A 142,512-nucleotide genomic window follows, 5' to 3' on the forward strand; every position below is an offset into this window, starting at 1 on the left:
ACAGAACAAACCATCCATCAACTTTGCATGCAAAAAGTCCTCTTTGCCTTTTCTGATGACACAGACAGTCCTCTTGAAGGTAATTTCAAAACCACGCCTATTCAGCTGTGGGACACTAAGCAAATTGTCCGCAGCTCCTGGAACAAAAAGTACATCTCTGATGGTAGTATGCAGACTTGCAAGTTTCACAGTCCCAACTCCTGCAGCTTGCAAAGTCCTTCCATCAGCCAGGTGGATCTCTCCATCTTGAGGTGTGAAGGAGATGAACAGATGGCGGTCTTTGGTGAGATGGCGCGTGCACCCTGAATCCACAATAAACCTGGCTTTGGCTTTTGCCTTTGGTGAAGCTGTGCCAGCAAACAAAGCCTTGTTTTCCACTGGCGTGGGCCTTTCACCCCCCTTCTGCTTCGGGCCATCTGCAGGCTTTTTCCTTTGTTTATTTCTGGCCTTCCGGCCTCTGCAAAGTTGACCTTGGCTCCCATGGGAAACAGAGCTCTCAGCTGCCGAATCCTTGGCTCCCCCTGGAGGCTGGAATGCTGCCTGGGATGACATCACAGTCAGCTCCCCCTGCAGCTTGCAACCGGTGCCCTCGGCATCCCTGCATTCACTCGCATTCTGGGAAACAGCCAGGACCTCCGATGCAGTCAAACTCTGGGCTGGGATGACTGGCAGATGGGCTATCTTCAAAGCATTCCACATCTGACGTGCAGTCGTGTTGCCAGCTAGCGTAGCAATTTCCTCCAGAGAGACGGACAAGACTATTACGTCTATGGCTCTCGAATTCTGAGCCTCCCATCTCCCTGTCAGAGGAACTGGAGGGGCTTCACTCACAGTTTGCCACACTCCAAACTGACGTAGCAAACTCTCACACCATTTTGCCCAGGTCTCATAATTGTCCCGATTTAACTTTGGGCACTCAGCAGCTTCAGAGGCTTGGAAAAACTCCATTCCAGCTCTTTATTTCAGCCGTGAGTCTTTTTCACTTCAGAGACTCCTTATCTTGGCTCTCATAAATCACGAAGCCTGCTTGGCTCGGCTCCCAGGCCAATTAGGCCAGCCGGACATCAAAAGCTCTTGCCGCGGCAACGAAAAGCCTTTACTTTCGCTTTTCCCACACATACCTCAGCAGTCTGTCGCAGTCTTACTCTCCTGCAAGTGCCGTGAATCTGGGCCCATAACCTGTTGTTGGGATACTGCCAGGGAGATAGAGTCCATCTGAGCCCCCAAGCTCGGTGCCGGACGATCCATCGACCTCCCGTAGTCACGCAGTATCAGCAATTTAGCGACACTAAGCCTCTGGCTTAGAGCACACTCTAACAGCAGAATTCACACAGCAAAAGTTGCACAAGCATGAGAGCATATTTACAGTTTATTTGGCGTTGGTCAGAACAAAGAAAACATGACCGTCTGCTCCGACTGCTCAGGCAAAAAGGCAGAAAACGAAAGGAACAGACAAACATAAACATCCTGTGAACAGGAAATACGCAGGCTGTGACACAAACATCCTGCTCCCTTTTAAGGTGGAACGGAAATATCCTAACACAAATGTCACTGATGTCACTTGTAGCATATTTAGTTTCCCCAAGTTATTAGTATCTAGATAACTTAGGGGGATAGTTCAAAAGCAATGACAAGGCTTCATGGAGTAACTGCTGCCACCTGTAGAACCTTGTTGCCTGTGCTGGCCAGGGCAGGTGTGGTGTGCAGAGGAAAATGTCAGCTCACTATATCGGTGTCCAGGTCCTGGTTGGGCCCCTTGTTATCATGTGGCAGCAGCCCGGCTGATTTGGGTTCTAGCCCACCTCTACCCTGAAACACTCCATTTTGGAAGTTGCTCTTGGCTGCTGCTGACAATGCTGCCAGTGGTAGCTTGTGTCCCTTGTTACGGCAGATACAGCGGGGAACCTCTTGGCTGCTGCTGACAATGCTGCCAGTGGTAGCTTGTGTCCCTTGTTACGGCAGATACAGCGGGGAACCTCTTGCTGGTGGAACTGCCCTGCCAACAGAGGCAGTGTCTGTGGGTTGGGCTGGGTGCAGGGATATCTCCACCTCATCCAAATTCTCCAGCATGATTTGTTGGGGGTTGGGGTTGGTTAATCTGTAATTCGCCAACAGCATCTTTCAGATTGTTTCAAAATATGAGGGTTAAGCAGATTTACGTGGTGGAGGTGGAGACCAACCACTGGCAAACTGATGCACAGATCATCCTGACACCCTGGCACCAGCAAGAGCACTTTATTTGGAATTTAACAGATTCCAGAGGGTGTGCATACACGCTAAGTGTAGTCTTTGTTCCTTGACTGTTATGTACTGAGTTGAATAGGATCCAAAAGGCAGCAGTCTGATTGGTCCTAGAACAATAGGATTCAGAATGCAGCAGTCTGATTGGTCCTAGAACAATAGGATTCAGAATGCAGCAGTCTGATTGGTCCTAGAACAATGCAGCAGTATGATTGGTTGGCAGGAACCACCCAATCATGCTCCAGATAGAAGTGAATCCACAACCTGATTGGCTTACAGTAGAATTCCAGAATTAGCCAATCATGTGCAGCCCATTGTGTAAATAATGTATATAAAGCAGATACTTTGAGGAGACATTCATTCATTCCTCCTCACCACTATGAGCTGAATAAAGAGCATGAAATCACTTTGCGACTCTGAGTATATTTCATTGACCTTGCTCTGTCTTGGAAGACAGACATTCCGTTGTGCCTGCAAAGGGGAGGGAAGTGCCTGGTTCTATGTTCTGAGACAGGTAAACCCCCCCAAAGAAAGTGATTCAAAGAAACCACGTGCCTGATACTGCCTTGAGACAAGACAGAAGTACTGTGACAAGACAGAAGTACTGTTTTTGGGGGACAGGAGGCGGGCAGGTGTGGAGGATTCCCTGGTCCTGAATGGGGTAACTGTGCCCCTGAAGGACCAGGTGCGCAGCCTGGGAGTCATTTTGGACTCACAGCTGTCCATGGAGGCACAGGTCAAATCTGTATCCAGGGCAGCTGTTTACCAGCTCCATCTGGTACGTAGGCTGAGACCCTCCCTGCCCGCAGACTGTCTCATCAGAGTGGTACATGCTCTGGTTATCTCCCGCTTGGACTACTGCAATGCGCTCTACGTGGGGCTACCTTTGAAGGTGACCCGGAAACGACAACTAATCCAGAATGCGGCAGCTAGACTGGTGACTGGGAGCGGCCGCCGAGACCATATAACACCAGTCTTGAAAGACCTACATTGGCTCCCAGTACGTTTCCGAGCACAATTCAAAGTGTTGGTGCTGACCTTTAAAGCCCTAAATGGCCTCGGCCCAGTATACCTGAAGGAGCGTCTCAACCTCCATCGTTCTGCCCGGACACTGAGGTCCAGCTCCGAGGTCCTTCTGGCGGTTCCCTCACTGCGAGAGGCCAAGTTACAGGGAACCAGGCAGAGGGCCTTCTTAGTGGTGGCACCCGCCCTGTGGAATGCCCTCCCATCAGATGTCAAAGCGATAAACATCTACCTGACATTCAGAAGACATCTGAAGGCAGCCCTGTTCAGGGAAGTTTTTAATATGTGACATTTTAGTGTATCTTTCATCTTTGTTGGAAGCTGCCCAGAGTGGCTGGGGAAACCCAGCCAGATGGGCGGGGTACAAATAATAAATTATTATTATTATTATTATTATTATTAGGAGAGAGAGAGAGAGCTATTTGTCTGCGTCTTTCTCCATAGCAGAGAACGACTGTCAGGCAAGGAGAGAGAGAAAGAGAGCGCCGAAAGGATCTTGGAAGTTGTTTCTCCGAGCTCACATGCCCCCTTCTACCCCATTTTCCTATCTCTGCGCTCTCCCGCTTTCCAACCAACCGCCTTCTTCTCCCGCTGCTTTGGGCGGGGGAGGAGAGGGGGCGTGGCTGCGTCTCACGTGCGACGTCGCCGCCGCGGTGGGCGTGGCCCTGTTTCCTGGGAGGCGGGCCGGCGCGCGGAGCAGCCACTGTGACGGAGGGCGGAGCCCGGCTGAGGCGGAGCTCGGCAGGCGCGGCTGCCCGGCCGTTGAGAGGTCCCGTCGGGTGGGCGTCGAGCGCCGTTGCTGTCAGGAGCCGCCCGCCCGCCTCGCTCTGCCGCTCGCTCGCTCACTGACTGACTGACTGACTGACTGACTGCGCCGGGGGAGGAGAGCCGAGCTGCCCCCGTCCCAGTCGCGGCGGCGAGGGGCGGACTTCGCGCCCGGCCATGGAGGGCGGCAGTGGCGGCGGCGGGGGACCCTCGCGCGGGACCGGCCGCGAGAGGAAGAAGAGCAAGGTCCCCGCCGACGAGGCCCCCGCGACGGCCGTGCCTGGAGGAGACCCCGGAGGAGGCGGAGGCGGGAAGTCCCGCAAATTCGTGAGTGTCTCCTGAGGGGCCGGGCGGGAGGGAGCGGGAAGGACCTGCCGGGGCCGCACCTGCCCGCCCGCCCGCCCGGCGGCGTTTCGGAGCCCGCGGCCCCCGCCGCCTCGTCCTCTGCCTCGTCCGGGAAAGGCGGGCAGAAGCGGCCCCGGCCTCCGTCTCCCTCCCGCGCAGGTGTCCCGCCGGCGGCGTCTCCCTCGGGCAGCGGGGGGAGAGGGGGGGCTTTGGCGGCCCCGGATGCCGGATCCGTCCCTCTCAGCCCGGCCGGAGCTGGCGGTGCCCGGCAGAAGTTCTCCCTCCCTTCCCTCCGCACGTGCGGGGCTCCCTGCCTGACCCCTCGCCCCGCTCCCTTTCCTTTGGGTGCGGGCAGGCGTGAGAATTAATGGGAAAACAAGAGTGGTCTACCAAAAAACGAGGAATAATAAAGCTGTCGCTTCTTTACGATAACAAAGCCGTGACTGTAACACACAGGGCAAGTTTTGAAACCAGAATAGAATAGACTGAGACAGATTTTTTTTCTATAGGAAAAAACACACACCTCATGCAGGTTTTCTTAAACGTCTGGGTAGTCTTGCTTCTAAATAGGAAGGTCTTCAGCAGGTACCCAAAAGAACACAGTGAAAGGCACCTGGCCGACACCATTAAGCAATATTCAGGTGCCATTAGTTTCTCTCTCTGTGTGTAGAGGGCTTGGATCAGGAAGAGGCAGGCTTGATTTTGGATATGGGGGGGTTGAGCCAAGTTTTTCCATATAGAAGAGACTCCAGTTTCTGATCTCTCCCTCTCCAGTTAAAAGGAGCTTGGAGGAGGGCAGGAGGCTGTGAAAGACCCTCTGCTTTTTAGGCCCTCAGAGCAGCTGCTAATAGTAGGAAAATCCTGGGCTAAATAAGGTGGTTCCTTATGTACCTTTATGTTTCAAGTCCCTGTAAAATTTGTGTCTGTCTGGTGTGGAAGATGCTAATTCTCAGATGTCTTTGTTTCTTATCACCTGGATGTTTTGCCAGGGCAGGTGAAATTGAAAATAAATGCCCCTCCCCTCCCCACCCTGTCTCCTCCTCCTCTGCCGGGTGCCAGGTGAGCAGTGGCAGGTGCGTGGCTACCTTGCCTCGTGGGTGGGCTTGCCCTGTGTCCAGGGCCATTATAACATCTGAACAGATAAGCCAGTGAGATGACAGGGGACATGTATATATTATTTCACAGCCATTTTTCTAAATATAGGAGTAGATTAAAAATGTGTTTTGCTTGTACTTCAAGAATGTACTTCAATGCTGAGTCAGCCACTCTGTGGAGCCTAAATGGTTGAAAAGCAGAGTACAAATTTTAGAAATAAAATAAAGAAATAAATGAGATTATTTTGCTTTGGGGTGGAGCATTTTAAGATAAATGGGACAAGGATATCTCTATATATGCCTGCAGACAGGCTTTCATACATGGTTGAAAGAAGAGAATATAGGAGCTGAGTTAGGCCAAGGATGCAAATATGCGGATGGGGAAAGTGGAGCGCAGATTGAGGGAAACAGTCTTTTCCAAACATCCTTCTCCCTCTCCTCTCCTCACCCCAAAGTTCTATTGAAGGTTGTGGCATCTTGTTTCAACTCTTAATGCTGCCTGGACCAGGAGCTTCTTTGAGTGGAGTGGTAAAATTATACATAATTGTATAGGAACCGATGACCCTAAATAATCAGATTCCACAACTGCTGCTCGTATTTTGTTAGCTAAAAAGTGGAAAACCCAAGAATTACCAACAGTAGAAGAATGGCAGATGAAGATGATGGATTTTTCGGAGCTAGCCGACCTAAACGGAAGAGTCCGCGACCAGAAGGAGGAGGAATATCAGGAAGAATGGAATAAATTTAATGATTATTTAGTTAAATTTGTTAAGTTAAAATAACCGGAAACAGCTTGCAGATACTTAATAGGCTTAGGATTTTGTTTATGTTAAGTGATGAATTAATATGTTTAATTATATAAGGTGAAGATTTAAGGATGTTAATGTTTAAGTTAAATTTTATAAAAATTGGGATTTGGAAAACCGTTAAAAGGACTTGCAATGAAATTCAACTAAGGGGAAGCGAGGAAGTCACTTAACAAAGTTAATCGTAATTTTCAATAAGGCTATGATTTATGTTTGTTATGTTTGTTTGTCTTATGTGTTTGTTTGTTTATAATATTGTGAAAACCCATAATTTTTTTGGAAAAATAAATAAATAATCAGATTCCTTTCTCTATCCCCCACTAGGCCGTATGACAGCCGGATCAAACATGAGATCATTAGATGCTTAAAAGCTTTCATGAACAGTAAGGTATGTCCTTTGTTTTCAACATAAATATTTGTGAACTGCCATTTCTTACTTTTTTAGAATCAGTAGGCAAACTTCAGAAAGTCAAGTGAAAAATGAGGGTGGTGGTTAAGAACACAGTGTAACTCAGCTCTGTATAACAATTGCTCAAGAAGCCAGACCATTCTTCAGTTTGCAGTTGAGAACAGACACAAAAGGGAAGAAAATGGAATAGGAATGGAGGTGGCTATGAGAAGTCATGAGATAAATGTTTTAATTGAGACTTGAGCAAGCCCAACAAATATATGGTGCAAGAATTTTCCAGTAGCTGGGAATAGGGGAAGGGAGATGAAAGAGAGAGAGAGAGCTCTTCAAATTAGAATCAAGTTGGTATTATTACTATTAATAATAATTTTGTTACTGTGACATTTACCCGTTCGTTTGAAAATGTCTGTACAGGGGGAGAGAAAGGGTTAATATGTAGACCAATAGGAAAGCCGAAGGCGGAGCCTACCTGTTTATAAAAGGGCTTAGCCTGAGGTTTGGGTTGTGGGTAGTTAGTTGGTTTTAGTGGGTTGGTTGGTTGGGAAAGGCATTTGGAAAAGCAGTTGGCAGACAGTTGGAAATAAAGAGACAGTGCAGCTTTGCCTCAGGAAGCCTTCCCCTTCTATATACCTGATGGAAAGGCAGATGATATTGCAGGGTCTCAGGCTGATGGCAGTCACCTGGAGCAGAGCGCAGCCACGCCTTCCTTCCAGCCAACACGCAGCAGCAGCATGGAGGTAAAGAGGTGAGAAGAAAGCAATAAGAAAGTAAGAGAAGCAAGGGAGTAGAGCTATTTGAAAATAGGAACCATATTGTATTGGAAGGAAGGTAGCAAGATGAAGCTTTGGGGAGAAGAAAAAAGGAGAAACTTGATCAGAACGAAGAGGCAGTGTAAATTAAACAAGCAACAGAATTGAAGATAAGAGGGAAAAAGTGTGAGGAATCTAATCTAAAATGTATATAGGTTTGTTGTTGTTTTTGTTTAGTCATTTAGTCGTGGCCGACTCTTTGTGACCCCATGGACCAGAGCACGCCAGGCACTCCTGTCTTCCACTGCCTCCCGCAGTTTGGTCAAACTCATGCTGAGCACATCAAAACTTTGAGGAGAGGAGAGATGAATTGTAAATGAACTTCTAGATTAAGAGTGAGAAACCTCCAGTGTGATTACTCTCAGTTGAGATGCTCCCCTTCTTAAATTTGCACACTTATGGGATCTTCCCCATATCACTTTTGCACATGTCAGCTTTGGGGGTCTTGGCCCCCCCCTTACACCTATTTCCGAGGTTAGACAGTTGCCTTACTCTCCTCCTGTGGCATTGGCAACCTTTCTGTATGTGCATGCACTCAATGGGTGTCTCCCTCCCCCCATTCTTTTAGTTTGGAATTAAGACGATGCTTGAAACGGAGGAGGGGATCCTGCTTTTGGCAAGAGCCGTTGACCCCAAAGTCCCATCCATGATGATTGATGCTATCACGCTACTGTCTGCCCTCTGCATTCTGCCTCAGCCTGTGGATATGTAAGTGACTATAGGTGATTTATCTTTTGGTTTAGTTGTATTTCATAGGTGGGCAGTCTAGCACTTGGGATCCTTTTCAAAATACTTTAAAAACCGGAAGGCTATGTTTAAATGGCAAGTTCTAATGTGCATGTAATCTGCACAGTGGCCTGAAGCCTAAGAAGCAGAAGCTGAACAAAGCTTGTGTAAGGTTTGGGGTCATCCCCACTTTGAAGCCCCGCATCTTACTCCATATTGCTAAGGAGGGTTTTTGGTCCCCTGGATTCAAGGCAACATTGGTTCTTAACAGTTTTTAGAAATTTTAATACAGTAGATGCACAATTTATCAAACTCTTACATAGTTTCCTGTTGCGAGCGTATGAAAGTCAGACTGCCATCTTTAAAGCACCTGGGAGTGCATCTCATTGAACTCATTGGGACTAGCAAGTAGGCATGGCTAGCATTGCACTGTCAGATAATCTGTTACTGATTTGTTTTCCTTGCTCTTACATAGGCATGAGCAAGTTCTGGTGGCATTGACACAATGAGCAGAAATGGATGAAGTGGAACGATTCAAACCCATCTTGGATGGGCTGAAGAGTGACACCTCAGTGGCATTAAAGGTAACAAGTAAGGCCTGCAGCAAAAAAGATTTTTCTGTACTTCTTCAGGCCTCAAGCTTCTGCTGATACATCTTTATTATTTCTCAGTCCTCATTTTGTCCATATAGCCACTGGTACTTATGTCTTGAATTTGCTACTTATTGTACCAGCATCTTGGACTCTTTTGTGCTGCTTTGGTTTTTGTTTTTATTTAATCATTTTTTTCAATATAAACAACAACCACAAAAAACACATACAACAAAGACTGCAAGAACACTTATAACACAATTTAACGTTTCAAATTTGAGTACTGATATACCTATGACTACACCTTTTTAACAATATTTCCCCACCTCTCATCCCTCTACTTCCCACCACCGTCCGCCTTATCGCTTAAATATTCCTTCCAGATTTCTTCATATTTATTCATTCTTAATTTGTGTCGACATGCAATTCTTTCGTATGTAGCTTGTCTGTCCATATTATCAATCCATGTGCTCAATGGCATCTTTTTGCGGCACTTCCAATTCATCAGAACAAATTTTTTTGCTTCTAATATGGCATGGTACATCCATTTTTTTTTTTTTACTCCTTGTAATCTCCCACGTTTCCAGTATATAATTTAGAATTAAATTCAATTCCCCTAAATAACAATTTCTTTTTGTTACTCTTGCTATATGTATCTTCACCTTGCACCAAAATGATCTTATCATCGTGCAGTTAATCATCATATGTACTAAGTTTGCATTTTTACTTCCACATCTCCAGCAGTTGTCTGCATTTATTTTCTTCTGGTAAAGTTTTGCTGGAGTCCAGTGCACTCTGAATATTATTTTCTGCTAAATAAGTCTTAGTCTTAGATCCATAGATTCTATTTCAGTTTATTTTATACTTGACTCCCATATATCATCCGTTATCTGTACCCCTAACTCTTCACTCCATTTTTGTCTATCGTATTCTAAATCATATTTCTTCCAGTTGAGTAGGGTTTTATATAGTGCGAGCGTAGAGTTTTTTGTTTTTGTTGCAGAAATTAAATCTTGTAGCAGCATGGGTGTTTCTGATGTTGCTATAGCGTCAGGACCAAACTGCCTTTCCAACATATGTTTCAATTGGATGTATTGCCATTGTGTTTCACTGGTTAATCCATACTTTACTTGCAAAGTCTTATATTCCACAAATTTGTAATTTTCATCAATTAATTGATTCAATGTCAAAATACCTTTTTTCATCCAATTTTGCCAAATTATTACTTAATTTCCAATTTTTAATTTTGGGTTGGACCATATTGTTAATTTCTCATGTTGGTAGGGGTCATCCTTATTATTTTTATTTAAATTCATCCAAATTTTTATAGGTGCTTTAATAGTCTCCAGAATAATAGGATATTTCATAAAATTAGAGCCGAGTTTAGTCCACCGTTCAAGAGGTTCAAAGAAACTATATTTGACAATAGCCCAATTGGGAATCCTGCTAGCTCTCCAATCGTTAGTCTTACTCAGCAGGTAGGCCTGGTGATATAGTTCCAGATTTGGGAGACCAAAGCCATCTTCCTTAGTTGGAAGTTGCATTTTATGTAGTGATATTTTTGGTGGCTTTGTACCCCACAGGCACAATCTAAATAGTTGATTTATTTTTTGGAAGTAAAATTTGGGAATATGTATTGGTAATCCTCTAAGAATGTATAAAAGCTTTGCAACAACATTCATTTTGAGGACATTAACCTTTCCCCAAAGGGAAAGGTTTAGAGGTCCCCACCTTTCAATATCAAAAGTAATCTCATTTATAATTTGATTCAAATTTAATTTTCCAATTTGGTCTATATCTAATGAAATCATTATACCCAAGTATTTAATAAAGTCTTTGCACATCTGAAATTGATGGTTTCTATACAATGTAGCCCTTGGCCCAATTGGTAAAATCTCTGATTTTGTCCAATTTATAGAATATCCCGATATTCTGCCAAAGGTTTTTATTTTCTCCATAATTTTTGGAATTGTATCTTCTGGTTTTGTAATAAATAAAAGGATATCATCCACAAATAATACAATTTTGTAATTATCTTTGTTGTGTTTTACACCCTTGATATGCTCATCCAGAATTATTGTTCTTGTTAATGGTTCCAGGCACAGATTAAATAATAACGGAGAAAGAGGACATCCTTGTCTCGTTCCTCGATTTAAACTAATCAAATTTGAAATTCTTCCGTTTGTAACAATCCGGGACGTTGGGTTTTTATAATTTATTTTAATCCAATTACAGTCTTCTATGGGGAAACCAAATTTACGTAACACAAACCCTATGAATTCTTTATATATTCTGTCAAAAGCTTTTTCTGCATACATCTGGGGCCAGAAATTTATACTGTGCACCGATCATTCACCCTTGCTTTGGCTAAGGATGATGAGAACTAATAGCAAACTGATGAGGTGGGCCCTGTTGCTGCAGGACTTCAATTTCCCCATAAGAAGCGTGAAAGGGTCCCTGAACATTGTGGCCGATGCTTTATCAAGAGACCCGATGGTGAAGGTTAACCATGGACAGTTAATAATTTTTCCTGTAGATAACTGAGTTGTTTTAAATGTCAAATGCAGTTTGATCAGGAGTGTAACTCTGTTCAGTTATCCCTCCTGATCAAACTTCTTTAAGGGGGGGAGGGATGTGGTGTTTGCCTGTTCATTTGAAAATGTCTGTACAGGGAGAGAAAGGGTTAATATGTAGACCAATAGGAAAGCTGGAGGTGGAGCCTACCTGTTTATAAAAGGGTTTAGCCTGAGGTTTGGGTGTGGGTAGTTGGTTGGTTTTAGTGGGTAGTTGGTTCGTTTTAGTGTGTTGGTTGGTTGGGAAAGGCAGTTGGAAAAGCAGTTGGCAGAGAGTTGGAAATAAAGAGACAGTGCAGTTGGTTCTTGTGTGAGAGGAGGTAGTAGAGATAGAGACAGGATAAAATAAGACTAAGAAGGTAAAGAGTAACAACGTTTGGAATGCAGTTAAAGTTTGTTTGTTTCTGCAATAAACTATACTCTTCTTTGTTAACCTGAGAACCTGACTGAGACTAAGTGATTTACCAGGGAGGACCTGGTTGGTGGCAGCGGATTAGTGGTGTACGGGTCAATAGTCCGTGAGACGACCGGGGGCTCCGTACGAATGCCACAGCAGCCCTTTAAAAATATGAAAACAGGGTAAACATATGCTCCCTGTGCATTTATTTATTCACATCTGATCAATTGTTTGCTTTGGGGAATATGTATATACAGTGATACCTCGGGTTAAGAACTTAATTCGTTCTGGAGGTCTGTTCTTAACTTGAAACTGTTCTTAACCTGAAGCACCACTTCTAATGGGGCCACCAGAGCATGATTTCTGTTCTCATCCTGAAGCAAAGTTCTTAACCTGAGGTACTATTTCTGGGTTAGAGGAGTCTGTAACCTGAAGCGTATGTAACCCGAGGTACCACTGTATATTAATTGTTAAGTGGCCAGGTCCTAAGAGCAGAGTTGAATGCCTCATAGCTCTTATCTCTTTCCTACCCATAATATGGCATCTGCTGGTCAGGATGTCCAGCTTGCCTCTTTGGAAACAAGCTCTCACCTGGCTGGATTTTGAATTTTGTGCCATGTTGACTTCAGCTGGCAGATGAGAGTTCTCCTTTTGTTGAATGTTGGAAAGGACATGTTGAATATAAACTAAATGTTATGTTATTTTTTAACACTTGCTATGTGTAGCCCACGTGTGTTTCTTTCAAACTTTGTCCTCTCTCAAATTACCCTGTTACTTCCCTTAATACACTTCTTTCCTCCTTTATAATATATTGGGAATTAAATTGCTTATTGAACAGAGATGAATAGCTGGCTCTGTTTTTGGCTTCACTTTCATAAATATTTAGATTTGATTCCAATGATTTCAAGTTTGCTGCCTGGCTCATAAATGAATCTGAGAGTCAGATTTGATGTTACCATTGGGAAAGCCACAACTAAAAAAAAAATAGCAGTAGGGATGGGTAGGTATTTAAAGCTCCCAGCATTTTCCTGATTTAAAAAACTTCCACGATGCTTTTTGTCCCACAGGGCAAAACCTAGAGATGCGTAGCTGCATGTTTTGCTGCCTAGGGCAAAAAGGGAAGGAGAATTTTCATCAGGAAAATGGCACATGTCCCAGTGGTGATCCAAATCATTTGAGGTTTCTAAGCAGAGGTTGGATGGTCATCTGTTATAGATGCTTTAATTGAGATTCCTGCATAGCAGGGGGTTGGACTAGATGACCAATTCTATGATTCTATGAAGTTCAGATGTCCAACTGAGAAGAGTGAAGTGTGTTCTTAACTGCCTCAGGATCCTGAGGGCCAACTGGAATGTGCAGTCTTGAGACATTTCCTCAGAGTTTCACCCAGTCACCATCACCACCTCCGAAGTGGTTTACCGCATTACCTTCACCAATCTTCACAAGCAGTTGTGGCTAATTTACTTGTCTCCAATACGATATGAACAAACCTTTGGCTCTCATATCTACCGTGCACATTAATCAGCTCTGTTCCAGATAACTCAGCATAAACAAACTCTCTTGCTCTCTGTTGTACAAAATTCATTTATTCTGATAGACTTCCGGGGTGGCGCCACCGACAATGGCGGACTCCCTCTGAACTGGAGGGAATAGCTCCGCGGGAAACGGGTCTTCTCCGCTACGGTGAAGCGGGGACCCTTTCAAAAATCACAGGCGGATGAAGCCTGTGACCATGGGACTCGGCGGGCACCTTTAGCGCCCCCCCAACTCGCTAAGGAACCCACTAAAGGGCTCCGAAGTGAAGAGGGGGAAGTGGCGCGGTGCTGAGAGTCAACGGCTATTTCCGTGGAGCGAAGCCGCACAGCCGTTGCCAGAGATCGCTGCCTCTTTCCTGGGACAATTTGGACTTTAAAACAAGCACCCGTGAGTACTTAGATTTTGAACAATTGGACATCAAATAAGGACTAGCGAGCAGAAAAGAATTGGATCTTAAATACCTATTTTAATTTGGTACGGAACGGGAAGGTCTAAACAGGAAGTCAGCCTTCCGTTCTTTTGTAAACAGAATAAAGCAAAGACAACATAAACTAGAGCTAAGAAAATTGTCTTTAAAGGACTGGATTCCATCATCTATAATTGTGGAACCCCCCTTTGACAGCAGGAGAAGGGGGAGGATCATTTTTAGACTGTTTAAAGTGAGTTTAAAGTAAAGTAACTTTCCTCCGTTCTGATACTGGAGCGGGGGTGTCAGGACCGACGTTTGAAGTTCATTGACCAGAAATAAGTGTTTTTGACAGATAGCGAAAAGAAGAGAAACATAGTGATTCCATTGTTCCTCTTCGCATTTGAAAGGAATAAATATTGACAAAGTATCTTAAAAAGGGAAACTCTGTTGCAAGAACAAATAGAAGTTTTCACCCTAGAGGGAGACTGTGAAACTGTAACCAACTCCAGGGAGCCGGCAGCTGTTATAGATTACAATCGTGGGAACAGGCATTTGACCTTGCAGGACATTGTATTCAGAAACCTTGTTGTGTGTCTTTTATAAAACAAATGCCCTACTGGAACAATTACATGAAAAGGTGAAGTGGATGGCGACCTCGACTAGAAATTTGGAACAGGCAGTGGGAAACTTTGAACAGGCAGTGGGAAAATATGTGGAGCCCACTCAGGAATTAAATCAGGAGTGTGTTTTGACAGAACAGGCCCAACAGGAATATGAGTTTTCGGACTTGACAAATGAACTTGGAAAAAGCCAGATTTGGAAAGAAAAAGTTTGGTTTGGCTTGGAAATGGGGGGCTGGCTTGACCCCCCTATGCTGAGATGTCTGGACTTTTCAGATATGGCAATGGGCCGTGAGATGTTTGGGATTGTGGGGGCTCTTAATCTTGGAGGGTTTTTGAAACATGCTGTTAAATACTATATGGAATCTAGTGTTGAATATGGAAAAGGGGCTGATCTGTCGAGAAGGGCTAAAAATATTGTCAAGCTGGAGCTATCATGAGCAGGAGACAAGGGAAAATACAGCTACAAATATGAAGAAGAGCTGCGGAAGGGACATGGAAGAGACTTGAGGGCCTCGGATACAAGGTTGCCAGGTTAATGAGCTAGATCGACGTGATAATAAGGACTGACAAAACCCGGAACCAGGAGGAAGGGACGTTGGATGAAGATTGGACTTGTTTGTATTTCTTTTCTCTACCATTAGAACTGTTTTATAAAATTGATGAACATTAGAAAAATGTTGGAATGAAATTACTTGGCTTTAGCAAAAATGTTTAAAGAATTATGAAAGAATGTTATGGTTATGAGAAGCTGGTAAGGACACGATTTAAGTTTTAAGCTTTAAGATTTATCTTATTATAGAAAGATAAGACTAAAACAGTTTAGGGTAATGTAATGACAGAATATTATGAAATATGGAAAGGATTTGCTGGGATAATTAACAACTAGGATACAAAGAAAGGGAGGAGGAGGAGGTCTAAGAAAGAAGGTAATGACAGTTGAGGATTTGGAAATAATGAATTTGTTTTTAAATGTTTTTAAGTGTGTGTGATGTATTTTTGTATTTTTTTCCCTTTTTTGTTTGTTTGTTTGAATCTGTATCTATATGGTGGGAGGGGTTTGTCTTTTTTCCTTTTTAATTTGTTAATTATTTTTATTTTGCATTTTTCTTTGTCTCTATTTTATTTTGTAACATTTTGAAAATTCCAATAAATATCATTAAAAAAATAATAATTCATTTATTCCAAGTGGCAGTATGAATATTGCTGGAAATGCTCAGGATTTCCTTACCTTTTCAAGAACATTTATTCCCTGTGCAGGCTTGTCTAAACAGAAATATATGGCCACGCCATCCAAATTTTGCACCATGAACAGCTGAAGTCTGTGACATGTTCAGATTATCACATGACATACTCAGCCACCTATTTGACTTCTATGATTTCATTCAGGCATTGCACATAGGCAAGAGTATAATCTTAGCATGAGGGCTAGAAACTTGTAAAAATGAAAGCTGAGGTTCCCAGGAACCTGAATCCTGCACGCAGCACCACATTCTGCATGTGGATATGAGCTGGAGCTGAGGGGGGCACCACCCTTGCCTTAGTAAATATCACCCCACCTTGCTTTCCACCACGCTTCCTCTCTAGAAGTGGCTGGGAACTCTACGGATAAAATAGTTCGAGAGGAGAAGAGGATTTCTTAATGCAACGCTTCCAGGCAGGGTATTTGGTTCTACCCATCACAGGCAGAGATGTGATGCAGACCAGCAGCCTCCCGCGACTCATGTCATGCTCAGGACTGCGCTGAGCCTAGTTCCAGTTTAAGGGATCTCAGTCCTCAGATCCCGTGACCCTTCTAGCTGTGCCTGGGCCCCATCCCGGGGGTTCTGCTTCCCCACTGTGGCAGGTGCCTGGCACTCGTTCTTCCGGAGGATGGCAGAACTCAGCTCCTGCATGAGTTTGTCACTGATGGACAAGTCTGACTGGAAGCTTTTCTTCCTGGGGGCACCGGCTTGAGGCTCCTCTCCCATTGGAGGTTCTGGAGGGGAGGCAGGTCCCTCTATTGATTGCCCCTGTTCCCAGTCTGGGGCAGGCAGCCCTTGAGGCAACTCAGTCATTCTCTCTGCAGCGGCACTTGGGGCTACACTGTGTCCTGGGAGCTTGTCTGGGAGGAGGTCCTTCCCCTCCTCCAGCCTGAGGGTCCTCTCAAAGCAGCATCCTTTTGCCACGTTGATTCCAGATGTCCTGGGGGCTGGGCAGGGGGGCAGTGAGCTGGATACTGCCTGCTCTGAGCATGGAACTGGCTTCTTGGTTCGGTCCACGGGAGGCAGCAGGGACTGTTGGAGCTCCAGAAAGCCCATGTCGGCAAAGTTTCCCACCTCCTCATAGACAGGCTCAGACTCAGCTGCCTCCTGCTGCTCCTCTAGTGAATCCTGATGCATTTTCATTGGCTGTGAGGAGTCAAGGCAAAAGGAGGCCATTAATGGATTTGCCATTGCTTGGGCTCGCGGCAGAAAGAAACATTCCACAATTGTTCTGAGCAGGGGTTGCCTGTCCTGTTTTTCTGCCTGAGGCAAAACATCTCCACCATCTCCACCACCGCTGAGCTTCATTTACGGGGGTTGTGCAGCGGTTTCCAGCAAAATCTCACCGGAAGCCACTGTTGCTTCTGCAGTGGTAGTGGCAGCAGGAGCAGGTGGGACACCCATGGGGACACTGCCTCATGGGATTCTGCCACTGAGGTGGCTGCCTCAGTCTGCCTCAAGGTTGGGCTGGCCCTGGTTCTGCAATTTTAGGTCTCTGCAGCTTGGACCAATAACCTAATTGCCTGAGGCTCAAGCCTAGTCTAGTAAGCTACCCAGGACTATGTGTGCACTCACACAAATCCTAGAAGTCTGGCCTCCTGCCCTGGTTTGGCTCTGACATTGCAGGTGTGAGTGTCTAATAGGCCTCGACCACAAGTCAAGGCCCAGGCTGCCACCCTTCCTTCTCCTTGCCATAGCAGACGGCAGTCCTGGGTGAGGCTAGAGGCAACTAAGCTTGTCAGTGGCTCACACTTTGTTTGGCATGCATGGGCAATGTTCAAGTTTTCTGAAAAGGCTCAGGGGAGACAGCTTGGCTATTCTCCATTCTGGGATGGCCCAGATCCAACCGGGTTTGAAAGAGGGAGCGCTTGCCCACTCCACAGACATTCTGCAGCACCACGGCCCGGACTCCTCCTTGGCTTGGAGCTGAGATGCATAAAACGGTGAATGAAAATGGATCAGAGGAAGATCAAACCAAAGAATGCACAGAACCTTTGAAGGAAAATACCGATCAAGGTCTGCCAGAACGTGAGAGTGGAATAGTAAAGCGGGAGGCAACAGATGATGAAATGGAGGGGTCCCCTCCATTTCATTATCGTTTGCTTCCTGCTTTTGCTCTTTCTCTTTTTTTCTTTTATCTACTACGTTTTTGCTTTGTTTTTTGATTGATGTCCTCTTCTCTGGGTTAATGAGGGTACACACAGGAAGGTGATGGCTGGCTGATGAAAGACCCTGTGCGAGAGGCAGAGAAGGGAAGGTCTCCCAGGGTGGGAGGCTGGGAGAAGAAGAAAGGGAAGCTCCCAGGTGAGAGCTGGGGAGGGTTCACCCTGTTCTTTGTGAGACAAGGGTTCAAGATCTACCTCTGAGAGAAAGCTTTGTCTTTTCCCCCTCTGTTAACAGTGTAAGGGATACAGGATAAGTATGCAATACTGTAAATGCATAGGTACTTACAAAAAACATGGACAATGTTCTTCGTGTGTGCAGGCGGTGCTGCAAACAAGAGGAATAAAAGTGGTCAGATGATGCAATTCACACCACAAGCAGACAAGAAGGAAGAGCAGATTAATCAGTCTTGGTTATGACTTGGAAAGCTTAGCAGAGATCCAGAGGTTGGGGTCGCTGGGTTTATTTTTATACCATCTTGTTTTTCCTTTGGAGAAAAAGCAAGAGGGGCAAAGTATGCCTCATCCTCTTCTCAGAAGGTTCTGCTGTTGCTCTTTCTGGGCATGCAGTTTCCACCTACAATCCAGGCACCAGAAGAATAAGTCATGAGGAGGCCCTCTAGCCCACAAGGTGAAGGGGCTGGTGGCTCCTCAACCAGCTAAGAGATCTGCTCAAGGTGAACACCAATTCAGATTTATTGGCTGAGAAGAGCTTTCTTAGAAGCAATTCGTTGGTTGCTTCATTGCCAATTGTTCTAAGATAGAGGCCCTGGCTTCATGGACGAGGCTGGGGAGGTTTGCTCATGAGCAAAGACAGTGTTCTCAATAAAGCACATTCAGACATCATGTGGGAATTAATTCCTCTTGTAATGAGGAAGTGACTCTCTCATAACTGCGGCTAAACACAGAAATAGGTCACCCACCAATTACTCTTCCTGGGCTCTGGCACGAACTGTACCACTTCTTAGGACATACAACCAGCAGAGGGAAATGCTTTACATTTGAGCACAGGGATTTTAAAGCTGCTCATGCTTTGCAGCTTGCTCTTGTTTCATGGAAGAGCAGGGCTCCAGCAGGAGCCAGGTCATGTAGCCTTACCAGGGTCTGGTTAGCAGAGAGCATGGTGGGATTGGTGCTGTCTCCCCGTAGAGGGATCAGGGGCATGGTGCCAAACTTCTGCTTGGATAGGTCAGAAGACGAGCGCCGACGCAGGATGACCGGGCGGATGCTGTCATGCTAAAGGAAGGGAAGTCAACAACTATTTATATTACCAGTCACAACACATTCACTGATGTCATGCCACCCATGGCATGCTTCAGTGGGGGCCTGCGTCTGGTCATTGGGTCAGACATTCCCTACTCCTAGGTATGGGGCTCTAATGTACCGGTATACAACAAAAGATGTGCATGAGGGCAGCTGATACCCTGCCTTAATCTGTGCCATTGCTTCAGATGCTTTCCCCCAGCCCAGGTCTGACACAGGAAGTGAGCTAAGTTGTGGAGAAATACATCAAAACATGGCTACCCCTTCCACATTTCATCTGGCCAGTTGCTACATTTTGAGACTGATTTTAGGAGAGAGCCATCCTTTGATATCTCTTGTTTCAGGCCTGCAAGGTTATTTTGCCCTTTTGAGTAGAAGATGCAATGGATATTTTTATTACTATTCTATAAGTGTGTTCTTAGTAATGGATACTAACCACTTGCAGTGACTACCTGTTGAACCAACATGCTTCCTTCACAAGAGGCAGGCAACTATTATTATTATTATTATTATTATTATTATTATTATTATTATGTTCAGAAGCTTATTGTTCAAGCCAACTTGCAGCAACAGTATGAATAAAATATTACAGAACATACATCCATAATATAAGCTGGCATCCATGATGAGAGAAGATACCAGAGACACCAACACGCTTAAATCTACAGTGGTACCTCAGTTTACAGACGCTTCAGGTTCCAGACGCTTCAGGTTACAGACTCCGCTAACCCAGAAATAGTACCTCGGGTTAAGAACTTTGCTTCAGGATGAGAACAGAAATTGTGCCGTGGTGGTGTGGTGACAGCGGGAGGCCCCATTAGCTAAAGTGGTACCTCAGGTTAAGAACAGTTTCAGGTTAAGAACGGACCTCCAGAATGAATTAATTTCTTAACCCAAGGTACCACTGTACCTTGATTTCATATTAAACCACTGAATCACCAAAACAACTTAGATAAAATCGCCATATCTCCTTTTTCCTCTCTTTTTTGCAGCCAGTGCATAGAGGACCACTCTCTGTGTTACAAAGCTATTATTGTCACTTAAAAGAAACCAAACCCTTTCTGCTGGGGTGTACTTGGTTGCTTGTGTGAATAAAGGTTTCAGAAAGTGATATCTTGGGTGTCTATGTAAGGGGCAGGCTAACAGAGAATGAGTGATGTCTTCCACCATAAATTGGTCACAAATGCAGTCTGTCTGCATACAGGACTTGCAGCATTAACTTATGTGGAATATTTAAAATGCACAATAAGCCCAGCACCCACCACAATCACACAGGCACCTGCTGTCAGAGGCAAAGATGATGTTTGGTAGAAAGCTTAGCATGCAAAGTTTGCAGCTCCGTTAATGGTTTTTTATTTGGAACGGAGTTCAAAGATTTTCCCTTTTATCGTTGCAGGCAGAAAATGGCTGCAAAGCAAAAACCTGTTACAAAGCAGTGGACTATTTATGGCACTTCTGATTATTTCTATCTGGGTTTCATCATTAACCCTTTAGGGAACTTCACATTAGTAATGAAAGAGTTGCATCTGGCGGAGGAGGCAGCTGCAAAATGTTTAGTAAAAGGAAGCACAGCCAATGTACCTCCCCAACACTAAAAAGGCTATGGATGAAAGAAAGAATAGAAAAGGGGCAACATCATCCTCTCCTTTTCCCTTTTAATTTGCTGGCTTTTCAACAACATTATTACTATGTTGCACAAGAGTGTGGGTACAAGACACACACAATTCGCCCCATTTCACTGTGCCTTGTAGGAAAGGAAAGCATCCCGTCTTTGCTGGGTGAAAGAGCCACAATTTTTCTTGCCCACCTTCACATTTGCAAAACAGAAATAGCCATATAGTAAAGATGGGAGGCATTCATTTTCTGGCCCTCTCATGTCATACATTAAACTTGCTATAGGGTTGCTGTGATTGAAGGACTACTCCTCCTACCACTGTGTTGGTGGAAAGATTCACACTTGCCCAAAGGGACTTTCCCTCCTCTCTTCTCCCTGTGGCCCCCTCATATCTGTTTCAGAACTTCCCCCAAACCTCTGGAGCAAATTTGGGGAGGGTGCTAGGTATGCATGGGGGCGGGAGGAGAGAGGGAAGTCCTGTCATGCAAGCATAAATGCTTGCACATTGGATTCTAACCATTTTCTCCAACAAATGCACTGAAAATCTGAAACAACTTGTCCTTGGAGTGAAAACAGGTGAGTTTCACCTGAAGAAGGAATAGTTGAGCTTTTTCCTGAGGGTGACCCATGGCAGATCTCCCATCTGAATATATTTGCAGGTAAGACTCTGTTGGGTGTTGTCAGTACAAGGGCAGGTTGTTGCCAGATAAAAGGATGAACAATCGAGGAAATGTTTCTTGTGGAGATGACATCACAAATCAGAACAAAACTATCACATCAGTGTTACGGTCAATCACAGATATTTCATTAGCAAACTACTTGAAAGCAATTCCCTATGCATAACTTGGACTGAAGGGAACACTGCATGTTCCTGGCTGAGTGCTTTCTTACACACCTGGGCTTTCAGGATGCTGGTGGTCCAGTCCCACAGATCGGATTGCCCCATGCATGCTAAATACCTGTGGAACAAACACTCCCTGTTACTGCCAACATTGGTGACTTTTGTCCCACCCTACTCCCTAGCTCAACAGGCAGTGCTGCATTCCCTGGAGCAGCTGAAGGTGGCAGGTGAAGTTTATCCAGGGAAAGGACTCAAAAGAACATCAAAACTGCCCTGTTGGATTGGACCAAAGACCTGCATTCTATTTCCACCAATGGCCAGACAGATGCCTTCTTAAGTTCAATGATAGGGCATGGACCACCCACTGTTCTTTTGTCCCCAGAATCTCAGGGGCTTTGCTGTCTCTGACCATGGAAATTTCATTCAGCCGCTGCAACTCACAGCCACCGAAATTAGGATTGGAGGATTTGTAATTCCCACTTGAAACCTGTGAGGGAAAGGCTTGCACCTGAATCTCTCCAGGTTTGTCCAGTTATGCTACAACAGATTCCAAAAGGAGGCAGTGAACAGGACAATGTCACCTTCAATTCATGTTTCTTTTCTTCCCTAACGCTGCCTGATGGGCATGGGAGCTGTGAGCAGTAGCCAGACACGGCTGGTCTTGGCCAGTGAACTGCCCTCACGAGTGATGGAAGCAGCCCTTTGGTGCATCCCTGAGCAACTGCACTCTCAGGCTGAACAGCAGCCTGTAAGCAAGTGGGTGGTACACCACCTGCCATTTTAATATGGACGTGGGATGCCATTTGTGGACTATAGTCACATTCATGCATCAGAGGCAGTCCCATTGTGACAGGCTCTTTCCACCCTGTCCCATGCAGTGCTTGAGATGAGAAAAGCCCTGGGGCAGAGGGAGGGAAAGTGGGAGGAATAGCTCATCTCCTCACACTGAAAGAACAAAGCAACATAGAAAGGATACTCACAGTTGCTGCTTTTCTAGAACCAGAGTGAAACCCCACCTGTAGCAGAGATGGATACAGAGTGAGACAATCACCTGCTGTCATTCATCTGATGTCATAATTACATCAGGCGACTGACACCTGTCAAAGTTCAAAGGGGGCAGCGCTTCCCAAGCTCCCATGTCATATAGGACAACAAGTGCAACTGCTGGCCAAAATGACCTCGTAGGCCAGACAAGGAGGTCTGGTGGTTCAAGTCTGGCCTGTAGGCCAGGCGTCTCCCCCACAACCCCACTACTGTAAATTCAATGGGATCCCGTAGTCACTTACTGTGAAGGGGGCTTCAGCTTTTTTCGAATCCCCATGTAAATCTTGGCCATGTCTAGCATCCATTCCCGCTCTGGCTTAGCACTCTGAGGATAGAGAACCAGAAGGTGCAATCATCATTCCAAAGGCATAAGGCATTATTAGCTTTCCCAAAATATAAAGAAAGGGAAGAACCCTTATCTGCTATTTGGGGTTAATTAACTGGGCAATAGAAGGGGGAGATGCTGACTTTTTGAGAGAGGTTGGATGGAAAGAGACAAAAAGGAAGTTGGAGAGACAAAGGGACTCTCTTCTACTAAAACAGATCTTCAGGGCCCTATGGGTATCCTACAGTTTTGTGGTTTGGGGCAAAAGGATGGAAGGACCACTCCTTGAAATCTGTAATAACGAAAGTCTACCTTTGGGATGAAGGAAGGATTAGTATAGAGGATCATTTAGTCCTTGTGAAATACATGGTGCTTTTTAGCTACTGAGATGATACCAAGCTCTGAAACTTGGTATACCAAGATAATGGCAGCCAAAAAGCCAGTAGCCCTCAATTATTAAATTTGTTGGCCACAAAGCAACTTACAACCAAACCTTAAGAGCGAATTTTGCTGGTTTGCTTTAATGGTTGTTTTTTTAGAAGTTGTATTGGGCTGCTTTTTACAAGCTAGGGCAGGATGTGACATTTTAAAATAAACAAATGTATTAGTTGGGTTGCTATACCCGTTTCTCTTTCAGTAAAAGCAACTTGCGGTCCCTGATGACAAAGTAGCGCTCCTGAAACTTGTTGCCCAGGAGTTTGGGCAACTCCTCACGGCACTTCAGCAGACCACATTTGGGGCTCTCGCGTTTAGCACCTGCAAGGAAATGGGAACATTGGCGGAGAGGTTTACACTCAGCAAGGCACTGCTGCCTAAGAATGTTCAGGGCGGTGGAATTATGGAGCCAGCACTCAGAGGCCAAATAACAGACAAGTCGTGGCTCCTTTCAGCTTTGAGATTCTGTGATGAATCTGAACGAAGCAGCCTTAAACTGAGTCAAACCAGTGGCCCACCAAGCACAGTGCTCCACTTTGACTGGCAGAAACTCTCCAGGGTCTTGCACAAAGATCGTTCTCATCATTTGCTACCTGAGATCCTTTAACTGGAGAAAGGATTGAACCTGGGGAAGCTGGGTGAAAAGCATATGCTCTACTTCTGGGCTACAGTCCCTCCATAAAATAACTTTGTACAAATATCTGACCCATTGAGACCAGCATTTTTTCCTCTGATTGGCCACAACTCTGCAGAATTTCAAGCAGAATTTCTCAGTCCTGCTACCCTGGCTAAGAGCCCCTGATTCTACCGCTATATCGCAAAAGTGAGCAGGGGCTGACTTGCTTGTTTCCAGGGCACCAACAAGCTGGGCTACGTGAGAAGGGCATGCTCACTCACCTGTGAAGAGGCAGCTACCTTCTCTAATGGGAACCTTCTTCACCAGCAAATAAGCAGAGCTGGGTTTGGGCAGCTTACACCACTGCAGGGCCTGCTCCAAGACCTTCTCCTTGGGGTGCAGGGGGCGCTCTGAAAAACAAGGGACAGAAAGAGTCCAATGCATGTCCAGAGACCAGATTCAGGGAGTGGGAAGAGCATTCAGAAAAATGATTGTTATCAGAGGGTCAAGGATTTTGTGCAAGTTTCATGTGTGTGGCATGAAAACCCTAGGAACATATTCTAAAGCTGTATTTTAATGTAATTATTGTTAAGCAAGGGGTGGGCCTTTCTAATGTAATTATTTTAATAAATAAAAGAATGTATTGGACACATCTGTGAAACTCTGAAAAACCTCTACAGCTCTCCTGGCACACAGACCCAACAGAAAGGTATCAACTGCTTACCTAGTTCCCCATTCTCTAAGACTTCAAAGGTAAGCCAGATGTCCAGGCTGGGTGCCACATTTCGCATCTCCAGCACCTGATTGGACAGCTCTTCTGCTCTCATTACGGGAGACACCTGCGAGGTGATGAGCAAGCACAGTTCAGTCAACCAACCCAGAGGCAGGAATGTCAGCATGTGGTCAAGTAAAGGTGCAGAGTCTGACTTTAGAACATTATACACAAATCTTGCAATCAGTTAATGCATTTCGGCATAGAGTTGGAAATTGGTCATGAAGTACAAGGGCATTTCTATGTCTCTGTTAGAGCTGAGAGCCCCTCCATCCTGCCCAGGGGCAGCTCCGTGGTTCTGGCCACTCCAGTGGATTTCCTCACACAAGCAGCCTTTCATGGGCTGATCTCTCCACCTCTGTGAAAAAAGCCAGTGACCTCAGTCCCATATTACTCAGTGACACCAAGGGACAGTGGCTGTTGAGAGGACTGTTGCTCACCTTAAGTGTGACACAGCAGTCAGGGTTCTTCTGCTCTAGGTAAACCTCAAGGATGATATCACCAGCCTGTGAGAGCTGCAGGGAGTAAGGTGAGGGGATAATTCTGTTTAATTCTTGTAAAGGGATACCCTTGAAGATAGTGCAGAATGCAGATGTGAGGGTTCTGAGAGGTACACCTAGAGCTAACCATGCAACACAAGTCCTGCAGAAATTGCACTGGCTGCTGGTTTGCTACCTTGCCCAATTCAAGGTGTAAACTTTGGACTAGAATTCCCTAAATCTGTGTTCCCCAACCTTGGGCCTCCAGCTGTTTTTGGACTACAACTCCCATCATCCCTCGCTAGCAAGACCAGTGGTCAAGGATGATGGGAATTGTAGTCCAAAAACAGCTGGAGGCCCAAGGTTGGGGAACACTGCCCTAAATGACTTGGGGCCTAAATACCTGAAGGAGTGCCTTTCCCAAGATCTGCAGAGTCTGTGGAGGAGACCCTTCTGGTGGTACAGCCAGTGCGTGTGGGTTGTTGTGTGAGCATGGGGAACAGGGACTTTTCTGTGACAAGATCTTAAATGTTCAGCATTTCAGACCACCCACAAACATTAAGTATTATTTTTACTAGGCTACAGTGAAGATTTGTCTGGAGGGGATGCTAACCACACAGAATCAGGAGCCTTCATGAATCCTCATGGATCCAAGCCCTTGCATAATGTCTCTTGGGCTGCTGTGGTTGCCTACATATCTGCTGGGCAACATGCCAAAAGGATGAGCAAGCGAAACTGCAATACCTGGACATCCCTCCAGGTAGTAATCAAACTGTTCTCCAGGTCCATCTGCAACACCTGGTCTTCCTCTATCTACAGGGCAGGAGAAGCAATGCAGTTAGCATGGATGCAAAAAGGCAGAGGCCTACTGTGAAGTAACAGGGAGAGCAGTTGGATGAAGAGGCAGGCAACTCACATTGAAGATAGGAACATAGTTGTCAATCAGTTCCTCCATCACCTTGACTTCATGTTCCCCTGTTCCATCCGTTTGGAAGAGGCTGGGTGCAAAGAGCAGAGCCAGGTTTTTGGTGGTCATCTGGTTGAGGTCAGCACATTTCTGAACCCTGCGATATCAAATGAGAGAAGGCCGTGAGTACCTGCAGGAGTGAGTGGAGGCGCTTCCATGGCTGGCACTCTTCCAAGCAAGGAGCATTCTGGTAGCCATGTTTGCATATATCCACCAATCTCCCCCATGTGCAGACGTGGCTGCTTCCCTTCTATCTCCTATATCTCTGATGTCCTTCCTCCACAGGTGGATCAGAAGGCTGCATGCAGTATCTTCTTTACTTTGACGCTTTCCCATCTCTCCCAACATCTTCCTTGAGGTCTGGAGAACAGTATGGAATGGAGCATAACTTTCTCAATTTCTCCACTTCCAACATGTGAGTCAAACAGGGGTGGGGGAAGCAGGGGATGTTACTCAAAAGGTTAACTGCTTGATAGGACACAAACATATTTTTTTTGGGGGGGGGTATTTTTCAGTCTATGCACATTCCCCCCACCCCATTATGGACTGAATGAGTATGTTGGAAGGGAGAGTGGGAAGAACTGCATGGATTTCGTTAAGCAACTTTTAGGTGGTTCTCCGTGTCCTGATATCAACAGACCAATGCCACAGCACAGCATTCACTGAAGCTGGTAAGCAGAAGCTGGACTGTCAAAAGAAAAGCAGTCTGCAGAAGAACTGCGCACTGGATTGGTTTGCTAACCCTGGAAGAGGGAACTCAACTAGAAATTTCCGCCACTCTTCCAGCCAGGGAAATCCTAGCAGCCTCTGATCTCTCATCATGCACATCACCATTGTGCATTGTGTCATCCAGGTGCCCCATCTTTTCTTGGGACTTAAAAGCAACCAGAGTGGTGAAGGGGGAAGGAATTTAGACGGGGACTGTGGAAGTAGAGGAGGGGGACTTAATCCCTCCTGGCACCATTTCCCTGATTTTAAATCCAGGGTCTGAAAGGTGTTTTCTGTTCTAAACAGAACACCTTCCACAGGAGCTCTGGGAAGCAAAGAGTGATATTTTTTGCAGAGGCCACTGAGGGCGAGTGTAGACTGACCGGTACAGGTGGCCAATCAGAGCAGCCAGGGTCCGGCCATTGAGGCGGGGCAAGCGGCTTATCAGCTCCTTGTATCGCTCCAATCTGTGGGACTTCTGGGAGATTGCTGAAAGGAAGCAGCATAGAATTAAACTTTGGTAAACATACACTCTAAATATTATATTATGTTCTGTTTTATTACTTTACTTATTTATTTATTACATTGATATCCCACCTTCCCTCCAAAAAGCATATGTGGTTCTATCCCTCCCTGTTTAATCCTCCAAGCAACCCTAAGAGGCAGATTAGCTGCAGAGGCAGAAAACATCATGGCTGAGTGGAGATTTCAGCCCTGGCCTCCCAGGTCAACATGTGCTGCTTCAGATGGTTTTTGATACATTCTTCTGCTTGAATTATATCAATAGATGCTGGGCTGTATACAAGCAAGAAGAACACCAAAAAAGAAGGGAGCCTTTTCTGGCAATTGGGGAGATCTTTAGTATGCAACAGAGCTTGAGCAACTTGGTACAAGGAATGCTTGGCTGTGATTTTTTTTTTTAAGTTTACTCTATTTTCCAAATCAGGTTGTCTATTTGGCCAATCTAGTTCAGTATCAACCATTCTGATAGGCAGTGGCTTTCTTGGGTGACAAGCCCAACTGTAGGTGATGTTAACAACGGGATTAGCAATTCTGTTGTGTGCGGATTGTTATCCAGATCACAGCATGCAGGGAGGAAAGGTTTCTAGCTGTAGCCACAATCTCTGTGAAAGCCACCTGCCCAGCATGGCAAGTAGCATTAGGGGGAAAGTTCCCTTTAGAACCAAATGAAGCTTTTCTCTTAAGCTTTCTTGCTCTCTCTCTCTGTGTGTAAGAGGTGAATTTCATGGAGACTGCAGCCGGGGCAAAGACTTAAAAGCTCTTCTTCTCTCCTCCCTGCATGTTACAATCTTGACACCCCCATGCCCTGAAAAAGTTGGCATTTAATTTTTAAAAGCACATCAGTTTGTTAGGGTCACATGTAGGCAGACTCTCAGTTTTGTTTTTCTTAACATCATAGAATTCACGGGATATGGCACTGGAAGACAACTTCTTTTGTGGCTCGAATGTATCCCTGCAGTGAGCAAAGCTTTTAGTATGTAACTCCAAAAGTTGTCCCACTGCAGTTGGGATCTAAGGAGTGAAAGGAGGCTTCAGCTGCTGGCTGGCCTATAAAGGAGCAGCAGCACAGGAAGGCTGGTACCTGCTGCCTCCTTCCACTGAGGGTGCAGGTATGTGGTGAAAACAGGATCTTCCAGCTCCCGGAAAAACCTCTTCAGCACGTCTGTCACATCCTCAATGAAATTGTCACTGATGCGCAGTTTGACGTTTCGAGCATCCCGTCGGAACTCCTCCATCAAAGTCTTGATTCGAGACTTAGCTCCATTCTTCCGATAAATGCCTTCATGTTGTAGCCCTGAAGGGGAAATGAGAGAAAGGCACCTAAGGGCTGTGTCTTTGCAGTTGTTATATGAAAAATCAGCAAGGAGATCCCAGGCAGGAAATGGGAAGGGAAAGTTGCAACTGATTAAATGCATTGCGCGAGAGTGGGACTCACATTACACACAATGCACAGTTTTCTTTTACACAAAGCAGCCACAGATGCTGCAATACTGAGTAGAAGACCAGCAAAGAGAAGATAATGGGGACTGTACAACCCTTTCACTCCTTAAAACCTCCTTCAACCGTTTTCAGGTAAAATTCCCCAAGTTGTTTTTGGTGGTGGGTGGCCACTGATGTGTTGGCTCCCAGTAGAATATTGACTTTTGGCCGATGGGAAGAGCCCCTGAGGGACTCACCATACTGGGTGATGAAGGCAATGCAGCTGTTCACGATGATGGGAATGCCACTCCTGCTGAGCTGCTGGTCACGCAGAGCATTCCCTTGCCCCCCTGCTGAAGCCTGAATAGCTGCGCACCATGCGGAGAAGTCCAGCCGCGACGCTCCTTGGAGACAGAATGTCCTAAAACAGAACACAGAATGAGTGCGACTGGTAGGCGAGGAGGGTGGCACCTGTCTCTAGAGTTTGGGCCAGACCTGGGAGAGCAAGAAGAGCCCTCCTGGACCAGACCAAAGGCCCATTTCAGTCCGGCATCCTGTTCTCACAGCAGCCAACCAGATGCCTCTAAGGCAATCCACAGGCACGATATGTGTGCAATAGTCCTCTCCATGTCCAGCACGACGCCACTCTTTCTTACTTGGGGTTTTCTTCCTTCAAGTCCACTGTTCTCATAACTACATACCCGTCCCACTGCTACACGCAAGTCCAATTCATTGGCTCCATCACAACCCTCTGTTTTCTGGATATTACTCCCACCCCCACCCCCTTATTACTAACACTCCTTTAATACTGTCCTCTACAGCACAATAATTTAACACTGTTTCCTCCCCACTCCCCTGCCTGCTACTAACTCTTCTTTTTGGCGCAGAGTATAGTTGTTTTAGGGACGCGGGTGGCACTGTGGGTTAAACCACAGAGCCTAGGACTTGCCGATCAGAAGGTCGGCGGTTCGAATCCCCGCGACGGGGTGAGCTCCCGTTGCTCAGTTCCAGTTCCTGCCAACCTAGCAGTTCGAAAGCGTGTCAAAGTGCAAGTAGATAAATAGGTACCACTCTGGTGGGAAGGTAAATGGCATTTCCGTGTGCTGCTCTGGTTCGCCAGAACGGCTTAGTAATGCTGGCCACATGACCCGGAAGCTGTATGCCGGCTCACTCAGCCAATAAAGTGAGATGAGCGCCGCATCCCCAGAGTCGTCCATGACTGGACCTAATGGTCAGGGGTCCCTTTACCTTTACCTATAGTTGTTTTAAAACCAGACATATCCTATATCTTGCTCCTCTCTGCTTGCTGGGTGCGGGAAAACTGGCAGAATAACAGGGAAACGGGCAAAGCTATTCCTAGGCATGGATGCTGAGGTGGGGACAGCCAAGGCAGTGAGCTCTGTATCAATTGTCAGGAACTCTGGGGACACACTTACCTTTCACCCTGCTCTTTCCAGGCACAGGTCATGCAGTTTAATGCTCCATGTCTGAGCATGGGTTTTTTTTGGGGGGGGCTGAGCTTTCCTTGCAAAAACCCGCTCTTTAAAGCTGAATTGGAGTGGACATCAATTTGAGTTTTCTGCAGATTGCTGTTTGCTCCAATTCAGCTTTAAAGAGTGGGTTTTCACAGGGAAACTTTGGTGCAAAAACGGGGGGCACTTGGACATGGAACTTAAAAGTGCAGGCCATGCCTGGACAGTGCAGAAGAAAAGTAATTGTGGGAAAGTCCTCAGGCAATACAAGGGACCACAGGCCTTCTACATGACCTTATGAAGGTGTTTGAACCACTCCCTGCTCAGGTGTAGCTTGAACTGGACTGGAACTGCTGCTGGATCAGCAGCGACTGGCAGCCATCTCCATTTTGTAGGAGTGGTGGATTTGTAGGAAGAGCAGGAGGGAGATGAAAGTGAGGACTCATAGCTCAGGGCCTGCTTCTTCCCCAGGAAGTGTCTTATCATCACTTACTGGCGACACCAGTTACTGGTGACATTGCTCCCGAACCAGTAGTTTTTAGGCACTTCCTTGTCTGTGAAAGTTTTGCAAGCTATCTTCCTCCTCATTGGCTCTGAAATAGGAGCCAAGCAAGGTGGGCAAAACCAAGGCAAATTGGTAGCTCTGGTTTGTCTTGCTGCTGTCAGCTCTTCTAATCACTCTGTAGCACTGGAAGGTCTACCTGCAGACAGGATAACAACTCCTGAGGATGGGTTGAAGGGAGAAGGGCACACTCTGCATCTAGAATGCAGCCAGTTGCCTTACTCCACCAGGAAGCTGCTGAAGGGGAAGAGAATGCTGCAGACTGACTCTGCTTTTCAAGGCAGGCTCAACTCCTAGCATGCTCTTTTCTTGTTTCTGTCAGCCAGTCCCTGCTGCTGCTAACCACATATTCCCAAGGAAAGCTGGGTTTTGCTCTGTTGAATTATCTGAGGGCCCTTCCTCCTCACACATCTCACCGCCCCATCTCCACCAGGATCAGCATCTCTTTCTTCTCTGGATCATCAGCAAGGGGAACAACACCTACAAGGGGAAAAAAAGCAGTGCATAGGGAAATCAGAGAAGAGCTCCGTGCAGAAGGGTGCAGCCCTATGCCTTCAGCTAAGCCTGAATGAGGCTTCCATGCCAGAAAAACTACTAATAATAAAAGCAATAAGTTTATAACATTCAAAGGCTAGTGTTGGCATCTAGGCTGCTCTGAAAGTTGGGGACTGATCTCTCGTTTCTTAGGGCAGGAACTACTCACTGAGCTCCTGAAGCTGCCGCAGGTTGATGCTGTCCTCAGCTGCCCCCTCTTCTCCTGGGCAGATGAAGAGATGAGATTTCTGGAGGATGAAGAAACCTTGCAGCCACTGATTGGGATTCAACATGGACTTGTAGCAGAGTCTGCCCACCTTCTGGAACTCGTAGCCCAGCAGGCAGTGGCAGCTGAGAGGGGTGAACCACTGCAAAGGAATAAGAAAGCAGACCTGGAGAGGCAAGCCAAAAGGATAATGCACAGGCCCTGTAAAGGTTGGCCAGAGCATGCAAGCTGGATATTGGCCCATCAACCTCCTGTTTGAGGACAGGAATGGTATAGGGTCAGGTCAGAAGGATACAGCCTCACTAGGAGACAGACGGGGCACAGGGCTGTGTGCCAATGAGTCTGGCATGAAACCAGAGCAGAGGAATCTACCACATAGCAATTGTTCCTTTCTCCAATGCTATGCTTTATGCTTTTAAAACTGTGCGAGACACTTTGGGACTCCTAAGTGCCAAGTGACTAATATTGAAATAAAGAATGACAACAACAGCAACAACAACAATTAATGGGACAAAGGTAGACAAAAGAGAGATCATATTCTGGACCTGGGCTTAGAGTGCCCTAATGAAGGATAGTTTGACTGGCTGTCATAGGAGAAGGTGGTGCCTGTGCTTTGGAGGTGCATGAATAATCCAGTGTTTTGACACTTTTCATGGGATGCTACTGCTCCACACCATTACCTTGCCAAGAGCACTGGCCCAGGACTGCAAACTGTCTGGCCCATCAGTCCCCAGCTGCTGCACTCGCTCACTGCTCAGATACAGTTCCAGTGTGAAGTGGAACCTGTTTGAAGCAAATGATAGGGTCATGGAGAATGGCTGTCTGGGGAAGCAATTTCTCCACTTTTACTCAGAGCCAGAACAGGCAAGACACGAGGCCATAAAGCATAGGATAGCTTAGAGCAGGAAGCTCTTAATATCTCAGAATCGTGGGTCATGGGTTCGAGCCACATGTTGGGTAAAAGATTCCTGCATTGTAGGGGGTTGGACTAGATGACCCTCGTGGTCCCTTCCAGCTCTACAGTTCTATGATTCTGTGCTAAAATAGAGACATCTTAGTGCTTTCGTCTCTGGTCGTTTTCCCAACACAAATTCTTCCCCAGCCTCACAGAACTGCTAGTGGGGATGCATTGGACTCTCCTTCACTGGAGGTTTTTGAGCAGACGTTGGATGGCCATCTGTCATGGGTGCTTTAGCTGAGATTCCTGCTTTGCAGGGGGGTTGGAATAGATAACCCTCAAGTTCCCTTCCAACTTTACAATTCTATGATTCTCCCCAGCAAGGAAAATAGCAGTTTTGAGGACAATTTAGATTGGGAAAACGGTGCAGACAGAAGTTTGAACTCCTGTCCCAGAGCATCGTGGCCTCAATCCCATTTAGGCACTTGAAAAAAAGAATAAAACAGAAATTTTGAGAAATGCCGTCATGGATCTCCTCCATCTTGCAGGAGGTTAGTGCTCAGCCACACCCTGGAACATGCCTCACATGAGAAAGAGTCACAGGCTGCTCACACAAGGAGGAAACTGGTGCGATTCTGCCTTAGACTCTGAGGACCAGTTCCCAGTAGTGGCTCCTTTTCATTCACCTCACAGAAACAAGTGGTGACAGAACTGGAGCAAGGCCCTCCAAAGAGCATAGCCAGGGTTTTTTTTTGGGGGGGGGGAGGGAACAGCAGAAGAGGCACTGCCAACCTTTGTAAGGCTTTAGATATTTGCTGAAGCAACTTCATCCCAAAAGAGGTGAGTGACAGGGACGGCCAGCAGAGCTCATGGGGGGCTGTCCGGCCAAGCTACAGTCTTCTGAATCTGACTTTCCTTGACTTGTCCTCGCTTTCTGATACTTTATGTGACCTTACCAGAAGGGTCTTTATGCGATGTAACTTTTCTTAAATAAGCCACTCTGCTACTGCTTTCCCTGCAAACTCCTAGCCCTGGTAAAAAAAGATATCAGGCAGGTGTACTGCTTTTTGACATTTCTTTTCTTTCCCATGATCTCACTTGAAAGCATTGGGTTAGACACCAGTATTTCTTTCATATTTAAAAAAGAGATACCAAAGAAGAAGAAGAAGAGTTTGGATTTGATATCCCGCTTTATCACTACCCTAAGGAGTCTCAAAGCGACTAACATTCTCCTTTCCCTTCCTCCCCCACAACAAACACTCTGTGAGGTAAGTGGGGCTGAGAGACTTCAGAGAAGTGTGACTAGCCCAAGGTCACCCAGCAGCTGCAGGTGGAGGAGCGGGGAAGCGAACCCTGTTCACCACATTACGAGTCTACCGCTCTTAACCACTACACCACGGTGGCTCCCTTCCGCATTCTCTGCAGTGAATAGTTAAGTCTATTTAAGGGAGTGGTGGTTTTTTTTTTGCTAACCCTCTCCTGTGTATTTTCTTCAGTAAGGTGGTTACATTATGTGCTTTTTAACTTCTACAGGAGTCTATGTGAGGTGTAGGTTTAAATGGTTCCAGTGTTGTACGAAAGTTGTACACTGTTTCCTCTGACATATGGAGTAATTATTTGGCCCTATACATCTGAGACATGAATGATAGTAACTCACTTCATTGTGGTTACTGCAAGAGCAGCCACTATGAAGAGGGCAAAGCACTGTGAAAACCAACAGTAGCACACAGGGCTGTCTTAAGCATATTCAGCACAGTGGTGCAAAGATCCCTCCAGCGCCCCCCCCCCGAAACTCCAAAACAAGGGAGAGGGCGGTGGAAAATGTCCTCTGCCTCCACCACCACCCCGATGGTGGCAGCGATCAAGCAGGAAAACGTGCTGGCGGACATGCTCTCTGGCGTCGGGGCGCCCGAGAAGGCAGCCTGGGAAGGCTGCGCACCACCTTTCGCCAGGAAGCAGGAGGACAAAGACCAGGAGCAGGGCCGCCTTTACAGGTGCAGAGGCTTGGGAGAGAAGCTGTGTGCATCTTCCTTCCTAAGCCTCTGTGGGGATTGCTCTCCTCTTGCGGAGGCTTGGGAGGGAAGCTGCACGCCCACCAGCTATATAGTTGGCGGGCATGCAGGGAAAGGGGAGGCTGCCAGCAAAGTCGCGCAGCTCCCCCACTCGCTAGGGCGCCCTTGAGAGGCCGGTGCCCTGGCGCAACGAACCACTAAGACCAATGGGAAAGACGGCTCCGGTAGCACATGAATGACAAGAAGCAGCATGAAACATCCGGTGGCTGCCAGGGAGAGCAACTGTGTGGCATCACCACTAGCAACACACCACACAGATGTGACCTGACTTCTGTCATGATTCATTTTAAGGATAGCTTTTAGATGGAAGGGGACAAGAGCTGAACATGTCATATTCTCACATACCTTTCTGAGGGGATAGGACTAACCAGCCCATCTGTTCTGTTCACACCCAGTGAAATCACATCAGCCATTTCTATCTTCCCCATGGGCTCGGAGCTCCTGTCAGTCTCATAGAAGAGGAAAAACTTCTCCAGTGAGCACCAGACTCTCTGAAAATCTACATGAGAGAGAGAGAGAGCGCGTTGGCCAAAGGCCTTACTCCATTTGACCCACAGGTGTGGGGCCTACCCTTTCCTCACACTTACCCTCTCTGCTCTTCTTGGTGGCAGCCATTTTTGTCACAACTGGGGCCTTGTACAAGTAGCCTTGGTGTACCACAGGTTGTGTAATCTCATTGTAGACTCCTTCTGAGCTCAATTCCTCCACACTGACATTGCCTATCAAATGCACAAAATTCATTTGTGTATCCTGTTTGAGGAATGCCCATACATTGTCACCGAACACACATCTACAGAATATTCTGTGAAGGAGGCAGGCAAGTAGGAAGTGCAAAGATTACGTTCTGTAGAACTGAGTGGAAATTCAATAGCTGACAAACGTGAAATCTTCTGTACAAATAATTTCATTTAAAAATAATAGCTTGTCTTTGCTCAAAACCAGCTTTCATACTCCTATAGTTTGCTTCAAATTCCAGGGAGTAGTTTTGGAAAAGGAAACTGATGTTTTTGTAAAAGGTTGTGATGTAAAATTAAACACACTTACTGGAGTTTTTATGAGCTGATATCGGGAAACAAGTACAGTATAGCAACAAAATTTAGGAGTGTCCGCTGGGAAAGATGTGATGTGATTAAATGGATAAAATGCTTATCCTCTTGCATAAACACACACACAGAGACATGTCTGAGGTTACCTGGGCAATTGCCTTGCTGGTCCTGCCCATTGTTGCCCCAGGGCTTGGCTTTAGAAACGAACCCGCAACCTCCTGCCTCAGTTTCCTTGGTGGTTGCAAAGAACTGCAACATTTTCTTCAGAAGTCCAGGCCCAGACACAGCCACACACAGAGCCTGAGAAAATAAAAGCAGTCAGTGGAGCCACTCAAGGTAGCTGACTTGCTACAGCAGCTTCAGATGCTGCAGTCTTAATCTCTGGGAAGGCAGCTCAACAGCCCTCTGGATAACAGCAGTGGCTTCCCACCTCCTGCCTGTGTGGGCAGCGCACTGAAATTCGCATGTGGGAATTGCAGCCCCTTCATAGCTCCTTCGTATCCTCAGGATGGGTTTCCAAATACATAACAACTTACATCATGGCCTTACCTGCAAAATATTTTCCTGACTGCTGTACTGTGGGTGTGGCATGCGGTAGCACCCATAGCGGTACTTGCGAGTGATGAATTCTCGCCTCTGCTCAGCACTGGCCTCGGGGTGCAAGGCCTCAGAAGGTGGGAGGTGCGCTGCCCAAAACCTGTTCACTTGCTCGTTCCCCAGCATGATGAATAGCTTTAAGAAAGAGGGTTGGGGTGACATTCAACTTGGAGGAAGAGCACACCCCAGATCCCCAGAGGGAGTCAAAGAAGAAGAGCACCTTAAGCTAGTCAAGAATCTCAAGTTAATACTAGATCCATCCATCCTTCCTTTCCACGACTGTGCTCTGCATTTCTATAGATCTAGTCCCTTCTAGATCTGTAGATCCCTACTAGCGGGTGGCACTGTGGGTTAAACCACTGAGCCTAGGACTTGCCGATCAGAAGGTCGGCGGTTTGAATCCCCGCAACGGGGTGAGCTCCCATTGCTTGGTCCCTCCTCCTGCCAACCTAGAAGTTCAAAAGCATGTCAAAGTGCAAGTAGATAAATAGGTACCACTCTGGTGGGAAGGTAAACTGTGTTTCTGTGTGCTGCTCTGGTTCACCAGAAGCGGATTAGTCATGCTGGCCGCATGACCCGGAAGCTGTAAGCCGGCTCCCTCAGTAAAGCGAGATGAGCGCCGCAACCCCAGAGTCGTCCGCGACTGGACCTAATGGTCAGGGGTCCTTTTACCCTTTACCTAGTCCCTACCATTATTAATTTTTTTCCAGTTTCTGGGCCCTCAAGGAAAGGCTTAGTACCTGAACCATCTCATTGCTCCAGATGCTTGTGTCCAGCTTTAGACTCTGCACCTTTGAAATGCTCGAGCCCAGGCTCCGGTGTTGACCTGTGGAAGCAGGGAGGCTATAAAAGCATAAACTTCATATGATACACATGCGATGCAGCTGCAGGTGGCACAGAGGGCCAGTCTCACATCCAGGCCCAAAGTAGCCGCATCTGCATGCGAGGCCATGAGAGCAGCCAATGCAATTCTGGGCTGCATCAATAGGAGTATAGCATCTAGATCAAGGGAAGTAATAGTGCCACTGTATTCTGCTCTGGTCAGACCTCACCTGGAGTACTGTGTCCAGTTCTGGGCACCACAGTTCAAGAAGGACACTGACAAACTGGAACGTGTCCAGAGGAGGGCAACCAAAATGGTCAAAGGCCTGGAAACGATGCCTTATGAGGAACGGCTAAGGGAGCTGGGCATGTTTAGCCTGGAGAAGAGGAGGTTAAGGGGTGATATGATAGCCATGTTCAAATATATAAAAGGATGTCACATAGAGGAGGGAGAAAGGTTGTTTTCTGCTGCTCCAGAGAAGCGGACACGGAGCAATGGATCCAAACTACAAGAAAGAAGATTCCACCTAAACATTAGGAAGAACTTCCTGACAGTAAGAGCTGTTTGACAGTGGAATTTGCTGCCAAGGAGTGTGGTGGAGTCTCCTTCTTTGGAGGTCTTTAAGCAGAGGCTTGACAACCATATGTCAGGAGTGCTCTGATGGTGTTTCCTGCTTGGCAGGGGGTTGGACTCGATGGCCCTTGTGGTCTCTTCCAACTCTATGATTCTATGATTCTATGAGCTCCAGCCTCATGCAAAGCTGCTCATTAGCTTCAGTATAAAGCACTTAAAACTCGGTTGATTGGGTGATTGGAAGCTGCTCTGGCCTCAGGCACACTGTCAGAGGCACTAAATCTGTTGTAGCTTAGGTTGTGGGACTCACATTTTGGTACTGCTTCCAGTTCCAGAATGCCTAGTCCTGGCCTGCCACCAAAGGTATGGAGCGGCTTTCTCCTTCATCTCTCCCCCTGCATATCCTCATATAACGAAGACATCCTCATCCACTCTCTCATCCACCCCATCTTGCAGACGGGAAGGTGCACAACAACACACAGATGCACTTGCCTGCACACTGCTTGCAGATCACCACACACAAGTTGACGGAAGCCCAGTCAGGGCTCAAGGTGCGACAATCGGCACAGAACCTGTTGGCTTTGTTAGACCAGATCTTCTCAGCCACCTCATAGTCATAGAGTGTCTCAGCAATGGAGTTCTGCAGGGCCTCCATCCACTCCTTCTTCTCTCGCTCAGACTCTGCTCCAAAACTAAGGGAACACAGATCTAACACTGCAGGTTCTGTCTTCCCAGAAAACACCCTGCAATGCCACAAACGTTCTGCTTGCAACACCCAGAGCCCAAATGGGCTGCTTCTTCTGCTCCAGACACAGCCAAGGATGACATTAAATAAACTGCAGTCCCTCTGCAGTTTCTCTCAAGTCCTCCCCATGTCCTGAGAGAACAATACCCTGCCCTTTTCAGATACCTGAGCAGGTGGGGTGCTGGCATCAGGTTTGGGGGAGCTCTTGGACACAGGATTGCCTACCTTCCATCATGCCTCCATCTCCAGCCGCCACAAAAATTTCCAGGGCTCTGATGGAGGGAGTGAAGCATGATGGAGCTGGTACTCTACACCTTCCAGGCAATGGAGCAGGGAACTTTGCAGCAAGCTCATTTTTCCTGGAAAGAGTAAAGTAGCAGTGCCCTCATGCTCCTTGGAGCACAAGAAAGCTGCTGCTTTTATCCTTCCTTGCTTGCTTTCAGTGGAAACCTTTGTGTTTCCCCTGAGGCCCCTGCCAAGAGGGCTTCTGCAACAAGTTCCTACTTCCTAGAGGGCTATGCACTTGAAGGAAGTGAGGCAGGAAACCTCCCCCTCTGAGAAGCCCATGAGGCTGGCTGCTGTGCTCCTTCCAGGTGTCACAAGGAAGGAAAGCTCGCCCAGATGCCCTAGCAATGTTGTCTATGGGGCAAGTTGCCATTTTCTCATGCGTGGAGCACCTCGCAGCGGTGGAGCAAGACTTCCTTGTGCTCCAATGGCTAAGAAGAGTGGAAGAGTCATTGCTCAATGCCTTGTGGTGCTGCAGGACTCTCTGGGGACAATCTTCCAATTCTCAATGGAAGGTATACATGGAGGAGGCAGTGGGGTGCACAGCTCCCTTGCACTCTTCTTTGTTCTGCTGTTGCCAGGCACCTCAATGTAGAAATGGGAGGCTGGTCCAGCTTCTAGGATCAGCAGTGGGTCTTGCTGGGCCTTGCTGTTGGCCTGGCAGGAGCTCAGTCATGCCAGTGCTTAATGCTGGTTCTACCCAGCATGCAATTCTTCAGCACATGCACCCCCCACTTTGTAACACAATGTGTCTTACCTGAAGATTTTGAATGGGGTGATGAGCTCAAAGGTGCGGCCTTTGGCTTCTCGGATAGTGGCGCCGTGCATCTCAATGAGGCAGATGGCAATGCCCATTTTAAAGAACTGTGGGTGAAATTGGTACAATATTAATCAGACTTCAGCTTATAGTCACAGTGATGTTCCCATTACAGATTTACAGCTCTATCCCTGACAAAAGCAAAAGCCATAAAAAGTAGCCAAAACATGTTTCCTTCCATTTCTATTGTTTAGAAATACTGGCTGCTAACTTGTTCTCCCAGCAGCTTTAAATCTTCAGTTAAATCCTCAGTGCTGAAATCATCCCAATCCCATTACCAGACACAATACTATTTATTCTACCAATGGAGAAGCAAGGGTCCTTCTCCTTCCAATTCCGCCCAAGGAAAGCCCTCAAAGCCAAAAGGTCACCTCTTCCCCCAGTTTATCAAGTCTGAGGAGCAGAAAAAACATAGAGTGGCCCCAGGTTGCTCCTCTGAACTCCTAAGTTAGGCACAGCACCAAAAAATCTGTTTCAAAAGTATTTGGGGAGGTTCAGAAAGTTCTCTAGACTGGGCTTCTGACTGCCGAAAGGCTCTGGCGCTCACCTGTTCACTTTTGTATAACCACATCTCAGCCAGGACAAGCACCACATATAGCTTGGATTTGTAGCCTTTGAGCTCCAGGTGCCCAGATTTTTGGAGATGAGTGGTGCCACTGAGGCACGGGCGGGGACACAGCAGCCGCTGCTCAGCCACTCTCTGCTGCAAGGTGCTACACCACTCATTCCGCTGAGCTGCAAGGGCAGTTGCCAAAGGCCAGAGTAAAGTTTCAGTGAGAACTGACACAAGCAGCACAAACAACAACAACAGCAACAATTTCTACCTCGCCCGTCTGACTGGGTTTCCCCAGTCACTCTGGGAGGCTTTCAACAGAACATTAAAAACAGAATAAAACTTCAAATATTAAAAACTTCCCTAAACAGGGCTGCCTTCAGATGTCTTCTAAAAGTCGGATAGTTGTTTATTTCCTTGACCTATGATGGGAGGGCGTTCCACAGGGCGGGTGCCACTGTCTGGTTCCCTGTAACCTCACTTCTCGCAGGTAGGGAACTGCCAGAAGGCCCTCAGCACTGGACCTCAGTGTCTGGGTTGAATGATGGGGGTGGAGACACTCCTTCAGGTATACTGGGCTGAAGCCGTTTAGGGCTTTAAAGGTCAGCACCAACACTTTGAATTGTGCTCAGAAACGTACTGGGAGCCAGTGTAGATCTTTCAAGACTGGAGTTATATGGTCTCGGCGGCCATTCCTAGTCACCAGTCTAGCTGCCGCATTCTGGATTAGTTGTAGTTTCTGGGTCACTTTCAAAGGTAGCCCCACACAGAGCGCATTGCAGTAGTCCAAGCAGGAGATAACCAGAGCATGCACCACTCTGGCGAGACAGTCTGTGGGCAGGTAGGGTCTCAGCCTGCGTACCAAATGGAGCTGGTAGACAGCTGCCCTGGACACAGAATTGACCTGCGCCTCCATGGACAGCTGTGAGTCCAAAATGACTCCCAGTTACATGCACACCTGGTTCTTCAGGGGCCCAGTTAACCCATCCAGGACCAGGGAGTCCCCCACACTTGCCCGCCCCCTGTCCCCCAAAAACAGTACTTCTGTCTTGTCAGGATTCAACCTCAATCTGTTAGCCGCCATCCATCCTCCAACCGCCTCCAGGCACTCACACAGGACATACACTGCCTTCACTGGTTCTGATTTAAAAGAGAGGTAGAGCTTCCTATAGATATTACAAAGCATGGGGAAGAGGATGGAACCCTGAGGCACCCCACAAGTGAGAGCCCAGGGGTCTGAACGAATGAATCATGTAAAGCATGCAACCTCTGCTTAAAAACCTCCAAGGAACTAGGGTCTCCACCTCTTGAGGGTGTCCTTCCATTGTCAGACTCTTGCTACAGCTACAGGCTGTTCTCCTTCTCTCTCCCAAGACAAGTCAAAAGGGCAAAGTGTGGGCAGTGAACAGGATCACAAGGGTCTCTCTCTCTCTCTCTCTCTCTCTCTCTCTCTCGGTGCTCTCTGCTGGGGTTCAGGATGGGATTTCTCACCCTCACTTTCAGCTCTGAAGACAAAGATCCTGTGTTTCGTGACAACTTGGAATTTGTTGTCCTTGGTGGAGCGCACCACATCAATGACAGAGAGGGGAACCAAACCTTTAGGATACGGCTCCTGCAAGAGACAAAGGGAGCTCAGTGTTGTCATTTCCCCAATCTAGTTATATCTTAGGCTGATCTGGTTTTACCTCCCCAGCCGGAAGGCAAAAAAACAAAACAAACCAGCTTGGCAACCGGGCTCTTGAAAATAAACAGATGGGTCAAAGGCTCATGCATGGGATGTTGGGGCCCTAAATGGATGGTTGTCTCACAATGACCCCTCCCACAGCCATGTCTCCTCCACATGCACAGAAAGGCCCACCCTTCCTCAACTGAGCCAGGACCTCCCATTGTCTTCTCCCTTTGGTCTCCCACTTGGGTCTCCCTGAGCACGCCCCCCCCCCAAATGTGCAGCATTTAGCAGCCAGAGTTTCTCTTCTTCTGGTCCCACCTTTTCATTGTTGAAATACATGAGACTTTTTCCATCACATCTGACAAAGCGTCGCTGGAAGACGTAGTTCCTGATGGGAATAAAAGGAGAGCCGGCTGAGTCCAGAGCCCTTTATCAGGGGCACCTCTCTGCACTGATAGAGCTTAAAAAAGGCCTGACTCTGGTACCAGCAGGGCTCATTCCTAGAACTGATTTTAAGGCTTAGTGCAAAAAGATTTCAGCTCTTGAGCAGAAAGCCTCTCAACTAAGGCTGAAGAGTAAAGGCTGTTTAATGGACTAATCATACGCCTTTCAGCTGTTCAATAAATGTGCTTATTACCAAAACTTCAATATATGTGCCTTTCCGAGATAATCTGAACACCTAAAGCCATGTTGCTTGGAAACACATGTGCCCCCCCCCATGGTCATCTTCAACTGGGGGCAATTTGGAGCACAGAATCAGAGAAAGAGTAAGAACAACAAAAACAAAAGCCTCAAATACCCCAAAACAAGTTACGTTCCTAATTGGCATTTCATTAAAAATTGCCCTTGCTGATCAATCCACCAAAGACTAAGTCAATCTGTTTACTGATTAAATACTCTGCACATGTGCAGAGTATATTTCCTTCACAGAGTGATGCAGCCTACTCTCACACATCAGGGCTTAGAGAAGGACCTCCTGCCCTTTACTTCTGGGTGTGTATAAACCTCAGCATTTCTTCTTCCTGTCCAGGACCTTTCTCTTTACCAAAACAGAACTATCAGTTTTCCGGCAGAGATGTAATTATTGTTTTTGTGTTTGTAGTTACTTCAGCTTGCGTGATTTCTGATGCTTAAATTGTGTGCACTGCTCTAGGCAGTTTATTGGGAAAGAGGCAAATAAATGATTGCAAGTAAGCAAAGAGCCTGTTTTAACTTGGCGCATTTCCCTTGCCACTTACCCCTGTGGAGACAGCTTGTCCAGCCAGCCGTTGAGCACAGTGACCGAGCGCTCTGACAGCGAGGTATAGCTGGCATAGGGGGAGATGGTTAGGTCCTCTGAAGTCTCATCAGGATACAGGTGGTCAGAGAGTCTGAATGGGGAGCCTTTGGCCCACAGAGCCTCCACTGAAAAGTATCCCTCAGTCTCATTCTGGACAATGTGGACTGGCTGCATGGACTGGCTCTTTTCTTCTATCTTGGTATTTCTGTTCCTGAAAGAAAGATGTCAGACCTATTTCTTGAAGCATGAACAGCCCTTCAGCTATAGAACCGATTCAGTTCTCTCGCACAGCAGCTGGTAGCAAGAAGGGCAATCCTGTTCCTTTCAAAATGCCCTTTAGAGGAACAATGAAGACAGAAGATCAGGAAACAGGAACACCAGCCCCTGCCAGCCCCATTCCTCTGTCCTGCTCTCCTCACTGATACTGACAAGCAGAGGGGAGTTAGAGTACAGTTAGGGCTTATGCACACTTCCTTTGGCCCCCCTGCTTCCCCCTGGGGGGAAACCATTCTTTAGAGCTCAACTGGAGCAAATGGAAATCAGATTTTCAGAAGATTGCCATTTGTTCTGATTCAAAGGTAAAGAGCAAGTTTTCCCTGGGAAAGGAGTGGGGCAAGGGGAAAACCACTCAGACCCTCACCTAGAAAGCGCAGGTCAAGCAAAAAACTGCCCAGAGCCTTGCTTTCTAGGCACAGGACAAGCGGAAGTGTGGACAAGCCCTGAGTGATGGCCGGTCTTGTGAGTCCCTCTCTGCTTCACGTGAAACACAGGCAACCACTAGTAGTGCTGAACCAGATCATAACTGGAGGAAGCCCATGCCCGTAGTTACTCTGCACTGCCTAGTTTGGTGAACTTCTTTGCAGACTGCACCAATGAGATGCCATCTTCTGAGATATTTCCCGTGTGTCTCTGCCCCCCTTTCAGCTTATTTTTAACACTGGTAAAAAAGAGTTGAGAAGTAGGGAGAGAATAGAAGCTAAAACCACTTACATGGGCCTTTCTTCTCCCTGGTTTGGTGCACATTCTGGCAACTCTTCGTATTCCTGCCACTCAAGGGATCCTGCAGCCTGGAAGAAGATTCTCATAGAATGTTTAGGAGACAAAGGTAGTTCTTGTTTCCTTTCCTTTTCTTTGCCTGCTGAAAGACAAGCTCCAGAACTCTATGCCCTGTGTACAAATTGATGCACACCAAGCTGCCAGGTTGGATCAGATCAAAAGATCAATCTAACCTAGTTTTAAGTTTCCAGCAGTGGCTACCCAGACACCTTGAGAAAGCTCACAATCAGGGCAGGAAGGTATTGGCCACCTTTGGCTGTCTGTCGGGAGTGCTAAGCTGTGCCTCCAGCTATGCTAGACCTTATGTGCTTTTGGACATAAGCTCCATTATTACAGAACTTTGGGAGCCTCCAGAGAATGTCCTTCCAAGGTTAAGTGCTGTGTGCCTGGGGCATCTCATTGCTCAGAAAAGTGGGGGTGAACATAGAAAGCGGGGTGCCATGCTAGGCTCTGGCATCCCCCTAACCACTTCTGAGGTGTAATGAGCTGCTGCTTCGCTCATGGCTGATGTTGTTGTGCTTGTTATTTATTAATCATCTTCTAAGCCACCATCTCAAGGCAATTTACACGTAGGATAATTAAAAACAGTTCAAAACAAAGCAGCAAATACATTTTAAACAAGACTAAAACCTTAACAAGTGGACCCTTGCGGCCCGTTTATCCAGCTGAGATAACCTGTTGGAACAAAAATGTATTCAACTGCTTCTCGAAATTGCAGATCACGGGTGCCTGTTGCATCACAACAGGAATGCTGTTCCACAGGACAGAGGCAGCCACACTAAAAGCCCCGCTTGGAGTTACTGTGGAGTGGGCTTCTGAGATCTCTGGAACTTGCAGGAGAAACTCTCCTGTGATCTACTGGGTGTATAAGGGATAAGGTGGACTCTTGAATTAGCAGAACTGAGCCTGAGCAGGAATCAATGCAAAGCATTCTCATTGGCTTTCCCACTCCTTGCCCCTTACTCCATATTTGCATATCCCCTCACCTGCTCCTGGGCAGGCCACCATTGCCCAAACATGCTCTCGCAGTAGGGACTGATGGAGTCCTCAACCGGTCCTGTGGGGAAACAAAAGCTGAAATGTCAGGAGGGCTGAAGTGGCGGAAAGAAAAGCCCTCACTGGTCTCTTGTCTCTCAAGAGTGCCAAAACAGATGAGATACAAAAACGTGAAAATGCTTTTTTTAAAAAAACGTTTTGAAAAATACGCCATCTAGTGTCACATTTGTATAATGCACTTTACAACACACTTAAAATGTTTTTATTTGCAGCTGTATAGCTGAGTCCCCTGAATAAAAAGGGCCCTTCCCCCAATCTTAATCCACCCTCCAACTGCTATTTGTCTCACAATGCAGAACACACACATGTAGCAGCTTTGACAATGGGGATTTACATTCTTCCTTCTTCACCTCTGCTGTTCCAAACAAATTCAGAGCCCCTTGTGTCTTGTCTGTTCCGGGCCTTGTGTTTAACATTTCTCAGGTGGGCTCTGAACTCCTAGGCTCCTGTGCCCATGAAGGGTAAACACAGCCAGTTCCCCTAGGAAGTGTGCATAGACCCTGTACAGCTTTCAGATTTAGGAGCATATGGAACCCAAACAAACATTTACTCTCACAGTGTCCATCCCCCTCATTGGCTCCTGTGTCTGATGTGGTTCTTGCTCTTCCCATGTAGCAATAGCTAAACCTCCAAGGAACTATAGCTAAGTGGACAAAGGATGCTGTTGTCGCTCTCACCTGATCTGTTATCAAGTCCCTGTGGAGGATGATCTAGGCAGAGCTGTCCCAAGGACCTGCAAGAATGGAGCAGAGATATAAACCCAGGAGGGATACCATGTTTCAGACCTCCACTTTGCTCACAGGCACTCCTGGATAATTCATCCTACCACCTAGCCAAGTAGCCAGGCATCATATTCAAAACTATCACACCTGCCAACCACCTCCACAGCAACACTCCCTCTACTCTACAGCCAGCCAGTGGCGTAGCGTGGGTTGCCAGCACCCAGGGCAAGGCAAGTAATTTGCGCCCCCTAACCCGTGGATTTGCGCCCCCTAACCCGTGGATTTGCGCCCCCTAACCCATGGATTTGCCCTAACCCCAGATGTTGCGCCCGGTGCGGCCCGCCCCCCCTGCACCCCCCACGCTACGCCACTGCAGCCAGCCATGTAGTCTGTGGTTTTATTCGTTTATATCAGGGATATGTCAACAATTTTGGCTCCATGTACCAGAACCTTATAAGGATTTGCCTCGCAGGGCAAAAGTGACAGGGTGGATGGGTCTGCCCATCAAGTGACATCACAAATGACATCTGGTGCTTTGAGGTCCCAGAGTCAGAACTTCAAAGCACCTTGAAGGCAGTAATGCAAGGCTAAAAGTTTGGTTTTCACCTCCCTTTTAGGAGTGCATGGCTGATTGTGAGGTGCTTTGAATTCTAAAGCCCAGCGAAGCTGAGTATGTTTGAATGGGTAAGAGAGCTCTGCAGGGAGATCGCTCAACACACCTAGCTCAGGCTGGATTGATCTCCATTCACACCAGCTAATTTGTATGTGTATGGTGGTGGGGGGGGAGGTCTATCCTGCTTAGCGCTGGACAACTCAGGGCTGCTTCAAAGAGCAGCACTGGGAAGATGAAAACACTTCTCTCTCCAAATACTGTTCTTTGAAGCACATGCAGCCAAAGCAGCCAGTAACGGAAGCTGCTTTCCACGCCTTGAACAAAGCAGGCTATTGCCACATGTCTTCTGACAGGCGGGTGGTAGTGAGGCCTGCTCTGATGGAGGAACCATTGGGAGACCACTTCAAGCTCCCAATTTATGTATAATGCCAGGTGCAAGGTGGGGGTGGGGGAGCATAGCTTCTCCAAAATTTCCTAGAGCAGGCTTCCTCAACCTTGGCCCTCCAGATGTTTTGAGACTACAATTCCCATCATCCCTGACCACTGGCCGAGGTTGAGGAAGCCTATTCTAGAGGGTCAATGGGGAAGTCTGGATGCCAAGCTGGGCCCATTGGTCAGGGGTTCCCCACCCCTGAATTTTATGCTGCTGTAATCAGACAAAGTGCTTAACACAAGATATCAGGAATGTGTGTGTCTGTGTGTGCTTCATCTTTCAGAGTGCACGGCTCTCAGACAGCAAATAATAATAATAATAATAATAATAATAATAATAATAATAATAATTTATTTATATCCCGCCCATTTGGCTAGGTTTCCCCAGCCACTCTGAGCAGCTCCCAATAGAAAATACACACACACACACACACACACACACACACAGACACACACACACACACCGTATTTTTCGCTCTATAGGACGCACTTTTCCCCCTCCAAAAATTAAGGGGAAATGTGTGTGCGTCCTATGGAGTGAATGCAGGCTCCTTGGCTTCAGTGATATCAACGCAAAGCCTCCGAAGCGCAAAGGGAGCGCTCCCTCTGTGCTCCGGAGGCTTCGTGTTGCTTTCGCTGATGCCTGGAGAGCGAGAGGGGTCAGTGCGCACCGACCCCTCTCGCTCTCCAGGCTTCAGAGATAGTCGCCTGAAGCCTTTGGAGTGCAGCGCGATTTCCCGCTGCGCTCCGCAGGCTTCGGGTCACTGTTAAGTTTGACCTCTTTCTCATTTTATGTATTAACTTTATTTAAGACTTTGCCTGGAACTGGCTGACAATGTAGTAGGGTTTCATTTTAGATTTTTAGGAGTGAAGCTCTCCTCAAGAGTCAGCACCACTGAACCAGGCCTGGCAACCACATTCATGAGAAGTGTGAAGCCCTGCAGTGTGAACTTGTAGGTGAACCCCTAAAACTCTGAAACTCACTGCACCTCTTAAAGGACTCATTTGTAACATCCCCACCTGACCCTGATCCCTAGAGCTGCCCTGGCATGCCTCAAACTGACTGTGGAGCAAAATGTCAGTGTTTTTGTTTTCAGGATGAGAATTAGCCTAGGTTCCATGCCATCCTATCACCCAAGATGAGGGCTATATGGGACCAGCTTCCCTTGGCATTCTAGGTAGTGGGACGCTGTTCCTCAGGAATGTACAAATGCATTCTCAGAGCCATGAAAAGGCCTTTGTTCCAGCCCACATTCTCCCTAGCCTTGTGCATCACTTAAGGCAGGCTGGCTGGCTGGCTGGCTGCAAGGTCCAGCAGGGATCCAGTCATCAACTCCAAAGGACTGGAGTACAGAACTAATTATCTGCAACTGCCACAACCAAATGACCCCGTTCCTGTTTTACCTGAGGCCTTTCTGTTGGTTTCCTGAAAGAGCACTGCTAGGAAAGGCATAGATACTCACCTGGCATTCTCCACGGTCACAGTCCCATTTTGCTTGGCCAGGTCAGAAGGCTGACTCCTCACAGCTTCCTTCGCCTCCATGCTTTTCACTGGCGAGAGCACAGTGACATCTGACACAGACTCTTTCTGCTCCTCTGGGGAGGCTGACTTGGTGAGGGCAGAAGGGAGCAGCAAGGGCTCTTTCTGCACTTGGCCGGCAGTTGGCCTCGACTCCATTGGACTGATGGTGTCCTCAGGCTGGCTCTTGAAGGTGGATGAGGAGGTGAGTTCATGCACACTCCTCACCTCCCCACTCATGCCGCTCTCAGGAGCAAAACACTGCAGAGCATATTCCAAGTGGCCCTCCCTTGGTCTACTCTGAGGTGGCACGGCGACCCCTTGGATTTTGTCTCCTGGCCCTGCCTGGTGCTTTGGACTGAACTCAAGCCTCTCGGCATCCGTGGTACTTTCCCCTGGATCAAATCCTTCCAGAATAATAAACGTTCTTAGAGGTTGTTCAGAGCAAGACGTGGGATTGCAGACAGGCGCAGGTGTTTGTGCCAATGAGACTTTCTCTGGCTTGGCTGCTTGGTGTGCACGAGGAAACAACGTCCTGGGTTTGGGCACTGGCTTGGTCACAGGAGGCGTTGGTTCCTTGTTCAACCGTGGATGCTGACTGTTGCCTTCAGAGTCAAGATCAACCCCAAGGCTGGGAATAGTTTCCACCAAGACGTCTTTCTTTGTGCCCACTTCATTCTTCTCTGCCACATTAGTCCCATCCAGAGAATCTACACACTTGCCAGACCTGTAATGAGCATCTCCTGCCATGTGCCCACTTCTGTCCCTCACAAGCAGTCGAGTTTGTTGCACTAAATTCAGAATCCTTTTGCGGTGCCCAGTAGCAGTGATGCCAAGCTTCTGCAGGTCCTCCTTACTGAGAGAGATCACATCTTTCACGGAGCCATATCCATGTTTCTTGAAGGTATCCCAGTATCTCTCCAGATGGATGAGGGCCAGCCAGTCTGCAATGTCGGAGTCCACAGAGCACTGGTGGTGCATGTCCCCTTGGCAAGGAAGGAGAGAGCTTTTTTCAGCCTACCACCTGAGGGAAAGGGAAAAAAGCAATTAAAAACCTGGCACAGGAAGGCAGCAGAACATCTCTCCTGGAACTGGGAGGAATGGAGAAGAACTAAGTGTATGGGAATCCTTGGCTTGCCTCATGCACCCCCACCCTTGTGTCCAATTTGTGCAGATAAAAAGGCTCAGGAGTTCATATACCTTGAGATTAATTCAGCAGCATAAAATTGTCCTTCCTGTAGCCTGGCTTCCTTGGTGCTCATACTTTTCATGCTAAAAGTTCACCTAGGCAAAAGCTCCCAGAGAACAGCAATGGTCTCAAATGGAGTCCCCCACCCCCACCCACTTTCTCAGGAAGATGGGGCTGACAGACTTCTGTCACACAAAACTTGGCTCTGCACAGAGTCCTGACATTGGGCTGATATGCAGTCTCTGCAGGTCCTGAGAAGTCAGCCCTTGCTTGCTCTTGTGCTGTCTCTGTGAGAGTGCCAGCAGAGCATTCAGAACCCTGTCCTCTGTGCGGGAAGATGGAGGCCTATCCCAGAGTGAAACAACTGGATTGTGGCTGGAGTGAGATTCTGCCGGGGTGACCAATATGGGGAGGGGTTTGTGACTGGAAAGGCACTGCTGTGATCTGCCTGACTGCTGGCTAAGGGCATGAGAGAGGTCACCAAACTGTGAGTCACACACAGCAAGGGCCTCCTTCACACAGCCCGTCTGCCAGCAACTAAGACAGCATCCAGCCTGCTAGGCAGACTCAGGGTGGGAGGGGGGGATCAGGGTGGGAGGGTCCCCCCCCCACTGTTTTGCAGAAGCCCTTCCTGCTATCAGCTCAGAAATCTCTCTGGTTTCTGCAAAGAGATGGAGACCAACGACTTTCCTTTGCGCGTGCTGGTCTTTAGAAAAATTCAGTCTAAATCCGGAACTGGCAAGTCTCACTCCTGGGCAATCCGCACTCCTGATTAATCATCGTTCTTGCAAAATGAATTAAAATAATATATTTCTTACTTATTTACCTGACTCCCAAGTCTTGTGTTCATTTGATTTCCCTTAGTTGTTTAATTCAGTTTCACATTATGGTGCTATGTAGAAGGTGGAATATGGGATCTTTGCCATGGCTTATTCTGGAAGGGCAGATGTCTCAGACCACAAGATGCACCAATAGGGGATCCTAACCAGTCAGATCCTAACCAAATGTTACATGCAAAGGGGTGCAACGAAAGCACAACAGCTGCTTTTCCCTAGGAGGGAAGCTGTGGGAAGAGAAGATTTGGAATGGAGAAGTGGCAGAAGCAGTGGGGGTGGTGGGATGCCTAGTTCTCCACTCACATTTTTTTCTGCACAAAACCATCCCCAGCTGCTCCCCCTGGGTCCCATATTCATTTCTAAAATGTTATGTGCTGCTATTATACCAGGTTTTTCATCCCCACCCTCATCCCAAACCTTTGAGACAGCATCTCCAAACATGTTTCAAACACTGCAAAAGGCAAAGTGGCTTGTGGTGTGCGCTCTCTCTCTCTCTCTCTGTGTTATATTGCTGTCAGGATTGGAGATGGTAAACCTCTGAAAACCAGTTGCAGGACACCATGAGCAGGAGAGTTTTGTTGCATGTACTCCCTGCATGTGGGCCTTCCCATAGGCACCAGGACATTGTGAGGACAGAATCCTGGACTAGATAGGCCTTTAGTTTGATCTAGGACTCTTCTTATGAATGAGAGAAAGAGATGCGGAGCAGAGATATGGTGGGTAGAAAAGAGTTAAATGCCATCTCCCACCCACCCTTGGCTTCTCAACTCCAAATCCCACTCAAAAACCTGCATTGCTTTTGGAAAAGCAACCATCAGACATTTGTGCAGATGCATGCAGCTGTATGTAGTTCTACCCTAATTTAGAAACTTTTAAAAAAGTTTGGGCCAATTCACAGAGGGTAGGTCTGTCAACTGGGATTAGCTATGATGTCTAAAGGGAACTTATAAGTTCAGAAACAGTGTACCCTTGAATACCAGGTACTGGGGGGGGGCGGCAGTGGCGGGGGGGGGCAAAGAGAGTCTATGCCACCTTCATGCCTTGTTTGTGAGCTTCCTGGAGGATTCTCACTGCCCACTGTTGGAAACAGAAAGCTGGATTATTTGGATCTAATCAAGCAAGAGAATCCCTATGTTCTAAAAACAGGGATGGTCTTTTTTCAGCATTAAAAAAACATACACTGAATTTACTCATGTATTCTCATTCCTAAATTAGGTGCCCAATAGCAAATGCTTTCTGGGCACTGTACAAAAGTCTTGGAATAGGAAAGATTCCCAACAGTCCATCAACATGTGCTTAATTTTCAAAGAAAGGATGCATACTTGTGATCTGTATCTAATCTGCATTAAATGATCCCAGGTACGCTCTTTTGCTTAAGAAACACAAATGTCTTACCGAACCAGACCATGTTCTACTTTGTAAGAATGGCAGCAGCTGCTGGAGGGACCACAGTCTGTCTCCTGCTCACAGCCATTCTCAGGGTAGTGTCCATATCACTTGGTTGGGTGCAAATCACTTCGTGTTCAAGAAATAAATGAAATGATTATGAAATAAATGAAATGATTTAAAAGAATTAATCAGAATTTGTATTTCTCCCCAACATTATGTATATATGAAAAATACTTGGCCTGTTACACCTGGCACTTCCCTTTCAAGGAGCTTCTCTTCCATTAGGCTGCTGTGAAATGTCTCGTGCCTCTGGGAGGCTGCGGGTGATGGGGGCTGAGGCCGAGCTGCTAGCTTAGAGCTACCCAGCACATTCATGGTACGTGCAAGATCTGAACCTGGGAGCTTCTGGTGGTCTCTTAGCCATGGCTGTGTATCGGCTCCACAATGTGCTTTTGGCAGCTCTCCTGACTCACTCCCATCCCCAGTTAGGAAAGTTTTCGCCCATGCAACTGCTACCGAAACTACTCTGGATTAAACTACTGTAATTCTGGCCATGGCTTACCTGTTCTCACCCCCCTCTTCACTCATCGTGGGTGCAGCGGCTGGTGCCACAGGAGGGCTATAAGGTATCCTTAGGAGTCTTGCTTGTAAAGCATCCCAGGCTGAATGTTTTTTCCGTGAATCTAGCTGCTGCACATTACACCACTTTGCGCTCGCTGAGCCTCCCCCCCCCCCAGTTGTCCCATTTCCTCCCATTGTTCAGCGCAGGCTTCCTTCCTGTTGCTCTCTCCAACCCGCCCCCAAACAGGAATTACTTCAGCCATGCACTAGGAGTGCATATTTGTGCATATGCCAATTGCACTGTGCATGCAGGTAGCTTGTTCATTCTACTTGGCATGAAATGTGTGCATGTACTTCTCCAGATGTCAAAGTCCTGAGGTGGTAAACCTGTGTCTGAGCTGCACTGCTTCATAATGCGTGCGTGCATGCGCATGCGGGTGAAGTGGGGGTCTCAACTGACCAAATATTTTATTTTGTATATGTTAAATTCCCTGCACATAGAAAACTGGATGTCAGAGAGAAGGATATTAGCCACTGACAGGCTAATTTTCGATGCAGAGAGATTTTTGTTGTTGTCAGCATCCATCTGCCTTGGTGAGACAGTGGAGTGTGCCTCCAGAGGTGAAGTCAAACCACTGCACTAGCAGCACTGAAGTGGGCTGCCCAGATGACAAGACCACACTTTTGGCCTTGCTGATGTGGTCCAAAGGAAAGCAGACCAAGACATTTGGTACCAGCTTGGCTGTAGGAGTTGCCGGACGGAGGCATCCAAGATGCCATCCAGCTGTCTTAGGGACCCCACTCCAGATTTGTGTATGGTTTTAGCCTTTTCTTTTCCCAAATATGTCCTGCAAGGCAGCTGAGGTTTGGGATCCGGGTTTCCCTCTCCTAGATGGGCTACCTTGATGGGCTCCATCTGCCCTTCACTTCCCTCTATGGCAGGCATGTCCAAAGTCTGTTTTGGGGGTCTAATCCGGCCTGCCGGTTGATTTAATCCGGCCCCTATGGCAGTTTATTTCCTGGGGTAAAATCCCCCAAAACCCTCAACAACTTCAATTGTGGTTGGCTCTTTGGTCGGCCCTCACAGCCCTTCACTTCATCAAATCTGGCCCTCTTTGAAAAAAAGTTTGTTCAGAATATATTGCACCTATACCATTCTCAAAACCTAGTTTTGTCCTTGCATGCAGGGGAAGTCTTTGCATGCAGGGGAAGTCCCTAACTCACCAAGGGTTTGAGACCCATCGGCTACCCTCACCTGGTTTAACCAGCCAGCATATACAGTGGTACCTCGGGTTACATATGCTGCAGGTTACAGATGCTTCAGGTTACAGACTCTGCTAACCCAGAAATAGTACCTCGGGTTAAGAACTTTGCTTTAGGTTGAGAACAGAAATTGTGCGGTGGCAGTGGGAGGCCCCATTAGATAAAGTGGTACCTCAGGTTAAGAACAGTTTCAGGTTAAGAACGGACCTCCAGAATGAATTAGGTTCTTAACCCGAGGTACCGCTGTAGCACAAAAAACCATCAATAAAAAGTACAAAAAACATTGACTTAAAAAGTACATGCTTTGTATGGAGAAAGTATTTGATCATTTAAGTCCACCTGCAATTTGCTGCAGTGGAGCAGGTTTACGACCATAGTAAGAACTGTGCCTGATCCTTCACACCAGGTATTATACAGGTGTACTGTCATGTGAGTCAGCACACACCATTGCGTGCAAGTCTGTATATAAGGAAATGTGAGGAAACAGGGTTTGCTGCAGTCAAGAGGCAAAAGGTTTGAGTCCTCTCAAACATAACTAAGTCTGAACAAAGATGTCAGGAAAACCTGAGTGCCCAGTTGTTCCAAGGAGTAAGGAGGAGGAGGCAACATGGTGTACTTCACTGCACCCAAGTGAGGGGGAATCCAGGGAGCAGCAGGGTCTCCAGTCATTATAATCCGTCCTGTATTCATTCCGCACTTAACTTAAATCAAAACTCTGCAGCCAGTATATATCCTCTTCTATTAACAAAAAGGTTTTTAATCAACCAGCTGATTTACAACTAAGCTGGTGAACGTGTACACACACTGCTGCATACGGGTTCCCTGCTAAGAGTGCCACCGATGCTGGCTTCCTTGGAAATAACTCTGAGGGCTCGCTCCCTGGAAACTGCCTTTAGCGGCCTCAGGTAATCAAAACCCAGCAGTCAGCCAGAAAGAACGTGTGAAGTAGTAATTGGAATAACATTGGTCCCCATCCCCCCTACGCTTACCTCTTTGGCTAAAAGAAAAGTCAGCGTCTCGCTGTGGGGCGGGGAGGGACTCCGCCGGAAAGCCTGCAGAGCCGCTGCCAGCCAGTGTGGGCAGCGCTGGGCGAGATGGGCCAGTGGCGCAGCGCCGCTTCGGAAGACCCGTGTCCGCACCAGAAGTTGAACCTCGAGCCCTGGCCGGGAGCTGGGCGGGCGAGCCCAGGCTCCCTCCCTCGGTGGCGCCCGCCTGCTTTGAGCCGCGTCTCCCCTGCCCCTGCAGGCCCGCCGCCGGCAGGATCGCCCTCTCCGCGCAGCGCAGCAGAGGCGCCTCCGCCTGCCTCCTCGGGGCTGCGCAACTCGCGGGCCGGACGGAACCCTCCCTGGCCCGCCCCGCGCCCCGCGAACCTCCGCCTTCGCTGCCCTGGTGGCCGGAGCGGCTGCGGGAGAAGCCGGCATTCGTGGCCGGGATTGGGGCGAACCAGGGGCAGCTCTGCCGGCAGCGACGGAAGAAAGGGGTCGTGTGCGGGTGGGCCGGTCGCCGCTCGCCCTGTTCAGGGATGCCCGGCCCTTGCCGCTCTCTCTCTCTCTTTTTTTAAAAGATATTTATTGGAGTTTTACAAAGACATGAATTTAAAAGATCATATAAAAAGAAAGAAATGCAATAAAAGAGACATAGAAAAATACATAAAATAAGAAAAGGAAAATAAAAACAAATCCATTTTTGTAACCCTAACTCATTATCTTATTTCCTTGGCCTCCTCACACCTCCCCTTTTTGTATTCCCATTTAAATAATCAAATCAGCAAATCCTTACCCTCTTTCGTTTATCTTAACTCTATATCTTAGCATATTATAACTCTATATTTTCATCCATTTATCAATTCATTTTTGCATATTCTTATTAACTTTGCTGCTAATGCCACTTATTTTCAATCCAACATCATTTTAACATTCATTAATTTTACAGTGTTTCTGAAGATAGTCTTTAAATTTCTTCCAGTCTTCTTCCACCAACTCTTCTCCCAGGTCACGGATTCTGCCTGCCCGGCCCTTACCGCTTGGCGGTCTAGGGAGGAATTGGGCTGAAGTAGAAAAAATGCAACAACAACAACAACAACAACAACAACAACGATGACGACGACGATGACGACGACGTCTAATAATGATGATAATAGCATAGGCTGACAATTCAGGGCACGGGCTTGAATTCTGCCGGAGGGGTCACTCTCAGGCATACCCCCACGTAGCTGCCCCGTACGGACTGGGTAGGAGGCCTAACCTGCAAGTCAGCCCATTCATATGTAGAGTTAGCGCACCAGTGATAAGTGTGCATGCGATACTGGCATGGTCATCCAGCCTGCAAATGGATCCACGCACATGGTGCTGTGCCATCTATATGCACACTTCCATAAGGACAAGCCCAAGGCTGCCCTCCGCCCCCTTTCAGCCCACGCTTGGCATGCAGGAAGATTGACTACTCGGAGAGACAATGCCCCTGTGACTCGGGACAAATAGAAACGGCAGAGTATGTCCTTCTCCAGTGACCCCATCACAGAGGCATTCGTATTATCCTGATTTCCCCACTACTTCATAAGTACCCAGGGCGCACAGGGCAATTCTATACCTCCCTGCTCCTCTCAGATGCCAATCCTTGCAACAACATACAATGATTCTGCAGGCAGTGCTCAAAATTCGTTGGAGGATGACCTGCGCCAAAACCCAGATTTAATGAAGGTATGAGTGCTCTGTAAATTGATAGTTAAAGTCTTTTATATATCAACCGTATTCTTTTAGCTTCTTTTAAATTCTTATAGACTTTTACATTCACCTTCTGTTTTAGTACCTTTTAGCTTTCCAAAACGCTTTTCAGATTTTAAATGACTGTATCCCACCCTTTTATGCTGGTCTAAGACCGTAATAAAGATTTGTATTGTACTGGAGTGCTCAGATCCTCTCAGCATCACCTGGTCATATCTCTAGACCAGGGGTCAGCAAACTTTTTCAGCAGGGGGCTGGTCCACTGTCCCCCAGACCTTGTGGGGGGCTGGACTATATTTTTGGGGGGGGGGAATAAACGAATTCCTATGCCCCACAAATAACCCAGAGATGCATTTGAAATAAAAGGACACATTCTACTCATGTAAAAAGACACTGGTTCCTGGACCGTCCGCAGGCCGGATTTAGGTGATTGTGCCAGATCCGACCCCTGGGCCTTAGTTTGCCTACCCATGCTCTAGACCAGTGTTTCCCAATCTTGGGTCTCCAGCTGTTTTCGGACTACAATTCCCATAATTCCTGACCACTGCTCTGGCAAGCTAGAGATGATGGGAATTGTAGTCCAAAAACAGCTGAAGACCCAAGGTTGGGAAACACTGCTCTAGACCAAGCTCCAGCTGTGATGTAGAAATCTTGTATTCCGAGAGCTGCAAGGCAGCTTGTTGTGCAGAAGTTACATCTGGCCCCGATTTACCCAATCCTTACGGTGAAATTGATTATGGTCCTTACGGTTTTAAATTTATGCAGGTTTATTGAGGCTGAGATAGGATAGCCCTAGCAATGCAGTCTGCTCTGTACTGTTAGGATTGCCGGGGATTAGTAAGCAACAACCCTGCAATGAGTCAAGTGTTAACACTGCAGGTCAGAGGTGGGGCTGAGGCTGGTTTGGATTCCCCAAACAAAACATCCTGTGGGTTGCAGCAAAGGCTAATCTACATAATTTGCCCCCTCAGCCACCATCCAGATAAAATTCAGTGCTAAATTGCACACAAAAGCCTTCCATGCAGCTGCGCTTTAAAGCATTTTAAAAATTATTATTTTTGGAATGAAATTGGATGTGAGTTGGGGAAGAGTAGGAACTCATCTCTTTGCTGGTGTGATGTCTATCAGTGGGATTTGGATCTGAACAAATGGTAGATGGGTTTAGCTAATCTCAGGCCTAGCAGCAACTTCCTGTTTCCTTTCCAACCAATCTCAGGACACTGGGAGGCTCCCTGAGTCACAGGCCAAACAGGAAAGCTCCCCAGCTGTATTTAGTGGGACCCCTCCTCCATTCACGAGCCACCTCATTTCCTGGATGTCTTTGCTGGGTCTCTGAAAAAGGATTGTCTTGCCTTCCCTACTCCTACTGGAAGAGTGCTGCTGTTAACCGCCAACTAAACTGAACTCTGTTCTGGGCCAAAATCCTAAATCAAGAAGTTGTCTCAAAATCTGTGCTGTTGTAGTATTCTGCATATCAGCGAGTTGGGGGGTTGGTTTCACTTCCTTAGCTTTCTATATACCGTATTTTTCGCTCTATAACACGCACCTGACCATAACACGCACATAGTTTTTAAAGGAGGAAAATCCGTAGGCATGCCACCCGTAGGCATACCCTCCATAACACGCACAGACATTTCCCCTTACTTTCTAGGAGGAAAAAAGTGAGTGTTATGGTGCAAAAAATACGGTACATCAGCTTTCTATATACAGTGAGATTTTTTCCTAGCAGGGAATGAATGTTGGACTCTGATAGAAAAGAGATGTTCCTATTCCCCTCACCCTCATACAGAAGCTGTGCCTTTAAATAATAACTTGAAACTGATTCACACTGAATGAATATTAATTCTTTATACAGACATAATTTGCTGTCTGCATCTGATCTGGGAAGGTCCCTTAAATGGGGAAGCACAGATAATTCCTTGTTTCTGAGTCTAGAAATCCAGTTCTGATTTGCTACTTACGAGACTGGTGAGTCATGACTGTGATTCTGAGCCAGTGTGGGAGGAGATTTCATGAAAGCCTTCTTCGCCACCACTGTTCGTGGCCCTGGTGGTGACTTTCTTCTCCAATGCTGTTCAGTCAGCAGTGCTACCTCTCTGATCTCTTTCCCCCTTCTCTCTCTCTCTCACCCCCCTGAGGAAAGGTCTCTGTTTCAGTTCCCAATGGCATCTGAGTGGGTCATGGCATCATGGAGCGGGTGGCGCTGTGGTCTAAATGAGAGCTAGTGTGGTGCAGTGGTTAAGAGCGATAGACTCGTAATCTGGGGAACCGGGTTCGCGTCTCCGTTCCTCCACGTGCAGCTGCTGAGTGACCTTGGGCCAGTCACACTTCTCTGAAGTCTCTCAGCCCCACGTACCTCACAGAGTGTTTGTTGTGGGGAGGAAGGGAAAGGAGAATGTTAGCCGCTTTGAGACTAGTGCCGCTTCGGGTAGTGATAAAGCGGGATATCAAATCCAAACTCTTCTTCTTCTTCATCTGCAGGTAGGGCTGGGAGAAGCTCATGCCTGAAACCATGAAAAGCGGCTGCCAGTCAGTGCAGACAATCCTGAGCAAGATGGACCCATGGTCTGACTCACTACAAAGCAGCTCCCTATGTTCCTATGTTGTTCATGTGTCACATTCCACCTTATAGCACTTTACAGATGCAGCAAGTTAAAATTCCTACTTTTAACACAAGCTTTGCTTATCAAGGTTGACAAAAGGTTGCCTTGTGCGTGTTTTGCTGAGAGCTGTTAAACTGCACATGCTGAGAGTGTTGCTTCTTGCTGTTGTATGTTTGTATCATGGAGTGGGTGGTGCTGTGGTCCAAACCACCGAGCCTCTTGAGCTTGCAGATTGGTGCTCAGCCCCAGATTCTGCCAACCTAGCAGTTCGAAAGCACACCAGTGCAAGTAGATAAATACATACCAGTGCGGTGGGAAGGTAAAAGGCATTTCCATGCACTCTGGTTTCCATCGCAGTGTCCCATTGCACCAGAAGCGGTTTAGTCATGCTGGCCACATGACCCGGAAAAGCTGTCTATGGACAAATGCTGGCTCCCTTGGCCTGAAAAGCGAGATGAGCACCACACCCCATACAGTTGTACCTCGGGTTACAAACACTTCAGGTTACAAATGCTTCAGGTTAGACTCCACTAACCCAGAAATAGTACCTCAGGTTAAGAACTCTGCTTCAGATGAGAACAGAAATCGTGCTGCGGCGGCGGCAGCGGCATGGTGGCAGCGGGAGGCCCCATTAGCTAAAGTAGTGCTTCAGGTTAAGAACAGTTTCAGGTTAAGAACAGACCTCAAGAACGAATTAAGTTCTTAACCCGAGGTACCACTGTAGTCACCTTTGACTGGACTTAACTGTCCAGGGGTCCTTTTTATCTTTTGTTTGTATCATGCTTTAACTGCTGGGATCTCAAGGAGTATAACTGTCTTCCTTTCCCCATTTTTTATCTTTACAACAGCCCTGTGAGGTGGCCTCAGCTGAGAGTTCGTAGTTCAGATAGCAAAGTTTGAAACTGCACATACTTACAATATTTTTTCCTTGCTGTTGTTTATCAATTTGTCAGGGTTGGCCAACTTTATTATTATTATTATTATTATTGTTTTGGTATCTTGCAGTAGGTAACAGAATTATAAAATGTTGCATTTAAAACAATGGGGGCTGCTTTTCTGGGATTGTACAGGTTTGTTTTTCTTTACACAATCTGTGAATGGCATTATGTATTTGTATGTGACTTTTCCTTCCAAGAGTTCATGGTCATGTATATCTATCCTGCCCTTCCCATTTGCAACAGCCCTGTGAGGTAGGCCAGGCTAAATTAATATATGTGCATAACTAGCAGCTTTTGCTAATAGATTACAGAGGGAGGAATGCAGGGGCCCCAATCCACATACAGTGTACCAGGCCCAAGTTATCCCATTGGCATCTGTGGCTTAGCATTATGTGTGAAGGCCACCTCCCAGCCATCCTGGGTCCTGTGCCGCCTGAGGGCAGGGTGCCGCATTCCACACTTACAATACGTAATGTCAACTTTCAGTGAATAGTCCAAGACACTGCTAGTGGGATTGTCCCCCGAGTGCCACCAAATGGCTCTAAAAGGCTAGAATGCAAAGCAGCAAGTGAGAGAACCCCACCCCCACCGAGCTCTTGGCAGATCCACAATGATACTCTGCACTTCAGTCTGCGCAGAAAGGATACCTCAGGTCGTTGGTCCTGTGGTGTCCATTCCCATGCACTGAGATTCTGCGGACCTGTCATGGCCACCTGAAAACCATCATCCCATGCACAATTGTGGTGCTTCCCCACAAGATTCACAAACAGGGAAGGAGACAAGAGCAAACTGTGGCTACTGGTCATATATGCGCTTCTTGAAATGTAGTGCTGAACGACGCCCCTGGTGTGTCCGTGTCTCTTGGAAAGTGGGGAGTTGGAGGGCAGGGAGCTTTGTGTTCTGTTGGGTGGGGGTGGGGGGCGCTGGGGGGCTCTGTGAGAGCTGCTGTGTTCTGGATGGTGGAAGGCCTCATCCAGCCCACAGGACGGCGATGAGCTGTGCATCCAGATCCTGGCCTCAGGCCTCGTCGTCACTGAGGCTCATCTTGGCTTCAGACAGACCGCTCTCGTCGATGTTCTCCAAGGAGTCAGAATGTTGCAGGGAGAGCTCAGCTAGGCTAATGCTGGGCAATGTGTTCTGTTCTGGGTACAACCAAGGCTTAAAGCCAGGGTCATGCTTCCGTTTCCACTCTGGGTACTTCAGCCCTGCCTTATAGATCGTCTTCATAGCCTGTAAAAGGAGAGTAAGTTGGTACTAGCCAAAAATCTGGTTGCTGACGTGTATTGTGTTTCTGAACTGAAAGCAAAGACCCACTTTTACATGAGCAAACAGAGGCAGCAGGCTTAGGGCTGAGACAGAGATACAGTAGATGACCTCTGTGAGCATCAGGTCTTTTTGGTTCATATAGTAATAATAGTAATAGTAATAGTAATAATAATAATAATAATAATAATAATAATAATAATAATAATAATTTATATACTGCCCTATGCCAGGAGGTCTCAGGGTGGTTCACATAAAAAGATCACAGTATATAAAATAGAATTCAGTCATGGCAGACTTTCCTGCCCTCAGAGGAGGCTGATTGATAGGAAGGGCGTGGAGATTTCTTCTAAGAGCTGCCAGTTATTTAATTCCCTTATTGGGGCACACTAGCAGTTCTTTTGAGTCTCCCAGAGCAAACAATTTGGTTGAAGGGCTGGCACAGGGCAGGGCAGCCATCTCTCTCTCTTTTTGACTACATGCATCGAAGAAGCAACATCTACTTAGCCAAAGATGCTCTCTTTTATAGAAGATTGTGTTGTGTCTTATCTTTTATGAGGGAATAAGGGGAAAATACCAGAACAGTTATTATAGAGGCTTTAGCGAGCCTGAGCAAACGCATCCGCTGAGTTTAAAAGGGGAATGTTTCTCTGCTAAATTGTAAACTTGTTAACACAAGTTGGAAAGGCTATTATCAGACAATATATCCTCTCCTGCATCCCTGAACATTCCCACAAGTGTGCCAATATGGACAGTTATCCCCCCCCCCCCAGCCTGCTTAGCAACTTTCTTCAGTCATGGCTATCCTGCCACATGGATGTCCCCACACAACTCCAACTTACCTTTGGTGCCACGTACTGAGACGCTTTATTCACCACCCACTTTGGTAATGAGCCTAAAAGCAAACCAGATTCACTCGTTACCAAAAGCTGTTGCACACAAGTATCTCTGCCATGATAACTGCTGTGTTTTCCCACCATTCCTACACAGAGAAGAGCCCAGTCTATTGTGCCCCATGGGACAGGTGCGTCACCCATCGCTGTGGGTCCTTTGGCTACTCTTTGCTATCCTGCAAGGCTCCTCTCCCCAAAGAACACCCACCAGCCCCACACCTGAGATATGGTGCAAGTAGCGATGTGGCTGAATTGGCTGCACAATCAAGTTCAACTGATGGTGGCGAGTTCAGTAATGCAGGATCGGCTGAGTGAGCAGGTCCTCCATGTGGAATTCGATCACACAGCCAATCCCTGCAGAGAGCAGGGTTAAAGCCCGCCTTCTGCACACTGCCTCCCTGCCAGGCACTCGGGAAACATGGTGCCAAGGGCTTCGACTCGTGAGCGATGTCATAACAACCTCAGATGATTGCAATCTGGCCTGCTCTGCCAAAAATGGTTCCTACCTGTGCCTTAGGAAATCTCCCCTTTATTTATCGCCCTGAACCCTCAACACTGACTTGGGCACTGCCTGGAACAATTCCCCCCCCTCTCTCAGGCTTTGTCTTTTCCCAGCCATAACCTGGGCGTAAAGATGCTCACCTCGAGGGTCTACTTGGGTGAGGTAGTAAAGAATGCAGCCACTCTTGTCCGTTGCCTTGATCAAGTAGCCCGTCTGCAGGGATACGGCCCTCACACAGTCCTTTCGGGGCGGATACTTCTGCAGAGAGACCCCACAGTCTAAGGCGTGGTTCATACATGCAGTCACCGACATGAGTGTCCGCTAGAAGGGGAACTCGTGAAGGCACTGAATCACACAATAAGCCCTTTGTGGAAACAGATGCATGCTGCATGACAGCTAGAAATGATTCCCTTGACTTGGTGTAAGGCCATGGCTCAGTGCTAGAACACATGCTTTGTGTTCAGGAGGCCCCAGGTTCAAACTCCAGGCAGGTCTGGATGAGACTTGTCTGTCTCTGAAAACCCATAGAGCTGCTGCCAGCTACTCAGCCAGATAGAGCAATGGTATGTCTCTGTAGAAGGCAACTTCCTAGGTTCCTTTGAGTAAGGTAAAGGTAAAGGGACCCCTGACCATTAGGTCCAGTCGTAACTGACTCTGGGGTTGCAGCGCTCATCTCACTTTATTGGCCGAGGGAGCCGGCGTACAGCTTCGGGTCATGTGGCCAGCATGACTAAGCAGCTTCTGGTGAACCAGAGCAGCGCACGGAAGTGCTGTTTACCTTCCCACCAGAGTGGTACCTATTTATCTACTTGCACTCTGACATGCTTTCGAACTGCTAGGTTGGCAGGAGCAGGAACCGAGCAACGGGAGCTCACCCCATTGCGGGGATTCGAACCGCCGACCTTCTGATCGGCGAGCCCTAGGCTCTGTGGTTTAACCCACAGCACCACCCGCGTCCCTCCTTTGAGTAAAGGCATGCTTTTAATGGGGCTTAAAGGATTACAAATGAGGCAAGGGGGTTGAGAAAGAAGGAATTCTGTGTCTCTGCATGAGCAAAGGAAGAGAAAGGATGGGGTGGGGGGAAACCCCTTGCTCTATACCCCTTCCTCTTCCTTGCCAGCAGGGTACCAAGCCAGGGATGGCACCCATCCCTGCTTCCCATTCTGAACTGCAAGGCAGGACTGCAAGCACCACCCAAGGATCAGCTGCAAGGAGCTGAGAGCTTGTGGCTCACTGGATGTTTGACGCTGTAGTTGATGATCATGTAGTCATGGCCAAGGGGCAGCCAGGAGCGCAATGTAACAAAGTCCCTATTCTTCAGAGGACTTGGGCACCTCCCTGCAAGAGAAGAAACACGGTTAGCAAGAACATACTGAAATTAAAAACCCCAGGAGGAAATAACGCCTCACTAGAGACGTTGCCTAGAGAACATGGTTCACCCCCATTCTGTTCTGGGGACATAACACTGGCCTACAGAGATGTGTTTTGAATAGCACCATATAAATACCAAGCATTAATGAAGCAGCTCCCATGTGTGTACCTGGATCTACCTGTCCTCCTTGCTAAATGTTTTCCTGACCTGAGCAGCAAAGTATTCCCTGCTAGTTCTACCTCAGCCATTCCTTCCCCAATGCCCATTCAGAACCCCACATTAAAAGAAAAAGGAATGCCATGTTTGCATTCCATGTTTCGGGCAGACATTAGCTGAGCAAATATTCATTTTATTTAATGTGCATGGCAGAATGTAGAATGTGGCATTCTGCTCAGAAAGCCATTCAGCTGGAAGAGACCTCAGGAAACCCACTGTTACAGCACCCCTGATAGGTGGTCATCCAGCTACAGCTGAGTTTTTTGCTTTGTTTTGGGGGATGCAAGAAGCTCAGGACTAAGGGTTTCAGTGCACTGCTACCCATGGCTGCTCAGAAAGAAGTCCTGAATTACTCTCAGGTAAGTGGGTCTAGGATTGCAGGGGAGTAATCCAGTGGCATTCTCAAGATACACCAGCCCCAAGCCCAGCAGCCCCTCTGGGCACAGATGGGGACATAGCTTAGAGGCACAAGAAGTGCTTTCTTCTAGGAAGCCACATAATCTGTCAGGGGTTCCATGCCCGTCAAGTGCAAGAAGCAAGGTTGCTCACAGGAGTAATATCCAACATCTGCGTTGACAGTCAGGCGCCCAATGTCATGGGTCTCAATCATGTTGGAGTCCCACTTCTTGCGGTAACTGGTGTCATGTAGAACATCATAGAGCGTCTCTGGAGGCACATCACGGCAGACGATACGCATCTGTGTGGCAAGGAATTTGTGTGATCATGCACTGAAAAACTGCTAGCAAGCACAGCAGCTGTGTCATCAGACTCTGAGGCAAAACATTTTACCAAGGGGTGGGGCAAAGGCTGAGCAAGTGAGAGGGAAATTGTAATAAAACAAGCTAAACTTCACACCCCCTGCTTTTTTCCAGGCACGGTCTGCACTTTAAAGCTCCTTTATTTGTTCCAGATTTTTCCTCACAAAAACTTGCTCTTTAAAGCTCTATCAGAGCAAACCACTAAAAACCTGAATGGATGTTTGTCCTGACTGGCTATTAAGGAGCGGGTTTTCACAGGAAAAGCCCCAGAGCAGTAGCAACAAACAAAAGAAACACGTTTGGATGGAGCTTTTAAGCACAGATCTGTTCCTGGAAAGAATGGGGCAAAAAGTGAGTGTGACTGAGCCTTCCTTTTACTTTACACATTAATTTTCTGCATACAGGGAGTTGAGGGTTACCTAAGCTTCAGTCTGAGCTGGTACAATCCAGCAAGAGCTGTATCACGTGGCTCTTCAGATTCCATCACTGTGTTAATAGTCAGATCTTCTGTAATGAGACGCCTTAACCCAAAACAAGGTCAAGTGCACTTAGACCAAACTTTTCTCTTCAGTTGGCTTAGCTCAAACAATCCATCACAAGCAAATGTGTGGAGCAGCAGTCCATTTGGAACAGAAGCAGATAACTTGGGGAGAGGTCAATTATGTGCCAAGAAAACCTGGATTCTGAAACTTTAAAGATTATGCAAAATCAATAAAATGGCAGCTATGTGAATATTTTGTGTGATTTATTAATATAAGTGGATTTCGTTTACCGTATTTTTCGTTCTATAGGACACACCCGACCATAACACGAACCTAGTTTTAAAGGGGGAGAACAAGAAAAAAAATCTCTCCCTCTCTGCGCAGCGCCCCTTCAGCGAAACGGCGGGAGAAACGGAGCCCCTTCCATTTCTCCTCCCCCTTCGCTGAAGGGACACTGAGCAGAGAGGGAAAGCTGTGCAGTGCCTCTCCAGCAAAGCAAAGCCAGGAGAGCAAGAGGGATCAGTGCGCACCGACCCCTCTCGCTCTCCAGGCTTCAGCGAAAGCAACGCAAAGCCATGGAGCCTGCATTCGCTCCATAAGACGCACACACATTTCCCCTTAATTTTTGGAGGGGAAAAAGTGTGTCTTATAGAGCGAAAAATACGGTATTTTGTTTAGCATCTGCTGGTGTTGAACATATAACCTCTCACAATCCCAAAGGTTTTACTCTCAGTTGTGAGGTCCGACGTCTTTGCTTCTTGCAATTATATAGCACCTTCCCCTTTAGGGTGGTTTACCAGTTTCAAACACTAAAACAAATGAACAGTATAAAATTGGGAGCCGCATAGTCCTCTCAGGTTGTCTGGTGGCGGTGCAAGTGTCCTGGCCTGGGCCTCCCTGGCTTTCTTAAGGTCTTTCTTGCATGACGCAGCTCTGAGCTTCTAGTTCCCAAGGAGACGGAGAATCCCAAAGGATGCTCCAGGAGAGAGGCAGCTGGCCCGAGAGGAAATTCCTCAGCTGCTCCTTGAGGGTCTGCATCTTGAACACATCACCCAGGCATTGGAATTTGGGGGACATCCATCCCCTCTCTTCATCTCCACATGTTTAAATGTTGTTGTTCAAAGAAGCCCATCTATCCCCTCCACCAATACAAGGTGACCATGACTGGATGATGTCGTGGTGGTGAAACCCTGCAAAAAGGGAGTGAAAGAAATATGGAAATTCTCCACTCAATGTCTGGTGGAGGCAACCAAATACTTGCCACTGAGGACTCAGCTACATTAGTAAAGAAAAAGCGCTTTATATGCATTTTAACACTGTGACAACAGATGGGGCTGTAGAGTCCCGTCTTTCGCCACCGTAATTTCCCTTTATGAAGTTTACAATGCGTTTTCCTGAAACACTTTTGATGTGTCTAGATCCAGCCTGAGAAAACAATTCCAGATCTCATAAGTCTGCAGGTGGTTTCTGCCCTGAACTAGAGACCGATGACTCAGCTACATTCTTAAAGAAACAGCAATTTGAATGTGCTATAAACATGCAACACCAGATGGTGCCAGAGAGCAGGAAATTTAAAAAAACGATTTTCCATAGAGATTTATTTTCTTTTGTTAAAACAATCTAATTTCTGACTTATTTATAGCGTTTACCCCCCTATGTTTAGATCCACCTCAGATTAGTGGCGACCAAAGTCATGACGACACCTGTCACTAAAGCTGTCTGTAGGATTAAGTGCCTCAGGCAGTTGGTACTTCATGGATCTATCTATCGGCATCTATCTCAGCTCAGTTGAAAGCAATGGACTAAGATTAGCAAGATGGTATCTGCTACTCATTATCCTGTTCTCATTTTTAGTTAAATACTAGCCAGATACCGAATGAAAAGAGCTATCCCTTTTTTATACTGCCTTTTCTCTTTTTTGTGCTTATTCTTTTCTTGGTATTCATGTACAGAAGAGCTCATATTATTCCATCGGCAATCCACACACACATGGGGGGGCGGGCTGGGGGCTTTCACTGTTTGGAAACGAGACACCCAGATGCCCAATCTCCCTTGCCTGAAGATTAAATGTCTCTACACAGGAATTCTTTAGTCCAGCAGAGGAATATTTCAGATGCATGTATACCATCTAGTAGGGCCTTCCACCAACAGTGGCTGGTTCGAGAGCTATGGCCATTCCTGGACCGGGAGAGTTGGTGCCTGCCCACCTGCATGGGGGGGGGGAGCCTGGCCAGCTGACAGCACTTGGTGGGCACGAAGCAGACGCCCCACGCAGGCGCCCCCAAGCGCAGTGCGGCCTAGTGCTCCTCTCCGTGAGTGCTGGTTCCTCCAATGCCAGAAGAAAAGCCCTGGGCCAGGCCAGGCTGGGGACGCCTGCTTCGTGCTCCCTCTAAAGTCTGCACATGGGCATAGCTGTCAACTTTTCCCTTTTTTAAAGGGAAATTCCCTTATTCCGAATAGGATTCCTCGTAAGAAAAGGGAAAAGTTGACAGCTATGCACATGGGGCCAGGGTCCCTCTGGAGCACAACATGCCACTGATAGGCTGGAATTTTGATGACTGTTACATCATGTGAACAGTGTGAAAACCTCCACGTATAAGCAGCAGTGGCGTAGCGTGGGTTGTCAGCACCCGGGGCAAGGCAAGTAATTTGCGCCCCCTCACCCGTGGATTTGCGCCCCCTAACCCGTGGATTTGCGCCCCCTAACCTGTGGATTTGCCCTAACCCCAGATGTTGCGCCCGGTGCGGCCGGCCCCTCCTGCACCCCCCACGCTACACCACTGATAAGCAGCACTGATTTCACCATCAGTCTCCCTCCCTGCCTTCTACACTCTGCCCAGCCCAGTAAGTTATGAGAAAAGAAGCCATTATCTCAGAACTTTCTCTCAGCCATACAAACATTAAAGTCACAGGAATCCCTTTGAACATTCTGCTTAGAAATTCTAGACACACTTATTGAAAATAAATAAACTCCGCTAAGCACAGTGTGACTTTTTTTTTTAGTAAACATGTAAATCACAATTAACCGTTTGTTAAATAAAGAATCTTTGTGTACACAAGTAAACCAGGTTCCATTGTACAGTGGTACCTCGGGTTACATACGCTTCAGGTTACATATGCTTCAGGTTACACACTCCGCTAACCCAGAAATAGTGCTTCAGGTTAAGAACTTTGCTTCAGGATAAGAACAGAAATCGGGCTCCGGTGGTGTGGTGGCAGCAGGAGGCCCCATTAGCTAAAGTGGTGCTTCAGGTTAAGAACAGTTTCAGGTTAAGAACGGACCTCTGGAACAAATTAAGTACTTAACCTGAGGTACCACTGTATTGATCCCAGGCCTTTTAGATATGGAATAAGTAGCACCTCAGTGTCAATATGTGAGCTCAAGAAAACAATGTGTGGAGCCAGTGAGTGAAAACTGAATCAGCCTCTTTCTGAGGGCTAACCACAACTCAAAAGCTTGTGTCTTTATCTGCTATCAAATCCATATACAGTGTTCAATTCCCTTATGTCTGGGCAGGACACTCAAAAACACAGAATGAGCCTTATCTTCCCCGATATCTATCTCAATTCATGTCCAAGATACCTGAACAGGGATATTTCTGTCTGTAAAATGTGCTCGGAGGCTAAAACAGCAGAGATCCCTCACAGAAAAAAAGAAAGGGGGAGAAGAGGATGAGGAAAAGGGAATGTGAGAGCCCAAAGGATCTTCCGGGACCTCTAACATTCTAGCTGAATTGCAGTATTGCACATTCTGCAGCCTGGATTAATTTGAGAACTGAGCGCAGCAGGAGGGATGCTTGTTTTGGAGCAAACCTTTGTTTTGGAGTCCAGCATTCATGGGGCAGGAGCAGGAGAAGAGGCTCCTGGGCAAATCAGAGGGGGCAGAAAGGGGGTGGACAGTGCTGCATCATCACCCATGATTCCCAAGCCCAGGCAGGGGCCCCTGGGTGGCATTCACGTAAGTTTTACTCAGAGCAGAGCCTCTGGAATTAATGTCGTGTTCATTAATTCCAATGGGTCTACTCTGAGTAAACCATAGCTGAATGCCACCCCCTTACCTTGATTTTCTGGACAGTCTTGCTCTCCTGCTGCATTTGGGTCCACACTGCCACTCCTCCCTTGTTATACCGGCTGCTCCAGCCTTCCTGGCTTTCACACTGGTCCCGGAAAGTGCTGAAGTCGGAATCATCTGGGATGTAGGCTCTCTCTCCTTCCCCAGACATAGGTGCAGCTTCCTGCAGGGCCGCCAGGCTGCCTGAGAGAAGGAGCTGTGCAAATACCCACCCAGGCAAGAGAGGTTCCTGGCTGGCTACTGGGGAAGCTACGCTGGGCTCAGCGCTGCCCTGGCCACTTCCCTCTCTTCCTTCATAACTCTCTCTCCCCAGCTCTGTCAGGGGCCTCTCTGGGCCCCCAGCCCTGACTCTGGGAGAGAAGGAATGGCAGCGGCTGCTAGATTCAGTGCCTCCATCAACTGCATGGTGTGGGCTCTTCAGAGCCTAGACGCTCCTCTCCTGCAGAAGAGTCACGGCTGCTGCTGGCAGTGTGGATGCCTTCTCAGTCCTGCCAAAGGGCACCAGGCCCCCCCTGGGAAGCTTCTGCTATTTATGTGGATAATCTGTAAGTGCACAAACACACACAGAGCCCATTTCGGTGTTCTATCCCCAGCATTCTCCAGTGCCTCCTCCCATGCCTCTTTCCTATCCCTCTCCTAATTTCTGCTTCTCTTAACCTGCCTCTGACTTTGCCGCACTGAGTTGCAGAACCAGCTGGGCACTTGCCAGCAGCAGCAGCAGCAGCAGCAGCAGCCGCTGGGTTCAGTTCTGCAGATGGTTAATGGCCTTGTTAATGCAGGATGCAGTCTAGTCTACTTACCCTGCAATGGAACCGTTGTGGGGGAGCTAGAGAAAATTCTAGATTGTGGAATAGGGATTCTGGAACAGGGAGAAGGTTGTGGGGATTGCCTCACACTGGCCATTCTCCTGGCAATACATTCTGAGGCAAAAAGGAAATTCCAGATGTACCGGAGCATAAAGGGAGGCGTTTTCAGATTGTAACTCCTTCAGCTGTGACGAAGCTAGAATGTTGTGTTCAGAGCTTTCAAAATGCTGTGGCCTTGTTAGAGATAGTGTGATGGGCTGGGTTTTGGACTCGGATACTGAACCTGAGGGATCCCAGCTTGCACAGGATTCCCCGCCTCCAGAACCAGCTGAGCTGGGGCATGAGCCTGAAGGGTCCTCACCTGTGCTGGAGCCTCAGGTGCAGACATCAGCTGACTCTGCTCTGGCTCCTGAGGTGATGGAGGACCCATTGCCTGCAGGTGCTCCACTCTCAGCCCCATCAGAGGAAGCTGAGGTTGCCTCTGGGTCCGGTAACCCTCCAGCCTCTCCTGAGCTGCAGCGGCTCAGGGCAGAGAGGCAGAGGGAACTAAGTTCCTGCAGGAGGAGTGCTTGCCTCCAGGCCAGGAGAGGCGAGTCACCAGAGGATCGGGGCTGCCCTATGCCTCGGGGCAGATAAAAGCCCCAAGTTGTGGGAGCAACATTGTTGGTTGCTAGTTCCTGCCTGAACTCTGTCCTGCTTTCCTGCCTGAGCTCCTGACCCGCCCTGGTTCCCTGCTTGCTTGCATGCCTGTCCCTGACTTCACCTGACTCTTTGCCCTGCACCCAGCTTCAGCTACTAGGGACTGCCTCCACGTGGCATCTTTGACCATGGACCGGACTTGGACCTCACCTCTTGGGTAACCCACGGGACCAGCACAGTTAGGGATGTACCCGACCCAGGAAGAGGAGATCCCCTACTCCAGATCTGAGTGTAACAAGGCAGATGCAGCAGGAGGCAGTAAGGGACCCCCATCTCAAAAGACCCTTGAATCAAGGTTTCCTGCTAACAGTCCAGCAAGACCAGTTTTGCTCGTCACAATATTAATCACAATGTTCACAATATCGCAATACTAACCACATTGAGAAATCACAACAAGCAGAAGTAGGGATATCCAATGATTAGCAAACTCGTTTAGGTGTTGATACGAGTATTTTGAGAAACATTTCAATAGCAGTATATATATTTTTAAGGTGCATATCCACAACAGAGCTCAGGTTTCTGAAAGTTATGGTGAGCAGGGAAGCAGTGATTGAGTGGAGGGGCAGCGCAGTGTGTCATCCAGTAGCCTGGATAAACTTCAAAGCACTCACGTGTGGACAAAGATGCATGAATGCACACATGGAAACAGCCCAGGTATGCAATTGCACCCTGCTGTGGACACAGCCTAAACTCCACCATGTTCAAGGGGGCTGATTCCCAGGCATGTGTCCACAGGACTACATCTGAAGCTGCTTTCAAGGGAAGCCTGTGATTGCACCAGCGTAGAGGCTTCCCTTGCAGTGCAAAGGGAGGGGGTGAACCATGGGCAGGGGGAGAAAGGGTTAAACTCTCTCAAACGCACCTGCTCAGGATCCTGAAACTGCTTTGGCTTCCCTAAGTCTGCTAACTGCATCACAAAGCAGGCATTTCCTAGGCCCTGGCAGCAGGCTCGTTACTTGCTATTTTTCTTTCTTTCTTTTTTTAAAAAAAGATTACTTTCAGAGAAAAGGGCTAATATGGAAGCAAGTGAAGATAATAAAATATTCACTTTCTGTGCCAAAGGTTTCAGTAATGCTGTTGCTAATTCTAGGATATCTCCTGCAGGTGGCACCTGTGCTGAGTGCAGACTCCAGAGAAACACAAAAGATGCTTAATGCAGCCGCCAGGAGGAACAGATTTGGTGAGAATATTGCCTGCAAGCGCTGCTCTTCTTGGGATGACAAATTGCTTAATGAATGTCCAAGCCAAGTGCTTTGCACAGATTGCTCGTAGGCTGTGGAAGAACAAAACTCACATTTCACAAAAGACTTGGAGCTCATTGCAAAAAAATCAAAAAAAAAAAAAAATCACAGCAATACACACATCCAAGATGATTAATTGGACCTGCTTTTTTTAAATAATACAGCTTCCCAGCTTAAACCTGTTTTAAACCTTGTGAGAAATAGTAATACCGGAAAAATTCAAAGGAGGAGGAGAACTTTTCCATCTGCTTGTTCTGCTTCTAATTGCCACATTGTTTGCCTGGGGTTTCTGTAATTAACTAGACAGCCCTTCTAGTATACTATACAATCCACAAACCAGAAGATGAGAAACCATATGCTGCTCTATGTTTTAAGACATGATTTTCCAAACCTAAATTAAGTATTTAAGGTTGGGGGAATCTTTTGCAGTCTGAGGGCCACATTTCTCCATGAGCTACCTTCCAAGGTATTCTTAAAGGTAAAGGACCCCTGACAGTTAAGTCCAGTCGTGAACGACTCTGGGGTTGTGGCGCTCATCTCGCTTTACTGGCCGAGGGAGCCGACGTTTGTCCACAGACAGTTTTTCTGGGTCATGTGGCCAAAATGACTAAGCCACTTCTGGTGAAACCAGAGCAGCACACGGAAATGCCGTTTACCTTCCCGCTGGAGAGATACCTATTTATCTACTTGCACTTTGACATGCTTTCGAACTCCTAGGTGGGCAGGAGCAGGGACAGAGCAACGGGAGCTCACCCCGTTGCGGGGATTCGAACTGCCGACCTTCTGATAGGCAAGCCCAAGAGGCTCAGTGGTTTAGATGACAGCGCCACCTGCATCCTAAGGTGGTCCTTAGGTGGCAACTATGGACAGTCTCCCACAAAGAAACTTGCCTGATTAGTTCAACAATGGAATCCTCTATTTAGATTTTAACCCTTGCTGGATCGAGGACCCCAGAAACTAGAAGGGGCTTAGGTGTCATACAGACTAACCCTGCAAACTCAGGGCAAGCCGTAGGCTCAGTGGTTTAGACCACAGCGCCACCCACGTCCCTGTGTGGTATTCTTAGGATCATATCATTGTAGAGCTGGAAGAGAACCTGAGGGTCATCTAGCTCAACCCACGCAATGCAGGAATCTCAGCTAAAGCATCCATGGCAGATGGTCTTCCAACCTCTGCTGAAAAACCTCCAAGGAAGGAGAGTCCACAACCTCCCAAGGTAGACCATTCCACTGTCAAACAGCTCTTACCATTAGAAAACTCTTCCTGATGTTTAGTTGGAATCTCCCTTCTTGTAACTTGAAGCCATGGGTTTGAGTCGTGCACTCCAGAGCAGGTGAAAACAAGCTTGCTCCATCTTCCATGTGTCAGCCCTGAAGATATTTGAACATGGCTGCCATGTCTCTTTTCTGTCTCCTCTTCTCCAGGCTAAACATACCCAGTTCCTTCAAGTGCTCCTCCTAAGGCTTGGCTTCCAGACCCTGGATCATCTTGGTTGCCCTCCTCTGCACACATTCTAGCTCGTCAACATCCTTCTTAAATTGTAGCACCCAGAACTGGACATGGGACTCCAGGCATATCTTCTGCCCTAGATCCTTGATAACTGCTGTCTCTTGGAGTAGACAGTTCTGGGTTAGATGGACCAATATTCTGACTTAATAGAAGGCAGCTTCACATTATCCCTGAAACTGCATTGGTTTTGAGATCCTTTTTAAATATGAAATTGTTTTATATGTGCTTTTATTGATAAATTGCTTTGAGATTATTCATAAATGGAACACACACACACACACACTGTATTATGGAAGGCTTAGGAGAACACTGGCCATCATAAACTTTATTGCTTAAATAAAAATGAAACCATCATCTAGGACCTTGAGCTTGTTTGGAGGTTCTAGGCAAATGGCACTGCCATCTAGTGGCTAAGTCACAGTTAGTTTATGCCACAACGTTTACCAATCATTTTGGAAAGTGGCTAACAAATCTCAGCCAAGGATGAAGGCCAAACAATGGAAGCATGGGGTGTCCATGATTAAAAAAGAAATCCAGGAGATATAATCATGGCTGTCCTGCACAGCAATTTACATCTGAAAAAAGAACAATAAAACCAGTTTTTAAGAAACCTAACTTTTAAAAAGCAGAATCATCATGAACAAAACTCTGGAGATAAAGGCAGTATAAAAGGATAGAATCAGAATGGGAAAAGGCCATGATGCCAATCAAGTCCCATCCCTTGCTCAGTATAGGAGGGCAATGCAGGATGCAACTTCTATCTCCAGCGAAGGTGAGGTGAGCACTTTCCAAAGCAGGTGTCTTCCACTGTTGAGCTGTAGGAAGTTTCTTCTTCTGTTCAGTTGAAGTCTACTTCATTGTGGTTTTCCTCCATGGGCTCTAGTCCTGCCCTGTGGAACATGCCTGCTCCACCTGCTGAATGACAGCCCTTCAAGATATTTGAAGGCCACTATAAGATTAAACTGTGAGATATAGATTTGAAAAGGGAAAGCTTGTTGGATGGAGGGAAGTCATAAGCTCGGCAGAGTGGTAGGGAATGAGATTGGTAGGCGTATATTGGAAATTATTGTTTATTGTTTAAAGTGAAAGTTTATTAAAAATTATATTTTAAAAAAAGATATTTGAAGGCCACAATCATAGCTCTCCTTAAAAGTCTCGTCTCCTGGCCCAATGCTTTCAATCATTCCTCATAGCACTTCCAAAACGATGACCATCTTGACCTCCCTCCTCTGGACATGCTCCGGTTTGTCAATGGCCTTTAAAACGCAAGCTTTAATGCTGGATGCAGTGCTCCGGATGAAGCTTGACCAGCCCAGAATGAAGTTGAACAATTACTTCTCACGATCTGGAGTGGCGTGTCTGGTTTGACTTCTGAGGACTCCGTGCCTCGCACCAGGTCAGGGCTCAGCAGGACAGCTGTTTTCTGGGGCAGGGAAAACATTGTCCATAATTTCCAGGTAGCCCCACTTCCTGGAATGTCTTGGAAGTGACTCAATGTGATATGATTTGTCATCACGCCTGAGCTGGTAGGAAGCCTTTTAAAGTTGAAAAGGCAAAGGGGAAAAATGGAACTCCTTTGGCCGCCTCCTCTTCCGAAAAGCCCAGAGACATTTCTCTCTTCTCCTGCCCCATAATTTTTCAAAAGGGCTTCGGTTTGTCCTTCCCACCCAAACGATTGGTCAAGAGACATTTCTTCCACTGCTCGAGCTTCAAAGTGCAATTTATTCACACAGAGGCCTCAAATCACCTCCTTCTCATAACTGATGGCATGTCAGGGAATTCTCCAGCTGTTTCCCTGCCTCTCCTGAACTATGAGTCATCTGCCTAACCAAAGGTACGGCTAAGCTGGCATTCATGAGTTATGCATGTCTAGGAAGACAGCCCTGATTTACATAACTTGACATACTGCATGCATGCACTTAAAGCCTGCCACAATCTTTTTGTGAACCAAATCAGTGTTTCATAATGCCAATTAAAAACCACAGTATTATTGCAAGAGGCAAACTCCAGCACATTCCTATACTGCACCCACCTAGGATAGCCCTGTGTAGGAGGCGAGCTGAATCGTTCCCATGAGAAACTTGCCTGGTACGTGTTCACATGGTACTGAACCTGACCCATTCCCATAGCAACAATTCACCAGCTTTTGAACTGGAGACATCTTGACTTAACAGCTCATGTGCTTAGCCATTATCTTATGTCACCCAAGAGAACCTCCTTCTCCTCCTTCTCCTCCTTCCAGACACCCCCTCCATTGCTTCTTCATGTCTTTTTCTCAGGACGTAGTGTCATGTACCAGTTGGGTGGTGGAACTGGTTAGTGAACTTTAAACTGGGCTGCATCAATAGGAGTATAGCATCTAGATCAAGGGAAGTAATAGTGCCACTGTATTCTGCTCTGGTCAGACCTCACCTGGAGTACTGTGTCCAGTTCTGGGCACCACAGTTCAAGAAGGACACTGACAAACTGGAACGTGTCCAGAGGAGGGCAACCAAAATGGTCAAAGGCCTGGAAACGATGCCTTATGAGGAACGGCTAAGGGAGCTGGGCATGTTTAGCCTGGAGAAGAGGAGGTTAAGGGGTGATATGATAGCCATGTTCAAATATATAAAAGGATGTCACATAGAGGAGGGAGAAAGGTTGTTTTCTGCTGCTCCAGAGAAGCGGACACGGAGCAATGGATCCAAACTACAAGAAAGAAGATTCCACCTAAACATTAGGAAGAACTTCCTGACAGTAAGAGCTGTTCGACAGTGGAATTTGCTGCCAAGGAGTGTGGTGGAGTCTCCTTCTTTGGAGGTCTTTAAGCAGAGGCTTGACAACCATATGTCAGGAGTGCTCCGATGGTGTTTCCTGCTTGGCAGGGGGTTGGACTCGATGGCCCTTGTGGTCTCTTCCAACTCTATGATTCTATGATTCTATGAAACAACAGCCTTGCTGTGTATGCCAAATTGATCAGGCCTGAGACACACAGTGCAGGAATCTTTCTTTGTAAAAGGGAATGCAAGGACGCCAGGACAAATGCAACCCCACAATCTGGGGTCTTTCTTTGCAAGAGAATATTAAAACAAATAACCAGACCAAAAATGAAGGTTCAGAGCTTTTATAATCTAAAACCAATATTACGCAGTTTGAGACCTTCTTCTTCTTTGTGAAGAAAAAAGTCATGGAAGAGACTTTTGGCATGAAGGGAGTACCCTGCTAGCACATTAACCCCAATCCACACACACACACACCAATGACAGGGAATACACAAACAGAAAGAGGGTCTTGGCCAGGAAGCTTCAAAAATAAGAAAAACAGGTAATGTGGGAGAACAAAGTGTTGTGCTCACATGCAGGGTTTTTTTTTTTTTCCAGCTGGACCGTGCTGGAACACAGCTCCAGCACCTCTCGTCCCACTGCGCCTCTGACTCATGAGAAGACCCTCCCAGGAGTGCAAAGGGGACATCTTCCTTGACCCAGAGGCGCAGCGAGGCTTTGATGAGGCTCTTCAAACTCCTGGCTAACAGCTGATGTGTGAGAAAAAGCCACCCTGTGCCTCAGCTCTGCAAGCTGCCCTGCCTCTCCAGCTGGCACACTCAAGCAGGAGGAACAGGGCAGCTTGCAGAGCTGAGGTGCAGATAGGTCTCTTTCCTGCACGCAAGCTCTGCCCACCCACTGCTGAAACTTGCCCTTCAATTCTCCTACTTATCAGTACTTTGAGCAGCACTGGACAGCTGGGCCTAGACACCATTTTTATTTCCCATAATGCTCTGCAATACAGCAACATCAGAAGCAGTGTAGGAAATTCAAATGTGGTAAGAAGACCCCACTCCAGACAGAGCCAGCCCTAGATATTTTGCTGCTAGAGGCAAAGCAGAATTGCTGCCCTCCCCACTGATGTGCGCCCTCTTTGTGCCCACTGCCACCCGCCGTCAGGCAGAGTGCGGTTGCAGGTGGGCAGCAGGCACACAGTGGAGGAGGCTGCAGCCGACAAGAATAGGGGTTGCTCCATAGAGGCTGGATCTGCTGCCCCTCCCAGCAGAGCCGTCTTTCCCATATGACTTAGAGGTGCGTTATGCATCGGCCTCTCAGGGGCACCCCAGGAGGGGGAGCTGCGCGGCTTTCCCGGCGGCCTCCCCTTTCCCTGCACGCCCACCAGCTGCGCCCTGCCAACCATAAGGCTGGCGGGCGTGCAGCTTCCCTCTCAAGCCTCTGCAGGGATTGCTCTCCCCCAGCTGCATGGGAGAGAGTTGTCCCCCCCGATGGCTGGCAGTGCGCAGCTACAGCCACCCCAACACTATCCGTGGTAATTTGGGGGCGCTGAACGGATATTTGCACCCCGGCGCTGCATCTGCTAAAGACGACCCTGCCTCCCAGATTTCTGGAGCCAATCACCCTGAGGCAGTTGCCTCCCCTCCTCTCCCTGTGGGTGGTTCCTGTCTCCAGAATCACTTGGAGTGCTGCCTTTGCTGCTTGCTGTTGTCTGCCTTTGCCAGAGCAGCCCACCCAACAGAGGCATGGGCCCACAGGATATCCCTCTGCCCTATAGCTCAAACCTATAGCTGAGCCAGATCACTTTTACGTTTTGCAGAATTCCTTGTTAGCTCTCTGGTGGCATCAAATAAATGTTATGTGGCTTTGCTATGGCAATGGTTTGCTGATGTCTCTTTCAGTGTCACATATACCAGAACCTGAAATATAAATAAGCCTGTATAGTTTCCCCACCGATATAAAATTAGTACTTTTCTCTTGGAGAAATATTAAATATTTGGAAAGCTCTTTTTCTTCAAAGATGGCAATTTTTGCAATTTATATTTGGCCACTTGGTGTCGTCCAAGTGCCATGAAGGAGAACAAAATGGAGTCCCTTCTCTGAGAACTAAAAAGACTGTGGGCTGTAAATTTCAAACCTCGCAGAAAGAACATGAAACGTCCCTTCCTGGCTAGCTGGCATCCGTCATCATCTCCACCTTGTAACCCATGACTTAAGCATGTTGGTCATCTCCCTTCAAGTTTGCTATGTGTGCTTTGCTTCTCAGACCAATTATGAATCCTTGGACTGAAAATTAAAGCTAACTGGTTGCAATAAACCTTCATTTGCTTCCACAGCACATGCCTCTCCTTCCCACTGGATGCTTCTCAAAGCAGCAGTCTAAAAACAGGCTGTGTAGCCGTGGCTGATTCAATATTGTGAATCAATCTAATAGCTTTGCCTGAAGCACACTGTACCTCTCAAGCCCACTGACAGTGTCTAGATGGGGGAAAGCCACTGTAAATATCTAGTCTTTGTAAATGAGTCTCATCGTCTTTGTTTCATGCTTCATTTCCCGCACAAGCTGAGCTCATGGTTTCTGAATCAGAGTCCAAAGCAAAATAAAAGAAAACAGGATACTGGAGCGCACTCCAGCCCGGCATGTATCTCTTTTTTTTAAAAAATAAATTTTTATTGATTTTCCAACATGAATTGAGACACTTCACAACTAACAATACATAGACAAACAAACATATAAACACGTATAATTTCATAACCTTTTTTTCTTAAACCTTATTTCAACGACTTCCCCATACCTCCCTTTCCTGCATCCCTATTTTAAACTTTTTCAGCAACCCCTAATTTCAATTACTTATGATTCAATTTCTTTGATCCTTTTTCTCTTACCCAATCATTTATCGCTGTAATTCTGTTTTACATTACCCATGACATTTTAGCACTCATTAATTTTACAACAGTTCTTAAGATAAACTTTAAATTTCTTCCAATCTTCTTCCACCGTCTCTTTTCCTTGGTCGCGGATTCTGCCAGTCATCTCGGCCAGTCCCATATAGTCTATCACCTTCGTCTGCCACTCTTCCAGCGTGGGTAGTTCTTGTGTCTTCCAATACTTTGCTAAAAGAACTCTTGCTGCTGTTGTAGCATACATAAAAAACGTCCTATCTTTCCTTGACACCAGTTGGCCTACCATGCCCAGGAGAAAGGCCTCTGGTTTCTTATGAAAGGTACACTTAAGGACCTTCTTAATTTCATTATAGATCATTTCCCAGAAGGCCTTGATCCTTGGGCACGTCCACCAAAGGTGGTAGAAAGTACCTTCAGTTTCATTACATTTCCAACATTTATTATTGGGCGTATGATAGATTTTTGCAAGCTTGACTGGGGTCATGAACCACCTATAAATCATTTTCATAATGTTCTCTCTTAAGGCATTACATGCCGTAAACTTTATACTGGTAGTCCATAACTGTTCCCAGTCAGCAAACATAATGTCATGACCAATGTCTTGTGCCCATTTAATCATAGCTGATTTAACCATCTCATCCTGTGTATTCCATTTCAACAGCAAGTTATACATTCTTGACAAATTCTTAGCATTGGGTTCCAACAATTCTATTTCTAATTTTGATCTCTCCACCTGAAAGCCAATTTTCCTGTCCTGTTTAAAAACTTCATTTATCTGGTAATAATGAAGCCAGTCTCTTACTTTAGACTTCAATTTCTCATAGCTCTGCAATTTCACTTTTCCCTCCTCTTGTTCTATAATTTCCCAGTATTTTGGCCATTTAGATTCCATATTAAGTTTTTTCACTTCCTTAGCTTCCATTGGTGACAGCCACCTAGGGGTTTTGTTTTCCAACAGATCTTTATACCGAATCCAAACATTATATAGTGCTTTCCTAACAATATGGTTTTTGAAACCTTGGTGAATTTTAACCTTGTCATACCATATATATGCATGCCAACCAAACCTATTATTGAACCCTTCCAGATCCAAAATGTCTGTGTTTTCAAGAAGCAGCCAGTTTTTCACAGCCCGGCATGTATCTCATTCAATTTATGTCCTGCTCCGTTTGTGTGGATGGCCAAAGAACAGCTCGTCATCCCTCCATCATGTTATCTCAGCTTCAGGGAGATAATTTCATCGCTTATTTCCTTTCTTAGGCCATCCCTAAAGACGCCCACATGCGCCCCTGTATTTGTTTATTTGAACCAAGAACCATTACAATGCCAACGCGGTGTAGCCCAATATCTTCCAGGGGTGGTGGTGGTGGTTACTGTAGCAGACATCTAAGCCCTCTAAGTGCAGGGTTACTTGTGTGGTCTGCAACCATGATGAAAGAGGATATGAGGATGCTCATTTAGCCCCAACCCCAAAGGCACGTTTCCAGCATGGCTTTGGGTAAGAAACATCATAGTGGCACTTGGAACAAGAGGAAAATAGACCTTAATGTCCAGAACGGCACATATCCTATCTGTGTCATTCTCAGAAATACCATTTCTTAGCTCTGTACAGACAAGAAAAATACATTTGCCTACGATGGCAATGGCTTGAACTTCCCACCATCACCCCCACCACAAATTGTTGTTGTTGTTGTTTAGTTGTTTAGTCGTATCCGACTCTTCGTGACCCTATGGACCAGAGCACGCCAGGCACTCCTGTCTTCCACTGCCTCCTGCAGTTTGGTCAAACTCATGCTGGTAGCTTCGAGAACACTGTCCAACCATCTCGTCCTCTGTCGTCCCCTTCTCCTTGTGCCCTCCATCTTTCCCAACATCAGGGTCTTTTCCAGGGAGTCTTCTCTTCTCATGAGGTGGCCAAAGTATTGGAGCCTCAGCTTCACGATCTGTCCTTCCAGTGAGCACTCAGGGCTGATTTCCTTAAGAATGGATAGGTTTGTTCTTCTTGCAGTCCATGGGACTCTAAGAAGAACAAATTACTTACGGCTAATTTGAATTGTGCAGTTTCATTAGCTGAGACAAGGATTTCAAAGATCTGGCTGTTTGGTTCAAGCCAATGTGTGAAAGTCACTGCTCCCAAGGGTTTCTCATTTCCTGCCACCTATCTGCCTTCTTCCCCTCAGCTCCTGTCTGTTATCACATCCTCTCAGCAGCCCTGCCATCTCTGCCATCCTCCAAGCTCTCAGGCTCCTCTGATTCAATGGTTTCTCCCCTGGTCAAGGCTTTCACACCAAGCAAGCAGAGCTTTGCTTCCCCCATAGATGCCGCTGCCTTCTTTCGCCAGAGAGGGTGGCAGACTGAAACCAGGGACCCATTTGTGAGTTTCATCAGCTAAGCACCGACTAGGAGCAAAAGGCCATTGAAAGGAGGGAACTGAATTTCAGACAGGTCATTGTGGTGGACTTACTGTACTCCCACACTGCAAAAACTGGATTGGAAAAGCTGTTCATTTAAGGATTATGGCATATTGCTTATCGTTTAATAACTAATCAGTTACTTCCTTTTACTTATTAATTACAGTTCTCAGTTGCCTTTCTCAAAAATGACTCAACAGCCCCCAAAACTTTAAATATCAATTAGCTGTTGTTTTTATTACATACATTGTCAGACGGCTTTATTTCGTGCAACTGTGAAATTTCTAAGTGGCAAGACATCTAAAAATAAATGCTATTCTTACATTTGATAAATAATGCATTATTTCACACCTGTTGATGAGTCACTGCCATGCAATCCTGGAATCACAGAATTGTAGAATTGGAAGGGACCTCAGGGGTCATCTAGCTCAACCCCCGCAATGCAGGAATCTCAGCTAAAGCATCCATGGCAGATGGTCTTCCAACCTCTGCTTAAAAACCTCCAAGGAAGGAGAGTCGACAACCTCCCAAGGGAGACCACTCCACTGTCAAACAGCACTTACCATCAGAAAATTATTCCTGGTGTTTAGTCGGAATCTCCTTTCTTGCAATGGGAATCCACTGGTCTGAATCCTGCCCTCCATAATGGGAGAATACAAGCTTGCTCCATCCTCCATGTGACAGCCCTTTATATATTTGAAGATGGCTATTATATCTCTTCCCTTCTGGCTAAACAAACTCAACTCCCTCAACCATTCCTCATAAGGCTTGGTTTCCAGACCCTGGATCATCTTGGTTGCCCTCCTCTGTACATATTCCACCTTGTCAACATCCTTCTTAAATTGTGGCGCCCTGCTCTATTCCCAGGGAAATCCCACTCTTTACTGCAATTTGCCCTTCCTCTCTGGTCTGTGTCATGGAAGACATAGAGGAAAAGCTAGTCAGGGAGCTAGGCAAGAACTTTGTTGTCTTTGTTAAACAGTAGCAGAGCAATGACCAGAAACTCCTGCCTCCACTCAGATACAGACTCCAAGTGTCCCTATTTTCCAGGGACAGTTCCGGATTTACAGAAGCCATCCTGGTTTCTGATTTGATCCCGGAATGTACCACTTTACCTTAGGATAGCGGTTCTCAACCTTTGGGCCCCCAGATGTTGACTACACCTCCCATCATCCCTGAGCTCTGGCCTTGCTACCTAGGGGTGATGGGAGTTGTAGTTCAACAACATCTGGGAACCCACAGGTTGAGAAAGGCTGCCTTAGGATGTCCATGTTTTTATTGGAGAAATGTCGAAGGGTATGGAGTTATGCCAAGGAGATAAGTAACTATACAGCTATATAGTTGTATATACTATACTATACAACCTTTAGAAATTTTTTTATGTTAAATGTTTTGTAATGCTTTTATATATGTTGGAAGCCACCCAGAGTGGCTGGGGAAACCCAGTCAGATCGGTGGGGTATAAATAATAAATTTATTATTATTGTTATTATTATTATTAGTAGTAGTAGTAGTAATGAATAGGACATCCCTATTTTCATGTGAGAAATGTTTGAGGGTATGCAGATATAACCAGGTTTAGTGCCATCTAATGACTAACCCATATCATGGCAGCATCCATACAGCCTGCTATATTAGGGACTGGTACATGGAGGGGGCTGAGGTAGTTGCATACACATTATTTTAAGATATTCGTATTTTACTCTTCCTCTAAGAAGCAGCAAATATGTCCTCCCCACCGCCCTGCCATTTTATCCTTGCAACAACTCTGTGAGGTACATTAGGTGGGAAAATGTTGACTTCTTGGCCAAAGACACCCAGGGAGCTGTATGGCTAAGTGGTCATTTGAATGTTGGCTTCCCGAGGCCTAGCCCTCGCCCTACCATCAAAGGAAGCCCAGAGGCTCTGAAAAGCGGGGTCAGATTTCCATTAAGGCCAGCGTTCTGTCTACAATAAATTTCCTCACTGCGACAACCTTCTGTACAGCCCTATTCTGCATACGTTAAGAAAATTTGTCTCAAGCATCCATTTTCTTCCCCGGTCTGGGTGAGTTGTGGAGAGCTCCTACTCATCCATCTACTTGAAATTGGGGGAGTAGCATATTGAAAAGGTGCAGACATTACATGAAATGAAAACCATACTGTATCCATTTAACATACAATTAAACATTTTCTTTGAGCAATTAGCATGGCGACAACTAATAATTACCTTGGATAACTGCCTTGCGAGACACTCTACATATTTATGCAAAATTATTTCTCCCATAATATTAACATGCCATTAAGAGAAATGTGTTCGTATGAAAACATCTTGGTGTAAATGTAGAGTCGGTAAATGTGTGCTTGCTCAGCTGAGAAAAGGGAATGGGGAAACCTTTCTGTTTCCGTAGGAACAACACTGGGCTCTTTCTATGCCCATGGCCTCATGAAGTCGGCTGTGTATTAGGAGCGGCCTTCCAGATGTCATTGCATTCCAGCTCCCATAAGCCCCAGCTGCTATGGCCAGTGCTCTGGAATGAGGGGAGCTGGAGTCCAGCCACATCCAGAGAGCCGCAGGAAAGCCATCCTAGGTTTTCACGTGTGATTCTATGGCTTACTTCAAACACAACAATAATCTTTGGCTTTTGTTGTGATAACCTCACTCTTTTTCTTCCCACCTCCGAAGATGAGGGGAGGAGACTACAACTTTCTACTTACACTATGCAGCACACCATAGCTTGTGAAGAAATCAGGATATCAAACCAGGCCCATGGTTTATGGCTACATCATTGTTGTTGTTGTTTATATCCTGCCCAGCTGGCTGGGTTTTCCCAGCCCCTCTGGGCGGCTCCCAGCAGAATAATAAAAACATGATAAAACATCAAACATTAAAAACTTCCCTGCACAGGGCTGCTTTCAGATGTCTTCTAAAAGTCAGATAGTTGTTTGTTTCCTTGACATCTGAAGAGAGGATTTTCCACATCTGAATTGGGCCTACATGTCATACTCTCTTGCCATTTTCCCTGCTTCTTCTTTGCCAATTTCCCCCCTACTCTCCCCTACTCTTACCTTTTCTCTCCAATCCTTTCCTCCATGCCCGGGGGGGGGGCGTGTTGTGGCATAATCAAATCACAATCTGTTGTGGGTTTAGAGCAGGACTCCTTACAATTAAGTATAATTGGTTAATTGACACTGAAATAAAAACTACCTAAATGTTTACTGCTAATATTGGGGAAATTCCACTGCAGTATTCTAACCGACTCTGAGCTTTAACTGAGTTGATAATTAACTGTTGCTGTTTGCTGCTAGCTAACACATGAGTGTTTAACCTTAGATCAGGTGATTAAGGTATTGGATTGCAAATCAGCACTTTGAAGGGAGTTGCCCTTAGTTCTTTGTTCTCAGCAGTTCTCAGACTCTGTGAGAGTATGTATGTAAATGAAGCTCTCCAGGAAACCACAGCTTCAGGCTGGAATGCAGGTTGTGGGAAGAGACATTCCTCTGCTTCTGGGTCAGTTTGGAGTATTCCATATTTTCTAAGATGTTCAGCCTACACCTTGTCTTATGAAACTGTCTAGAAATGTATCTTGGGTGTTTTTGTTTTGTTTTGAAGAAAGTTCTGCAAGTAAAGTTTAAATTAAACTTATGGGCCTCGACCATGTTCTATTTCCAAAATGAGTCAGTTTTTATGCATCTAGTCACTTCAAACTGTGCAATATTAACATCTGCAATATCTACTTGAAGACTAATATTGTACAGAAATTTCAAAACCAGTAGTCTAGCACTGCTCGGGTGGTTATGTTGGAATTCATTTTTAGGAACTCCCAATTTAATTTTCCTCTTCAAAATGCAGCAAGCGACATCTTGTTACTTATTACTATAGTATTCTTTCTTTCTTTCTTTTTTTAATAACCTGCCTTTTCCCCTGACAGGCCTTTGGATTAGGAGCGAGGGTTAACTCTTTGCTTCCATGACCATCCCTCAATTTAACACCTCCCCGCTCTGAAACTATAAGCCGCAGAGGGCAAAACATACCAGCACAACTGCAGCAGCTCAGAGGAACTAATTCAGTGTTTCCCAAAGTAGGCAATACCACCCCCTGGGGGGCACTGGAATGATTGGGGGGGGCGGTAGTAGCTTTGGGTGCAGCTGTGAGGGGCATTGAATAAAACCAAGGGGGAGGTAGAAGCATAAAGAAAAACAAGAAGAAAAGAATAAAACATAGTTTGTACATGTTTCATCTGTTGCGTAATGATGCTCACTGCAAAAACGCTTCCCCTGGATCTGGCGGTTGTGCTGGAGGCGAGGGTTTTCGCTGGGATTGGGTGAACCCTTTTTGGCTTCACCCAGGCCAGGAAAATGGATCACAGCTTGCCTGCCTATTTGGCCAAAGGCTGCAGTGCCAGCCCCGCCCCTGTGGCAGATCACACTAAGCCGGCAGGCTTCACTCTGGTCCACCCCATGGGTTTTAATAAATAATTTTATAATTTCAAGCATCAAGGTGTCTTATTTACAACAACATATTTCCTTACTATGTTGTAGGGCAGGGGTCAGCAACGTTTTTCAGCAGGGGGCCGGTCCACTGTCCCTCAGACCATGTGGTAGGCTGGACTATATTTTTTTTGGGTGGGGGGGGAATGAACGAATTCCTATGCCGCATAACCCAGAGATGCATTTTAAATAAAAGGACACATTCTACTCATGTAAAAACACACTGATTCCCAGACAGTATGCGGGCCGGATTCAGAAGGCGATTGGGCTGCATCCAGCTCACCGGCCTTAGGTTGTCTACCCCTGTTGTAGGGCATAGGTAGAAATATAGATACCTAGAAGAAGGCAAGTCTGTCACTGCATCTTTCTGTTTGTTCACTTAAAGAAGGCAGATTTCTAAGGAAGCACTGGGGGGGGGGTTTCTGGAAAGGAACGGTACATGCTTCAGTGGCGGCTATTGATACAACACACTTGCACATACCCCTTTTCATATACTTGTAAGTGCCAGCAAGAGCCTGTACAGCAAACACACAAACCTGGGAAAGCTCAGTCAGTAGAGCATGAGACTGTTAATCTCAAGGTTGTGGGTTCGAGCCCCACATTAGGCAAAAAGATTCCTGCGCTGCAGGGGGTTAGAATAGATGACACTCATGGTCCCTTCCAACATACAATTTTATGATTCTATGAGATGCAATCCATTACCTTTGGAAGCAGACACTTCCAAAGTATATTCGCTCACAAATATACGTGCACACAACCTTACATCCTCATGTTGAAAGATGCAGACAGACACATGATACACATTTTCACCCAGCCAGCTCTGCTCTTATGAAACAGAATCTGCGAAACCTCTGACTGGGCTGAGGAAGTGCTGCTAGGTGGCACTGTGAGACCGAGAGAGAGGCCTCGGTGCCAGCTCCCATTTTTGCTTCTGGTGAGTCTTGGCCGTGGCTGCTCTGATTTGCAAGCGATTTCATTATGGTGCAATGGTGAGCTTAGAGCGGTTTCTGGCTTCGCCCAAGAGTTTATGCAGAGCTAGGAACAAAGTATGTTTGCTGGCTCTGGGAAACTGCTGCCTTCTGGACCAGTTGAGAAGCTATTCCATCCGAAAGGAGTCCTTGAGGCAGGGCTGTCACCCAGTGAAAGAAAGATTACAGAGCAAGCCAGAGCTCCCCAACCCACCAGGGACCCCGCTACTAATGCTAGTGTGGCTTCCATAAAGGTTTATCAGATCCCGTGTACTCACAGCGGAGGAGCAGAGGGCAACAAATAGCAAGGTATAAAGCAACAGCAACAACCAGTCCCCTGGGTCCATGGCAATCAAACTGGCACACACCATCACAAAGGGGTTAAAGTCACAACCTCTCCCCTGCAAAAAAGCACCTAGGAATGGAAGGAGCCAACCCAGTCGTGGCACTGGGTAAATGGCACCATGGCATTGCCCTTCCTCTATACACACACAAGGTGTAACTCCAGGTAGGAATAGGGGGAGAAATTTGTTTCAGTACACATTTAATGCCAAGTTCGCACTTTGCAAAACTATATGTGAACTGAAACACTGCCATCCTTCAAAAGCCACACATATCTGAATTTTGCGATGCAGTTTTTCAACAAAGTAATGTTTACAAAAACGTGTGTGTTAGAGGAGGTGTGCATAAAAGTGAAGATAATAGCTAAAATAACATAGAAAAGTGCCATTATATTGGGGGAAGTTGCTTGCAAAAATGTGCACATTTGTCAAAACGGCATACAAAATTGTGTTTGTTAGAAGGAGTTTGCACCGAAATGCTGATGAATTTTCATAAGGTTTTTGTTTTTTTTAAAACCAGAATCTGCTGCTGTCAGAGAAACTATAGAATGAAAATTGAAGTATGTGAGTGAATGGCTAATTTCAATATTGTATCAGGCAAACTGCATTCTGTGAACCTCCCTGAGACCCCTGGGTATAGGGCGGTATATAAATTCACTTAATAATAGTAATAGTGATAATAATAATAACAACATGGAGAACTGAAAGTAAGACAGGAAAAATGAGAAACTGAGCAAACCCCAAATGACAGATCCTTCCATCCCTAAGGTACACAAGAAGAATGCCTCAGGGACTCAGGTGTGGCAGCCTTTGTGATGCAGGCAGTCAGAGCAGGGGAACTGAAGAGTCCCTGGGCTCCCCATCTGAATCCCCCTAAGACCCTTCATACACAGGCTTCACAAAATCACTGCAGCCACAGAGCGCACAGGCAAAGCAGGCCATCCAACAAGTTCTGTGACTGACTTAGCAGAAAGTACTTATAGGAAAATGTGGGCTTCTGAGGAACAAGGATTCGTGTCTCCTTGGGGAGCAAATGTTCGTATCAGAGAGCAGAGCTTTAGTCAAGGAGGGAGAAGGAGAAATCAGAAAATGTATCCAGAGAGGCCTTTATCAGTGCTGTTATTGAAGACTGTTTTCGGTCAGAATGCATTAAGGAAAATTATTTGGAGTGGGTCCCCCCCCCTATATTTTTCCACATTAAGAATACTGTTTAGGAGCTTGGAGTTTACTTCTGGGTTTTGTTTGGCTTTTGTTTTCTCTCATCTGCTCATAAGAACATAGGAACTGGGTCTGGTTTGCTGCATTTCTGAACTGAAGTCCCCAAATTGCAAATGTCAGTTGGGTACACTGGTACATGTGAATGCACGTACACATGGAAACAAGGACACACAGTAACACCATGCAGAGCTGAAATGATTTTTTCCAAATTATCTAGGGGTGCTTGCAGCCTTGCACCCTGGCATAATTGGGCCAGAAAAAGGTCTGACTGCAAGTGTAACAGAGCTGGACTACTACTGAATTTCTGTCAGAGTGTGTAAATCAATAGTGACAGTTAAGTATAAAGATTTTTAAAATGAAGCATTGCGCTGGAAAACATGGATTCACAGAATGCTTCTAGCTCCCAGGCACTGAGGGTTCCTGGCAGTGAGCTGAGATCCCAAAATAGGGATGAGGGAGGTCATGGAGTTGAGCTTGTGGACAAAAAGACCGAAGCTGGAAGAACAAAGTACAGTGGTACCTCGGGTTACATACGCTTCAGGTTACAGACGCTTCAGGTTACAGACTCTGCTAACCCAGAAATATTACCTCAGGTTAAGAACTTTGCTTCAGGATGAGAACAGAAATCGTGCTCCGGCGGCGCAGCGGCAGCTGGAGGCTCTATTACCTAAAGTGTTACCTCAGGTTAAGAGCAGTTTCAGGTTAAGAACAGACCTCCAGAACGAATTAAGTTCTTAACCCGAGGTACCACTGTAGTTAAAGGGAAGACGAGTGACTTGCTTCACAGCCCCACAGACAGCCTGACCTGATCATATGCTACCATGTTACTATGCACGCAAGTACAAGACAAATAGGGCAGGGGATGCACTCATTTCTACAGTGCAGCTGTGCTTGTCCGAACTGAGAAACCTCCCTCCATGCCCCCCACTGCTCCACAGCACTCCCTCCCCCCCCCCGTGTGATCTGCAGCTTGCTGGTTCCTGGTCCAGAGCCATCTCTGTGCAGCACGCAGCAGCTCTTGTTGGGAGCTAGCTGTGATTTTGCAAGGAAGCACTTGCAAATATCCTACTGCTCAGAGAGAACACGCGATCTTGAGCTTTGCTGCCAGGCAAGGCATACAGGCTCCAGGCTTGTGGCAAGCAGGTGCCCTAGACCCAACCCTCCCCTCTCCACAACACGTAGCAAGGAAGGCAGGCTGGGCTGACGTCTCTCTCGGTCAGAACAGACCATTGTTTGGTTCACACATCATGGCAAATGGTGGCTTGCCCGCCATTTGTGCTCAGGCCATGTTTCCTCTCCCTCTCATCTACATGCCTGCTTCGCTTTCCTCTCTCACTTTGTCTGCAGTAACCACAGATTGCTGTGGCATCTGAACCAGGCAAACTGGAATTGGAAACCACCACCCAGACTGGGCTCCAACAACATTTGAGGGGGCTACAGTTCATCTACCCCTGTTGTAAACATCTCGGAAGCTGTGCATATGAAATACACAATATGAATTGCCACAAAGTGCTTTTGAAATGTTACGTCAGTAATATCGTTCTGACCTGTGCCCACTGAAGCCTGACAGAGATGACAGAAGTCCCATCTAATGGGCCCCCGTTAATCACCCATCTGGCCTTGGATAGAGGCACGCAGTCAGCTAAATGGGTGCTACATGGCCTAGGAACAAACAAATGGCATTTCTGCTTTTCAAGCCCTCTGACTAAATTGCCATTTAACTCCTCAGATCTTCTCCTTTCTCCAGCCTTACCCCTGGCCAATGCATCCTGCTGATAGAGCTCAGTTCCCCCCTTTCCCTCTGGTTTTCCTTTTCTTTCTGTGTCCCCCACCCCCATTTCCCTCTCTCTGGACCCCCTCTATGTCCCTCTTGTCCTTGCCTCACCTCTGGCCTCACTCCTGTTCCACAGAATGGCATTGGAAGGAGGTGTGCCCAGAGAGATTCTGGAGAAAAACACCCTAGGAGCCACAAAGGTCATGCATGATGTGTGAGACATCCATGCAGTCAGGCTCTCCCGTGCCTGGGGGTGTCTGTCTGCTTAGCCCTGCGGGGGTTAATTAGGAACCCCACATAGCTGCTTTGAAGCTCAGAAAAGTGCAGCCCTGGGAGAAGAAGCTTGGCTCCCACCATCACTTTCCCTTTCTCTCCCCCCACATAGATCCCTCTCCCCTGAAGCCACTTTTGGCCCCACCCAGCTCCTAGCAGGGTTTTTGGGGGGCGGGGGGGGGGGGCGTAGGCAGGATACAGATCATGGGAAGGGCACAGGAGGAAAGAATTAAGCACTCTCTCCCACAGCAATATCTTCAAAGCAGCCATATGGTGCTGCTAATTAGTTAAAAACAAAACAAAACACCCTCACCGGTGGGAGATCCTAATCATGGGTCTCCAGCGCCACATCTAGTTTGGTCCTTTGTCAAAAGCAGGCAAATGCAGCAAAATGAGATGGGGGGGAGCCCTGAACTAATATTATGGACTGGACCATGCAGGCGGCAGGTGGGATACCACATATTTGGTTGCTCCCCTGCAGTGCACAGGAAAATGAGAATCCTTCCTAGTGGTGTGCTAGTTTCCTGTCTGCAGGATTATTATTTCTGTTCTGAGAAAGCTTTGGAAAGGACATTTCCCTCTCCCCACCTGCAGCTTTTAGTGGTACAGCCCACTCTTCCACTTTAGCATTCTGCCACCTCATTGTGCTGCTTGGGGAGCTCAGGCCTGGCTCCCCTCTCCTCTGTGCAACCCACACCTGGCCTTTCTTTCCCTCCATACTCCTCGTTTTGCTCTGCTCTGCCCCTCCCTCCCCCCCTGCACCCTAAGTGAGCAACGGCCCCAAGGTCTCACCCCCCCATCTTACTGACTGCAAGAAGGAAGGTGTGGCTGCTGCTCCCATAACACAGCTCTGGCATCTCCTATAAAGCAGGAAGAAATTGGTTTGCCTATCTGGAAGGCGGGGTGCGAGCCAAGAGCCTGAAAAGGAGACGGTTTGTGTTATGTACTGAGTTGAATAGGATCCAAAAGGCAGCAGTCTGATTGGTCCACAAGAGCCACCCAATCCAGCTCCAGATGGAAGGGAATCTGCAACCTGATTGGCCTACAGGAGAATCCCGGAATTAGCCAATCACGTGGGGCCCATTGTGTAAATAATGCATATAAGGCAGACATTCTGGGGGGACTTCCATTCCTCCTCACCACTATGAGCTGAATAAAGAGCATGAAATCCACTCTTGATTTCAGTTTGAAACTGGCAATTTTGAGCTGGCTTGCGGGCAGGGCTGGCCCTCCCATGAGGCAAGGTGAGGCCATGGCCACAGGTGGCAGGCTCCACAGGGGCAGCAGATTCGGCCACCTGCAGCTGCCAGCATGGTGACAGTGCCTGCTGTGGCACACTCCTCGGAGGCCACACCTGCTGTCTCCCCAGCAGCTCACTCCCCTGCTGCCTCTACAGCAACCTCTTAGTGAAAAGGAGGCACTGCTGGTCTCTCTCCCCACCCCCCTGTTCCAGATGTACATCTTCATTCACCCATTCTTCCCTGATGGGGAGCGGGGCCACCATTTTGTGGTTTACCTCAGGTGCCAAAATATCTTGGGTCGGCCCTGCTTACTGGAGCACCAGGAGGCTTACTAAAGCCTGAGAACTAGCAAAGCCGGTGCTTTCTTACACACACACACACACACACACACACACACACAATATTACTGTGTGCCTACAGTCATCCATGCATTGTCAAGCTCAAGGGGGAGATTACTGCAAGGTGCTTTATGTGGGGTTACTTTGAGGTTAGCCCAGAGGCTGCAGCTAGTGCAGAACATGGCAGCTGGGTTGCTTGCAGGAGCCAATGGCCGACAGCATGCGACACTGTATTTTCTGGATTCGCACTGGCTGCTAATCTGCTACCAGGACAAGTTTCAAAAGGGAAAGTGACACTCCTACTGGGCTGGGTCTCACATACCAATGACCAACTCACTTGAGAGACAGCCGTACCCAGTAGGAGTAAGGAGAGCTTCTCTGTCAAGCTGCAAAGATATCAGAAGCTTGCTCGGAAGTAACTTGGAGCAGGGCTTTTAGTGTGTTGGCCCCTGTTTTGAGGAGCAGTGTTCCTGCTGAGATATTGCAATCACCCACTAGCTGCACTTTCTGGAAACATTTGAAGACATTTCTGTTCTGACAAGCTTTCTCAGGTGGATGGATACGGTGTCTCTGCCACAGGTGTCCACTTTTGTATGGTTTTTCATTTTATCTGATGTTATTTTCTGTGCTGTTTTTAACTGTTCTTCAGCTGTTTTTCTTGATTTTTTTTTGCATTGCCTTGAGAAGTGTGTGGAAGGGGATTAATTAATTAATTAATTAATTATAGCGTATAAAGTATCAATTAGATTCAATTCATTCATTCAAAAGTGAACCTATACAATTCACACTTTCGAAAACAATATGTGACCCCAAACACAGTCATCCTTTGAAGCTGACATTTCTCTGAATTTTGCAATGCAGTTCTGCAGCCAGGTAATGTGCACAAATGCATATAGCAGTGAAAACAACATAAAAACAAAACACATTGTGTTAGGGGAAATTACTTTGCAAAAATGTCTGTATTGGGCAAAATTACATACAACATGCGCATGTTAGGAGAAATTCAAGCCGAAATGCAGATGAATTTTCCAAAGGGCTTTATTTTTTGGCAAACTGATATAGAAATAACAAAAAAAAAATTTTTCCTTCCAGTAGCACCTTAAAGACCAACTAAGTTAGTTCTTGGTATGAGCTTTCGTGTGCATGCACACTTCATCAGATACACTGGTGAGGTTGATGGACTTCCATTTCATGCGGCTCAATGTGGTGCCTTCCATAGTTCCAGTTACAGATAGGTAGCCGTGTTGGTCTGCCATAGTCAAAACAAAAAAATTTTTTTTCCTTCCAGTAGCACCTTAAAGACCAACTAAGTTAGTTCTTGGTATGAGCTTTCGTGTGCATGCACACTTCATCAGTGTATCTGATGAAGTGTGCATGCAGTGTATCTGATGAAGTGTGCATGCACACGAAAGCTCATACCAAGAACTAACTTAGTTGGTCTTTAAGGTGCTACTGGAAGGATTTTTTATTTTTTTTTGACTATGGCAGACCAACACGGCTACCTATCTGTAACTGATATAGAAATGTTCTGAATGGAACTGAAGACTGGAAAACTGAGAAACTGAGCGGTGTAACTGACAGATTCACACGCCCCTGTGTGCAGGTGAATAAACAGTATGCTACGGAAGCTCAGTCTCCCGTGGCCTCTCACTCCCAAGGAAAGTGACACTGCTAAAGGCCGGCTTGCTATGTCATCTTGAGAGACAGCAATAAGGAGAGACAGCAATAAGCAACCAGAGCCAGCCCTCAGACCCTACGTGAAACCCTACGTGGACCTGGCAAGCACTGCTGTATTCACCCCTTGCCACCCTCTCCAGGCTGATTGGACTTCTCTGTGCAGCTACAATTGTGCAATACTGAAAGAGATGGGTGATTCTGCCCTTGTGCACCATTCCTTGGCTACTTGAAAGAGTTGCAGAGGATAGGTCCATCAATAACCATTATTACTAAAAGGAGACTCCATGGTCAGAGGCAGTATACCCCTAAGCACTAGGGCCACCCAGTGAATCTGAAGGCTGGAAGATACAGGCTAAACAAAAGGAAGTACCTTTTTAAACATCACATAGTGGAATTTGAGACTGCTAAATGTAGTGATGGCCACCAACTTGCATGGCTTTAAAAGGGGGTTGGAGAAATAGAAGGACGATACAGCTAGGATTGCTCTGTATGCCACCTCAATTATCAGAGACAATACAGGGAACAGGAGTAGTGGGAATGCTGTTTATGGACTTTCCAGAGCCAGTGTGGTGGTGTGGTTAAGAGCAGTGGACTCATAATCTGGCGAACCAGGTTCGTGTCCCTGCTCCTCCACATGCAGCTGCTGGGTGACCTCGGGCTAGTCACACTTCTCTGAAGTCTCTCAGCCCCACTCACCTCACAGAGTGTTTGTTGTGGGGGAGGAAGGGATATGAGATTGTTAGCCACTTTGAGACTCCTTAGGGTAGTGATATCAAATCCAAACTCTCCTCCTCCTTCATCTAGTTGACCATGTGAAGAAGCGATGCTGGACTATCCAGCAGGGCTCTTATATTCTTATGATGATTTGAGTTACAAGAAAAATGTTTCTGACTAAACATATAGAAGAACCTTCTGATGGTAAGAGTTGGTGAATGATCTCCTTCAGAAGGTGGTGGACTCCCCTTCATTGGAGGTTTTTTTAAACAGAGGTTGGATGGCCATCTGTCATGGCTGCTTTAGTTGAGATTTCTGCATTGCAAGGGGTTGGACTAGGTCACCGTCAGAGTCCCTTCCAACTCTGCAATTATATGATTCTATGACTGGTAACCTTTTTGCCATGCATTTCAGGGTTAATCAGATATTACCATGTCCTGCTATGTGCTGGGCTCATTTTTGTTCTACAGTACAAGTGCACAGATAATTTTTTCAACATATTAATGAGCAAACGATGGGATTGCTGTGATTGCACAGTGGAAGGGACTAATTAAGAGGGCCAGTTCTGGGCAGGAGGGAACGAGAAATGAATAATTAAAAGGTCTATTTCAGTCATGCTGGTGACCGAGAGAAAGAAGAACACACCAAACATGGAACTCTTTCCTGACTGAAGGCTATGGTTCTGTGAAGACTTTCTACAACCAAATGGGACTTACTCCCGGGTAAACATACTTGTGATATTTCCTGCAAGCATGAGTATGATGGGACTGATGTGGAGAACATAGCTCTATATTAAGTGCTCCATGGAATCACAGTAGGCCATTCTGCTGCGGTGATTGTAAAATGTGCTGCTTATATTCATTCATTCATTCATCCCCCCTTTTATTACTTTTTTATACTGCATAAAAATAGTTCTCTCCCTCCTTATGTAAGCTCCACAACAACCCTGTGAGGTAGGTTATGCTGAGAGCCTTGTTGATTTAGTTGTCTCTATACTAATGAACAGAGTATGGGAAACAAGCCGGATGAATCTGAGCTGTTAATACAGGATGGCAAATATCCCCTAAAGGGCATTACCAGAACCTGGTAGGATAAGACTCATGGCTGGACTGTAGAAACTGAGGGTTATAACATGTTCAAAAGGAATAGACAAAACAGGAAGGGGGAAGAGTAGCATTTATATGTAAAGGCTGTGTACACTTGTGAATAAATCCATAACCTAGAGCATGGAAAGCAGATTGAAAGTATATGGGTAAAAATTGTAGGAGAAAGGAAATAACCATGACTTTACTGTGGGTGTCTGCTATAGACTGCCAAGCCAGACTGAAGACTTGGGTGATGCTTTTCTACAGCCAATTATCAAGTGTTAGGGTTGCCATATTAAAAAAAAAAATCAGCAAAAACAACACTGCTGCCATGGGCTGCCATACATTTGGATATTCCTGGACATTTCCATCCAGACACTGCTTGCGGTTGCAGTATTCCAGCTATGTCCGGGAAATTCTGGATGTATGGCAACCCTACGAAATATTCAAAAAGGAGAGATATAGTAGTCATGGGAGACTTCAACTATCCTGATGTCTGTTAGAATGTGTCTAACAGATATATCTCTGCCTAGAATATAAAGCAGTGACTGGCCCAAGGTCACCCAGTGAGCTTCCTGGCTGAGTGGGGGGTTTGAACCTTGGTCTTCCAGGTCCTAGTCTGACATGAAGGAGACTTGTGGAATCACCCTGTTAAATACAAACAGGTTCATCATTGGTGGGGCATTTACCTTTCATTTCTGAGGCTCACAGATCCTCATCAGGTTGACCCTGCCCAAGTATGTGAGGACAAATCCAGGAGGAGCCACAACTCCGCACACTAACCTGGGAAGTCCTGCTTGATCAGCAGCACCCTAAGCATGCCATGGCAAGAGAGGACATGCGCTGGTTTTGTCCGCCGAAAGGTGAGGCACTGCAGTTATTCAGCTGGACTGTGAGAAATGTAGTTATTTTTCTGTGTTCATCTGGAAGTCAATACTCAAGGAAGGGAGCTTTAATTATGTCTCTGGCCCTCCTAAATCTCTTTATGAGAGGCCTTGACTGCAAATCTCTACATCATTGCAAAGCTATTGGCTGCTGCAGTGTGTGGCAGCCCCATAAATTAGAAACAACTGGGCTTTCTCAGACCCCACAGTTCTGCCTGCATGTCTGCCTGCCCACAATACATTGGACCACCCGCTCCTTAAGGGGGTGTGGGTGTGTGGAGGAGAGATTGTCTCTCCTGAGGAGCAGGTAAATCAGGGAATAAATGGAGTTGCTGGAAGCATGGGCTAGAGAGAGGTCAGCAGTTTACAGGCTGGGCTTGGGGGAGTGGAGTCACCCGGCACACAGAGAGGAGATGGCTCTGATGACTATGTGCATCTCTCACTGGGAACCTTCCTGGGTGCTCAGCAAGTAGAAAGGAAAGGTGCCAGTGCCTGCAAGCAAAGCTATTTGCTTTCTTCTCCTCCATGTCTGTCCACCATGGCAAAAAACAAACAACCCACCACTCATCAGTTTCTGGCATAGCTCCAGAGGCCCCTTTTGGTAGCACTCCCAGAGCAAGAGAAGCCTGAAGCTGGATTTTTTTTTTTTAAAGGGCAGCTCCACCGACACCCAGGCCCAGCCACACTTTTATTTGTCCTGTGATTTCAAGTGCATAGCTGTCAAGTGTCCCTTATTTGGCGGGACAGTCCCTTATCCCAGCGCCATGTCCCGCTGCTGTCCCTTATTGATGATGTCCCTTAAATAAGCTACTGAAGGTAATGGGACCCTTTCTATGTCCAGCTGTCCTTTGTCAACAACAAATTGTTGCTTTTTTGTGTTGAATATATGCTGTATGGTAATTTATGGACCTAATAAGTATCTAAAGCCATTTGCACGCAACAAAATATGTATTTTATCAAAGTAATTGTTGATCCCTTATTTTGGCTGCTGATCCCTTATTTTCGAGGCTGCTGGTCCCTTATTTTCAAATCTGTAAGTTGACAGCTATGTTCAAGTAATTTCAAGTCATTGGTCTGAGAGGGGTTTAGTTTTGGTTTCTTTTTGGTGCTGCTGTTTGCCTGGGAAAACTACTGTTTACTGCTGAATCTGAACCAAGACCAATCTGCAGAAAACCCGACTGGCGTTTGTGCCGATTCAGCAGTAAACAGTCTAACTTTGGGGGAGGGTTTGGGAGGGCAGAGGGCAGATGACTCCCATTAACACGGGAGGTGTGTTGTGTGCTTCTCTCCAATGGATCTCCAGGGGGAAACCATGCTCTATGCTCCAGGGAAGGATGTCCCAGGGATCTCTCCTCTATTGGTGATTTTCCTCTGCTGCCTGCTGCACCCTAGACCAAGGAAAGGGCCTTTATGCTGGGGGAGCCTTCTACCATTCTACCATTGCTGGAACACCAACACTGAGAAGGCCCTTTCTCTGGTAGCTTCCTGGACCTTGAATGGCACAGGAAACTCTGAGAAGATCTTAGTGTACAGACAGGCACATGTGGGGACAGAGGATTCTCAAGGTACAGGAAAACATAGTTCCAGTTCCAGAAAATTGGGTGGAAGTAAGTAGGCCCTAATATGGATAACGAAGCACACCTCCCTCCCCCCTCCCTCCCTCTCCCTGCTCTGGTCTCTGCAGCTTCCCCAGGTGAGGCTCATGGCTTGATCTGCTTGAACTTTAGAGTGGTGATTTTGGAATAGGCTTTACATAATTTGCTGCAGTGGGTTTCACACTGCTGTGTGCTAGCTGTTGCTGAAGACAAGGAGATTTGCAAGCCAAAAGCAACTGCTACAACATCTGCTGTGTGTGTGATAAGGACAATAAAGTATCCATTGTTTGAACTTGAGTTTTGCTTGTCAAAATCTTTCTTCCATTGATGTCTAAAGATTCCCAACTGCGGTCCAGAGAGGAATTTGGATTTCTAGCACTCTGGCAATTAACCTGGGATTTTTGAGTGCTCATATCAAACACTCAAAAAAGCCTCTCAAGGCTTTGGTAGTGATCAGTTGGGACACCCAAAAGTCTTAATTTATCTTTAGGCAAATAACACCTCTAGTTCAGTCTCTGGGTATGATCTCTCACTAGAATTGGCCGGGAGGCACATGTGAGAGAGTGTGACTCCAGAACCAATCAGAAGGAGTGCTGCATAAGCCAATTGCCTGGCTCTCTGAGGTTGCCTTTTGGATTACCCAATCTTTGACAATTTCAGCATCCCCCAACATGTGATTTACCAGGTTATCACTACCTGCTTGTTATTCTTCCAGAAGCCATTTCTCTATCCAGGCACCATCACCCTCCCCTTCCAGCTATATAGTTGTTATGAGTTGATGGGGGAGGGAAGAAGGCTGTACCAAGACTCTTCTAGCCCCTGGATCCAGCAACTGTTGGAATATAAACCAGGCTGGCTTTCTGGTGAGGTGATAACTTGGGTGATAGGCCATTCAGGGAACAAAGGAAGGGGCAAATGGGTGGGGCCCCCTCCCTTAACTCACAGGTAATTCAAAGGACTAAGACAGTGTTGAGTGAGGAGAGCTGGAAGCGGGAAAGCCAGAGAGTCAGGGCGATGTTCGATTTCTGTTTGAATTCAAGGCTTCATCTATGAGGGAAGCAAAGCCCTCTTGGGGTGCATAAGTTAATGCTGTCAACCCCTCCATAGTAGGCTCAGGATGTAGATATGTAGATAAGCCATATATCATAAATATGCCACAGTCTCCACTGTCCCCAATTCCAAGGGGAATGCAAACCCTGGGTATGTGCCTGGAACTCCTGCTTGGAGGTTGGGGTGGTGTGTGTCCATTATGCCTGCAGTGTGAGGGAGGCTGACATCTGCCCTTGCGGAAGCTCAGAGGGGCTGAGAGCAGACCCTGAGCCCTGCTGGGATGTGGTAGTGGACAAGTCATTCGTGGAGAAGCCTACCTGGAAGATGGCTGAGATGAGCTGCAGAGAGAGTGAATCGGAAAGCAAGCAAAATGTTAGCAGAACAAGCGGCATGGCGCGGAGGACACAGTCATGGTGCTTTTGGTATTGCAGGAAGACAGTCTGAGCAGCACAACAACCACTGCACAGGGAGTGCCATAGCAACTTCCCACACAGTTGTCTCCATTGCTCTATGTTCTCCCCCAACAGGGAAAGGAGTCTGAGGGGAGGATGCTAGGAGAGCCCTTCTCTCACATGGGCTCTCATAGTCACTTGTGCTCACATACATATCAAGCACCAACATTCAGGGCTTGTCTCTTGCAGCTGCTGACCATTGCTTATTCCAGGGGTCAGCAACCTTTTTCAGCTGTGGGCCAGTCCACCGTCCCTCAGACCATGTGGTGGGCTGGACTATATCTTTTGGGGGGAAATGAATGAATTCCTATGCCCCACAAATAACCCAGAGATGCATTTTAAATAAAAGGACACATTATACTCCTGTAAAAACATGCTGAATCCTGGATCAACCATGGGCCGGACAGAGAAGGCGATTGGGCCGCATCCGGCCCCCGGGCCTTAGGTTACCTACCCCTGGTATTCTCTCCCCCCCACCCCCTGCACATCTGCACTAGCTTCTCAGCTGGGGAACCCCAGTCCCAGTGCAGCACAAACCACAAGATTAGCAGCCGTGATGAGTGCAATCCCTGCTGTTCCCCTGCGGGGCTGCCAGCCTTCCCTTGCCAATGTTGTTATACCCTTGCAAGTGCTGGGCAGATAGTTATGTATTGCCTGGTGAAGCCATCCTGAGACTGGGGAGGGTGTGCACTTGCCCCTCTGCTGTGTGTCCTGCAGGAAAGGCACATGAAACCTGATGGGACATGTTGCACACTCTTCATCCACCTCCGCCTTCCAGAAGCCACTCCATCTGATGCTACTCAGTGCAAGGTTTCACTTTGCAAGTGCTGTTGCTTCTTTGCTAATAGGGCCTATCAGATAAGGATCCCTGCCTTTCCCTGCAGGTTTTGACTCACGGAAGCTGGTGCTAAGATGGGATTGTGAGTGGGGGGTGGGGGGGGTCAGGTACTTCTCTAATACCAGGGCTCAGGACCTGCAGCGTCTCCTCCTCTGGATATTTGAGGGGCAGCAGGGGCAAGGGGGGCTGTCCTCTAACCCAGGGTTCCCCAAACTTGGGTTTACAGTTGCTGTTGAACTACAGCTCCCATCATCCCTGACCACTGGTCTCAGGAGAGCAAGCCTGGCCCCACGACTGTGGGTGCCCAGGGCCATGGGTGCCATGCAGTGTGCATGGCCCTGGCACTGAAATTTGTGGGTGCTTTGCCCTTTCATGGGGAATTTTGTGGGTGCTCAGACATCCAGGGCCTCATGGAGTTGGCACCTATGACTGGTCTTGCTAGCTAGGGATGATGGGAGTTGTAGTCCAACCACAGCTGGAGACCTAAGTTTGGGAAACTCTGCTCTAACCAGTGCTCAGTCTCCTGCTTATTGCTTGCGTGCTAAACTAATAACCACCTGCAACTGACCCATGTGCATGGAGAACAAGTTCTTCTGGGGCAACTGGCAATCAAGCAAGGAGCAGCTAATGAGCTAGCCTAGAGTACCTGATACCAGGGAGCCAGACCATTGGCTTATGCTGTACTCCTTCCAATGGACTCTTGGCATAGGATCCTCTCAGGCTTGCCTAACTCTGCCCAACCTCTGCTAGTGAGAGATCACATCCAAGGTTTGAACCATGGATCTTCTGCTTGTGAAACATGTGCTATTTGACAGACCTAGGGTTCCTCATATGACCTTCTCAGACCCTCCAGGTGTCCCTATTTTCCAGGGACGTCCCTGATTTAAAGAATCGTTCCATTTTCTAATTTGATCCTGGAAAGTCCCACTTTTCCTTAGAATGTCCCTATTTTCATTGGAGAAATGTTGGAGGAGATGGAGTTATCTAACCCCTTAAGCCATTGAAGGCAACCCTGTACAGTATAGGGAAGTTTTTTTTAAAAAAAGTTTAATGTTTTCTTATTTTTTATATATGTTGGAAGCTGCCCAGAGTGCTGGGGCAATCCAATAAGATGTGTGGTGTATAAATAGTAAAATTACCGGCATGGAATGGGACATCCCTATTTTTCATCAGATAAATGTTGGAGGGTATGCTTCCTTGGTCCAGGCACATAGAGCTGGCTCTGTAGGCTGGTGGGTGAGAAATGCCCCATCATGTGCTCTCCTTCTGTCTCCTGTGGAGGCAGCATAGCTGGAGAGCCTTCCTACTCCTTCTCTTGAGTCTCTGACATAACTGAACAGGCATGCAGAAGGTGAGTTGGGCCTTACTTCTACCATTCCCCTGGTGGGGCTCAAACCTGCTGTTTTTGTTTCCCATCCTGTCGCTCAACAGCGCTCAACTAATCTTGAGCTCTCTTGTTGCTTGCCAGAGTGCCATCCTTTCCCTGCCTGCCAAAAGGGTCCTTCATTCCCCCAAATGGGGTTTGCTCCCAATTGTCAGGGTGTGTGTGTGTGCACGTCTTGAAAGCTTGTCCCAGTGAGACACTTTAGCGGTTGTTCTGCAGGCTTCCTCTCCAAATTGCTATTTGGACTTCCTCCCTTCCTCCTTCCGTGAGTGGCTAGTAGCAGACTGTGGTGGCTGCATGCACACCATATATTTAAAGCACACCGCCCTTCCTACATTCTGCAAACTGTACTTAGTTAAGGGTTCTGGCAGCTGTAGTTCTTTGAGGGGTAAACCACAGTTCCCATGATTCTTGGGAAGGGGTGTGCTTTAAATGTACGGTATGTGCACAGCCCTTGTGTGAGTGGCGTAAGGTGATTTAAACCTCTGTGTGTAGATGGTTAGGAGCATTTGCTTGCAGCGTTTTGGGTGCTTTTGCTGCAGTAGCACATGCAGAGGAACGTGCTGAGGTGTCCCCACGCCTGGCGGGTTGTGCCTTAAGTGCATGCAAAGTGATGCTACAGAGGCATCTCCCTGTCACCATGTGTGGATTCGCTTAATCCCTACATGGCAACAATGGGCGGGCCATCAGCTGGCTGTGCTCTGATTGGTGTGTGCAGATGGTGTTGCCATGGTCACCGTAGTTGTCAGAGTTGCTAGGTTCTCTGTAATTTGTGCCGCTTCCCTGATGCCCTTCCTCTTTCGAATCCCTGGGAGTGCAAAGGATCCTAACTCAGCTTCACGGATGCTACACTGGGGGAACTGCTCATTCGTGTGCCTTGGATGATAACACTATCATCATTTACATGGAAGTGCACTAAAGACAGGATGCATTAAACACAAGGCGCAGACAATTTAAACACAAGGTGTTAGCAATTTAACTTGCAGAGTTCCTGGGGAGAAAGCTGAACCCAAAAGAGCAACAAATCTAATAGCTAACACCACATCATTTTAACCAGGTGTCCCCCAAGATCAGGTACCGGGGCTTTAAAGATAGGGCGGGGGGGCACTCATAAACAGGGACAGTTAAGAGGGCATTGTTTGCAACTTTATGAAAACGAGGTTTCTGTCTCTGTGGTCATTTTTCTGCTTGTTAATGGCCAAGCCCGAGGGACCCCTGACCCATTAGCATGGCTGCCTCAGTTATTTTCTCAGTATTTGGGGAAGTTGTTTGTATACTCGCCCTCCCCAGAAAGCCTGTTTGGGAAAACAGAAGCAGAGGAGGACTTAAGTATGGGAAGAGTATACCCAAGTGGGAAGGCTTATTCTCTGACTGCACGAACTTTACCAGCTGACGTCTTCCGAGATAGCAGGAGGAGCAAGCTACACCTTTGTGGCCTGATCAGTTGGCAACTGTGGAAAACCCACCCTGTTACCAACTGACAGTTTTGCTTGTCCTCGGCACTGAGCCATGCGCCGAGTGTGCCTATGTGGTGCTCCCGCAGTTCAGAGTGTGGGCTGCATGGGTACGGCAGAGAGAGCCCGCGGAGGGAGCTGGGTCGCTGCTGTGCTAATGAGGCTGAATGGGACCGGCACACTCTGCCTCCTGTGCAGGAGAAGACGGATGGGGGCCTCAGCTCTGCAATTGAATTTCCAGTTGACTCATGGAGTGGGGGGGAGGGTGCCACCCCACTTTCTGGGCTCTGTCCAATTGCAAATAATGGATGGGTCTCCTGGCTAATGGGATATTGACGCGGCAGTACCAGGGGCCCTGCTTCTGCAGCTGCCGCTTAATTGCTGGCTCTGACTGATTGCATGCACTTTGGCTGCTAACCACACTCCCGTGGAGGATAGAAGCAGTGGCGTAGCGTGGGGGGTGCAGGGGGGGCGGGCCGCACCGGGCGCAACATCTGGGGTTAGGGCAAATCCATGGGTTAGGGGGCGCAAATCCACGGGTTAGGGGGCGCAAATCCACGGGTTAGGGGGCGCAAATTACTTGCCTTGCCGCGGGTGCTGACAACCCACGCTACGCCACTGGATAGAAGAGGGACATATTAAAATCACATGAGAATAGGAAGCAAAAGGAGATGGGTGAAACGGGAGGCACCCACTGTAGGAATATGGGAGCGCACAGCAGCCTCCCACCTCCATCCACCCCATTCTGGCTTGTAGCCTTCGTGAGAATTTCAAGCCCCTGGCTTGGCCGCCCCCTCCCTCCGAAGGGAGCGGCGGTGGGGACGAGGATGGGGGGGGCGCGCGCTTTCAATCCCTCGGCTGCGCGCTGCTTCGGATTAATGGCAGTGGCTCGTGCCACATGCATTGTGAAACACATTCATGGATAAAGCCGGCAGAACAATGGGGATCTGGAAGCGGCTTAGGCAAGCGGCTTTGGCTGGGTGTGCAGCTGGCTGCCTTCTTGCTATATAATTACAGGCAGATCTGAAGGCGGAGAGAATCAGGTAAAAGGCACAGATGGAACGACCCCAAATCGAACAATGCAGGAGCTGGCGGGCCAGAGGGAAGCTCACCCGACAGAGCTGCATGGGGGTGGGAGGCAGGGTTTGTAAGGATTTCATTTAGTATTTATCAAATCATCTTTATATGCATATATCTATTTTTTTAAAATAAAATCTGACAAATTGGATGCAATCTGGGCTAAATCTCTTCACAGAACCACTTGGCTGTTTTAGGGCCTGAAGATTCTTAGGTGATTAGAGTGGATGTATTGAGAAAGCAATTATTTTGGATGCAAGAGCTTCGAGGGAACGTTGTGCTGTGGTTTGCATAGAGATTAAGAAGGGGGCATTTCCGGACTCCTGTTGGCTTAGCTTGAAATGGGAAAAGGTCCTCTGCACTGACACGCTTGGTCTGTTTTTGCATTTGGCTTTCCTTTCCTTTTGCTGCTTGAGCCCTTTCCTACTGAACAATGTGTGAGGTCAGAGCACTAATGCCGTGCTAGGTTTTGCCCAGAGCCACATAGAGGTGTGGGTGAAAAATCAGCACCTGCAACAGGACTGAATATACACCCCCCATCACAAGCATGTGCTCCCCCTGCAGCCCACTCAACAGAGCATCTACAGTGCACCATCGTCCTAAGCTTGTTTACTCAAGAGTAAGGCCCACTGTGTTCGCACGGTGAAATGAGTGAGCATTCTAATATGTATTTTTAAAAAATATTTTCGACTCCAGTGGTGGACAGCTCAGTGTCTCTCCCCTTAGTTATTGTTGTGTAGCTCAAACTGTCCAAGAGCAGCTATTAGTGTGTGAGAGAAGTGAGTAGGAAGTGGCAACATCCATCCATCAATGCTCAGCAAGTCTGAGACTTTTGCACTCTTCTTCTTGTTGAACGATCCTTTCAGGAATATGGCACTTTAGGACAGTGGCGTAGCGTGGGGGGTGCAGGGGGGGCCGGCCGCACCGGGTGCAACATCTGGGGGGCGCGCTCCACAGGTTAGGGGGCGCAAAATCCATGGGTTAGGGGGCGTGAATTACTTGCCTTGTCCCGGGTGCTGACAACCCACGCTACGCCACTGCTTTAGGATATTGTACCAAAATTTCATGCACATAGCTGGTGGATGGGATCAGTGGCGGAGCGTGGCAGGGTACAGGGCAGTTGCCACAGGTTTTCAACACCCTCAATACAGCTGTGCACTTCCATCACTGGCCTCCATTGAAAATGGCTTTTCCATGTGATCCAGGAAGCGACTTCTCCAGACAAAGGAATGACTCTTCTTTTATGATCTCCTGGGTGACACAGGTGCCGTGAGGCGCTTGAATGCACATGTGTACTCTGTCTGTTTCCCTCCTACCCACCCCTCCATGTGGCCCCGGGCATTGGCAACCCATGCTACACCACTGGATGATATTAAAATTAGGGTCAAACTAGATGTGATGTTAAATGCGTCATTAGAAACTACATCGTGCTCTTTGAAAATGGAGGGTGCCCAAGTTTATTATTTTTTAAATTTTTGAAAAAACTGATATTGTTTCTAATGATGCATTTAGAATTATTTAACCTTGGTAGTCACACATTGGTCTAGGTGGACTTGTGGAATTTAGGGCTCATGCCCTAAATTCTTTTACTCTGTACTTTCCAGGCACAGGTCTGCACTTTAAAGCTCTATGTCTGAACACTCTTTCTCCCCCCCCCCTTTTTTTGCCCTGGAGCTTTCCCCGCGAAAGTCTGCTCTTTAAAGCTGAAGCACAAGAATGGCAATTCACCTTTTCGTGGATTGCTGTTTGCTCCGATTCAGCTTTAAAGGGTGGGTTTTCACGGGGAAAGCTTTGGAGCAGAAAAAAGAGCGCTTGGACATGGAACATGAAAGTGCGGGCTGTGCCTTGAAAGCATGGAGGAAAGGTAAGTGTGGATAAGCCCTTAATCGGAACAAATAGCATTTTGGGTTTTCTGTGGATTGTCGTTTGCTCCAATTCAGGGGTAAGAAGCAGGTCTTTGCAAGGAATCACCAGGGCAAAAAGGGGAAAGTGCTCTGACACGCTGCTTTCAAGTGTGAAGCTGTGCCTAGAAGCACAAAAGGAAGTCTGGATGAGCCCCCAGGGTAGCTTTTCTGGACCAGATAATATGCACCGTCCAATAATGCTCTGAGCAGGAGCCACAGTGATGTCCTCCGAAATTTAACTGTTGAGTCATGCTGGAGATAGTTTGATAGAGGCATTATTGTCCATGCTGTGCAGTAGACATTCATCATTCCACTTCTGCGTCTGATCAAACAGATCTTGCCCGGGTTTTGTAGTCCTGTGAAATACTAGGACAAACAAAATGATTGTGGCCATTATGGAACACAATGGTTCTGTTGCCATTCCTTTATCACCACCATGGGAACAAAGCCCTTATCTGTGATTCTGCCTCTCAACTTTTTTCCCCCCAGGGTGTGTGTGTGTGTGTGTGTGTGTGTGTGATGAAAAGCAGCTGAGGAAGCGAGGAGCTAGAAAAACCTTGTTCTTTCCTATTGTTTGGTCTACTCAAGCTCACTCCCAACCTGCTTTTTCCCCAACAGCGCAAAGGAATACAGGGTTTATGTGCGAGAACAGCACCTTTGGGTATAATTTGAAGCAGACAAATGGCAGGAAGTGAGTGTTAAGCTGGGCCAGCCTTCGGGGCGAGAGAGCTGGGCAGTGTCTGAACTCAGAGTCTGTGGGGCTCCCCCTTACTCCCCTTTTCTTTTGAATGTACCGTCTGCAGTGTGGTAGCATTGGAAAAATAAAATGTCTGCAACCGTTTCCCCCAAGTTGTTTCTGGCTACAAAAAATGATCCTCCTTCAGTTAGCTTTAAAGTACATGTTTTCCCCCTCAGTTTCCACTTTGATGTCATTTGTGGTGGGTAAATAGGAGTGCAACACAGCTTTCCTTTGAGGCAGTGTTACCAAACATTTAGCACTTGAAATACTATAAGCACTATATAAATAAAATAAATCTCTAACAGGTCAACTGGATGCCTTCTTTTATTTAGAACGTTTCTTTATTATTTTTAAATCCATTTTAAAAATGTATATTCTAAAATAATAATAATAAATGCTTAGCAAAAGATAGAAACTGCTACAGACAAAAAAAAAGAGGCAAGGATGGCAGTTGCTAGGCTCAACCATATGGTAACTACAGCTCTGTATTTTGGAGAAATTGTGATTTTCAAAGTTAAAATAAAAGCAACAAGGGAAAGTGACTGAAGAAGAGCCTGCTGTTAGTTACATGTGAGTGGTAGCTCCTGATCTGGACCATATGCAGGATATGAATCAATAAACTCTCACACCAAGAAAGGAGTTCCAAAATTTTACTGCAAACTGTCTTTAAACTTACCACATACACACACAAAACCCAAATTCAAATGTAAATACAAATCAACACTTCGCTCTTGAACGGCTAGCAATGCCATCCAGTTTTCTTTTCTGGTTCCAGAGAGAGACTCAGATAAGCAATTTGCTTCCCCAACATGCTGGCAGCTTCTGCAAGAGACCCCGACTCGCAGGGATGAGTCACCAATTCACAGAAACATGGAAGCAAAGGCTTGAACCCCCTTGTTGCAGCTTTAGCTATTTTCACACTTGCTGCAGTTCTCTGCAAAACAGACACTGTGCAAATGCAAACCTCCACTAAGTTTCCTACACAATGCGCATGAACATAGCATTTCCCATTGGCCATCTGTGGTGAGTGGCTGCCACCCAAAAGTCCCATTGGAGAGACAGTTTCTGCGGCAGTTGTGAGTCGAGGACCTGCCACCCACATAGAATTATAATAAGACACAAAGACACATTATTTTAGGTTAATGGGCAAAATTAGGCCACAACTTTTATTGGTTACAGCATGTGAGTAGTATTGGCTTAGGCATTGGATGAAACAGCAATACAAGACTCCAAAGGAGTCATATCAGGGTTAACAACCAATGGGAGCAGCTTGTTGATGCAAATACAGCTGGAAGCTCCCCCATGATGTCACCAGGGTCATGCCATGGCCCTAGCCACCCGCAGGGCATCGGACAGGATCCACAACCGCCGGATTTCTTTAACAGAATACCCAAAAGAGGAGGGGTAGATGATGGCCCATACCCCATCCTCTAACACAGCACACATATTCCAATGCCTAACTGCCAATACCAGAAAGTTGTGACGAATTGCTACGAGGTAGGCGAAAAAACCAAGAGGCTGGTGCCAATTTGCCAAATGGTTAAAAAAAGTCCTACCAGGTCCCTTGGGCAACCAAGGCAACCAACCGAAGTCCATAGCAAGGTCAATATGCAAAAGAAGCTGACCTAAAAGGGAGAGAGGGCTGGAGATCTGAAGCAAGCAAAAACAGACTGGGAACTGAGTGCTGCCATGGCTGTTTAAATGCGGCTAGTCCCACCCACCAGCCAGCCCTATCGGTTGGCTGGAAGGCTTGGCCGTGGCAGCAGTCAGGAGCAGGGAGCTGAATACGCCTCCCTGCTCCTGCGGGAAGCTGCTCCTGCTCACAACCCCTCCCCTCTTGGAGGAGGAGAGGCCTTCCCAAAGGGAAAGGTGCAGGTGTGGGGTAGGAGGCCAGCCCTCGAGGGAGGGAGGCTTCTTTTCTGCATGGTGCAGGAGAAGGTGCCAAGCAGCCAAGGCCTGCGAGGCAGAATCCCAGGAAGCAGAAATCAAGTCTGAAGCTGGAGGAGGTGATCAGGAGAAGAGCAGCCTGGTCCCAATTGCCATTCCCTATGAAAGAAGAAATGAAACGCATCCATTGATCTGCTTGCTCCCAGGGCAAGGAGACGCTGTGGGCGAGGATTTGTACTGTGTGGGTGCAGAGATCCACATATGTGGGATTAGTTTTGTACACACATGTCGGCGGGCTCATAAGGAGCAGCACTTTGGCTCTGGGGTTGAGCATCCCTTTGGTACCCCTCTTGCTTCCAGCCTCTCTTTCTTTTTTAATTTTTTTTTTTGGGGGGGGAGATGCCTGCTCTTTATTGTGCAGCTCTCAATACCTTACATGGAGACAAGATGCAGGTTAATGATAAATTGTAAGCAGAAACCACAGAGGCCCCAAAACAAACAGCAATCCTGTCCCTGACTGTGGCTCTGGGGAGCAAAGGGCACTCTGCACATGCTCAGCAGCACTCTTCAGCAATGCACGAAAGATTCAGGGCCATCAAACATTCAGGGCCAAACAGAAGCTTCTGCCTTCAGGCTTTACACTGAACAGTGGGGCTGGTTTGCTTCTTCTAGTAGTGAAAGTGATCCAGCCACATTGGTGGGGTATAACAGGATGGCTTTGTTACAGCCACTTGGATCTGGGATTCAGATTTGCAGATTCAAATTCATTTTCTTTTACATTCCTGCAGATTGGAATGAATTGACGTGTTAGTGTCTGGGGCTGGGATATCATTCGGGAGAGATCTCTGTCCAAATACATTGGTATTTACTTTTTTAACAAGTCCCAAGGCTGATCCCTGGTAGGTCCTCTTCTAAGCAGCACCCGCAGTGCTGAATTTTGTCCCTCACCGAGATGTGTGACCATGCAGTGTCCACATAGCTGAGCACCGAGGTGCAAAATTTGCAGTTGCGTGGGCTGAGCAGTGTGCCACTGCACAAACACGCACACACTCCCAGCACACTGAGTTATATTTAACTTCCTCACTCATTGTGGCTGATTCTCATCTTTTTCAAGCTGTTGACAGAGCTAGGAAGTGCAGAGAGATACAGTTTCAGTAAGGCAAGAGACGAACTCCAGGAATGTGGTCCGGATTCTTGTCTTCGAAGGAAGACTCCAGAAGAGAGCTGTTGCACTCTGTGTTACAAATGAGCAACTGTAAAATTGTGCCCGTAGCTTTGCGACACATGATAGGATCTTTGCAAGCCCGGGGGCATCTGCGCATCAAACTTGTTGCTGCCACTCTGCGCTATCACCATTCATGTGCTGTCCTCACTCTGGGCTGCCTCCCACAAAGCTTGTTTATATGGCCATGAAGAAGGGAAACGGTCTGCGGCACCTGACATTTTCCATCTCAAATCACTCACAGTCGGTACCAGTAATTAAACACTGAGCTGCTGCCCGTGGCCTGTGCCAGCCAGCTGAGGAGAAGCAAAATGGCTCACTTTCTAGAGTCCCACCACCTGCCAGTGTGAGCTACCCCTGGCTTCGTGGCCAGAGACTTAGCTAGTCCCCTCTTCCTAACAACGGCATCCGCACCAGTGTTGTCGGTGCAATCCAACGCAGAGCCTGTGAAGAAATGAATACCGATTTCCACTTATGTATGTATGTATGTATGTATTTACCTACCAACCAACCAACCAACCAACCAACCACCTGTCCACAGGGTGGCTTACAATATAAAAGCATAAAATACATGACATAACAACAGCAGCAGCAGCAGCAGCAGCAACAACAACAAAAACATTCCCTGACACATTTAAAGGGCCACGGATTGTTTAATCAGTCAAAGGCCTAGGATAAGACACATAGGTAGGCAAACTAAGGCCCGGGGGCCGGATCCGGCCCAATCGCCTTCTCAATCCAGCCCGTGGACAGTCCGGGAATCAGCGTGTTTTTACATGAGTAGAATGTGTCCTTTTATTTAAAATGCATCTCTGGGTTATTTGTGGGGCATAGGAATTTGTTCATCCCTCCCCCCAAATATAGTCCAGCCCCCCAAAAGGTCTGAGAGACAGTGGGCTGGCCCCCTGCTGAGAAAGTTTGCTGACCCCTGGATAAGAGGAATGCTTTTGCCTGAAACCTAAGGATATTTGACAAAGGTGCCAGGCGAGCCTCCCTGGGGAGAGAATTCCACAAATGGGGAGCCACTGCAGACAAGGTCTGTTCTTATGTTGCCAGCCTCTGGATCTCTCCTGGAGGAGGCAAACGAAGATGATCTCAGGATCCGGGTCAGTTTATATGGGGAGAGGCGGTCCTTGAGGTATTGCTTTATAGGTCAAAACCAGCACTTTGAATTGGGCCCAGAAATTGTTAGCCGGTGCAGTCGGACCAGGATTGGTGTAATATGCTCAAACTGCCTTGCCCCCTGAGCAACCTGCCCGCTGAATTCTGCACCAGTTGAAATTTCCAAACTGTCGTCAGAGGCAAATCTGTTGGAAGAGACTAGATGGTATACAATCATACCTCTTGTTATGTTAGGTTCAGGTTGCGTTCTTTCAGGATACGTACTGTGGTGACCCGGAAGTAACAGAACGGGTTACTTCCGGGTTTCGCCGCTCGCGCATGCGCAGACGCTCAAAATGACATCACACGCATGTGCAGAAGTGGCGAATCATGACCTGTGCATGCGCAGACGCGGGTTGCGTTCTGCTCAGGTTGCGAACGGGGCTCCAGAACGGATCCTGTCCGCAACCAGAGTTGTGATGTGAGACTTGCGTGCCTGCCCCTGAACACAGAGAATCCGTGGATCTATTTTTCATACCCCAAGAGTAACAGGAGCCCTTGCTGCACATGTAATAAGCTTCAACACTGTCAGTGGGAGACAGCATTGTCCAACACCCCCAAAGGCAGCAGGCCCGTGTAGGGGGAGCAGGACAGGCCATGAGGCATGCAACATGCAGCTCTGTCCTTCAACTCCTTGCTGCCGCTGCCACTCTCACGCCTGCTCAGATGGCTCCTGCAATGCAGCAGTTGTGGTGGTGTGTGGATCATGTGAGCAGAGCAATTTATGCCATGCACTGTGTGCCGTGGGGCCAGGCATGGCCGCCTCTCTGTGCCAGCACTCTCTGATGTGTCACGAGAAGGAAAATAAGGAGGATAGCTGGCCAGTAACAGCAAGCAAGCAAACATCACAGCCTCTGGGTTGCTGGCCCAGGAGGATGGGGGTGGGACAGCTAGTGACCCCTAGAATCTCTGCCTCAGGTACCCCCTTCGCTTTGCCTAACAGTCTCTCCCCTTAAACATGTAGGCATGTCTGCAGATGGATGTCAGATGTTAGGAGTATGTGATCTTGCCATCAGGCAAAGTTGCCTACTGCCAGGCTGCTGTCATGTGTAGATTAAACAGTATTATTCATAGATTCACTTTATTGGTATTTAACATGTTCAACTCCTAGTTTCCTGCAACTTCAAGGAAATGCTTAAAAGTTGGAGTGCGGGAGGTAGAAAGCTAAAGTTTCAACAGTCATGTTTCTCAAATTTCACTAATCCTATTTAAAAAGAAAATTCAAAAGAAAGAGAAGAGATTGAACTCTGCCATGTCCTGCCATTATGGGTCACTCAAAGAGATTGTGTCCTATTTGCGCCCCAGTGTTATCTAAGGAATTATTATTATTATTATTATTATTATTATTATTATTATTTATTATTTGTACCCTGCCCATCTGGCTGGGTTTCCCCAGCCACTCTGGACGGCTTCCAACAAAGATGAAAAATACACTAAAATGTCACATATTAAAAACTTCCCTGAACAGGGCTGCCTTCAGATGTCTTCTGAATGTAAGGTAGTTGTTTATCGCTTTGACATCTGATGGGAGGGCGTTCCACAGGGCGGGCGCCACTACCGAGAAGGCCCTCTGCCTGGTTCCCTGTAACTTGGCTTCTCGCAGTGAGGGAACTGCCAGAAGGCCCTCGGAGCTGGACCTCAGTGTCCGGGCAGAACGATGGGGGTGGAGACGCTCCTTCAGATATACTGGAAGCGTCTGCATAGCAGTTTCCCAGTGATGCAGCGCCGAAACATGACTGTACACAGGAGGGTCCCTCTGCAAAAAGAGAAAATAAATAAGTATCTTCACTTTCATCTGAAATGGGTAGCAAAGGAAATGTGGGCAGGAGCAGTGCTTTTTCTGGGGGTACGCAGGGGTCTGCATACCCCTAAACATTTTGTGAATCTAAGTTTGGCCTCATTGAGGGGCAGTATTTCAATATGAGTAGGAAAATGAGAGTACCCCTAAACATTTTTTTAAAGAAAAAAGCACTGGGCAGGGGCTTTCTGCGCCAAGGTCAGTGTGACAATATGCCAGAGCAAGTAAGAACTTCTATTTCACATATTTATATAGTGCTTGATACTAGAACGAAGCAGTTTATAAAAATAACACTTCCCAGAGTACAGTAGTGGCAGCAGAGGCAAGTGATTCCATGATGTCCCGCTCAAAGTGAGATTGTTGGGTGGTGTGGAAATCTGGCAACCAAAATGATCAAGGGTCTGGAAACCAAGCCCTACAAGGAACGGTTGAAGGAACTGGGTGTGTTTAGTCTGGAAAAGAGGAGACTGAGAGGAAATAGGATAGCCATCTTCAAATATCTCAAGAGCTGTCCCATGGAAGATGGAGCAGGATTGTTTTCTCCTGCTCTGGAAGGTAGGACTTGAACCAATGGCTTCAAATCCCAGGTAAACATCAGGAAGAACTTTCTGACAGTAAGAGCTGTTCAACAGCGGGATGGACTTCCTTGGAAGGTGGAGTACTCACCTTCCTTCGTGGTTTTTAAGCAGAGATTGGATGGCCATCTGTCAAGGATGCTTTAGGTGAGATTATTACATTGCAGGGGGTTGGACAAGATAACCCCTGGGGTTCCTTTAACTCTATGATTCTATGATTCCTATGTACAGTGGTACCTTGGGTTACATACGCTTCAGGTTACATATGCTTCAGGTTACAGACTCCGCTAACCCAGAAATAGTGCTTCAGGTTAAGAACTTTGTTTCAGGATGAGAACAGAAATCATGCTCCGGCGGCGCAGCGGCAGCAGCAGGAGGCCCCATTAGCTAAAGTGGTGCTTCAGGTTAAGAACAGTTTCAGGTTAAGAACGGACCTTCGGAACGAATTAAGTACTTAACCCAAGGTACCACTGTATACCACAGATCAGGAAGATACCACCAGGGTTAAGGTGATGTAGGTGTTTGTTTAGCTAATAGCTAAAATGATTTAGCTAGTGGTGATTGGTGGGACAGCTTGGGTAAGAGTAAAATAAAAATGAAGACAACTCAGTAGATGGACTGGAGCAGCAAGGCAGAAGAGCCTGGGCCTGGATCTCCCAAGAAATGCTGTTTGCTTTTGAGGAAGTTGTTGCTGCATTAAAGATCAGCGCTCTGTGCTTGCCTCCTTCCCCCAGGCTCAGCTTGTACCTTTATAAATAAGCATATGTCTCTGGTGCTGTCTCCTCACAAGGGAAATGACCCTGGAGCTCCCAGCCATGGGAGGAGTGCGGTAGCAATACTGAGGAGGATGTAAAGGAATTCATTCTCTCTCCCATACTATTGGTACCCTTCTTTCCCAGCCCTGTCTGTATTTCGGAAAAGTTGGTTTTGCTGAATTTCCCATATTCAGAATGAACGGGACTACCAAGCATATTCTGAAGCAAGAAAGATATTGTAAGGCAAGAATCTTCCTTTGGAGGAGTTGATGCCTTTGCCCTGTTGATGAATGCTAAAGGCCTGACCCTGCAGCCCACCTAAGCATGTTGGTCACTGACCTTCCCTCCCCTCTCTCCTGTTGTGACTCTTGTTTCCTTGGCAGCCGAGGCTGGTATTATGGGCAGTGACATTGTTCCTGTGCCTGGGTTTACCTGAGCACATCACGAGGCACAGTGAAGTCCATAACTACCTACCACAAGGTCAAAAGGAGCCCATTATAGAGATACTGTGTCCAGCAGCACAAGGCTACAGGAAGGAGCAGCTGGCTAGGCAGCTTGCACAAACACTTTAACAAGATGTTAGAAAATCAATTCCAATAACTGAGACCTTAAACCTGGAGAGTATTAGAGCTTTATTGGCTGCCCTAACATATTCATAGCCGCAGCCTCACACAGGCACACAACACCTGACCTCCCTTTCTCCCTTGGTGCTAAGGCCAGGCAACAATTTCTTCTTTTGAGACTATGTTGGAGCTGAGCAGAATTAGTATAGCCAGTCTGTGGTTTGGAAACCCCCAGAATGTTGAATTTGGTGGTGGCCCTTTTCCATCAGTAGAAGGTCTGCTCCCTAATCCCTTGTCTGCTAACATTGAGGCAGGAAGCCCAGGGGAGAGAAAGTGTTCTTGCTTTGGTGGGAAAAGCTGGCTGCTCTTTGTTGCATTCGAATCTGCATTATTAAAGCCCTCATATGGCCTGGAGGCTTCAGGACATGGAAAGAAGATACCTGCTGCTTGCAGTTATTGCGCCCTGCCTCATCCCACCCAGGTGCTCACCAGCATTTTCAGTCTGGAAGAAGAGCACAGATGGGGTAAGAGCTGGTCTACTGGGACGGCGAGTGGGTGGTGCTGATGACAAGCAGAATGAGGATAGCCAAGGAAAGCCAAGCGCCTACGCACCTACCAAATACCAAAGCATTAATGCCAATGTGCCATCCAGTCTGCAGCTAGCCCAGTATGTCCAACTTAGGTGCAGCATCTCTGAGAGTTTTATATTTTCAGGATGCTTTGGTGCACAGACTGAAGGTACGGTGCTAAATCCACCCAGACTCATCTTGGATGTACAGCTGAAGTTGGGTTGATCTGTGTGTGGAGGCCAGTATCAAGCTCTGACCTGTAATGACCTTTGGAGGGGAGAGAAGGAGCTCTTCTGTGTCTTTCTTGGGACCTTCTCAGTCTCCTCTTCTGAAAGGCTTCTCCAGGGCTCTCTCTATGTGGATGACATGATTCAGATCCCATTCAGCATGGCATGGTCACGGCCATATCCCTTTCAGTGCCTTTGAATACATAATGGATGCATTATGACATACGTGGTGCTTTGCTTTTTGGCCTTGGGTGCAAGTATTAGTCAACTCCCTGGTTAAGCTGTACATCGGGAGAATAATTGAGTGAAGAAGCTACAGCCTTTTGTGTCTTCTAGTGTAGGTGAAGAATGTGTCATACCTAGATTATGGGCCTTTCCAGTGGACAGAAGTGGTGTCCTGGGGCTATTGGTCATCAGGTTATCGCAAAGGCTCCAAGTGATCTTCCCAAAGCAAGGGCTTAAATTCCTGGGAATCTGAATTTGTATTGTTACCTGTTCCATCTTGAAAAGGAAAATACCCCATCACTTCAGAGTGCATTTCCCCCACTTGGTTTGTTTGCTTTTTGCTAGTTCACATTATGTTTCCCAAGCACTCAAAGGCATAAGCCAAGGTTGCAGTTTAAATACAGTTCCTCCAGCAGTTAGCTCCTCCATTGCCATGTTGGGGGGGGGGTAAGATGCTTGTGTGACCCATGGGGGCCTGATTGGTTAATATCTGTGACATCACTAATGATGATGAATGTTCCCCCCCCCCCCAATAACTGTGCAATTGGCACGGGAGGCATTTTAAAAGGGTGAGCACTTCCCAACTGCATTGTCTGAGCTTCACTTTTTAAAGTGAAAAACTCATGAAAGATTGTCTCCTTCCTCCCATCCTTAAGGATGTGTTCTCAAGTGCATCATCAGGCTTTTAAAAGAGAGAGAGAAACAAATTGATTCCCTCTAACCTGCTCTTGCCACCCTAAATTAGACAACTGCTTTCTGTAATATTTTGCTTGTTTTCCTAGATACTGAAATCCCTTTTGATGCATCCACAGCTCACAGCCACACGGGTTTTATATTTTCGGATAGGTGGGATCAATTCTTATATGGTTGTTCTTTCTTCCCAGCAGTGCTAGGTGCAACCTGAAACCTTCAGAGCACCTATCAGAGCCTTACTTGAATGCCTGCTACCTTCTCCCACGTTCCATCTTGAGACTGAGACCAAATGCAGATCTTGTGGCTTCACTATCAGACAACTTCCCTCCCTCCGACTTGGCTTCCTATGTAGCCTGATGAAAAATCTGGAGAATTCAAAATCTTGCAGACAATTTTGTGACATTCTGGTTGGCCTAAATAAAGATATTGCTCTGGTATGGATTTTGAAATCAATATTCATGTTGCTTTGGAAAAAGCATTCTGTGACTGAATACAGTGTCGTAGCTGGGTTTGTGTGTGCCCAGTCAGGATTTCTGGCCCGGGTGAAGCCTCCAGAGGGGCGCCATTGAGGCTCCCAGCCTCCCTGTCTGGGCTTCAGCCAGAGAGAAAGATGAAAAAGTGAACGGCAGCCGCAAGCTCCATCCTTCCCCTTTCCCCTTTCCCCATGAAGCATTTACAATGCGATGCAGAGAGAGGGGGAGTTGGAAAATCTGGAGAGGCTGCGTGACTCTCACAGTGATGCAGAAGATGAGATCCCCTGTGGGTTTGCTACTGTGTGAGAAATAAATTCTGGAGGGACAGAGGGAGGGGCAGGAAGCTGAGGAAGAGAATCAGTTGGACTAGATGATCCTTGGGGTCCCTTCCAACTCTACAATTCTACGATCCCTTGAACGTGTTTAAATAGCTAAAGTTAAGTCATTTTACAGACTATACATGATCTACACACAGGAAAGTTAGGGGTGTGTGAGCATTTTTCCTGCCAGAGGCAGTTCCCGGGCAAGCTGTGGTCAGTCTGGCTGCATTAGGATTGCAATGGAAGGGCACTTTCTACTTTAGACTTGCAAAAAACATTTCTTCACGTGACGCGGAACCTAAAATGACTACAAAATTATCGTTTCCTAAAATGAGTAATCAAACAAAAATAAAATTGAAAGGAATCTTGTTGAAGCTTACTCTGGAGTAAATTTACACATCAAAACTCCTTGAAAGGGTTTCCACAGAACCAAGAAGAGGGGTGGGTGACAAAACACCTCAAACAGGCCATTTTTTTAAAAAAAGGAAACCGGAGGGTCTTGGCTGATCTTGTGGAAAGTCAGTATTTTAATGATCCTGTGACCAAATAAATACAAATCAAAACCTGACCTCAGATTGCTGCACATGGAAGTTCTACTTTTGACAAACAATTTGCTTTTACTGGAAGGTATGCTCATTTTCCATTTGGTCATAAAGTCGTAATACTTCTTAGGATTCCTATGTATTCAAATGATATATTGCCTAATTTTTATGCTCTTGACCCAGGTGACAGTAAGCCTAGTTTCGGCTCTACTGAATATACTAGCTCAACTCCTGTCCCTGGGAGTTGTGTGTTAAGCAGGTATATAGGGATGGGGATAATTTCTATTAATTTCACTTTTAAAGGCAAACCTATCTAAGTTGTACTTTCAGAAACTATACATGAACCAAAGTAAAGTCGTCCTTCAAAATGTGCACTTCTCTGAATTTTGCAGTGCAGTTCTCCTGCCAAGTAATTCACACAAAAAATGCATGTACTGGGCTGAAGTGTGCCTAAAAATGCATATATTTTATTGTTATAGTGGTGTTTTAGCGATTGCTTTTTTTTCTCCTTACGGCACAAGCTGTTATTTAGGTGTTGTTTTTACCTGTATGAGCCTATGGCCGTAATAAATGATATTCTACATGCATATATTAGTGAAAATGGAATTCAGATAAGCTTTGCATTAGATAAAACTGGTATGTGAAAATGTATGTATTAGACAAAATTGCATACAGAAATGTGCGTATTAGGAGAAATTTGCACTCAATGATGAATTTGCAAGAGGGCTTTAAAAATAATAAAAATCACAAACTGATGTACAAATACAGACAACTGAATTTATGAGTGGATAAATAGAGAGAGAGAAATGGACAGATTTGCCCATTCCTGCACACACACATGCACATAAACACACACACACACACACACACACACACACATGCTGGTAGAGCTCCCACATGAAATGGCAAGGGTGTCAGACCTCAGCCAGCCTTTGCTTTGCAATATTATGACCATTCTGTCACCTGCTTTGCTCTTTCTTTGCAGCCTGCTAAACATTCTTGAAAAGCAAAAGCCGTCCCATGCACCTAGTGGTCTTCCACCTGCTATAAGCCTCATGTTCTCATGCAAAGCCAGCAGAGATGGCACCAGGCTGGAGGCCTGAGATATGCCACCTTCCTGATAATGCCTTTCATTGGACTAAGTGACACATAGGTTTTAGGGGATAGAGAATCCTCTTCTCGGCTCATCCTCATGCAGGATTTCCACACCCCTCCAGGCTCCTTGTCAGTGTTCTCCGCCCCCCTCCCCGTATCCTCCGAGGCTTACTACCTCCCAACAAGGAACTGCGTGGTGGGGATTGAACAGAGAGCCTACCCCCTGTTTGCTGCTAAGGAAGATTAGGCAGCCTTTGAATAAGCTGCATGGAAGACTGGCTGCAAATGCCTCAGACAGGGGCTAATCAGAAAATTAGCAAGCAGGCAAAGCACTCTCATTGTTGGGGACACATTTCCCAACCTCCTTTTTGCTTTGCTCCGTCTGAGCCTATTCTGCAGGCCACACTGGCCAAGCGTTCCATCCACTTTTACCTGGGAGAACCTCTTTCCCCTGGGCTCAGCCCAGACCACATAAATGCAGCAGCAGTGGCATAAGTGCCCAGCGCTCGTGTGGCACGCAGAGTCCTCTCCCTGCAGCTGCTTTTGGGGGTCCTCACCCACTCACCCCAGGCACGCAGGGGCTCAAGAGCCACAGCAACATGTGCTTCCTCAACACCGTGGTGCAGTGCCTGAGCCACACAGAACTGCTCGTCTGTCTTTCTCTTTCTTTTGAAATTTTGCACCGCCACTCAAATTTGCCCCCGGAGCAGCGGCCCCTGAAGAGTCCCTTTTAGGTTGGGAAGAGGTGCCAAGGGTAGGGAGAGAGGAAAAAACTTATTCATTTATTTCATAACATTGATATTCCTCTTGATTGGAAAGCAAAAAGGTAAAACAAGAAATCTGAGAAAAAAATCACCACCAAACTTTACAGAATAATAATGTAACAACAACAAGAAGAATAATTTATTACTTATACCCCACCCATCTGGCTCGGCTTCCCCGGCCACTCTGGGTGGCTCCCAAGAGAATGTTAAAAACACGGTAAAACATCAAACATTTAAAACCTCCCTAAACAGGGCTGCCTTCAGATGTCATCTAAAAGGCAGGTAGTTGTTGTTCTCTTTGACATCTGATGGGAGGGCATTCCACAGGGCAGGCACCACCACCAAGAAGGCCCTCTCCCTGGTTCCCTGTAGCTTCACTTATCACAGTGAGGGAACTGCCAGAAGGCCCTCGGAGCTGGACATCAGTGTCCGGGCTGGACAATGGGGGTGGAGACGCTCCTTCAGGTCTACTGGGCTGAGGCTGTTTAGGGCTTTAAAGGTCAGCACCAACACTTTGAATTGTGCTCAGAAACATACTGGGAACCAATGTAGGTCTTTCAGGACCAGTGTTATATGGTCTCAGCAGCCATTCCCAGTCACCAGTCTAGCTGCTGCATTTAACATAAGTTAAAATACTAAAATGGATTGAAATGATCTCAGCCTTTCTAAGCATCTGTCTGTTCCCCGCTTCCTGCCATTGTTAGTTTCCTTCCCCACAGGCTGAGAAGAAGGGGGAGGAGGGGAGACAGTGTGGTGAGGGGCTGTGGGGGTCTCCTGGTGGCATCTTGCCTCCCAGATTTGGCTCAGGAGCGGATGGCAGGAGGTGTGCCATTCCCACTGAGATCTCTCTGCCGCTCACTCGCCCCTGCCTGATTGATTTGCAGCAAGTCCTCTGTGCCACTTAATCCTGGCAGCACCAGTGGGTTCATATACACTCCTCTCATGCTGTCAGGCAGGAAGGGAGGCGGTCCTTTCTGGCATCCTGTCAGAAATGGAGGGGCCTGTGTGAATAAGGAGGCATCAAGACGGAAAGGAAAAGCCTTGCAGAAGGCAATTTCCCCCTTGATGGCACCACGCCCTTGTGCAGGCACCAAGGAAGGTCTCTGATGGGCACACAGGTACCATGTTGCTTATAATGGCAGGGCGGTCCCTGCTCCAGTGCCAACTCTGCAGGGTATCTTACCAGCACCAGGGTCCCGTCCTCTCTCTGCTGCTGCTTCGTTGTTACCCAGGGCAAGGGGCATGGAAATCCCATGGCCTTTCAGTGCTCTCTTTGGATGCCAAGTCTTGCCAACTCTCCCAGCACTTTGACAACCAGTAGCAGAGTCCTAGCAGCCACAAGGGAGGTTAACCAGCCCTTGAGCATGTGCAGAAACCCACACAGCCCAGAGAAACAATCAAGCGGATTATTCAAAAGGACAGAGTTTATGTAAAAAGGGAGGGAGGGAGAGAAATAGCAAGTAAACAGCTAAAAATTGAAACTAAGCACTGCACAAAAATATTGGTCTGACTAAATGTATACTGATTCAAACTAACATTGCAAGTCTCGGAACCGTCACCTCTGATGCTGGCAGCTTCAGGCATCAGTTGCAGGCTGGGGAAATCAAGAGGAGCAAAGGACAGTGCAATCGGTAGAGCATGAGACTCTCTTAATTTCAGGGCCATGGGTTTGAGTCCCATGGTGGGCAAAAGGATTCCCACATTGTAGGGGGTTGGACTAGATGACCCTTGTAGTCCCTATGATTCTATGAAAGGACCATTTTGCAGCAGCCCACTTTTAAGGTTTTGGATGCACGTTGCCTTAACTGACTGTGGTTCATTTCCTGCCAATCATGTCTCCTTTGGGGCGAAGGGGAAGGTGGTTGACACCCCCTGGGGAGCTATTGCTGGTGGAAATTGCCACTGGGATGCCTCTAACTCCTTACGAGACAGGATTTTACTAGGAACATGTGTAAGGAGTGTCCCTTCTTGACTAAAGCATAATGGAGGGCAGGGTAATCTTAAAATAACAGACTGGGGATAGTATAACTGTGCCACATTGGTGATCCCTGCGCTAGAGCAATCAAACCAGTTTCAGGCCCCAAACTGGGCTCAAAACTTGTCATGGTCCTGAGCAGCAGTCAGGATTTGGACATAGGAAGGGACAAGCCAGTTGAGTCTGTCTTGCCCACATCACCAACAGAGCTGCCCTTGACCTTGATCCTGAGACTGGCACAGAGCATGAGAGATGCCCCTTTAAGGATCTCCACCCCTCAGCCTTTATGCAAAGGACGAAAATGAACATATGGCTTCTAGCCAACTACAATGAGTGCTTTCCACAATTTGTGGCTCAACTAAAATGCCGTTTCAGAAAACCACGTTCCTTTCACTAGTAACTACCAGAGCCAGGTGAAGAGCTGGCTTCTTGATTTCCACTTCAGGCACAGATTTGGCATTTTATGGAGTTGGGGGGGGGGGAGGAAGTTGTGGTGTATCCCATTTGGTCATCACCTCTAAGCAAAGCCCTCAAAGGAGGCAAGGTGTTCCCTGTCTCCCTTCATGGAGCAAGGAGACTCAGGGCCAGTTCAGTTGCTGGAACACGGCTAAGTGGTTGGGCTGAGCACCTCCCCGCTAGCAGTGCTCACTGGTTCTGCTGGTGGCAACCAGGAATAATTTCTATTTAAAAAAAAATTATTTTGATCCCCCTGTGCCCTGCCTTGTAGACTGTTTTGAGCATGGCTGAGGAATCTGTTACACAAATCTCTCCAAGCGGTAATGGGGCTTGCGCCCTTATGTGTCTCTCAGACACAGAGCTTGCATCTGGGGAAATCCTTCATTTCCCACAGTGCCAAATAACACACTGCTCTGAAGGGGTGTGTGTGTGGGGGGGGGCTGGCTCAGAAAGAGGGACAGAAAGAAGTCTGCCTCCTCTACGGCCGTCTTCATAATCAAATTGTCTGATGAGCAACGAAGGAGCCCAGTGCAGTCCAGAAGCAACAAATTGCATTGCAATCGCAAATTGAGTTAGGCTTTATCAAAGGCTCCCTTTCCCTTGGCCAGGAAGGAAGAGCTTTTCCATCAGCCTCTCGGCTTCTGTTTCTTGTCATGTATGGTCAGGAGCAGGGGCAGCTTGGAGGCAGCAGGCGAGAGACAGCGAGCACCTGGGGGGGCCAGTTCCTTCGCTAATAGGAGGCAGCCAACGATGCCAATAGTTCCCCAAGGGCGAAACCTGTGGGTGACCCCATCTAGAAGGATGCCAGAAACAGCAGGAAGTGTGACTTGGGATGAGTGGGGAAGCCTGCTTGGGCCAAAACCAATATAATCATGCAAGGCCAGAGTCTCATTCCCACTCGTGTTTCTTTCCTTTAAAAATACAAATTAAGAAAGCGCCTGATACTTTTTGCCAGACTCTCAGAATTGCTGGTGTCTGCAAAGTGAGGCTGCACTCTCTCTGGAAGACCAAGTTTACAATTTGGGGTCCTCTTGGACTTGATGCTTTCCCTGGAAGTGCTGGCCCCAAGCGCCCTTCACCAGTTTAGGCTATTATGACTCTTGATGGAAACAGCAGCCCTTGCTTCATGCCCCAGTTACATCCAAGTTAGATTACTGCAATGTACTTCATTTGGAGCTGCTTTTATCTTTAGTGCTGCTGGGAGACTAGCACCTTTTAGTCCTTCCTCCTCCCTATACTGCTTAAATCCCAGCTGATTAGAAGAACTTTGTTATATCAGTGCCTGGAATTGGCTTGTTTTCCCTTTCTTTTTGTGTTGTGTCTGAATGCAGGTTTGATCCGTAAGCCTTTTTGGCTGAAGAATTGGGCAAAAATACTTTAAATGAAGATCGTTTGGAAGCTTCCAGTCAGTTCAAAATGTAGCCACGTGGATGTGGTGGTGGTGGGGCAGATATTCAGAGCACATTGCACTGATTTTATATCGGTTGCATTGGTTACCAATCTGCTTGTATTGACCTTTCAAGCCCCCAAATTATTTGAGGGCAGGTTATCTGAACGTGTCTGAGCCTTTGTTACGGAAATGCTCACTTCAGCTGGAACTCTGTATGAGAGAAAGATTTCTTGTGTTTCTGAACCACACTTGAAGGGTTAAGAGGTAGACTAAAAGGAAACTCTTGGAAAGAGGAATTTGCTTGTCTCCTTGGCATACCAGCAGATGGCTTAGGTTTCACAAGTGACAGGAGACATGGTGCTCCTAAATCAGTCTCCAACAGCCCCCTTATAAGTTACAGTGAAGAAATTCAGAAAGTTTCCTCTGTGCTTTCAGGTAATATTTGCACTCTCAATCTTCCGATGTTCTCCTGTTTCCTGTGTTTTCTGTCTTGCTCCAGTCTGGTTTTTTGCAAGACTGAACAACAGATTTGTATCCAGCTTCACAGAATCATCATAGAATTGTAGAGTTGGGTCATCTAACCCAACCCTCTGAAAGGCAACTTCTTCCCCTTCCTGGCTCTTTCACTTTCCCCCACAGCAAAGCTGTGCCTTTCAGTTGCAGCCTCACAGTTCCTTATTTGGCAATCCTCTGCCTTTAGTCTCTTTCCTCTGTCTCTGTAACAGCAATTAGTACTGTAAATGGTTCAGGAAATGCATTATTAACCCATTCTTCACTATAGCTTTTCTGTAGTGGGCATTTCGAGCTGCAGAGCTGCTCGTTTTTTTTATTGCCATGTTGTCACCATTAAACCATTATGCATTCATTCAGAAATAAATATTATTATTGCAGATGTAGTGTATTTCTTGCTCAGTTTGGTCTGTGCTAAATTCTTCAAATTAAGCAAGGTTATCTAAGCCTTTGCAATTCTCTCTGTGATTGTATGCGTGCACAGTGGTCTTTGGTAAAGGAGATGCTAATTTCCCCAAATTAGCCTCTTGGTAAATGCATGTGGAATACACCTGTAGGTGCCAATGTTTGCAGTGGTCTCCTAGCAAGTCTGGTAACATCTTAAGATAGGCTGTGCCTGAGGCTCTGCTCACAGGCTCACCATTAAGGCCAAGCAGTTTAATAAATAATAAGAATTTGGCTGATTAACATTAATGTGTTTGTGGAAGGGGGGTTATAATAATTATTATAATAATAATTAAAGCTTGGTGGACACAAGAGATGGCCTTTTGTGGTGCCCCTGGATCTATGGAACTTTCCCCCCAACTCCAAAGGAGGTATTTACTTGTAGGCTCTTCCCTAGTTTACTTTCGAGTGGGTCTTCAATACCTGTTTAGTTCAATTGGCCTTTGTGTTTTAAACAATAACTGCTTTAAACTAAAATACTGCCTTATTGGTCTGGACTGAGAGCTGCTTTAGACTATTCATAGTGTGGAAAAATAGATGGTGTATGTGTGTACACACAATTATAAGCTGCTTTGGGGAAATGTCTGTTTTGAAAGATGAAGTGGAATCCTTAAATAAGTGTTTTCATGAGCTGCATCAGTTGTATGCTGGTGAGAGAACTATGGCAGTGACCCAACAAACGGGATGAGTTGTGTACTCAGTGTTATCTCTCTTTGAGCTTAGACCCAGCGACCATGGAGCCTCCTTGCTGCATTAACCAAATCGCACTCTCATGTCCTCTGCTTCTGCCTTCACTCTCCCTACTTCCATAGCTGGCTCTGGGCAGAGCAGTGGGGAGCGGGGATGTGCAAAGATCCTGGTTAGGTGAGTGTAGGCAATTTCCAGAGAGCATCCTCACCCCAACCCTCACATGAGCCACTGAGCAGAGGGTGGGAGCCCAGCACAGCTTATTGACCCAGGACTTTTCATTTTAATCTGACTGCACTGCTTGATAAATCCATAAACCACACCTAAAAATAGAGCTAGATCTCTCTGCAGCCCCTTGTAAATCTTACTAAATGTATTTACCACAAAGCCGGGTAGAAGTAGGGAAAGAGTCCAAGTTGGGAGTATAATCTGATGCTATGGAGGAAGGGGTTGAGAGGAGGAGGGGAAGGGTCAGAACTGGGAGCATGTTTACATGCGCAGGAGCAGTGGTTGGCAATATATGGAGCTATGCAAAAGTTGTGTTTTCCTTTCACAGTAGGTGTGGCATTTCTCTAGTTTTGTGTTTCTGCATAGGATTTTTTAATTTTTTATTTGGCAGCTCATAAACATTCATTTGGTGCATTCTGCAGAGCTTTTCCAGGATCATCCTAAACTAATTTTATTTAGCAAAAGAAATTACCAACGGCATTGTCAGACACTTTCTCTGTCACTTTTATCCTGCCTTGTGTCAAGTCGTGTCCACACCACACATTTAGACCTCTTTCTGAGTCATTGCTTTCTTCAAGGAATCCTGGGACTTGTGGTTTGTTAAAGGGTCTTCTAACAACTCTCCGTGCCCTTAACAAATACAGTTGCACCTGCAGCCAATCAGAAGCCGCGCCTTGTTTTTGAACGGTTCTGGGAGTCGAACGGACTCCCGGAACGCATTCTGTTCAAGAACCAAGGTACAACTGTATTGTTAGAATAAACTAACAGTAGTCACTGTGGATTTTTCAGAACTATTGTTAAAGGATATGCAAACCTGCAAGATGAAGGCTGGATTGTCTCCATCCCATATGCATGAGGCTGAGATTTTTTAAAAAATAAATTGTAAGGTGGCAACGCACGGCTTCGGTAACTGGGGGAGGTGTGTTACTGGAGGCACAAGCACAGGCAAAAGGAATCCACCACAGCCAGATGGTGGCACCTGCATAACTTTTAATGATGTGATTGTCTTCCCTCTAAGATAGTAAATCCATTTAACAGGGATCTGCCATTTCTGTGTCACCTTCAGCATAATGGGTACATGCCATACACTCAAAGCATGCATGCATGCACACCTGAATCCTGGGAACTGTAGTTTGCTAAGGGTGCTGGGAATTATGGCTTTATGAAGGGTAAACGACCATTCCCAGGATTATTGTGTTTGCACGTGTGCTTTAAATGTATGGTCTGTGCACAGCCCACTGTTGAATGTAACAGCCGTGAAGAACAAATGACGCTGCCTGTCCCGGGTCTCCGGCTGGAGTCACGTTAAACTGTTGACAGAGCTTGGGATCGTCTGCGTGCTAGGCATGGGCTCTGTACCACTGAGCTTACGTTACGGCCCCTGGAACTGTCAGGCAATTAAATGGAGACCTTCTGCACGAAAAGCCGAAAATGTGCGGTGGTCTCTGCGCGTAAATGTGTGGGGCACGAACGGGCGAGGTGCGCAGGGGCGTGTGTGGGAAGGTGAATGACAGGCGCTTGCCAAGACTGCCACACGTGGGTTTAATCGTCTGGCAAGTTCACCGACAGGCACCCCAGGAATCGAGTAGCTTTAGCTCCCTGCAATCCTGCGCCCGGGGTAGACTTCATCCTGGCAGCAGCGAGAGAGATTTCACTCCATTTTGTTGCCTTTGGGCAGAGGCAGCTGCCTGTAGATCCCCTCCCCCCTGTCAAAACCCATAATCGGCGTGTCCCCCCTCCCTGCCTCAAAGGTGCCTTGAAAGCGAGGAGTGGGGAGGCTGGTGCTCTCCGGGTGCAGCCCCGGCGTGGAGGGGGAGTTGCAGCTGCGAATGGGAAGGTGAGTTAAGTGTCTCTAAGCTGCCGTGTGCATGTGATTAAAATGCACTGTTTGTTTTACTTAAGCACAACAGTCGGAGAGAGTTACAGGGCAGTGAGCTAGAAAATAACATTTACAGAAACAACGCTGCCTCCGCCAAGTTCCCTGACCTTTCCAAACCTCATTATTTCACACTTTGCACACACTTCCCTGGCCGGGGGGGGGGGGAAGGAGGGGTGCTGGATGGAAGACATGTGAGCGAGCGGCAGGAGAGGGAGAAGACAGTGCGCAGAGCCCCGGACAGACTTATTTCGCACGCCCCCTTCCCTCCCGCCACTATCGCGCGGACAGGCTGGCTGCTGCTGCTGCTGCAGATCGATGCTTGGTGGCGCTGCAATGCTATATGACGCAAGGCAATCTGGCTCTGCAGCCTGCTGGCACCCCGCCCTGTGCTTGCTCCAGCCCGGAGCAGCAGCCTGAGAAAGGATGCAGAGCGGCCTGGGAAAAGAGCTGATCCCAGGATAAGTGAGCGTGGACAGGGAAGCAAAGCTCTTGGCCCGAAGCCGGGCAGAAACGCCGCATTCCTGGGAGATGCCTCTCGCTCTGTGTGGGAGAGGGTGTTACACGCAGGGCCCCCGGGATTCACACAACCCGTTTCCGCAAACTGCTCTTCCCCTGAAGCCCCTCTGCGGACATCTCTCAGTCGCAGGACCTAAGCAAGTGTGTGTGTGTGTGTGTGTGTGTGTGTGTGCAGCCATTGAATTTTTTTTAAAAAGCAGATAACCCCAAATCAATTCTGTTAGTATAACTAGAGCTGCACATTTTAAACATTTAAAATTCTGGCCCCCAGGGTGGAGCCCAGGTAGAACCTGATGGGAACCTGATTGGAGTTAGTTGGCAGAAGCCATGGACATAAGAAAAGGATGCTCACAGCAGCTCAAGTCATTTCCCCAATGCAGGAATCCCTGGTTAAAAAAAAAGAGAGAAAAGGTCTGGTCACTGGTGGAGGAACAGGAGTGCAGAGGGAGAGGACCGCCCCTGGCACCACTATTCCGGTAGAGTGCCATCACAGCGCCCTCTGGACACGTGCTGTGCACCCTCCTGTGTGCTGGGCGCCACGCCCTGGGGGGCACCAGCCATGCCCCTGTCTGCTCTCCGCCCCTGGTAGCAGAGCATGCAGCTTTGCCACTGCTCCTGGTATCAGTAGCATAGTTCCCTAAGCTCTCCTTAACCCTGCAGAGGGGCAAGCGCTTAACCCTGCTGCCCATCTTACCCCTTTGCCCGGCATCTTGCTATGGAAAGCCTTTCCCTCATGGTAGACTTCCAACAAGACGCTTGAGCACAATTCTCCAGAATGGCCCCCTCCAGGATGAATCCGCTGTGAATGGTACCTCTGTGTAGTAAAGGAAGCAGGGAGTGCCATGGGTGCCATGCAAGGACCAGAGGAGGTCTGTGGCATTTCTGGGGGACAGGGCCCCAGCCTCTGGGTCAGCTCTGCTTAGCAAGATCCTTTTAGGCAGAGAACAATTCAGCCATAGCAACAGTTGCTAAGCTCTTGCTTGAACTCTCAAGTTTCAATTCCCACCAAACCTTCACAGCTGGGAACATGTTTACACACAATTACTGCACCATAATTAGTGTGCGGCAACAGAATCCCCATAAGAGAATAGAGGTGGCTATTTGGCTGGGTGGGGTACAGGGGTGGGATGGAAGGGGACAGTTTCATAATGAGATGAACCCATTATTGGTAAAAGGGGCAGAAATCAAAACCGGCACGTAATTTCTGAGAGCAGATGCCAACCTCTAGCCTCTCTGGAAGTCACAGCATACTGTCTCCCATCACAGATACGTGTGCTTATTCGGGTTGTGGTAGGTGGAGAAAGAGGCCAGAAAAGTTATGTTACAGATTTGGTGGGGGGACCACGCTAAACCCTAGAAATTGATAAAATGGTAGGATTTTGATTGATTGGGATATGGATGAAAGTACAAGCTGCAGAACTGCCAGACAAGGAATCCCTGGGCTGGCTTATGCAAAGAGCAAATCTGTTAACATGACAAAAGGGGTTGATGGACCATCGGATAAGAATCATTTGGCCTGGGGAGACAGATGTTGCCAAGGTGATGGGGTGTGAATTTGAGGTGACAGGGAAAGAGAGTTTTTGAGCAAGGGGTTCTGGGAATAAGAAGGAAGAAGACTGGAATCCATCTAGGGAAGGCTGGCTGGGAGAGATGCCTTGGACTCCATGGCTGCACAAGCCCCTCTTGAAATGACCATGCTGTGAGATCTGGGCTCCCTGCATGTGGACTGAAGGTGCAAATAGGTGAATAAATCACATTTCTTAAAGCTACAACATGTCTCAATTCTCCAAAGGGGTACAGACCCTGCGTAAGTGCCTGGAACCCCATGGACTCTTGCTGCCGCTTGGCAGAGAGAGGGGGAGACACCCAACTTTTGTAACAGTAACAACTGTTAGATGATAGTGACATTTGTCCTGGTACAGCTTTGAGAGAGAGGCACACAATGAGCATCAAATATCATATGTTGTATTCCGAGCTGTTTATGTTAAATTGAGTATCTTTTTTCAGTATGGAAAAATTATGCGTGCTTTCAAGAGTGAAAAGCTTGGTGAGGGCAGCAGGCCAGGGAGAGGCGAACCCTGTAGCTTCTCCTGAGTCTGCAGCCTCAGCCTTTTGGGGCCTGGAGCTGTGAGCTGAAGGGCACAGCTAGCAAAAGTGGGTGGGCTGCTTGACCTAGGTCACCCCTCTGTTGACACGTATGCGCCACGGTGGAAGGTCTCCACTTTCTGAGAGTATTTCTAGGAGATGCACCTGGTTTTCCCCCTCTAGATATGCAGCCAGTGTTATGAGATCCAGGCAAGTCCTGGGAGCCATTCTGGGAATTGCTATGAGTGTATATGCAGACTGAAAAACTGAAAGCACTAACGGCATGGGCTTGGATGTAGCATCAACAGTAAGAGCTTAGGTCAGTATTTGTACCAGTGCAACTGTCAGACCAGAAAAGTGCTTTCGTGATTTTAAAAAGGTTGTGTGGTCAAGACCTAATATGTACAGTCTTTGGCAAAAATGCACTCTCCTCTCCAGCAGCAGAATGCATATGCCATTTGAAAGCTCAGCTCGGCTCCTCTTCCTGCCCTATGATTTATGCCTGTTTAGACTGTGCCAAGCCTTCCCTGATCACAAAGGCTCCTGGGCTGCTGCATGTTAAATTGACCTCAGGCAGCCCATGGTGGACATTCTGCCTCCTTCCTGCACTCAGCTATCAGTCCTTGGAGCTACCTTACAGGGCAGCAAAAGTGTCTGCTAAGTGTCTGCCTTTGTCTCTTTGCTGTGCTCAGCAGGAGGCTTCCATTCCCATTCCTAGAAATCCTCAAACACTCCAGATGCTTTGTCATTTAAATGTAATCAGCTCCATTCTCCTGCAGCAAGGAAATGAGCTGGGTTTGCTTGTGGGTTTGCCCACAAGTGTTTAAGTGGAGCTGGTGCCGGCACATAGTCACTTAGCAGCCATTCTTGATGGCTGCTGCTCCTTGCAAAAAGGAGGGGGAAAAACAATGGCATTTGCTAGCAGGAGAAGGAAAACGTCCTCACTGAATTGATTTAAATTACACTTTGATTGGGAACAGATGTAAGAGATAATGGTAGTGAGACAGGTACCTGTGAGGAGGCGGTGATGCAGGCAGGGCCCAGCAAGCCTGATGTCTCATTTATTCGGTGCAGAGAGGAATGGAGCCTAGCAAGAGTGCAAGGACAGCTTGCTAAGCTGGCTTCCTCTCCACAACCAGGCTGGCTTTTTTGCTCACGCTTCCAGAATCTGGTGCAGGAGGCAAGAGCTATTTCCAATGAACGCTCAAGTTCCTCCAAAGCCAGAAGGCGCAGAGAGGATAACAAAGCAATCATAACTTAGGCCAGGCAGCAGCAGGATGTGCCAGAACTGCATAGTTCCTACTGCAACCCTCTTGCTCTTGCCAGGTGGAGAGCGGGCACCCCCTGTGCCAGCCTGGAGCTGGCATGGTATTTGGGCTGGTGGCTGTGGGACCAGATGACCTAGTCTCTGTAACCCCCAAGTGCCCCTGTTTTTCAGGGACATCCCTGATTTATAGAAGCCATCCTGGTTTCTGATTTGATCTGGGAATGTCCCACTTTTCCTTGGAATGTCCCTATTTTCATTGGAGAAATATTGGAGGGTATGGCGTTATCTGACCCCCGAGCCGTCTGAAGGCAATCCTATACAGTGCAACCTCTGAATGTGAATGGGATCCGTTGCGGAGCCCCGTTCGCATCCTGAAGCAAATGCAACCCGTGTCTGCGGGTTGCGATTCGCCGCTTCTGCACATGCGCGTGACGTCATTTTGAGTGTCTGTGCATGCGTGAGCGGCGAAACCCAGAAGTAACGCGCTCTGTTACTTCCAGGTCACCGTGGAGCATAACCTGAAAATGCTCAACCTGAAGCACATTTAACCCGAGGTATGACTGTATAGGGAAGTTTTTTTAATGCTTAATGTTTTATTATGTTTTTATATATGTTGGAAGCTGCCCAGAGTGGTTGGGGCAACCCAGTAAGACGTGTGGGGTATAAATAGTAGAATTATCATTATGGAATGGGATGTCCCTATTTTCATCGGGGAAATGCTGGAAGGTATGCCAGAATGCCCCAGAGTGTGCTTTTGACAGGCTTGGTGGGTCGCTGCTGTGGGCCAGGAGAGTGATGCTGGCATCACTCCATAGGCAGAGACAGGTAGAACTGTTTTGGGCTGGGGGGAGAGAGACCCCTGCCCCACCCACCTCCCCCACATCTGCACATTGAAGCAGGTGGAGGACTGTCAGTGGCAGAATGGGAAATGATGATGATGATATTATTTATACATACATACATACCCCACCCATTTGGCTGGGTTTCCCCAGCCACTCTGGGCGCCTCCTTATAGAATACTAAAAACACAATAAAAGATCAAACATTAAAAACTTCCCTAAACAGGGCTGCTTTCAGATGTCTTCTAAAAGTCAGATAGTTGTTTATTTCCTTGACATCTGATGGGAGGGCGTTCCACAGGGTGGGTGCCACTACCAAGAAGGCCCTCTGCCTGGTTTCCGCCCCTGCCCTTTGGAAAGTAGACAGGGCAAGATGAAAGGGCTGGGTGCCGCTGTTCACTGCTACATCGTATGCTTAGCTCATCCTGGAATCGCACAGGATTAATCTGGAAAGTTTTGCATGTTGCCTTTGCAATGACACAGGCTATCATGTGTGTGGCTTGTCTCTTTAGGAGACATGCCTGATCTGTAATCCCTTCTTTGGGTGTGGTTCCCTTCACAGCTCAGTAGAAGCTATGTTATACCAAGTCACACCAATGGCCTGCCTGGCTGATTTTTTTCTACCCCGACTGGCCGTGGCTCTCCAGCAGACATTCTGTGGATTGAACCTGACTTCTGTCATGCATTTGGAGGTGGGGAAGAGAGGGTTGGGATAGGATGGTTCTCCAAGGAAACTAGCAGAATGAGATAATGCAAGATGAACACACCCTTGCTCTTAAGCCAAATGAATATGTATTTGGCTCTACTGAGAAGCTTTTTTGAGAGATGCTAGCTAAATTCCCTGACTCCTGCACTTTGATGGCTTGGGCTGGGATAGCTGTCTAGGAGGCACAGCCCTTTTAACTGGTTTTGTGTCCTTCCTCTCTGGCCGGCAGGATGATGATTTGCAGCTTGCTAAATACCTGCATGGCTGATCATCTGCTGCAGATAGAGCAGAAAGCAATCACTGGGGATATGCTGTCGAGCTGCACTTTTCTTCCCTAATCTTCTTATTTCATTTTAGCATTTACAATAACCCAGCCAGTAATCCTGACATCAAACACACAACATGCTCTTCCAAGCCGCACCCGACGGCAGGATGCGCTGGTGCAGGCAGGATCTGCCGGCTCAAAGTCTCCAGATAACGCAGGGAAGAAAGACGGGAGGGAGAGGGAGAGAGCGCCTCTCGTAATCAGCTGACAGCGCACAGGCCCATTGTGTCTTGATGTTCTATTGTCCGCTGGAAGGCAAAGCTGCTACAATCCAGCTGCATTCCGAGACTCAGAATCCTGGAGTTGGAAAGGACCTCAGAAGTCATCTAGTCCAGCCTCCTGCGAAGGAACCCCACAACATCGCTGTTACAGCATCGAAAAAGTTGTTGAGTTTTTGTTGTTGTTGTTATGTGAGGCCGACAAATGTGCCAAACACTCACTTGTTTGGGGAAGATGAAGCTGAGAAGACACAATCCCGTTTTGTCAAGATAGTTTCCACTGCACGGCTTCAAAAGCCACTTGGGTCTGTCTGTGCTCAGGGGCCAAATACAGAAGGGCCTCCATGCAAGAGCGTGTGTGTGTGTGTGTGTGTGGGTGGGTGGGTGGAGGTTAATAACAGGGATGTGCATCAACCACAAGATTTTGTCCGAAACTCAGATTGGGTTTTATGGGTTGGATAGATTCAGAGGCTAGGCAGTTTAGTTCAAGTGCAACTCCTAATCTTGCTTCAAAAATCTGAACCTTTGTGTCTTCTTGTTCACTGTTGTGGGGAAATCAGCAAGTAACATTCTTGTTATTGAAATAATTGGATGCAATTTGCAGGCATAGTAGCTATTTCTGAGTGGAAAAGGCCTGCTAAATTGCAGACAAATAGTTCAAGGGTAGTAAATATGATTTAAAAAATAAAATAAGAAAAGAACCATCTCTTACTGTTTTATTTTTTGGCATAATTGGAATAAACTTCAGACATGGAAGCCTCTTTCCATACACCACCATTTAATAACATGTTATGACAGTGTATAATGATAAAACATGAACCCCTGTTAAAAGCCATGAGGATACCTGCCAAATCTCTGGCAGGTATCTCAGTGTGGGACCAGCAATATTAAATGCCCAACATTTAGTTGAGGCCAGACAGGCCTCTGTAATGAAGGAGACAGCTAAGAGAGCTCCTTTGGATGACCTCAGTGACTGACCTGGCATCTAAGGACTCAGAGAGTCTTTAAGGTATCCTGGGGGTCTCAGTTGCTCAGGGCTTTGTACACAAGAGTAACACTAGCAAGCCAGTGCAGACATGCTGCCAGCCTAGTTGCTGCATTCTGCACAGTTCAGCTTCCAGGTCCCTAGAAGCTGGAGATTCCTCCTTGGGATTCCTCCGTGTTCCTTCTTGCTGCTGTGCTCTATGCTCTGCAATGCTTTCCAGAGTTCTAGGTCTGAGGGGAATCTCCTGCATCTCACTTTTGACTTTTTGCTGAAAATTCAGGTCTTTGTCCCCTTACAAAGGGGAGTCAGACCCCAAATTCATGACAGGGTGTGAACACCGGAGCAGATCTTTAATGGTGAGGAGAAACAGTTCTTTAATTTATTCTATAATATATCCCAATTATGGGTTTATGTCTGTAGAGATGGGTCACACCTACAGGTGGGAGGGGTGCTGCTAAACTGGCAGGGTTTGAGGAGGAGAGGTGGACTTTTTTCTACTTATGCTTCTGAGAGTAGCAGATGTCTTCATGAAACAGGGCCTTGCTGAACTAAGATCATGGCATTTTTGTGATCGCTAAATCTAAATGGTCCTCCGTTCCCTTAATCCATTCATGGCACAATCCACCAGTGTGTCTCCAGTGTGAACCCAGCTGAAAATCCAGCTTTCAAGATCAGCGTGGGGAAACTGCCTGGTGTCATGGATCGGCCCCGTCTGTTACTGCCCAAAATCTGCTTCCTGAGGCAGATGCTGCTCATCTCCTGGATCATAAGCTGCTTCTGGATTTCTTTGACAGCGTTCTCTGTCATGAGAGCAGCCCTGCTGGATTAAGAGCAGAGGTCCATGTCACTTTGTGTTCTGTTTCTAATAGTAGCCAACCAGATGCCACAAGGAAAGCCAGTCCTCCCTTGCGGTTTGTCCCTAGAATCTGGTCTTCAGAGATAAACTGCCTCTGAAAATGGAGGTTCCACTTAGTGCCATAGTTGGTAGCTGATCATAGGCCCAATCTTCTGTGAATTTGTCTAATCCCCATTTCATGGTGTGACTACAAGCCATGTTTGCTGTTTTTTGTCCGCTCGCCTCCTCCCTCCTGGTGGAGGAGTGTTTGCTGGCTGATTTCACATCCAGGTTCCCATACACTGGCCTGAGGCAGTGGGGACTGTGCAAGCAGCCTGGATGAAATATCAACAAATACCTGTGCAAGATTACATTAAATAATGGCAGCACAAAGCTATTAGCAGGAGCGGGAGGCGGGGGACCCTCTTACTAGAACACAAACCAAAGGAGGCTAAATTGTGGGGTTGGAAGCTTTTGTCTAATAGCAGTATTCTGCAGAAATTCAGCCAAAGGGAATAAATTCCTGCTGCAATGGGAAAAAGGGGCCAGGCACAATAAGAATAAAATCACATATATGCAGAGTCAGGAGGGGTCTGAAGAGCAATATAGTAGAATCCTTAGCTGCCTTGGGGGGCCTTTTTGGCTGAAAGGTGGCATAGAAAGGAACACCAACTCCAGGGCTAATACTTGGGAGTAGAAAATAGCCGGGTGTTTTAAAGCAGGCCTGTATTTACTAAATAATGGAAATCAATGCAAATTATAAATATCCTGCATTGACTAAATAAACTCACCTGCGACATAAACAAATGAATCATTTGCAGGCAGATATAAGGCAAAACAGTTAGCTTTCCTTATTTGGTGCTAGCTATATGAGGAACGTTCTTGAGCCGCACACCATTTCTCTCAACTTGTCACATGCTCCCGCCAGTCTTTTTCTTTTGCAAAGAGGGTCTTTAAAGGGGCCTGCCCAGGGCCGGATTTAGGTGTGATGAGGCCCTAAGCTACTGAAGGTAATGGGGCCCTTTATATGTCCAACTTTGTCAACAACAAATTGCCTCTGTTTTTTGTGTTGAATATATGCTATATGGTGATTTATGAACCTAATAGGTATCTAAAGCCATTTGCAAATACAAAATATGTATTTTATCAAAGTAATTGTTGAACTGAAATACAATTAAGAAAAAGTATATTAATAGTGAAATACAATTAAGTAGTAGTATATTTTTTGGGGTGCCCCAAGAGAGTGGGGCCCTAAGCTATAGCTTGTTCAGCTTATACATAAATCCTGCACTGGGCCTACCTGAGGAAGGTACGTGAGGAAGAAATAGCCAAGGCTTTCCCCCTCCCATGAGCCAGGAAAGTGCCTTTGAAAACCTTGAGTTGCTGCTTGCAATTTGTTCCCCTCCCAAGATCAGAGGATCCAGTTCCCTTTGCAGCACCAGGGATCCAAGACAGGATCTTCTATGAAGCTGCCAAACCTTGTGAGTAAATTTGAACAACAAATGTCAAGACCGGTTCTTCTGTGAAGCTGCCCAGTCTTGCTGATTCTTGAATGAGTGTTGTGCTTAGGCTACAAATAGTTCTGTTTTAGAATATTTTGTATTCTGTTTCACCTTCTGCCTGCTTCCCCCTACCTTTATTCCTAATAAAGTTTCTTAATTTGACAGTTGAAGTGTGTATGTTTGCCAGCCTCAGAGTTTCAGAATCCCCATGTGCCCAGACACTTGGCATTTGGGCTCCTGGGAGTTTGGGATTAGAGTTGTAAGTGACCAGCCCACTCTTCTGAGGTCTGGGAGAGACTCAGGGAGAGGGAGAGGAAGAGAGGGTTGCTGCTACACTCCGAGTAAACCACAAAGGTGCAGGTTGAACATTGGTGACAAAAGGGAGTTGGAGCCCTCAAGTGAGGCTGTGGAGTGAAGCATCCCTCCTTGTCAACTCTGCAGCTAATCCCAGAGCATCAAAATATTCCACACGTTTCATTTTGTTGCAGTAAATCTGTTTCTATTCTTGAAACCCAAGACTTGTGCATTAGATGTGTATCGGCTGGATTATATAGTTCTCAACCTATGTCTCCTTTTTCTTTTTTCTTTCATGGCATGAGTCTCAAAGCTTGTTTCCTCAGAAGTAAACCCTGTGAAGTGCAAGGGAATTTGCTCACAGGAAAGTGGGAGACGTGTAGGATTTCTTCTGTCCCAAGTCAAGTTCTGGAGAGGTGAAAGCAGCTGCTTGGCCCCTTGATGCAGATTGTGGTCCTGATCCAGGTTGGGGCTCTACACTGGTTTCATACCGGAAACTGTGATAAGAATTTTAAAGTCTTAGATAGATAATAAATGTTCATAAATGTACCAACCAAGCACGTACATAGATCAGCACAGGAAGACTGACCTGAAACTATTTTTGGTTCCCAAACTGACCAAATGTTTTCTCTGCAAGGTCAAAGGAAAATGGAAAAGCCTTCCCATTGTCTTTTCCTTCACAAATCCTGTCTTAAGGGTATGTCTTTCTGTGTTTGAATAGGGTGAGCCTGTGACCTGGCTCAGGAATTAAGTATTTATCATTACAAAAGACTGGCCAGGCTCCCCAGGGTATCCAATCAAGTGAGCATTAACAGGTAAACCTGTCAGATGAGATAAACAACACACTCAGATTTCTGCTGTAGACCGCCTTTTCTGTGATGTAGGTATGATGTATCTGGGGGGGGTGTGTCTTGGGTTACACCCCTTCTGTGATGTAAGTATGATGTATGGAAGGGTGGTCTGGAGCTCCAGGGCAGGGAATTTTAAATTTCTATATAAGGGCAGGCACACCTTTGTTCTGGGTTCCTCCTCCTTTCCTGCGTGTGAGGGGAGCACGCTGTTGCAACAGATCAATAAAGATCAGGCTTACTAGCTGCTTTGCTTCTCAATATTCTCTGGTTGGCCTCTGTTATTTTTTCCTATCAATAGGGAACCTACAAACAATACTTGACATTTATAGAACGTGTTTAAATGCTCAAAGCAGTGACCCCTCCCACTCACGAAAAGAATGGGTGACCGGGGTGGTGGGGACTGTCTACCAAAATTGGTTGTGGTTTCCCCCCTGAAGTTTGTTATTTACCTTTTTTTCTATTTTTATTCTTTGTTTTGTTTCTTATATCTTTTTATATTCTTTACTTTTCTTTTTGGTTTTATTTATGTATATTTGATGTATGTATGTGTTTGCAATTTAATAAAAATTAAAAACAAAAAACCAAAATGTGCAGAGGAGCTGCTCCCGATCATCCCCACCTTTGGCCAGAGCAGGAAGGGGAAGAATTCAGGTAATGATGTGTATTCTGGCAGCAAGGGCTGGGGCTGACCCTCAAGACACTACAACTGTGTCCTTTCAGAGCAGACTGTTTTTCTGAACTCTCCTGCAGTCTCTTAAAGGGCTTGCAATATTCATTTATATTTTAAAAAACCATTAGTATACTTGTTTTTGTATTCAATACACTTCATTTTGTTATTTATTTGTTAAAGTCACATTTGCTTTATTGTTTGTTCATTAAACTCACATTTGCTTCTGTTCCTATATTAGCTTTTGTTGTTATAAGCTACATTCCATTCTTATATTAGCTTCTATAGTTGTTGCATTCTTTCTTTTCTTTTCTTTTCCTTTCTGCCCCCCCCCCACTTGCTAATGGTATCAGCAGGAAAGCTGATTTTGGTAGCTGCTGCCTGTGACATGATAGAAAAATAAAATGGCAAACAACTGTGGGGCCTGTTGACATTAGTCCTCCTGCCACCAGCATTCCACCCCAAGTGCAATTAATGAAGAATTATTTAATTTTTAATTTTTTTTATTAAATTTTCTTTTTCATTCATTACATACATCTTATATCCATAACATTTACTATGCATTCCTTCCTCCTTCCCCTCCTAGGCTTCCCCCAACTTTCGCTTCTGGTTTCCCTTTTCACCCACCTTGCTACCTCCTAAAAGAAATACACTAATAACATATTTATACAATAACATCAAACCTAGAAACATAAAGATGAAAAAGTACACCATATTATTTCTCTGTCTTCTACAGATTTTCTAATACCAATGATGTGAATGTTTATTTAATCCATGAATGAAGAATTAATGGGTATAAATGGGAACAGTGAAAAAGCAAGTCATGAATCTCATTTCTTTTTTTGATGGCGTTACAAGCTTGGTGAATCAAGGGAACGCTGTGGATGTAGTGTATCTTGATCTCAGTAAGGCTTTTGACAAAGTCCCCCATGATATTCTTGTGAAGAAGCTGCTAAAATGTGGGCTGGATGAGGTAACTGATAGGTGGATTTGTAGCTGATTGACCAAACTCAAAGAGTGCTCACTAATGGTTCCTTGTCAACCTAGAAAATAATAGCAAGTGTCCTGGGCCCATTGTTGTTCGTATCTTTATAAATGGCTTGGAAGAAGGAATGTAGCAGATGTTCTTCAAATTTTCAGATGACACCAAACCAGGGGCGGGTGGGTTAGCTAATGCCGCAAAAGACAGAATCGGAATTCAAAATGACCTTAATAGATTGGAGAACTGGGCCTAAACTAACATAATGAAATTCAATAGGGACAAATGTAAGATTCTGCACTTAGGCAGGAAGAACCAGATGCACAAATATAAGATGGGGGACACCTGGCTTGCTAGTATTACATGTGAAAAGGATCATGGGGTCTTAGTAGACCACAAGCTTGACATGAGCAATGGTATGATGCAGCAGCAGCAAAAAGAAAAAAGAAGAAGAAAAGGTCAGTGTTATTCTAGGCAGCACAAAGAAAAATCTAGTGTCTTCATCAAGGGAAGTAAGAGTAGTGCTCTATTCTGCCTTGGTCAGACCACACCTGGAATACTGTGTCCAGTCCTGGGTGCCACAATTTAAGAAGGATATTATCAAGCTGGAACGTGTGCAGAGGAGGGCAACCTAGATGATCAAGGGTATGGAAACCAAGCCTTATGAGGGACGGTTCAAGAAGTTGGGTATGTTTAGCCTGGAAAAGAGGACACAGAGGAGATATGATAGCCATCTTCAAATATCTAAAGAGTTGTCTCATGGAAGATGGAGCAGGTTTTCTTTATCCTGCTTTGGAGCGGAAGACCCAAACCAATGGCTTCAGGAGATTCTGGCTAAATGACAGGAATAACTTTCTAAGGGTACGAGTTGTTTGACTGTGGAATAGACGGGACTCAGAAGGTGGACTCAGAAGGTGGAGGTTTTCAAGCAGAGGTTGGATGGCCATCTGTCATGGATGCTTTAGTTGAGATCTCAGCATCTCAGGGGGTTGGATTAGATGATCCTAGGGGTCCCTTCCAAAGCTACAATTCTATATAATTCTGTACAGGGCTTTTGTCTTAATGTCAGCTTTCAAGTCTAGTTGTGTGGCAGGGCTGCAGCTGGGATTTCCTTCCGGCAAGGGTGAAATGGACTAGCCTGGCTCCTAGAGGCAGAACACATGGCGGTGGACAAGATGAAGCAATATCCTTCTCTTGCTCAGACCCAGTCCTGCATCTAGTGGCCTATAAGTGACCCATGTCTCACACTGGTGTTTAATCCACCGATTTACCGCATGCTGATCCACTTGTGCAAGCCGAGCCTTATGGAAAAGAATACGAGCTGAGCAAGAAAATTTAATCGCGAATTTTGACATGATGAAGAGCGTTCTAGTTTCTGTAGCCCAGAGACAAAACTTGTCTCCGGAGAGAATAGAGGATTTAGGACCCTCATATCAGGCAGGGAGCGGCCTCTGCTTGTGTGGGTTGAGCTGCTTCCCCACGGAGGGCAGCAGCGCTGATTTCAGAGTGTCAGGGCCTCCCCTTGAAAAGCACTTTCTTTACTTTAATCCTCCCCTGCTATTTGGGATTTTGCCGGCACTGGAATAAGCAGCTTTCCCTAAGGCAGTGAAGAGTTTTGGCTCAATAGGAATTAATTTGCCTAATTACTGTATTTGGGAAAAGACTGCAAAATGGCCCAGGTGCCAGCAAAAAGAATTTTCTGCAAAGACTTGCTCACGGGGTTGCTTTGGCCTCTGTGGCTAGAGGTGGTCCATGCTTACCCTGCTGGCTCTGTAGCAAAACCTCCACACCAATTGAATCTGATGGGTAGTGGGTGTTTTGCTGTGAAATCCAGGCTGAAATGAGAACAGCTATGGATGGGTGAAGACCTTTTCTCACAAAGCCAGGATGCTGCCTGCCCAGTCCTACCTGCCTCAGAAGACAATGTTGCCTGAGGCCACGGGAGCGGCTCTCCTTTTCTGGCTTCAGTCGCCTGCAGTCACTGAAAGGAACCAGGAAGGCACTACTGCTAGGCTGGTCTGCAGCTTCTGCTAGGGGCTCTTTCGCTGAACTTCAAGTCTGCTTGCTAAATCTTTTATTTGCCTTTGGTCTTGCACTGCTCTGACACTTCTGGAATGCTTTGGAGGATTACAGTAAATTTGAGTGTGTGGAACTTTTATATCCAAAACTTGTGATTTGCCACCCCCTCCCTCACCTGCCCCTCCCTCGCCGCCCCCCACCCCCTTGCCCCTCCTCCCTTTCTCCTCCTCCTCTTCTTCCGCTGGCACTGCGGACATACTTCCAGAAGTGCCGTGACAGAATGATTGGTGTCACATGAGTGGAAGGGACAAGTACAGGCCGTTTTATTATGGTCAATGACCAGCATCAAGACAAAAACACCACTTGCGAAATTTAAAAGCTCTGGTTTCTCTTTGGGGGTCAGGTAACTTTTCCTTCTGCTTTTTCGGCTCATGCTCTGGGGTGAGCCCACTGACTCACACCACAGGGCAGGACGGAAAAATGCCCGTCTTTTAGTCCCATGTTCTGGTGTGGCCAGAGCATGGGAGCCAAAATGGGACATCCGGAATTGGGACCAGAAACCGTGTGTGTGTGTGTGTGTGTGTGTGTGTGTGTGTGTGTGGCTTCTGTTAGCCCAGGACATCCGGCTTAAAATGGGACAGTTGTGTGTTATGTACAGTGGTACCTCGGGTTACATATGCTTCAAGTTACATACGCTTCAGGTTACAGACTCCGCTAACCCAGAAATATTACCTTGGGTTAAGAACTTTGCTTCAGGATGAGAACAGAAATCGTGCAGCAGCGGCGCAGTGGCAGCAGGACCCCCCATTAGCTAAAGTGGT

The 142,512-nt window shown here is 47.0% G+C and overlaps 2 protein-coding genes and 2 long non-coding RNA genes across 11 annotated transcripts; 2 read left to right on the forward strand and 2 right to left on the reverse strand.

Moving 5' to 3' along the window:
• The first annotated feature begins 2,673 nt into the window (after nt 1-2,673).
• Nucleotides 2,674-9,292, forward strand: LOC310767619. 2 transcript variants are annotated; one of them, XR_014550969.1, is made up of 5 exons: nt 2,674-2,823; nt 3,668-4,356; nt 6,599-6,662; nt 8,061-8,200; nt 8,694-9,292. It is a non-coding gene; the product is annotated as an uncharacterized lncRNA (long non-coding RNA). The 2 variants fall into 2 exon arrangements; XR_014550970.1 differs by lacking the exons at nt 2,674-2,823; nt 3,668-4,356 and having other exon boundaries at nt 6,569-6,662.
• A 6,223-nt stretch (nt 9,293-15,515) lies between these two features.
• On the reverse strand, nt 15,516-54,866 carry ARAP3 (ArfGAP with RhoGAP domain, ankyrin repeat and PH domain 3). 3 transcript variants are annotated; one of them, XM_083624585.1, is made up of 35 exons: nt 54,794-54,866; nt 54,532-54,754; nt 48,249-49,328; nt 45,696-45,751; nt 44,949-45,019; nt 43,897-43,973; nt 42,866-43,117; nt 41,946-42,015; nt 41,450-41,570; nt 39,953-40,140; nt 39,346-39,452; nt 38,051-38,250; nt 36,903-36,988; nt 36,115-36,297; nt 35,712-35,865; nt 35,107-35,238; nt 34,865-35,018; nt 32,230-32,332; nt 31,493-31,691; nt 31,206-31,269; nt 29,013-29,176; nt 28,418-28,630; nt 27,198-27,303; nt 26,056-26,203; nt 25,884-25,952; nt 25,101-25,175; nt 24,613-24,727; nt 24,170-24,298; nt 23,460-23,593; nt 22,755-22,837; nt 22,449-22,484; nt 21,523-21,586; nt 18,848-18,985; nt 18,039-18,077; nt 15,516-16,733 (listed from the first exon to the last, which is right to left on the reverse strand). In XM_083624585.1, exons 3-35 carry the CDS (start codon nt 49,283-49,285, stop codon nt 16,104-16,106), a joined length of 5,397 nt encoding a protein of 1,798 aa, XP_083480711.1. In that variant the 5' UTR covers nt 49,286-49,328; nt 54,532-54,754; nt 54,794-54,866; the 3' UTR covers nt 15,516-16,103. The 3 variants fall into 3 exon arrangements, with proteins under 3 accessions (XP_083480711.1, XP_083480710.1, XP_083480712.1); XM_083624584.1 differs by lacking the exons at nt 54,532-54,754; nt 54,794-54,866 and adding an exon at nt 52,281-52,458; XM_083624586.1 differs by lacking the exons at nt 54,532-54,754; nt 54,794-54,866 and adding an exon at nt 52,281-52,431 and having other exon boundaries at nt 43,897-44,041.
• Nucleotides 54,867-60,593: 5,727 nt separating this feature from the next.
• LOC310767585 (START domain-containing protein 10-like) lies at nt 60,594-70,282 on the reverse strand. 4 transcript variants are annotated; one of them, XM_083624768.1, is made up of 7 exons: nt 70,165-70,282; nt 69,351-69,547; nt 64,602-64,749; nt 63,699-63,802; nt 62,605-62,722; nt 61,912-61,964; nt 60,594-61,036 (listed from the first exon to the last, which is right to left on the reverse strand). In XM_083624768.1, the coding sequence occupies exons 1-7, from the start codon at nt 70,265-70,267 to the stop codon at nt 60,824-60,826; spliced, it is 936 nt and encodes a 311-aa protein (XP_083480894.1). In that variant the 5' UTR covers nt 70,268-70,282; the 3' UTR covers nt 60,594-60,823. The 4 variants fall into 4 exon arrangements, with proteins under 4 accessions (XP_083480894.1, XP_083480896.1, XP_083480895.1 ...); XM_083624770.1 differs by lacking the exon at nt 70,165-70,282 and adding an exon at nt 70,022-70,155 and having other exon boundaries at nt 69,351-69,543; XM_083624769.1 differs by lacking the exon at nt 70,165-70,282 and adding an exon at nt 70,022-70,155.
• A 44,712-nt stretch (nt 70,283-114,994) lies between these two features.
• Nucleotides 114,995-117,277, forward strand: LOC310767621. 2 transcript variants are annotated; one of them, XR_014550973.1, is made up of 2 exons: nt 114,995-115,650; nt 117,032-117,277. It is a non-coding gene; the product is annotated as an uncharacterized lncRNA (long non-coding RNA). The 2 variants fall into 2 exon arrangements; XR_014550974.1 differs by having other exon boundaries at nt 117,035-117,277.
• The last annotated feature ends 25,235 nt before the right edge of the window (nt 117,278-142,512 follow it).

The sequence above is a fragment of the Podarcis filfolensis genome, assembly GCF_964270895.1.
Source record: "Podarcis filfolensis genome assembly, chromosome: 7".
In the NCBI taxonomy this organism is placed as follows: Eukaryota; Metazoa; Chordata; class Lepidosauria; order Squamata; family Lacertidae; genus Podarcis; species Podarcis filfolensis.

Coding starts and splice junctions, on each gene's coding strand:
- ARAP3 (XM_083624585.1), bottom strand. CDS start 49,285: ATGCACCACCAGTGCTCTGTGGACTCCGACATTGCAGACTGGCTGGCC. Junction 31,270..31,492: donor GCGGCAGCTTCAGGAGCTCA/GTGAGTAGTTCC, acceptor TTCCCCTTGTAG/GTGTTGTTCCCCTTGCTGAT. Junction 21,587..22,448: donor GTTCTAGAAAAGCAGCAACT/GTGAGTATCCTT, acceptor TTTGTTCCACAG/GTATTTAGCATGCATGGGGC.
- LOC310767585 (XM_083624768.1), bottom strand. CDS start 70,267: ATGGCCAGTGTGAGGCAATCCCCACAACCTTCTCCCTGTTCCAGAATC. Junction 62,723..63,698: donor ACTACAGCGTCAAACATCCA/GTGAGCCACAAG, acceptor GTCTCTCTGCAG/AAGTATCCGCCCCGAAAGGA. Junction 61,037..61,911: donor CTCAGTACGTGGCACCAAAG/GTAAGTTGGAGT, acceptor CTCCTTTTACAG/GCTATGAAGACGATCTATAA.